General features: G+C 46.0%; 1 long non-coding RNA gene across 1 annotated transcript; it reads right to left on the bottom strand.

The window, feature by feature from the left end:
- Positions 1–31,038: 31,038 nt before the first annotated feature.
- LOC141087953 (uncharacterized) lies at positions 31,039–79,658 on the bottom strand. Its single transcript, XR_012231774.1, has 5 exons — positions 79,597–79,658; positions 79,290–79,484; positions 32,293–32,418; positions 32,065–32,209; positions 31,039–31,978 (listed from the first exon to the last, which is right to left on the bottom strand). It is a non-coding gene; the product is annotated as an uncharacterized lncRNA (long non-coding RNA).
- Between the last annotated feature and the right edge of the window lie 64,521 nt (positions 79,659–144,179).

Here is a 144,179-nt window from a genome sequence, read left to right as displayed (position 1 = left end):
TGGAGCCGTGCGTGTATGGAGCGGAGCCGTGTGTGTACGGGGTGTATGGAGCAGAGCTGTGTGTATGGGTTGTACGGAGTGGAGCCGCGTATGTACGGGGCGTACGAAAAGGAGCCCTGTGTGTACCGGGTGGAGACGTGTGTGTATGGAGCGGAGCCGCCTGTGTATGAGGTGTATGGATCAAAGTCGCACGTGTACAAGGTTTATGGAGTGGAGCCATGTGTGTACAAGGTGTACAGAGCGTGGCTGCGTGTGTACAAGGTGTACGGAGCAGAGCCGCATGTGTACGATGTTTACGGAGTGAAGCCATGTGTGTACGAGTCATAGAAAGTGGAACCGTGTCTGTATGAGGTGTGCGGAGCCATGCGTGTGCAAGGTGTATGGTGGGGAGCATTTATACTTCCCAACCGTCCCGGATCCAGCCAGACAGCCCCGATTTTGAGACAGAGTGTGCCCCGGCTGGGAGCTTACTTTTCCCACGGACACAGGATTACACGGCGGAGCCCCGAGGAGCACTTTAAAATTTGCACGTGATGTTCCACCGGAAATGACATGCTAGAAGCTGACCAGAAATGAGGTAATTTTGGGAGGAGATTGTGACGGAACCATGGAGGCACCTCAGGGAATGCTTCAGATCCATCACTGTGTTCTCCTCCGTCAGTGCGGACAGCGCGATTGCCTTGGACTCGGGGATGTCGGTGATGATATGTCCTGCACCAGGAGGCCCAGATGAGCATTACAATGGTAGCTGGGCTGTTATAGTATCTTTGTATAACCTTTCTTTTTCTTTCTGCTTCTTTATCTCTCTCTGTTCTTTCTTTCTCTCTCTAATCTTTATTTTTTTCCTTTCTCTCTCTGTTCTTTCTTTCTTTCCCTTCTTCCTTTCTCTCTCTCTGTTCTTTCATTCATTCTTTCTTTCTCTCTCTAATCTTTCTTTCTCTCTCTAATCTTTCTTTCTCTCTCTAATCTCTCTCTGTCCTTTCTCTCTCTTTCTTTCTCTCTCTGTTTCTTTCTCTCTGTTTTTTCTTTCTCTCTCTAATTTTTCTTTTTTCTTTCTCTCTCTGGTCTTTATTTGTCTCTGTTCTTTCTTTCCCCTCTTCCTTTCTCTCTCTCTGTTCTTTCTCCTCTTTCTTTCTCTCTTTAATCTTTCTTTCTCTCTCTGTTCTCTTTCTTTTCCCTCATTCTCTCTTTTTTTCTCTGTTCTTTCTTTCTCTCTCTGTTCTTTTTTTCTTTCCTCTCTTTCTCTGCTCTTTCTTTCTCTCTGTTCTTTCTCTCTCCACATTTTAGAGGGCCACATCCCCATTACAGAGGGTCACATCCCCATTACACAGGGTCACATTCACATTTTACAGGGTCACATCCACATTTTAGAGGGCCACATCCACATTTTAGAGGGTCAAATCCACATTGTAGAGAGTCACATCCACATTTTAGAGGGTCACATCATGTGACCCACTAAAATGTGGATGTGACTCTCTACAATGTGGATGTGACTCTCTACAATGTGGATGTGACCGTCTATAATGTGGATGTGACCTTCTATAATGTGGATGTGACCCTTTATATTGTGGATGTGACCCTCTGTATTGTGGCTGTGACCCACTGTAATGTGGATGTGACCCTCTGTAATGTGGTTGTGACCCTTTATAACAGGGGTGGGCAATTAATTTTCCTGAGGGGCCACATGAGAGACCATGACTGTCGTGGAGGGCCGAACCAATAGGCCAAAATTAATTCTCAATATTAATATTGATATTTTATAATTATTATATTATTGATAATTTTATTAATAGTATCAGAATTGTATATTGAGCAGAATTAAGAATACCGACACCCCCCCTATATATCGTTTGAACCCGAGCACAGCCCCTTCAGTATATTGTATGAGCGCCCCACACAGCCTCCCTATATATACAGCATGAGCCCCACACAGCCTCCCTATATACTGCATGAGCCCCACACAGCCCCACACAGCCTCCCTATATATACAGCATGAGCCCCACACAGCCTCCCTATATATACAGCATGAGCCCCACACAGCCTCCCTATATATACAGCATGAGCCCCACACAGCCTCCCTATATACTGCATGAGCCCCACACAGCCTCCCTATATATACAGCATGAGCCCCACACAGCCTCCCTATATATACTGCATGAGCCCCACACAGCCTCCCCATATACTGCATGAGCCCCACACAGCCTCCCTATATATTGCATGAGCCCCACACAGCCTACCCCATATGCGGCATGAGCCCCACACAGCCTCCCTATATACACCATGTGCAGCAGCAGCACCATATCACCCACTCATGTCACCCCAGGTGTGCAGCACCATGTCGTCACCCACCCTAGGTGTGGAGCACCATGTTGTCACCCACCCCAGATATCCACACAGCCTCCCTATATATACAGCATGAGCTCCACACAGCCTCCCTATATATACTGCATGAGCCCCACACAGCCTCCCCATATACTGCATGAGCCCCACACCACCTCCCTATATACTGCATGAGCCCCACACAGCCTCCCCATATACACCATGTGCAGCAGCAGCACCATATCACCCCCTCATGTCACGCCAGGTGTGGAGCACCATGTCGTCACCCACCCTAGGTGTGGAGCACCATGTCGTCACCCACCCCAGATATGCACCCTCTAGGTTACAGTGTGCCACAGCCCACAGGCCAGTCTGAGTCCCACTCCTACTCCAGTCCCTGCTGCCCAGTGCCTGTGCCCTGCGGTAAGTGGTGTCCATGTCCAATATTATCCCTATTTGATAAATGGGTGCTATCCCCGAGGGTGCTTCAATACTGTAGAGCATAGCACACTATAGCTGATTGTAAAGAATATATATACAGTATATACAGCTCTGGCAAAAATCAAGAGACCATTTTAAAATTTTCAGCTTATCTGATTTTTTTCTTTATATTTTTGAGTAAAATGTAAATTGCTCTTTTATTCTATAAACTACTGACAACATGTCTCCGTATTTCCCCTGGGTGAGTATAATCTAAGGGTACTGTCACACTTAGCGATGCACCAGCGATCCTGACCAGCGATATGACGCGGTCAGGATCGCTGGTGCATCGCTAAGTGGTCGCTAGTGAGCTGCCACTCAGGCAGATCTCACCAGCAACATCGAAGGGGTCGGGGGTCGCTACTTACCTGTCAGACGAGGCGATCTTGACGTCCTTCCGCCCGCGTCCACGCGTCGCTCGTCTCCACAGCAGGAAGCCCCAGCAGGAAGCTGACGACGAGAAACGGCCCAGGACGTTCTTGCGCGATCAGCGATAATCAGTGGGGGAGGCGGTCTGAGGTAAGTATCACACATAGCGATATCGCTAGCAATATCGCTATAACGTCACAAAAACCAGTGATGTTATAGCGATATTGCTAGCGATATCGCTTAGTGTGACAGGCCCTTAACTCTTTTTTCTTATCTTTCAGGTTACGTCGGGGGCTTATCTACAGCATTACAGAATGCATTACAGAATGCTGTAGATAAGCCCCTGATGTTGCAGCTTATATTAAAAAAAAAGGGGTGACAGAAGGGCCGCGTCACATTGGATCACTGCATTGTGCTTGCCCCCCAGGCTAAAATTTGCCAGCCAGCCCCTGCTTGTTTGTCACACTTAAATGTTTCAGATCAACAAAAAATTTAAATATTAGACAAAGATAACAAACACAAAACACAAAATGCACTTTTTAAATGAATGTCTTTATTATTAAGGGAAAAAGAAATGCAGACCTACAGAGCCCTGTGTGAAAAAGTTATTGGCCCCTAAACGTAATAACTGGTTGGGCCACCCTTAGCAGCAACAACTGCAATCAAGCGTTTGTGAGTCTTTTACAACACTGTGGAGGAATTTGGGCTCACTCATTTTTGCAAAATTGTTGTAATTTAGCCACATTGAAGGGTTTCCAAGCATGAATCGCCTTTTTAAGGTCATAACACAGCATCTCAATTGGATTAAGGTCAAGACTTTGACTAGGCCACTCCAAAGTCTTAATTTTGTTTTTGTTAAGCTATTCAGAGGTGAACTTGCTGGGGTGTTTTGGATCATTGTCGTGCTGCTTAACCCATGTGCGCTTCAGCTTGAGGTCTCAAACAGATGGCCGGACATTCTCCTTCAGCAGAATTTATGGTTCCATTTACCATAGCAAGTCTTCCAGGTCCTGAAGCAGCAAAACAGCCTCAGATGATCACATTACTACCACCGTATTTTACTGTTTGTATAATGTTACTTTTCTGAAATCCTGTGTTACTTCTACTCCAGATGTAATGGGACATACACCTTCCAAAAAGTTCAACTTTTATCTTGTCAGTACATAGAGTTTTCTCCCAAAAGTCTTGGGGATCATCAAAATGTTTTCGGGCAAAACTGAAACAAGCCTTTATGTTCTTATTGCTCAGCAGTGGTTTTTGTCTTGGAACTGTGCCATGCAGGCCATTTTTGCTTCTTGTGAAATCATGAACACTGATCTTAAACTGAGACAATTTAGGCCTGCAGTTCTTTGGAAGTTGTTGTGGGATCTTTTGTGACCTCTTAGATGAGTCGTCGCTGCACTCTTGGGGCAATTTTGGTCGACTAATTTTGGTCTGCCAGGCAATCCTGGGAAGGATTGCCACTGTTACATGTTTTTGCCATTTGCGAATAATAGCTCTCACTGAGGTTCGCTGGAGTCCCAAAACTTTAGAAATGGCTTTATAATTTTTTCCAAAGTGATAGATCTCAATTACTTTGTCATTTGTTCCAGAATTTCTTTAGATTGCGGCATGATGTCTACATTTGAGAATCTTTTGGTATACTTCACTTTGTCAGGCAGGTCCTATTTAAGTGATTTCTTGACTGAGAACAGGTATGGCAATAATCAGGTCTGGGTGGCTAGGAAATTTGAACTCAGCTTTCAAAAGATGTGATAAACCACAGTTAATTTATGTTTTAATGGGAGGGAAGGGGCAATCACTTTTTCACACAGGGCCCTGTAGGTTTGGATTTCTTTTTCCCTTAATAATAAAGACCTTCATTTAAAAACTGCATTTTGTGTTTCCTTGTGTTATCTTTGTATAATATTTAAGTTTGTTTGGTGATCTGAAACATTTACGTTTGACAAACATGCAAAACAATAGGAAATCAGGAATGGGGTAAGGGGGTTACTGTCCGATGTTCCCAATATGCTGTTATACTATGTAATCATGTGAAAGGTGTTTTCCAGGTTCAGAAGACCCAATCTTCCCAGTCCTTTACTCATCCTCCACAGGTCCAGTTCTGAGTCTTCACCTATTCAGCTCTGTTCAAATAGAGCCGTTCAGAGCCACTGAGCTTACTTATTGGATGCCGGGCTGTGGATGTGATGTCAGAAAAAAATGTAAAGATAAATAAAAATGAAAGTTTGGTATTACCATAATTGCACTGACCTGGGGAATAAAGGCAAAAAAAATGCAATGACAGAATTGTGTTTCTTTACTGCAGGTTTTGCACTGCTGGGAGTGGCACAATTTAAATATTGTAAATTCCCGTATGGAAAGAAATCGTAGTTCTATGAAGAAAATCTTAGGAAAAATGGAAAAAGGTGGGATAAGGGGAATTGTAGAAGGAATTGTAGAAGGTACATAATATGAACCCATAGACATTAATATGAAGATTGTCTTCTCTTTGTAGCTAAAACAGTTTTAACGCTTCTGGGAAGGTTTTCTACAAGATTTTGAAGTGTGCCTGTCGTAATTTTTGCCCATTCATGCCGAAAAGCATTTGTGAGGTCAAACAATAATTTTGGACAAGAGGGCCTGGCTCACAATCACCCTTCTAGTTTGTTCTTAAGGTATTCAATCAGGTTGAGGTCAGGGCGCTAAGTGGGCCAGTCATGTTCTTTGCCAACAAATTCACCCAACCATGCCTCTATGGACATTGCCTGAATTCAATGATTAAAAGATGTGTCCTAATACTTTTTTTTTGTATAGTATATTGATACTACTGTCTATGTCCAGCCCTGCTTAGATATTATTTATTTTTTTGTAACACTATAACTACTTTATTTTCCAAAAAAAAGATTTGGCTTGTCATTTTTGTAAATAATTTGTTTACTACGCTCACTTGTCAGATTGTGGAGCACCATATATCATCAAAAATAGGTTGTCTAACCAACTAATTGTCTAACCAACAGAGATATTTGTCTGTGTAAGTCCACTGGCACACCACTAATAGCGGCAGAAGACACAGCCACTAAGGCTGGAGTCACACACAACGATAAAAAATCCGTCCGATTTTGGCAGACCGAAATCGCACAAAGGTTTCTTGACCAGGGATCCATGCTGCAATCCTTCACAAGGGGTTAAATAGTTTACAATGAGGACCGATGCTAATGCGATCAGCCTCACTGTAAACTGCTTCAGAATGAATTAGATCAGCTCTGCGCAGCCTCACTGACTGCTCTGAGATGACCTAATTACCGTGGGAAACTTTCTGACTTTTTTCCCCACAGTCATTAGTTCACCTCAGGAGTATAAGATGGAAAAGCGTGCAAAAGAGGAGAGTTTGGCGCCAGGTCAGAGCAGCGCACAGTGGGGTGAGCAGTGCGCTCCGCTCCCCATCCTGACACGGAGTACCGGCACTACGACAGGCTGTGCTGCAGTCGACCAGAAAGACAGTGACTGCTGTGGTGAGGGAAGCAGTGTGCCCAGCAGCAATTCAGAGCAGAGCCGTACACACAGAGCAGAGCTGAGCAGGGTGTTGCAGCAGCCACAAAGAGGAGTGCTTCAGCCGGGAGCATCAGCAGCGTGCAAGCCAGTGCCCGTCGTCGCCCGCCGCCAACAGCGGGGACCAGAGAGAAGGTGACGTGCAGTGTAAGCCCGGTGGCTGCCAGAAAGCAAGGTGCAGAATGCTCGGTGTCAGTGAGTACAACACACGTGCCCCATAAGAGTGACCGGGGACAGGACAGACACTTGCACCCTGACTGGGCCATTAAACACCTGCCGAGCCACGTTGGGTTCGCACAAGACCGTCACCCGTATTACCGTCAGCCACTTTGGGTGCACTTGACTGAGACTGTCAGGAGAGTTGTGCAAGAGTCACGTCGGGCCTAGACAGTACCGTGGCCTGTACCCTTGTACACATCTACATTATATGGACTAGGGGCAGTGGAAGGTACCGGAGACCCACCACTGTTACCAGAAGTGGTATTTGTTTGCTTGCTGGACCCCATTAATAAGGACACTGCGTAGGCCATTGCCGGTGCCATTGAGTTTGCAGCTGGAGCTGCAGTTTAAGGACTTCCTGACATGTATGCTATTGGACCACTGTTATTTTGGGTGGGCAGCGCGCTTGGCACCCGAAGCACCGGCGCTGTGGCGGACTGCAGCAGACAGCTCCCGGTGCCACCAGCGAGACATCTAGTGTAGGAGGCACCGCGCTCCCAGTGACAGTAAAGTCGGTGCACGTGCAGAGAGCCCAGGGCCGGTTACAGGACAGTACCCTGCAGACCTTACTGCCAAACAGCGTACCACAACCCTCATTTAGCCCCCGGATTGCTGCAGCTATTGTTGCGTTGGCTACACCAGCTTATGGACTAGAGGCTCAGCGGAAGGTGCCAGAGACCGACCGCTGCCACTCGAAGACGGATCGCTAACCTTGGACCCCCCCTGAGAACATTTCGTCAGCAGCTACAAGGACTACCCTCATCGGAACATTTGAGGAAACCATAGACACGATAAGTTTACTGCGTGAACTGTTGCTATTTTTGCTATTCACCATTATTCTTTTCCAGTTTAACTGTTTATCTCCCTGCGAGGAGTACCTTTATTGTTAATTAAATTTGTTAACCCTTGCTCTGCCTTCTGTTTGTCAATGCATCCCGCAACCTGCTTATACTTGGCGTAGTCAGCAGAATGCAGTCTACAAGCGCAGAGACAGCAGACCATGTGGCCATGGGTGCCCCAAGGGCTAGCTTGCCCCTGGGGGCCATGCTCAGCAATCTCCCAAAATTTACGGGAAGCAATTCACTGCTGTGGGATTTGACCGAGCAAGTCAAGGGCAAGCTGAGAATGTACCCTGTGACTTCGGCTATGCAGGCAGAGATTGCTGTGTTGGTCCTGGATGGAGAAGCCAGATGTCCTGTTATGGTTTGGTCCTGCGCATGAGTGGAACATTTTCACCAAGGTGTTGCAAATTTTGGAGGATATGCATGGGGACCCCACGGATGTCCGAGAATTGTGCATGCACCTGTTTAGCCTCGTACAGAGTGAGGGGGGTCTATGACCCAGTACACGAACGCTTTACAAGAGATTCACATGCGGCAATCACCAAGCGGGATGATGTGGGTCTGGGGCCCCCTGATGTGATTTTAAGAGACCAACTTGTAGCCAGTCTAGGAAGTCCGCTGCTTAAGCTGGCTCTGTGGAAGTGCTTGCGTGTTAATCCGCGTATGCCTTTCTTAGAAATTGGGGTGGAAGCGCGCACGCGCGAGCAGGAGCAGGGGCGGCAGCCTCGGCAGGGAAGGTCCAGAGTGGGGAGGTACCCGCTTCACCCGTAGCTGAGCCAGGATGGGTCAGAGAGATCCGGAAGGAGATACAGAGATACAGGAAATGCAAGATGAGTGGTCTGACCTCAGAAAAGCCCCCTCTGTGGCTCAGAATCCATCCAAAGACAGAGACAGCCCCGAGTCTCACTTGCCCCCGTTACCTCGCCAGGAAATGAGACAACCCCAGACAGAGAGATGGTTAATCTGTTTCAGATGTGGAGACATTGGACACTATGCCCGAGGGTGCGCAAAGCAGGGAAGACCGCTCACCCGGCAGCCGTTAATCTCCATGGGGGCTCCATGGCGGGGGGACGACGCCCGGAGCCTGAGCAGCCAAGGAGGAGAGAAGGCAGTCCTGCAAGTTTGGTTTCCTTGTGCCCTCTCATATGGGCTGAAATGGATGGCCGAGCCATCCGCTGTCTCGCTGATACCGGTTCTCAGGTGACCACCATGCCAGAAACTTACTTTAGATGTCATTTTTCTGAGGCGACGTGGCCCAAATGGGACCCGGTGATTAGGTTAACAGTGGCCAACCAGTTGCCCTTCCCCGTCACAGAGGTGGTCTGGATGCAGATTACCGTGTGTGGCAACGGATTGTTTGAGAAATGGAAGAGGGTCAACGTCTACTGCAAGAACTCTCGCTCGTGGAATGGCGAGCTAAAGGAGAGAGGGAGTGTAAGGAGGAAGACCGGGCTGAGGGTACCTGTATTGAGCCGGGTCTGGAACTGTCGAGGCTCCGTCCCATGTTTCCCGGGGGAAGGAATAGGGGACCAGACAGGCCCCATGACCCGGGCAGTGGGGGTGTGTTTAGACAGGGAACCTGGTCAGAAACTGAGAGAAAAGCTTGCAAAGCAGCAAAGGGGTTCCTGCTGTCAGCGTGCGAGCAGCACGGTGGGCAGTGCTCTTGGCTAGTGTAGGAGGCACCACACACCCAGTGACAGTAAAGTCGGTGCACGTGCAGAGAGGCCCTGCGGACCTTACTGCTGGACAGCATACCACAACCCTCGTTTAACTCCCGGATTGCTGCAGCTATTGTTGCATTGGCTGCACCAGCTTATGGACTAGGGGCTCAGCGGAAGGTACCGGAGACCGACCGCTGCCGCCAAAAGACGGATCACTAACCTTGGACCCCCCTTGAGGACATTTCGTCGACTGCTACAAGGACTGCTACACTCATCGGAACATTTGCGGCTGAGGAAACCATAGACACGATAAGTTTACTGAGTGAACTGTTGCTATTTTTGCTATTCACTGTTATTCTTTCCCAGTTTAACTGTTTATCTCCCTGTGAGGAGATAAACAAATTTATTGTTAATCAAATTTGTTATTCCTTGCTCTGCCTCCTGTTTGTCACTGCATCCCTCAACCTGCTTACATGTTGGAGGGCTGTGGTGGTACCTTTCAGTATTGAGTGGCTGTGGGGAAATTATACTGTGTTGTGGCACTATGGGGGTATTATACTGTGTTGGGTTTACTGTGAGGACAATTTGTGTGGAGTTATTCATTGTGGTGGTCATTCTGTGTATGTTGGGGCATTTTTTGAGGCATCATACTCAATGGGAGCCATGACATGGGTTTCATAGTGGGTGAGAACGTTATGGATTTTCAGTAAGGGCACAATTACTATGTTCATGCTGCAATCTATGTTCCTCTTCCTGGAGGTATACCCTTCTGTGACTGTGCCTATGTGTTGTGACACCCCTCATTTTGTTGAATATTTTTGGGGAGAGGTGGGGGAGATTTTGGGATATCCAATTGAAACTTTTACTATGGACCCCATGATCTCGATGTTACCTCCAGTGTAAGTCCATCTCTATTTAGTAGTTTGCATTGTTTGGGTTGTTAGTATGTTTACTAAATTTTATTTTATTCTTGTTAGTAGATCTAAACACTTGTGGTACTCAGGATATTCACATGTCTCATTTTCTTTGTAGAACGCCTTGTGAGCTTTATTATTGCATTATGATTATTATTATTATCATTCTCTTATCCCTTTTGTAATGTGTTTGCAGTGATGTCCTCTAATTTTTAGTTCATTCACAAAATGTTCATATTATGTGGGTCTGGGTGGAGTCTGTAAGGGCGGGGAAGATCTTGTACAAGGAGGAATCATCTGTAATTATTCTCTGCTGATGCCATTGTCTGTTATGTAATGGCTGATGTGGAGTAAATGCCAGACAAATTGCTTGGATCTTCAATGAAGGTTGAGTAATATATTGAAAATAGAAGCTAAACAGAGAATTGTGGTAGAACATGTTCCCAGACTATTAATAAAAGTTGTAATAAGCCATTATGGAACAATGCTGCACACGGAGCATAACAGGTGCTGTGAAAATATAGAAATATTGTTCAAATATTAGAGCAATAAACTTTTTTCCTAATATACTGAATACTACAAGATTATTATGAAAACTGGAAAGATAATGAGCGCAATAGGGTCTTATTTGGGTTAAAAATGAAAAAGTAAAAGTAAAGAATATGATCACCTTCAAGGGTTGTGAAAGGCGCAACCCCTGTGATCGCTGGAAAAAGGCTTCTGCAGCACCACCAAAGGAGATAACATGTGCCACTGGAGAAAGTGGAGATGAACCCACGCTGCCAATAGTAAAGGAAGCAGTGGAAAAAACGTAAAGGTACCTATGTGGTTTTTATTTGTCTGTCAATACATTTTGAAGCTTCTTCATCAGGACAGACCACATAACTTTCTCTGTCAATGTGTTTCAAATCACACCTGCTTCTTCATAAGGACAAGCCACAGAAGTTCTTTGGTGGTTTGTCGTGACGAAGAAGCAGGGGTGCTTCGAAACGCGTTGAGCATACAAAAACTTCATTGATATCTTCACGTTTTTTCCACTGCATCCTTTAGGCTATGTGCCCACGCTAGCGTTTTTAAACGCTCAGGAAACGGATCCCCTTTCCCAGAAAACGTGCGTCTTTTTCCGCGCGTTTCTTGCGCGTTTTTTGACGCGTTTTTGACACGCGATTTCTGGGAACATTGGGGATGGCTAAAAACGCTGAGCAATGCGGGAATTAATGAGCATACTGCGTTATTAGCCGCTAAGCGATTCCTGAGCGGTTAAAAACGCATGCATTGGCACAAAAAGCCAAAAACGCATGCTAATTAATTGCATCTTTTAAGCATTTCTGCAGCGTCTGATCCGGCAAAAACGCTGTGGAAACACTTAATAAAATGCATCGTGGGCACACAGCCTTACTATTGGCAGCGCGGGTTTATCTCCACTTTCTCCAGTTGCACACAATACAACAAGATGTCATCTGATGACCTGGAATATGACCATATGAACACTTCCACCTCTTCATGCAGCGACTGCTCCATGTGCAGTAATTGGGATCCAAGTGTTAAATTTCCCCGCTGTCTAGAAAATGAATGCTGCAAATCTAAAATGGTGAACGAGACTTATGTCACCATAGCATCACAAGTACCTCACTTCCATGTCAACTTTAATAGGTATTCCCATCTTGGACATTTATGGCATATCCACATGATACAGTTGTGGCCAAAAGTATTGACACCCCTGCAATTCTGTCAGATAATACTCAGTTTCTTCCTGAAAATGTTTGCAAACACAAATTCTTTGGTATTATTATTATCTTCATTTAATTTGTCTTAAATGAAAAAACACAAAAAGAATTGTCCTAAAGCCAAATTGGATATAATTCCACACCAAACATAAAAAAGAGGGTGGACAAAAGTATTGGCACTGTTCGAAAAATCATGTGATGCGTCTCTAATTTGTGTAATTAACAGCACCTGTAACTTACCTGTGGCACCTAACAGGTGTTGGCTATAACTAAATCACACTTGCAGCCAGTTGACATGGATTAAAGTTGACTCAACCTCTGTGCTGTGTCCTTGTGTGTACCACATTGAGCATGGAGAAAAGAAAGAAGACCAAAGAACTGTCTGAGGACTTGAGAAACCAAATTGTGAGGAAGCATGAGCAATTTCAAGGCTACAAGTCCATCTCCAAAGACCAGAATGTTCCTGTGTCTACCGTGCGCAGTGTCATCAAGAAGTGTAAAGTCCATGGCACTGTGGCTAACCTCCCTAGATGTGGACGGAAAAGAAAAATTCACAAGAGATTTCAACGCAAGATTGTGCGGATGTTGGATAAAGAACCTCGACTAACATCCAAACAAGTTCAAGCTGCCCTGCAGTCCGAGGGTACAACAGTGTCAACCCGTACTATGCATCGGCGTCTGAATGAAAAGGGACTGTAGGGTAGGAGACCCAGGAAGACCCCACTTCTTACCCCGAGACATAAAAAAGCCAGGCTGGAGTTTGCCAAAACTTACCTGAAAAAGCCTAAAATGTTTTGAAAGAATGGTCTCTGGTCAGATGAGACAAAAGTAGAGCTTTTTGGGCAAAGGCATCAACATAGAGTTTACAGGAGAAAAAAAGGCATTCAAAGAAAAGAACACGGTCCCTACAGTCAAACATGGCGGAGGTTCCCTGATATTTTGGGGATGCTTTGCTGCCTCTGGCACTGGACTGCTTGATCGTGTGCATGGCATTATGAAGTCTGAAGACTACCAACAAATTTTGCAGCATAATGTAGGGCCCAGTGTGAGAAAGCTGGGTCTCCCTCAGAGGTCATGGGTCTTCCAGCAGGACAATGACCCAAAACACACTTCAAAAAGCACTAGAAAATGGTTTGAGAGAAAGCACTGGAGACTTCTAAGGTGGTAAGGTGGCCAGCAATGAGTCCAGACCTGAATCCCATAGAACACCTGTGGAGAGATCTAAAAATGGCAGTTTGGAGAAGGTACCCTTCAAATATCAGGGACCTGGAGCAGTTTGCCAAAGAAGAATGGTCTAAAATTCCAGCAGAGCATTGTAAGAAACTCATTGATGGTTATCGGAAGCGGTTGGTCTCAGTTATTTTGGCTAAAGGTTGTGCAACCAAGTATTAGGCTGAGGGTGCCAATACTTTTGTCTGGCCCATTTTTGGAGTTTTGTGTGAAATGATCAATGTTTTGCTTTTTGCTTCATTTTCTTTTGTGTTTTTTCATTTTAAGACAAATTAAATGAAGATAATAATACCAAAGAATTTGTGTTTGCAATCATTTTCAGGAAGAAACTGAGTATTATCTGACAGAATTGCAGGGGTGTCAATACTTTTGGCCACAACTGTATGTGTAATATAGTAGATGTGGGTCCCAACAATAACTCTTGAATTTATCTGCATTATATGAAAACACTCATCTGTCATTTCCCAACGTAATGGATTGTTTGCACTTGCACTCTAAATTGGTGCTATCCAGTAGAAGTGACTTTTCCTGCTTGAGACGGTGATTTGCTCCAGTATTTTGGTTGGGCGACTTCACAGTCAGTGACATGTAGGCATTTAGAATAGCAGATTATTCTCAGCGTCTGGTAGGAGCACAGAACACAGTTTGAGCTGTTCTCGTAGATAAACAGCTGTGCATTATTCTTCTGTAAGGATGATTCATGAATGTTAAGTGAGGCTCATTATCGATCAGACTTAGTTATGTCATCAAATTCCCATGCACTGCTATTGCTTAGAACTTTTTAATCTACCTTATTTTATATATCTGCAATATATAGATTTAATATATTGCCAAAATTACCACGACTGCAGACTTGTAGCCTAAGGCCAGACAACACCGATCTTAGGCTAGTATTAAATTATAGAATTAAAAATTTCTCTGCTGCTTGAAAGTAGATTTTTCATAAGAGATAAGTTCCAAAGTTACTTGTTTTTACAAGCACTAAGCAATTTTACCCTTTTGAAAGGTTGAGACAACAACTATAAACACTGAATTAGATTTATACAATCCTTTATCCTTCAACCTTTTCCAAGAATCATTCGCACTACTAATTTAGGATAAGATATTTGGGAATCCTTACACCAAGGTACCCATTAATTATACCAACAAGTCACCTTGTAAGGGCAAGTCCTCCATTTAGCTATATCTACAGTACACATAACCCAGAACTTGAGTAAAAGAGACAAGGCAGGTGTGAAGACTGGAACTTTGGCCATTTTTCTCAGTGACCATAGGCTGGCTTTCCTAAGCTGGAATGTGGTTGGTACAATATTGCCCCATGACTTTATGGACATTCTCCCACCATTAAATCGTTGGGGGCTGCATTCATATTGACTAGTTTTGGATCTGCTGTGGCTTAATTGTCTCCACAAATTACTCAGCAGCGTTTTCGTCATCCTCCACAATGTTCTGGGCATCCCAATGAACTAATTCCTTGATCAAATCTGAGCGAGTGTCCGTGGTCTGGTATTCAATCTGTCGAAGCTGGCACAGCTCCTGTAGTTGTTGTTTCTTGGTTCGGCTATACATCCACTATAGTCCTCTTCCCAAGGCCTAGTTGGTGGGGTTAGACATGGGGGCGTCCGAAACCTACTGTGTATGCCTCATCAGTGGTCTGCTGGGCCTGTCTGTATGCCTCCCTTTTTGTGAAGCCCTGGATGGTGTCTACGAACACCAGTCCCCTGCAGCTCCACTGGTTCCGCCAGGTTGAGTAGTGTCCCACTGCTTGCCACCAATTGTGGAGAATCAGGGTCAGTGGGTGCTCTCGTCTGCTGGCCCGGCTGCCTTTAGCATGACTGCACAGACCAGGGCTCATACCACTGAACCCCTGATATATCTCCCCATGGGTAATACACTACACAGACAACACAGGGTTAGGGTAAGACAGTGTGGCAATACTTTATTGAACCACAACACCCAATAGCAAACAGAACAATTCCAGCAATTACCCCAAGATGGTGCACATTACAGGGTCTCACCTTTCCCTTCTGCTGACTTGCCAGGATAATGGTAGATGTTATGTCCGAGCTCCCAGGGTCGCTACTCCACCTGTGACACACACGCAGAGAGGAGTTAACGACAAGTGTAGGGAGATAACCGAGAGCAGTCCTGTGTTCTTTCAGCAGAGTCCAAAGTACCCTGAGCTGAGATACTGAAGAGTGACCCCAACCAGAAGAAAAGAAGTCTCTTTTATACCTGAGGCAGGTGATCTATTTTTATATTTACCCAGTGTCCTTCAGTCCACCCTCACAGCCTTCCCTATCCACCTTCGAAGTCAACAAACTAGTTATAGAATACAGTACGCAATTAGCATATCAGCACATAATAAACAAAGATAAACATACACTATGTACAAGTCACTATTACAGACTAAAGGTACTGTCACACTTAGCGATGCACCAGCGATCCCGACCAGCGATATGACGCGGTCAGGATCGCTGGTACATCGCTAAGTGGTCGCTAGTGAGCTGCCACACAGGCAGATCTCACCAGTGACATAGCAGGGGTCGGGGGTCGCTACTTACCTGTCAGACGAGGCGATCCTGACGTCCTCCCGCCTGCGTCCATGCGTCGCTCGTCTCCACAGCAGGAAGCCCCAGCAGGAAGCTGACGACGAGAAACGGTCCAGGACGTTCTCGCGCGATCAACGATAACCAGCGGGGGAGCGGTCGGAGGTAAGTATCAGACACAGCGATATCGCTAGCACGTCACAAAAACCAGTGACGTTATAGCGATATTGCTAGCGATATCGCTTAGTGTGACAGGCCCTTTACACTATATGTTAAATGGTATGCAAGTCTGTCTTCTTGACCCACCAGACATACTGTAACCACTTAAATTCACAAGCCAATATACAGATAAAAAGTCAGTTCTTCTTGGTTTGCCAAAAAAAATGGTTGTCTGGGAAATTAAGATACAATCTGGTTTCTTCACAGGGGAGCTGTCAGGTTTGCTTTAATCAAGTTCTGAATGTTTCACAGAAAGTTCTCTAGAAATAAATATCACAAGGAAACAACTGAATATAGATGCTAACTGTATGACAAAGACACGATTTTCTGGTGACTTTTTTATTTCAGGGGCATTTAGGTACTAATGTAAATCCAGAAGAATGGGATTTCCCTACAGGCCTTTATTTGCAGAAGAGGTATGAACAGAATAAGTAGCAGCATTATTTTATTTTGTAGGATTTGGTTCACATGGGTGTCACCCGGCTAGTCATTAAATCTCCACAATATAATTATCCTTCCTTCACATGTAGAGTCAACATGCAGTTCCTGTAATTATACAGTACTCCTTTCCCGTGTGTGTGAGGACTCCTTATTATGTGTACCCCATAGCAGACAACGTCACAGACACAAATCCCTTTCTTCTTTTCTAACTTTATACTTCATAATGAATTATCACTGTACAAATGTCATTAGGTGTTAAAATTAGAATTTTTTACATGATTAACATTTTCTCAAAAATATTGGGCCTTCTTTTTTGGATCATTCAAGCTTCTCTGTTTACTTTTGGCTTGTTCATATACTGTGTAACCAAAAGTAATTTAAACAGGTTGTCCCCTTTTAGAATATCATGGTCCCCAGAAAAGACTGGTTTGGGACTTTTTTTTAACACAAATTGCAAGATGTTTTGAAATGGAACAATCCCCATAACCCATAAAGATACAGCCTCATGTGTAAAAATCAGACAAACAGTTGTGTATAGAAACTTTTGAGATGACATCTATTGTACTATAGGCTGTATGTATTTCTTGTCTGCATTTGCTTTTTTATTTAAATAGGACCTTTGACCAAATTTTTCATGTTGAACTGGACACCATAGTGTAGTGCCGGCGTCTCTGCATGCCGCCTCTCTTCCCTGGCAGAGGTGCTGACTTACTCACTGCCACGGCCCTCGTTCCTAACTTCCTGCTTTGGCTGCTATTGCCCAGGGTGCGCGCACTGCGAGTACATCCTCCGGCACTGTGCTTATGGTGAGCGCAGTTCCATTCTCTTAAAGGGACAACGCGTGTCATCCTATAGTGTCCCCAGCTAAGGTTGGGAGACACTCATTATTTAAGGCATTGCCACCTGAAGGGAGATGCCTGTGCAACATTGTAAGTTTGTTCTTTAACAGTCTTCTCAGTTCTCAGCTCTTAGTGCTCGTATTCCTGTATACCTGCCTGTCTATCAGCCATGCCTGCCAGTCTGTCTATCAGCAGTGCCAGCCAGCCTGTCTATCATCCATGCCCACCAGCCTGTCTATCAGTCGTGCTCGCCTGCACCTGCCAGTGTTCATCTCTATGTCAGCCTATCCAGCTGCACCTGCCAGTTCTTATCTCTAGGTCAGCCAGTGCAGCTGCACCTGGCAGTGCTTATCTCTTCGTCATCCGGTCTGTCTGCACCTGTCAGTACTCATCTCCACATCATCCAGTCCAGCCTTACCTACCAGCACTCATCCGTACATCAGCTGGTCATGTCTGCATCCATGTTTCCTGTGTTCTTACAGCACCTGCCTGCATCTACCGTACCTTCCTTCAGGCCATCCCAGCTAACCATCCCTAGGGGGTCAGCTGCCACCTACCCAAAGTCAGTCCTGGTTTAATACCTTGTCCACCTCCTTTGTCTATCTTTACATCACAGTATCGTATGCCGCTGTGTATCTGAAGTTCTATATGGTTAGGCTCCTAGTTATGCCCCTCCAGACTTTCCTTGGTCCCCGCTACAGTGGTTCCACCATCCAGCCTAGTTTACAACAAATTCTCAGTGTGTGAGATGTAATGATAAAGCTCTGATCTACTGGTCTAATCTCCAGCATGAGTCAGAATGGGGGAGGGGCAGCACAGCTGAGTTTAGCTGGGTCACATTACAAATTCTACCAGCTCTCCCACCACTGTCAGCTCTGCTGAACAGCTCCTCCCCCCACACTGCCTGTTCATAGTGGTATCAGTATCACATTGATGTCTGTTCTACTCCACTTGGAATTGCTCTGCAGTGAGATCAGAGCAGAGTGTCACTCCATCTCACACAGAAGTAGTCCAGAACAAGCAGGTTACTCCTGTGTGAGACGTAAAGACAGCCCTATACATTTGTCATGTACAGTCACTTAACCGGGTGCCTTCTGTTTGCCTCCTACTGCCTCCTCAATTCTAATTCTCCTGTATCCATGATGGCTGCTACAATAGTGAGCAAAGTGGCAAGCTTGAACCATGCCTCTCCTTTTCTTTCATTTGGTGACATGGTTCAGACTTAACAGACTTAACACTGCTCTCTATGCAACTGTAGCTACCATCTTGGATGCAGGAGGGCCAGAACACTGATTTCAGCTAAATAGCCAGGGTGAAGCAAAGACATTACAAGTGTGTAGTCTCAGTTCAGTACCAGGGTTGAGGATTTTTTAAAGCCCCATAGTCAAGGACAAATTGTTCTTAGAGGGAACCTTTCAGCACAGTGTCAGGTTGGCGCCGATATACTGATTAAAATGATACCTTGGTTGATGAAATCCGTCTTGTGGTTGTTGTTTAATCTTTATTTTCAGTTTCTAGTTAATGATATGCTTGTGCTCAGGGGCGGCCTGTGGGGGGGGGGTCTTCACGTGGTGCTTTGAATAATACATAATACAGCCTGCTAATAGGTTACTGATCCCTCAGTGACCTGCCCCCTAGTTTACAAAATGAAAAAAACTCTCTGCAGGCAGGCACCAGCCGTGGCACCTGCACTGCAGCATAATCGCATGTTTACTGTCTTAATAATAAATGTGGTTGATGTTATCCTGATAGTATAAAAAAAAATCCATCTGAAAATGGCGCCTGCGCAGTACCAGCTAACGGTGTATATAGAGGTGATCCGATATAAGCTATTGCGCAGGCGCCGGCAGCGCCATCTTGCTAGAGAAGAAAAAAAATTTCCTTCTCCAACATGGCGCCGCCGGCGCCTGCGCAGTAGCAGCTATCAGATCACCTCTCTATACACCAATAGCTGCTACTGCGCAGGCGCCATTTTCAAATGCATTTTTTTTAATACTATCAGGATAACATCAAGCACATTTACAGTATTATTAACACAGTAAACATACGATTATGCTGCAGCGCAGGTGCCACGGCCATAGCACACATCCATAAAATGAGAACGTCTGAATGAGCCCTTTAAATACGTATGGTGAAGAAATAATCAACACCTTGCATTATGCTATTTTTATACTGAATGGGAAGTACAGTTTGGCATTTCTTTGACAATCCTGGATAAAATAGTAGGTGTTTAGCAATAACACCTTACAACTTTACTGATTATTTTAAATTGTCGCACTGCTGAATATCCAGAAGAGGTAGTCTACAGCATGCTGTGGTGTAATGACCCCTGTGTCCGCTAGGGGGCGCTGTGTGAATGGTTCAAGGATCTGTGATGAAGTCATAGCCATGTGACCCAGTGGGCGTGGCTACGGACCGTATAAGGTGGCCAAGGTAGGTCACATGTGGTGAATGATGGGACACAGTTGGTCCAGTGTGGAAGGTTCCGCTGAGATGGGGCTTCCTGGCTAACAGCCTGTGAAGTGGCTGTGAGTAATGGCGACGTGTGCCTGTTAGTTCCCTGGAGGGAATGAATGTGTGCAGCATGGGGAAGCAGCATGAGTAAACACTGGCAGGGTGAGATAACTTGGTGGCTAGAAAGCCTGCGCATTGAACAGTGCATAACTTGTATGACTACAGGATAACAGAGCTGAACTCTGTAATGGACACTATGCTGACTATATGCTGTTTCCTGTTGCTTTGAATGTTTATGATGCTGAATAAACCGAAGGGACTATGATTCTTTTATGAAAAACCCGTGCCGGATCTGGTTTTTGTGGCTGCAAGCGAGTGATCCCCTATGTGAATGACAGCGATACCTCACAATTGGTGGAGATTGCAAAGGGCAATGTTGTAGCATTGTTGCGTGAGCAACGGAAGAGGACTGCAAAGTTTGGTTGCTAAGGGCAACGGCTTCCATCACCACATGTTGCAGTGCTGGCAACGCTGAGCCAGGTGGGCTGACGGTCTGGAAAGCCGTGTGATGTGCTGACAGGAGTCAGAGAGAGAGACTGGTGATTGATAGGGTGCCTCTGTGGAGAAGAGGTACCCGAGGACCTGTGTGGCCGACACAGGTAACGGATGGGTGTTCGTGTGGTACTGACCTGGGTCAGTGAGTAAGACGGTGTACCTGGAGGGTTCAGTGAGGAAAGGTTTGGAGGGTCAGTGTTGGGAGATTCTAGGAGAAGAGTCGTCTCCCTGGAGCACGTGGTATGACCTTGGACCTGGTGAGGCGTGAGTGTTGGGCAGTCTCAGGCGGAGACAGATGTCCTGAAGCGCAACCCGCCGAGCCACTGGACCTGGTGAGGCTGGTGTGTGGGGAGACCCTGAGAGGAGGGTCGCTCCCTGAATTGCATCTGGTGCGCCCTGTGTGTTGGACGGTCTCAGGCGGAGATGGAACGTCTTGAATAGCACACAGCCAGGACACGTGAGTTTTTGTGTGGTGTGTTTTTTTTCTTTTCTCAACTCAGCCTGTGGTGGCTCAGTGGGAGTCAAGAAGGTGACAAGCGGCTTCCTGTAACTCGGCAGGGTATGAAGGGGACAAGCGGCTTCCTGTAACTCGGCGGGGTTACGAAGGGGACAAGCGGCTTCTGGTATCTCGGCGGGGTTACGAATACGACACCATCAGCGGTCTGTGAACGGCAGCCGGTGGTGTCGGTGTTCAGTGACAGCAAGAGCTGTGGTGGTGCCAACAAGGACTTGTGTGGTATGTAAGAGACATAAACTGTGAGGTGTGAACTGTGGTCTGAGAAGACCGGTATAGCGGACATGGGGAAGTCCCAGAAGAGGGCGGTGGCCCAAACCGGGGTGTTAACCCAAAAGGGGGTGGAGTCCCAGAGGGAGGCGGTGACCCAAAGTGGAGTGGTGGTCCAGAAAGGGGCCGAGTTTGAAGAAATGACAACAGTGGGTATGTCTGGGGAACCGCAGTGTTCGTGTATGTCGTTTCCAGAATGTGGGATATTCTTTCCGTGTGATGACTGGCCGCAAGTGTGTACCGTGATGCTGCAGCAGGAAGGAATCTCGGGAAGGTTGGACTCAAAGAGTCAGGTGACTCTGGTAGGAACTCCTATCACTTTCTGTCTGACTGAGAAAATGGTCCAGGTTCGCTGTAAACATGGGGTCACGGTGAACTATGCGGTAGACAGAGTAATGTTTGAGGGCTCGGAGGCAGTGAATGCCAAGGTGGCAATATACCATCAGACTTAGTGTATGCCTTGGAGTGGGGCCAGGACTTTGTCAGGTTTGATGACATATGCCAGGAGGGTGGAGACGTTCCTACTGTTAGGTTAACCAATACTAAGACGGTGACGGCTCCTGACGTGGAGAGGTCAGAGGTAGATGTGACCGGACGAAGGGGTACGTCTGCCCAATGGACGGACCTGACATCTTGTGACAGGACTGAAGTTGACCTGGTTGATAAGACTGCTGGAGTATTGGCACGGTTAATGGGTAACTGGAGGGATTGCTCAGCAGGTCGGGGTGGCGTAGACTCTGAGGGTGACTGTGGCTCTGAGAGAGAAAGGGAGCACAGAATAGAAGGGCTAGAGAAGGAAGTCACTGAGCTCAGAGGTCACCTGTCAACGTGGCAAGACGTGAACAAGACCCTTAGGGAAGAGATGGAAGAACATATGAAATGGGAAAGAGTCCTGAGACAAATGACAGAGCACAGGGTTGAGGAGCTCGAGAAAGAAGTCGTGGAGCTCAGAGAAACTGTAAGAGGTCTTCTGCGGGAGAAGAGCTTGGACGAAGATGTACAGCGGCCGGGCCCGAGTGACAACAAGACGGAACTGCCAGTACCAATCGTGGCAAAGGGTTATGAAGAGATAAAATCTTGTGGAGTTGGTGAGCAACGAACTGAAGAAGACAGTCACCCGGTCGGGCCAACGGTAGTGAGGGAAGTGTCCATGGTAAATCCAGAGTCTTCTGTCCCGGAAGAGAGCAAGACCACGACCTTCAAATCTGTAATCGAGGTACCCGAAGACATGCAAGAAGCCTGTGCGGAGGAAGGTGTACATGAGGCTTTCAAAGTGGCGGTCAAGGCGTTTAAGGTGCACTGGGCACCTGAGACTCGGCAGTTGGTGATAATATCAGCCAGGGAAGATACAGCAAACCGGGTAGCTGTCCTGAAAGAGAAGCATTTACAATGTCTCAACACCAAACAGCTCGTCAGGCGGAGTAATATGAAAGCTGCTCGACGCCTAGAGTTAGCGAATGAGGCTGTGGATCGGCTGGGTTTGCGGAAAGATGTGGTTCCTGTACCCAAAGCTCTGATTGGGAGAATCGTTGGAAGACTCGGGAAGGTAATGCAAGACCTTGTCAATATCTCCGGTGTGGTGAGGGTGAGGATCCCTCCTGAGGATGAAGACCAGGTATCCAGTGTCCAGTGAAGTGGGTAGGATTCCCATCATGATGGTTGGCTCCATAGAAAGCTTGAGATACTTTAGGATGCTCTTGGAGTATCGAGTGGGGTACCTGCAAGAAATTGAGCAGTTGAGGCTGGACCATCGGCGAATTAATAAAGAGATACGGAATACCAGGTGGCGGCCGCCTTCTTCAAGATGTAAGAACCCGAAGGGTTCCCCCAAGTAGTGACATGGCAGGTGGCCAAAGAGTGTCAGCAAGTGGCAGTCCAACGGGCCATACGAGGCTGAGAGAAATTAGTTCCTGTGAGACGCTGAATGGGTCAGACTCAGGCCAGACAGTAGGCCCGATTAAGACTGATGACCGTACCAACCGGGAGAGCCGGTCAGTGGGAGAAAGGTCAGGTGACGAAGCGCACTGTAGGAGGGTGGTGACTAAACAGTGTCTGATGACACAGACAGACTGTGACTGGAGGGCCAAGGATCAAGGCCAATTTTCTGACCGCTGGGGGCAGGGGAGGCCCAATGCAGAGATGAGGACGTGTGACAGTTGGAGACGGTTCTCTCGACCTGTGGGGCAAGGTGTAGTGCGTGCCCGGTCTCGAGATCCTGGGGTTATGCTGTGTGTTCAACACCACAGGTTTGAACAGAGGGGGGGAGGTATGTGGTGTAATGACCCCTCTGTCCGCTAGGGGGCGCTGTGTGAATGGTTCAAGAACCTGTGATGAGGTCATAGCCATGTGACCCGGTGGTTGTGGCTACAGACCGTATAAGGTGGCCAGGGAAGGTCACATGTGGTGAATGATGGGACACGGTTGGTCCAGTGTGGAAGGTCCCGCTGAGATGGGGCTTCCTGGCTAACAGCCTGTGAAGTGGCTGTGAGTAATGGCGTCGTGTGCCTGTTAGTTCCCTGGAGGGAATGAACGTGTGCAGCACGGGGAAGCAGCATGAGGAAACCCTGACAGGGTGAGATAACTTGGTGGCTAGAAAGCCTGCGCATTGAACAGTGCATAACTTGTATGACTACAGGATAACAGAGCTGAACTCTGTAAGGGATGCTATGCTGACTATATGCTGTTTCCTGTTGCTTTGATGGTTTATGATGCCGGATCTGGTTTTTGTGGCTGCAAGCGAGTGATCCCCTATGTGAATGACAGCGCTACCTCACAATGCCTTGTAATCAGCAGTTGTGCTATACAGTGAGCAATCCACTGTAATCACCTCTGCACCCCCTAAAGGTCAGGATCAAGCCAGAAGGTAAAAATGTACATAAAAAAGCGAATCCAGACCAAAGCCAAACAGTAAATGACAGCCTTCTTTTTAGCAGAGTTGTGAGCTTTATTCCACCCTAACTTTAAAGAGCTGTAAGTGCTCATTTCAGAGATTAAACTCCTAAATCTCACTTTGATTACACCGGTTGGTTCTGCTGTCTTGTAAAATGTTAAGAGTAAACAAAACTGAGGTAAAGTTATTGTTAAAATAGGAGGCTTTTGTAATGTGAACTAAAGCGGCAAAAGAGCATAAGAAGTCGGTAACAATGTAACTCTCATAAAGTAGCTAGAGATCAGCAGATCGATCCATGGAAAATTTCCGGAAATTCCTCACAAATTCGAAAAGTTCGTAATTTAACTCGCAGTGACTTGAAAAGAAAAGATAAGAAATCGCCCGGCGCCATTTCACACACCACTGCAGGGGCACAGTGTGGGCTTATCACGTTAGGCGCCGCCAAGCAGGCAACCACCGAATGTGCTGCAGCTATCACATCACACATTGTAGCGCAGGCAATCAGGGGGGCTATCACTGACAGAATAAAAGATGAGGGCTAGCCATTTTAGGAGTCAGCCTATGGACAATAATCCAAACATGTACAGTGGCATGTAAAAGTTTGGGCACCCCTGGTCAAAATTACTATTTTTGTGAAGAGTTTAGAAAGTTGAAGATGAAATTATCTTTAAAAGGCCTAAGGTTAAAGATGACACATTTCCTTTGCATTTTAGTTGTATGTTAGACAAAACAAATGGGCCGCGCATGACAGGGTTGTGATGTGGTGGTCTCTTAATTTTTGCCAGAGCTATATATATATATATATATATATATATATATATATATATATATACAGTTGTGGCCAAAAGTATTGACACCCCTGCAATTCTGTCAGATAATACTCAGTTTCTTCCTGAAAATGATTGCAAACACAAATTCTTTGGTATTATTATCTTCATTTAATTTGTCTTAAATGAAAAAAACACAAAAGAGAATGAAGCAAAAAGCAAAACATTGATCATTTCACACAAAACTCCAAAAATGGGCCAGACAAAAGTATCGGCACCCTCAGCCTAATACTTGGTTGCACAACCTTTAGCCAAAATAACTGCGACCAACCGCTTCCGGTAACCATCAATGAGTTTCTTACAATGCTCTGCTGGGATTTTAGACCATTCTTCTTTGGCAAACTGCTCCAGGTCCCTGATATTTGAAGGGTGCCTTCTCCAAACTGTCATTTTTAGATCTCTCCACAGGTGTTCTATGGGATTCAGGTCTGGACTTATTGCTGGCCACCTTAGAAGTCTCTAGTGCTTTCTCTCAAACCATTTTCTAGTGCTTTTTGAAGTGTGTTTTGGGTCATTGTCCTACTGGAAGACCCATGACCTCTGAGGGAGACCCAGCTTTCTCACACTGGGCCCTACATTATGCTGCAAAATTTGTTGGTAGTCTTCAGACTTCATAATGCCATGCACACGGTCAAGCAGTCCGGTGCCAGAGGCAGCAAAGCAACCCCAAAACATCAGGGAACCTCCGCAATGTTTGACTGTAGGGACCGTGTTCTTTTCTTTGAATGTCTCTTTTTTCTCCTGTAAACTCTATGTTGATGCCTTTGCCCAAAAAGCTATACTTTTGTCTCATCTGACCAGAGAACATTCTACCAAAACATTGTAGGCTTTTTCAGGTAAGTTTTGGCAAACAACAGCCTGGCTTTTTTATGTCTCGGGGTGAGAAGTGGGGTCTTCCTGGGTCTCCTACCATACAGTCCCTTTTCATTCAGACGCCGACGGATAGTACGGGTTGACACTGTTGTACCCTCGGACTGCAGGGCAGCTTGAACTTGTTTGGATGTTAGTTGAGGATCTTTATCCAACATCCACACAATCTTGCGTTGAAATCTCTTGTCAATTTTCCTTTTCCTTCCACATCTAAGGAGGTTAGCCACAGTGCCATGGGCTTTAAACTTCTTGATGACACTGCGCACGGTAGACACAGGAACATTCAGGTCTTTGGAGATGGACTTGTAGCCTTGAGATTGCTCATGCTTCCTCACAATTTGGTTTCTCAAGTCCTCAGACAGTTCTTTGGTCTTCTTTCTTTTCTCCATGCTCAATGTGGTACACACAAGGACACAGGACAGAGGTTGAGTCGACTTTAATCCATGTCAACTGGCTGCAAGTGTGATTTAGTTATTGCCAACACCTGTTAGGTGCCACAGGTAAGTTACAGGTGCTGTTAATTACACATATTAGAGAAGCATCACATGATTTTTCGAACAGTGCCAATACTTTTGTCCACCCCTCTTTTTTATGTTTTGGTGTGGAATTATATCCAATATGGCTTTAGGACAATTCATTTTGTGTTTTTTCATTTAAGGCAAATTAAATAAAGATAATAATACCAAAGAATTTGTGTTTGCAATCATTTTCAGGAAGCAACTGAGTATTATCTGACAGAATTGCAGGGGTGTCAATACTTTTGGCCACAACTGTATATATATAGAGCTCTGGCAAAAATTAAGAGACCACCACATCACAACCCTGTCATGCGCAGCCCATTCTCCAGACCGGAAGCCCATTGAGAACCTCTGGCATGTAATTAAGAGGATGATGGATAGTCACAAGCCATCAAAGAAGATCTGCTTACATTTTTACGCCAGAAGCAGTGTGAAAGACTGGTGGCAAGCATGGCAGGACGCATGAAAGCGGTTTTAAAAATCACGGTTATTCCACAAAATATTGATTTCAGAACTCTTCCTGAAACATTAGTATTGTTGTTTCTAAATGATTATGAACTTGTTTTCTTTGCATTATTTGAGGTCTGAAAGCACTGTTTTGTTTTTTGTTTTTTTTTAAATTTTGTCCATTTCTCCTTTTCAGAAAAAAACAAAACAAAATTTATTGTTTGGAGACATGTTGTCAGAAGTTTGTAGACTAAAAGAACAATTTACATTTTACTCAAAAATATACCTATAAAGTGAAAAATCAGACAAACTGAACATTTGGAAGTGGCCTCTTAATTTTTGCCAAAGCTGTATATATATATACACTGTATGTCTATATATATATATATATATATACTGTATATATATATATATATATATATATATGGTTTCAGACCTTAATTAGCCTTTTAGGGCTATGGCTTGTTCTCTATCGTCGTTAGGAAAGGCCAGGTGATGCAGATTTCCCAGCTTTATAAATACTCAGCCTCCTCTACCCTTGTGCCATAAAACGGCAGCCATGGGTTCTTGTAAGCAGCTGCCTAGAACTCTGAAAACGAAAATAGTGGAGGCTCAGAAAGCAGGAGGAGGCTATAATAAGATAGTAAAGCACTTTCAAGTTGCCCTTTCCGCTGTTCAAAATATAATTAAGAAATGGCAGTTAACAGGAACAGTGGAGGTCAAGATAAGGTCTGGAAGACCAAGCCAAATATCAATAAGAGCTGCTTGTAGGATAACTAGAAAGGCAAATCAAAATCCCTGCTTGACTGCAAAAGACCTTAAGAAAGATTTAGCAGACTCTGGAGCTGTGGAACATTGTTCTACTGTTCAGCGACACCTGCACAAATATGATTTACATGAAAGAGTCATCAGAAAAAAGCCTCTCCTGCATCCCCACCATAAAATTTAGTGTCAGAAGTATGCAAAAAACATCTAAACAAGCATGATGCATTTTAAAAACAAGTCCTGTGGACTCATGATGAAAATAGAACTCTTTGGCCACAATGATCTGAAGGTATGTGTGGAAAAAAGAGCACAGAATTTCTGGAAAAGAACATCTCTCCAACCATTATGCATCAAGGTGGATCAATCATGCTTTGGGTTGTATCGTAGCTAATGGCACGCAGAATATTTCACTGTAAGAGGGAAGAATGGCTCAATGAAATTTCAACAAATTCTTGATTCAAACGTAACACTATCTGTAGAAATGCTGAAGTTGAGGATAGTTTCTACAAATGGAGAATGATCATAAACACATGTCAAAATCCAGAAAAGACGCAAGCTGAAGGTTTTACAATGGCCATCTCAGTCCTCTGATTTGAACATCATTGAAAATCTGTAACTAGATCTCAAAATAGCAGTGCATGCAAGACGACCCAGGAATCTCACGGAACTGGAAGAATTTTCCAAGGGAGAAGGGATGAAAATCCCTCAAACAAGAATTTAAAAACTGTTAGCTGCAAAAAGCATTTACAAGCTCTGATACTTTCAAAAAGGGGTGCTACTAGGTACTAACCATGCAGGGTACCCAATCTTTTGCATCACCCAATTTTCCTGTTTGTAAATTTTAAAATGTAAAAGATGAATATAAAAATGTAAATGTAAGGCTATGTGCCCACGATGCGCTTTGGAAGCGTTTTTTCCTGAGCAGAAAAGCATACCCTTGCCAGGAAAAACGCATGCGGTTTTTTTACACTTTTTTTACGCGATTTGACGTGGTTTTCATGCGTTTTTTCATGCATTTTTTTAAGCGTTTTTGACCCCAAAGTTGTTTATAAAAAAAAAAAGGCTACTATGAGGTCATTTCCTTTTCCAACCCCTTTTCTCCATTTTGTTTTCGGGCTGTTTTCAAAATGCCTCACGTGCAACACCAGTGGAGTCTGAGCGAAGAAAACTTGCGGATTTTGCTGCTGACTTTGTTACTGAATCTGCTACACCTACACCACAATGAGTAGGTAGCATAATGTCATTCGATTTTTTGATCTGTTTAATGTTTTATTAAATATTTTATGTATTTTTGACTAAAGTCTATATTCTCTCATAGGAGCGCTCTAGGAGTAAGAGGAGGAGAACAAGAATGTGGGTGCACCCGATAGTTCAAGAGCGGGCGGCAAAGGGTCACTTCCATCTCCTTTACCAGGATATACGGAGGTAAGATATATAATGGAAAATAGGTCTATTGGTAGCAGTGTGAACCTAATGGATAGTTAAGTTTATTTTTTGTTGTTATGTCAAATTTTCATCTGTGTGCTTAATATTAATTTTTTTTTTTCACAGTCATCCTGAAAAATTCATACAGTTCTGCAGGCTTTCAATTGAAGCATTCGATTGCCTTCTTTCTCCAGCTTTAAATTATGAGGACACGGTCATGCGACGAGCCATCTCTGCTGCGGAAAGGCTGCTCATCACCTTGCGGTAAGTGTTCCTTTTTTTTTTGGTCTCAATAACAAATTTGGCCACCAAAAGACTGTAAGACACACTGCCCTCATACTGCTGCCAGCCACTGCCCCCATACTGCTGCCAGCCACTGCCCTCATACTGCTGCCTGCCACTGCCCCCATACTGCTGCCAGCCACTGCCCGCCACTGCCCCCATACTGCTGCCAGCCACTGCCCCCATACTGCTGCCAGCCACTGCCCCCATACTGCTGCTAGCCACTGCCCCCATACTGCTGCCAGCCACTGCCCGCCACTGCACCCATACTGCTGCCAGCCACTGCCCCCATACTGCTGCCAGCCACTGCCCTCCACTGCCCCCATACTGCTGCCAGCCACTGCCCCCATACTGCTGCCAGTCACTGCCCCCATACTGCTGGCAGCCACAGCCCGCCACTGCCCCAATACTGCTGCCATCTATATCTATATTTCAAATGTGCTATTTACGCGTGGCCTTTTTTTTTGCTTATCAATTTTTTTTTTCAGGTTTTTGGCCACAGGACAGAGCTACACATCACTGCACCTCCAATTTAGGGTTGGTAAAACCACCATATCTAGAATTGTGAGGTGCACATGTACCGTCATCTGGCAGAAGTTGCAGCCCATTGTGATGCCTTCTCCAACCGAGGAGACTTGGCTGCAGGTTGCAGCAGGCTTTCAGTCTGTGGCCAATTTCCCAAACTGCATAGGTGCTGTCGATGGCAAACATGTGAGAGTGCTGAAGCCACCACGATCAGGATCACGCTTCTTTAATTATAAGAAGTATTTTTCGGTGGTCCTGATGGCGGTGGCTGATGCACATTGCAAATTTGTTGCCATTGACGTTGGTGCTTATGGCAGTACCGGGGATTCTCGGGTGTTGCGATCATCACAGATTGGACTGCAAATTCTTCGAGATGGCGGAACGCTCCCAGCCCCAAGACCTTTGCCGGGTTCCACACATCCAGTGCCCTTTGTGATGGTATCGGATGAGGCGTTTCCCTCAAACACCAACCTGCTGTGCCCATACCCACGAAGGACACTGGATGACCGGAGGAGGGTTTTTAATTATTGGCTGAGTCGTGCACGCAGATATGTGGAATGCACCTTCGGAATCATGTGTAGTCAGTGGCGGATTTTTCACACAGCCATCCAGTTGGATATACAGACCGCAGACACAGTAATTAAGGCATGCTGTGTACTCCACAACTACACTCGAGAATATGGCACTGACGTAGATGAGGAGTCACAGCTGTCTGAGTTAAATGCTGTTGAAAATTTGGGTCAAGGAAGGCTATCCAACTTGGGTGTGAGTGTGCGAGAAACCTTCACTGACTACTTCATGAGTCCTGAAGGTGCCGTGCACTGGCAATACTCCTGTGCCGGTGTTGAGCAGCCAGGACAGCAGAGAAGATCTGAAGACTAACTACAAGCAAGCACGGTGCCTTGTTCTATAAAAATGTGAAAAAACAAAAAAAAGTTAATAAAAATTAACTTTGTTTTCAAAATAAAATCTGGTTTCCATTATTTTGGTAAAACTCCATGTTGGGACCCTAGTAGCACTCAAGATCCTATTAACACATAGGTAGTGTCGACATCATGACACCCTAATGTAATAATGTTCACCATCCTGGCGCCTTTATGTAAAAATGTCTCTCATCCTAAGCCCCTTCCAGTTATAATTTCCCCCATCTTGGGCACCTTCCTGGTCTAATGATCCCCATTGTGATAAAATGTCACACCTTCTGTACCCTTTTTGTTAAACTATCCCCATTCAATGTTTTCTTCCTGTAATAATGCCCCCCTCCCATCCTGGATCAGTTCCTTTTACATCATCCTCCGTTGTCATGGGTGTTTAATGTATGTTTTTTTTTTTAAACAAATTAAAATCAGCACAGAGTTTCTTTAGAAATTTTTTTTTTACTAAACATTAATTTATGTTTTATAAAAAAAACCAAAACATTAAATTACAAACAAATACCACCCAGTAGTGGGGGTGGGATGTCCAGAATGGTTGGTGGGAAGACAAGAAAGTTTTTCAAAAAGTGTGATAGTTTGGATCATAGCCATAGTTGGGATATAAGTCTTGGGATGACATTGATGAGTTGGGGGAAATATTATGGCCTGGGGTACGTGGTGTTGGTGGTCGGCCATACCCAAATCCTTCGGCAGCGTCAGGCTTGTATGCTGCCACCTGCCCAAAACGCTGCGATGCAGCTGCTGCTGGTGGTGGTGGAGGCCCACTTTGTGGATTAAAAATATTAAGAATCCTCGTCATTATAGCTGATGACGGGGGAATTGGGGATTGGACGTCTACAGTCATTAACAGTAAATTGACTACTGACATCAAAACATTCTGCCCGTTCCATGTCATGGATCGTAGGCGGACGGCTAAAAATGAGCCAAATTTGTCCAGCTCATCTTGCTTCGTTTAAGTGTCGAGCATACTGAGGGTTCGATTAGTGAGGTTTTCTAACGCACTAGTCGAAGTCTCAGTATTTGGGACCTTTTTTTGTGCCGCCCTTCTCGATGCCACGGGACGGGCAGAAGGTGCCCCCATCCTAGTGGGCCTTGACACGCCACCAGCAGAGCTACAGGCAGCGCCCAAGGCAGGAGCAGCAACACAGGACTCTGACGCCCCCTCCACCCCAGATGCCGAAGTGCCCGCTGCATAAATTGTTGCCGTTTCAGATACGGTATCTGTGAACGCTGAGGATGATGGCCTGTCCTCCGATCCGTCCGGGGATGAGAAGATATGTTCCTCCACCTCCTCTCCCAGACCCTGCTCCGGGCTATTTTGATGAGCCGGTGGTGTTTCGGCCCTGATGTTGCCATCAGTTCTGTAGAAGGAAGACAAAAGCTATATTAATTTAAGAATACTTTAAATGTTAACAAAATGAAAAAAAAATTTATATATAAAATTTACCTCCGCAAGTTCCGGCTCGTTAAAATAAATTGGAGCTGGTCAGCATATTGGACTCTACCCCTCGGAGGCGAGCTTCCGCTTGGAGGTTTGATGGACTTCAAGAAGCGGTCTGTGACAGACCTCCAGCGTTTCTTAACATCTTCCACTGAAATGAAAAAATAAAAAAAAAGGATTTTTAAAATTAAATCATTACAAAACCTGGACAAATTCAATTTATGAAATACATACTAATTATTTTTTGGCCAGCTGAATGCAGATTAGCCCACGTGGGTACAATTCTTTCACGATAGCCGGCCATACATCCCCCTTGTACTGTTCACAGGAGCAGTCCCAGATGGCCGGATATTTCTCAATCTACAATAAAGTGAAGACATTTTTTTGAAATAATTGTGTGGTCAACAATATGAATATAATATCAATATCTACATTTGCACCCATAAATTCATATATATCCACATGAAAATACACTTTCAAAACCAATATAGATATGTATGAATCCATGTACACATGTGCACACATACAACCACCCCAACACGGCTCTTTCAGCCTACTCTCCGTTACGATTACCCAAACCCTAATCCCAACCCTAACCCTAATCCCAACCCTAACCCTAATCCCAACCCTAACCCTAATCTCAACCCTAACCCTAATCCCAACTCCAACAATAATCCAAAGCCAAACCATAATTTTAAATTGTTATTTTTAATTCAAATTAGGATTTGGGATGGGATTACGGTTAATGATTTGCATAGAGTTGGGATTTGTATATATATTTTTTTCTGGCAGGGGGGGTTAAAAATGGGGAATATATATATATACATATATTTTTTTTCTGGCAGGGGGGTTAAAAATGGGGAATATATAAATATATTTGTTTTTTTTCTGGCAGGGGGGGTTAAAAATGTTAAAAATGGGAAATATATATATATATATTTTATTTTTTTCTGGCGGGGGGGTTAAAAATGGGGAATGTATATATATTTTTTTTTATTTTTTTATGGCGGGGGTTAAAAATGGGGAATATATATATATATATATTTTTTTTTCTGGCGGGGGGGTTAAAAATGGGGAATATATATATATTTTTTTTCTGGCGCGGGGGTTAAAAATGGGAATATATATATATATTTTTTTTTTCTGGTGGGGGGGTTAAAAATGGGGACTATACAGTACTGCTTCAGAAAGGTCCGCACCCTTTCTGGACCGAAACGTTGCACTGAATGGGCACATAGCCTGATGGGCTGAATAAAAACATCATCAGCAAAAGTGGAAACTGAGAGACTCATTGCTAAGGAAAGTAAAAAAAAACCCAAACTATTCTTTAATTATATAAACAGTAAAAAGATTAAAATTGATGGTGTCGGCCCTTTAAAGAACAATGAGGGTGAAATCATAGAGAGCGATGTGGGAAAAGCAAATATTTTAAATAATTTTTTCTCAACAGTGTTCACACAGGAAAAGGATTTGCCAGGGGAAATGCAGAGTGATAATGTAAACTTCCCATTAAGTATTACCTGCCTAACCCAGGAAGAAGTGTAGAACCGCCTTAGTAAGATTAAAATTGACAAATCACCAGGCCCTGATTTCATTCAACCTCGGGTATTAAGGGAGTTAAGTAATGTGATAGACAGGCCTCTATTCCGTATATTTAAAGACTCTATAGAAACAGGGTCTGTTCCTTTTGATTGGCGGCAAGCAAATGTAGTACCAATATTCAAAAAGGGGTGTAAAAGGGAACCTGGAAACTATAGGCCGGTAAGCTTAACATCTGTTGTGGGTAAAATTTTTGAAGGGTTTCTTAGGGATACCATTATGGAATATCTCAATGTTAATAAATGTTTAACTCCATATCAACATGGATTTATGACGGATCGCTCCTGTCAAACTAACCTGATCAGCTTCTATGAGGTTGTAAGCTCTCAAATGGACCAAGGAGAATCATTGGATGTCATTTATCTCGACTTCTCTAAAGCATTTGACACTGTCCCACATAAAAGATTGGTAAGTAAGATGAGAAAGCTTGGGCAAGGGGAAAATGTGTGTAGATGGGTAGGTAGCTGGCTTAGTGATAGAAAACAAAGAGTGGTTATTAATGGGGCATACTCAGATTGGGCCAGGGTTACTAGTGGGGTACCACAGGGTTCTGTATTGGGCCCCCTACTATTTAATATATTTATTAATGACCTAGTGGATAGCTTACACAGTAAAATATCAGTATTTGCAGATGATACAAAACTATGTAAGGTAGTTAACACAAAGGAGGACAGTTTGCAACTACAGACAGATTTGAGTAAATTGGAGAATTGAGCTGAAAAATGGCAAATGAGGTTTAACACAGATAAGTGTAAGGTTATGCACATGGGAAGGAGAAACAGATGCTACAATTACTTACTAAATGGGAAACTGCTGGGGAAATCAGAGATGGAAAAAGACTTAGGCATCTTAGTCAATAAGAAGCTAAATTGGAGTGCCCAGTGTCAGGCAGCTGCAACCAAAGCAAATAGGGTCATGGGATGCATTAGAAGAGGTCTGGGGACACGAGATGAAAACATAATTCTCCTTCTGTACAAATCACTTGTCAGACCACACTTGGAGTATTGTGTGCAATTTTGGACGCCGGTGCTCAAGAAAGACATTACTGAACTTGAAAGGCTTCAAAGGCGGGCTACTAAAATGATAAATGGAGTTGGTTCACTACAATACCCAGAAAGGTTATCAAAATTAGTTCTATTTACTCTAGAAAAGAGAAGACTTAGGGGAGACTTAATATATATGTACAAGTATATCAGAGGGCAATACAAGTATATCAGAGGGCAATACAGGAATTTTTTTCCCTATGGAGAAAATTGGCTTCTACTCTGTGGGTTTTTTGCCTTCCCCAGGATCAACAATGCAGAACAGCAGCACTAAAAATAGGCTGAACTAGATGGACATAAGGTCTTCCTCCAGCCTTCAAAACTATGTTACTATGTTATGTTACTATCATATTGTATGTTCCAAGGCATGCTGCTTTCAATTTTTGATGGATACTTCTAAGGTTTGGTATATGCCTGGGAGCGCGCACCCCCTTTTCTCTTTTCTCTTTTTGTGCTGCTTTTTCATTTTTTCAGAATATACAGTATATATATATATATATATATATATATATATAATTTTTTTCTGGTGGGGGGTTAAAAATGGGGAATATATCTAATATATAAAGCTCAAGTGTGTGTATGTATGTGTGTATGTCCGGGATTGGCATCCGCACCGTCGCAGCTACAGCCACAAAAATGGCACAGTCACACGTCTGGACCCCAACCAAGAGTGTCCTAGGCTATGTTGTGAGCCGAAATTTTAACCCCGCACGTTCCATTTCACCAAACAATTTTGCCCCTATCTACATAATGGGTAAAAAGTGTGTGTGTATCAAGCCCCGCCCCGCGTTATGATGTCATAATGGTTGCCATGGCGACGCTGATATCAACATAGGTTGCAAGCCCCGCCGCTCATTATGATGCCATAATGGTTGACTATGGGATGGAGGATGTGTGATGGGTATATGGGCACTGGACTATGGGATGGAGGATATGTATGACGGGTATATGGGCACGGGACTATGGGATGGAGGATGTGTGATGGGTATATGGGCACTGGACTATGGGATGGAGGATATGTATGACAGGTATATGGACACGGGACTATGGGATGGCAGATATGTATGATGGGTATATGGGCACGGGACTATGGGATGGAGGATATGTATGATGGGTATATGGGCATGGGACTATGAGATGAAGGATGTGTGATGGGTATATAGGCGCTCGACTATGGGATGGCGAATATGTATGATGGGTATATGGGCATGGGACTATGGGATGGAGGATGTGTGATGGGTATATGGGTATGGGACTATGGGATGGAGGATGTGTGATGAGTATATGGGCACTCGACTATGGGATGGAGGATATGTATGATGGGTATATGGGCACGGGCCTATGGGATTGTGGATATGTATGATGGGCATATGGGCACGGGACTATGGGATGGAGGATAATTATAATTTGCTATAACTAACCACAGTTAGTTACTATGCCTGGGCAGCGCCGGGCTCTTCAGCTAGTATCAAATACAACACATTACAATGCATGAAACAATGGGGGACAGCACATTACATTACCATCACAGTATATATGTACATTGCGCTGTGCATAGCAACCAAAGGAGGGGAGGCACATGACGTACAGAGTCACCCCTTTCAGGGAGTCGGGGATTAGGCGATGCAATAAGTATGTGTGGTGTAATGACCACTGTGTCCACTACGGGGCGCTGTGTGGATGTCCCAAGAGAATGGATGAGTGGCAGAATCCTGAAGGATAGTTATGTATCTCAAAGTGGGTGGCTTTGAGATGGAGACTTGTGTATGTGTGACCAGCAATATCATTGCTGAGGTGTTTCTAAGTGTAAGGGAGAAGTCTTCAGGTAACTAGAGAGATGGGCGGGTTCTGGTTACCTACAAACCCACCCAGGGGTGTGTCTGATAACGCATAGGCGTTATCAGACACACCCCTGGGTGGGTTTGTAGGTAAATGGCTATGTGAGTATGTGAAGGACCTGTGATGAGGTCATAGCCACGTGACCCGGTGGGCGTGGCTACAGACCATATATGGTGGCCAGGGTAGGTCACATGGAGTGAATGCTGGGACCTGATTGGTCCAGTTTGGAAGGTCCCATGAGGAGAAGGATCTCCTGGCTAACAGCCTGTGGAGCGGCTGTGTGAGCATTGGCGATGTGTGCCTGAGAGCTCCCTGGAGGGAACTAACGTATACGATGGTGAAACCGCATAAGGAACCCTGACGGGTGAGATAATGATGACGCTGAATAGCCTATATAATGGACGCTATGCTGATATGAACTTTGTGGTGCTTCCTTTGGTTTATGCTGAATAATAAACCTCATGGACTGATATGGTTTTATGGAAAACCCGTACCAGATGTGATTTATTTGCTGCCAAGCGAGTGTCCCCCAACCTTGAATGACAGCGCTACCTCACAATTGGTGGAGAAGGTTATGGGCAGTGGTGTAGCCTTGTCGCTGGGAGCAACGGATAAGGACTGCAAAATTCGGTGGCAAAGAGCAACGCTGAGCCAGGAGGGCTGACGGTTGTGGAAGCCATGTGATGTGCTGCTGACCGGCCACGTGTGAGCAGAGCCTGTGACGGCCTGCAAGTGGGGAAGCCACTGTCCAGCTGTGGTTCTGGAAACCATGGGGCGGCCTAGTGAGTAAGGCACTGTCTGGATCGGTGAGCCCAGTGCGGCTGCTTCCTCAGGAGAAAGAGACTGGTAATTGCTAGTGTGCCTCTGCAGAGAAGAGGTACCCGAGGACCTGTGTGGGCCACACAGGAGAAACGGACTGGTGTTCGTGCGGTACTGACCTGGGTCAATGAGTAAAACAGTGACCCGTGTGGCCAACACAGGTATCGGACAGATGTTCGTGTGGTACTGACCTGGGTCAGTGAGGAAGACAGTGTACCTGGAGGGTTCAGTGAGGAAAGGTCCTGGAGGGTCAGCCCTGGGAGCAGAGTCGGATCCCAGGAGCACGTGGTGTGACCTTGGACCTGGTGAGGCGCGAGTGTTGGGCAGTCTCAGGCGGAGACAGATGTCCTGAAGAGCACCCGCCGAGCCCCTGGACCTGGTGAGGCCGGTGTGTGGGGAGACCCTGGGAGGAGGGTCGCTCCCTGAATCGCACCCGATGCGCCCTGTGTGTTGGACGGTCTCAGGTGGAGACAGGAGCGTCCTGAATAGCACACAGTCAGGACACGTGAGTTTTTGAGTTTTTTGTGGTGTGTTTTTTCTTCTTTTTTCCCGACTCAGCCTGCGGTGGCTCAGTGGGAGTCAAGAAGGTGACAAGCGGCTTGATGTGGCTCAGTGGGGTCACGAAGGTGATAAGTGGCTTCCGGTGGATCGGCGGGTCCACGAAGACGGCGCAGCAGGAGCTGCAGTGACTCCAGCCGCTGTGTGTGTGAACAGAAGCCGGTGGTGCCGGTGATCGGTGACAGCAGGCGCTGTGGTGGTGCCAGCAAGGACTTGTCTGGTATCGTAAGAGACATAAACTGTGTGGTGTGAACTGTGGTCTGAGAAAACCGGTATAATAGACATGGGGAGATCGTGAAAGGGGGTGGAGTCCCAAAATGGGGCGGTGACCCAAATCGGGGAGGTTGTCCAAAAAGGGGTGGAGTCCCAAATTGGGGTGGTAACCAAAAAAAGGAGTGGAGTCCCAAAAGGGGGTGGAGTCCCAAATTGGGGTGGTAACCAAAAAAGGGGTGGAGTCTCAGAAGGAGGAGGTAACCCAAATTGGAGTGGTGGTCCAGAAAGGGGCCGAGTGTGAAGAAATGGCAGCATTGGTTGGCTCAGTGGGTATGTCTGGGAAACCGCAGTGTTCATGTATGTCATTTCCAGAATGTGGGATATTCTTTCCGAGTGATGACTGGCCGCAAGTGTGTACTGTGATGCTGCACTGGGAAGGAATCTCGGGACGGTTGGACTCAAAGTGTCAGGTGACTCTGGTAGGAACTCCTCTCACTTTCTGTCTGACTGAGAAAATGGTCCAGGTTCGCTGTGCACATTGGGTCACAGTGAACTATGCGGTAGACAGAATAATGTTTGAGGGGCTTGGAGGCAGTGAGTGCCAAGGGGGCAGTATACCATTAGAACTTACTGTATGCCTTGGAGTGGGGCCAGGACTTTGTCAGGTTTGATGATATATGCCACAAGGGTGGAGACGTTCCTACTGTTGGACTAACCAATGCGAAGACGCTGATGCCTCCTAATGTGGACAGGCCAGACGTAGGGGCGACCAGAGAAAGAGTTGCGTCAGATGAATTTACTGACCTGACGTCACCTGAAGGGTACCACAGTGTGAATGAGAATGGTGTGGTAAACAAAAAGAGCGGAGCTGACACACGGATAGAGTGTGTCTTGGGGGTTCATCGTACGATGTGGTGTGATTGTGACGTGTTGTTGCCAGTAGCCACCACTAGGACAGAATCTAGAGCTGTGCTGACTGAAACTCATGACAAAATTGACGCTGGCCTGGTTGATAAAACGGCTGGAGTGTTCGCATGGTTAATGGGTAACTGGAAGGATTGCTCGGCAGGTCGGGGTGACTCAGACTCTGGGGGTGACTGTGGCTCTGAGAGAGACAGGGAGCACAGACTAAAGGAGCTAGAGAAAGAAGTCTCTGAGCTCAAAGGTCACATGGAAACGTGGCAAGGAGTGAATAAGGCCCTCAGAGAAGAGGTGGATGAACATGTTAAACGAGAAAGCGTCCTGAGACAAACGGCCGAGCACAGGGTCGAGGAGCTCGAGAAAGAAGTCTTGGAGCTCAGAGGTCTCCTGTCCACCTGGCAAAGTGTGAACAAGAACCTCAAGGAAGAGATGGAGTAACTCAGAGGAGTAGTTAACAGTCTTCTGCGGGAGAAATTGGACGAAGACTTACCGCGGGTGAGCGTGAGTGATAATAAGACAGAACTGCCAGTAGCCATAGTGGCCAAGGGTCATGAAGTGATCCAACCGTGTGAAGTTGATGAGTTAAGAACTGAAGAAGACAGTCACCCGGTCGGGTCAACTGTAGTGAGGGAAGTGTCCGTGGTAAGGCCAGAGCCTCCTGGCCTGGAAGAGAGCAAGACCACGTCCTTCAAGACTGTGATTGACGTTCCAGAAGACATGCAAGACGCCTGTGCGGAGGAAGGTGTACATGAGGCTTTCAAAGAGGCGGTCAAGGCGTGTGAGGTGCACTGGGCACCTGAGACTAGGTAGTTAGTGATAATATCCGCCATAGAAGATACAGCAAACCGGGTAGCTGTCCTGAAAGAGATGGATTTGCAGTGTCTCCACATCAAACAGTTGGTCAGGCAGAGTAATGTGAAAGCTGCTCGATGCCTGGAGTTAGCCAGGGAGGCTATGGATCAGCTGGGTTTGTGGAAAGACGTGGTTCCGGAACCCAAAGCTATGATTGGGAGAATCATTGGAAGATCCGGGAAGGTGATGCAAGACCTCGTGAATATCTCTGGTGTCGTGAGGGTGAGGATCCCTCCTGATGATGAAGACCAGGTATCCAGTGAAGTGGGTAGAATTCCCATCATAGTGGTTGGCTCCGCGGAGAGCCTGAGAGACTTTCGGATGCTCGTAGAGTATCGAGTGGGGTACCTGCAAGAGATTGAGCAGTTGAGGCAGGACCGTCGGCGAATTAAGAAATACGGAATACCAGGTGGCGGCCGCCTCCAACCCAAGATGTAAGGACCCGAAGGGTTCCTCCAAGTAGTGATATGGCAGGTGGCCGAAGAATGTCAGCAAGTGGCAGTTCGACGGGCTGTGCGAGGCTGAGAGACCGCAGTTCCTGTGAGACGCTGAATGCGTCAGACTCAGGCCAGACAGTAGGACCAATTAAGACTGATGACTAGTGTTGAGCGATACCACCCAATACTGAAAAATATCGTATCGGAATGGATCGGCCGATCTAAAAAAAGTATCGGGTATCGCCGATTCCGATCCCGGAGGTCCCATTCAAGTCAATGGAACAGAAATATCGGAATTAAAAAAAACCCCTTTCTTTCCCTGTTGGTTAATTCTACATGGAGAAAAACAACTAATAATAATGTAGAATGTATTATGGGAGGTGTAGGAGACATTAAAGCCATAGAGGTTTAGCCCAATCAAATGGAATCGCAGTATTTTTTTTTTTTTTTTAAAGACGTTCGTAGTTACAAAGATATTGACTATGATAAAGTCTTTAATTTTTTGTCAGATATGTATGTTTCACTACTTCCATGCTCTTCACCTTCTTTTTTACTTCTCCCACACTTTCTCCTTCATCATCTTCAGCAGCAGCAGTATCTTCTTCTTCTTCTTTTATTCTTCTTCTTTTATTCTTCTTCTTTTATTCTTCTTCTTTTATTCTTATTCTTTTATTCTTCTTCATATTCTACTTCTTCATCTTCTTCCTATTCTTCTTCATCATATTCTTATTTGTGTCAGGCATTCCTGTAGTTGTTATCTATAAAAGTTTGAAGATTACACCTTCCGTTCAGCCTGTCACAAAAGATTTACAACAGGATTTGTCCGCACATTCAGTTTGGCCTGCAGCAGCAGGCCTTTTCCAGGGGCACCACGAGGAGGAACGGACTCACCCCCATACACTGCTTAGTCTTCTTCTGCTTAAAAATTAGATAATATCATTTGCTCTGATTGTTAGTCTTATGCTTCATGTTCATCTGCTTTTGGTTTTTATGCTTCTTGGTCTTCTGTCTCTTGTTGTTCTGCATCTTGGTGGTTGTCTTCCTGTTCTTTGTCCTCTTGGTCATCTTCTTCAGGGTCATCTTTTAGGTATTCTTCTGTGTGGTCTTCAGGGTCATTGTCAGGGAGATCCAGAGTGAGAATCAAAAACCATTTCCACAAGCTTGAACTTGGAAAAGTAGCAGAAGGTACAAGAAGGCTGAGGAACTGCCGAGAACTAGCTGACGGTACTGGAACCCGGAGGGGCAGCAGAATGAACAAGAGCCAATGGCACAACCATGGACCAGCTGACGTTGCTGGAACACGGTTACTAAGCAGGAGGTACCTGTGCTCCAAAGCACTACCAAGGACCAGCAGACATTGCTGGAACTTGGATACCAAGAAGGAGGCACCTAGGCCAAAGGCACTGCCGAGAACCAGCTGACGGTGCTGGAACCCGTATGGGTGGCAGAAGCTGCAAGAGCAAATGACACTAGCGAGGACCAGCTGACGGTGCTGGAACCCAGTGGGGCAGCAGAAGGAACAAGAGCCAATGGGAGAACCGTGGACCAGCTGACGGAACCCGCAGCCCACATAGGAAGCACCAAAACTGCAGGCACCATAGACTCGGCTAACCCGACCGCAACACGACAGGACAACGTATCGGTGGCAAAGTGACGTTGACACTACCCGGAAACAGCAGGCGTGCTGGAACCAGGCTGGGCAGGAGGGAGTGCCCGTGCCAAAGACACTGCCGAGAACCAGCTGATGGTGCTGGAACCCGGATGGGTAGCATTAGCTACAAGAGTCAATGGAACTACCGAGAACCAGCTGACGGTGCTGGAACCTGGAGGGGCAGCAGAAGGAACAACAGCCAATGGCACAACCGTGGACCAGCTGACGGTGCTGGAACACGGTTACTAAGCAGGAGGTACCTGTGCTCCAAAGCACTACCAAGGACCAGCAGACGTTGCTGGAACTCGGATACCGAGAAGGAGGCACCTACCCGTATGGGTAGCAGAAGCTGCAAGAGCAAATGACACTAGCGAGGACCAGCTGACGGTGCTGGAACCCGGTGGGGCAGCAGAAGGAGCAAGAGCCAATGGGAGAACCGTGGACCAGCTGACGGTGCTGTAACACGGTTTCTAAGCAGGAGGTACCTGTGCTACAAAGCACTACCAAGGACCAGCAGACGTTGCTGGAACTCGGATACCAAGAAGGAGGCACCTAGGCCAAAGGCTCTGCCGAGAACCAGCTGACGGTGCTGGAACCCAGATGGGTAGCAGAAGGTACCCATGAAAAACAAAGTTGCAAGGCCGCGAGCCGGCCGCAGTTACCGAAACCCACAGTCCTACAGGGGGTGCTTGTCCTATTGGCACTACGGAACCAGCCTTTATTACCAGAACCCGCAGCCCACATAGGAAGCACTGAAACTGCAGGCACCATAGACTCGTCTAACCCGACCGCAACACGACAGGACAACGTATCAGTGGCAAAGTGACGTTGACACTACCCGGAAACAGCAGGCGTGCTGGAACCAGGCTGGGCAGGAGGGAGTGCCCGTGCCAAAGACACTTCCGAGAACCAGCTTACGGTGCTGGAACCCGGATGGGTAGCATTAGCTACAAGAGTAAATGGAACTACCGAGAACCAGCTGACGGTGCTGGAACCCGGAGGGGCAGCAGAAGGAACAACAGCCAATGGGACAACCGTGGACCAGCTGACGGTGCTAGAAAAGGGTTTCTAAGCAGGAGGTACCTGTGCTCCAAAGCACTACCAAGGACCAGCAGACGTTGCAAGAACTCTGATACCAAGAAGGAGGCACCTAGGCCAAAGGCACTGCCGAGAACCAGCTGACGGTGCTGGAACCCGGAGGGGCAGCAAAGGGAACAAGAGCCAATGGCACAACTGTGGACCAGCTGACGATGCTGGAACACGGTTTCTAAGCAGGAGGTACCTGTGCTAAAAAACACTACCAAGGACCAGCAGACATTGCTGGAACTCGGATACCATGAAGGAGGCACCTAGGCCAAAGGCTCTGCCGAAAAACAGCTGACGTTGCTGGAACCTGGCTGGGCAGGAGGGAGTACCCGTGGCAAACACACTTCTGAGCAGCAACATGCGATGTTGAAGCCCAGGGGTCAATCAGGCAGCAGGCTGAGGCCAACTTGGAGCGAGTTTTATATTGTTTGTACACAACTACTGATTGTAACCGTGATCCACTTTGGCCTCTGGCTCTACTGTCTCTAGTATTTCCCCTGGCCTCCAACCACGGCAATTGCTGCTCTGCAGAGTTGTCTGCACAATCCACACTTGTTCCTGAGTTACTGGGGCTCAGTCACGTCAGTTGATCCCCTGATGTGTGTCCGGCAAGGTGTCCTGCTCTGTCCACATTCCCACAACTATTAATGGGAATGGGGACAGAGCAGGAGACATTGCCGGACACACCACAGGGGATCAACTGACGTGACTGAGCCCCAGTAACACAGGAACAAGTGTGGATTGTGCAGACGGCACATCAGAGCAGCGACTGGCGGGGTTGGAGGCCAGGGGAAATACTAGAGACAGTACAGCCAGAGGCCTAAGTGGACTACGGTTAAAAGTCAGTAGTAGTGTGATGTTGGAGGCAGCAGGAGACTTTGCCATCTGCACAGCAGGGGAACAGCTGGCGTTACTGAACCCCACAGACACAGGAGCGAGTGTTTCTATCTGTGCGGATGGCACTTCCAAGCTACAACTGGCTGTGTTGAAGCCCAGGATCAATGCTCCGAGCGGGCTGAGGCCTACTTGGAGCAAGTGGAAAATAACATGTAGTGTGATGTTGGAGGCAGCAGGAGACTTTGCCATCCGCACAGCAGGGGAACAGCTGGCATTACTGAACCCCACTGACACAGGAGCTAGTGTGTGTTTCTCTGTTAAGATGGGACTTCTGAACACCAACTGGCATTGTTGGAGCCCAGGATGAGGCATGGAGTTGGCGGAGGCCAACTTGCAGCACGTTTTATAGAGGTTGTAGACTACTACTGATTGTAACCGTGCTCCACTTAGGCCTCTGGCTCCACTGTCTCTAGTATTTCTCTGGCCTCCAACCCCGCCAGTGACAGCTCTGAAATGGCGTCAGCACAATCTACACTTGTTCCTGTGTTACTTGGCCTCAGTCCCGTCAGTTGATCCCCCGATGTGTGTCCGTGTCACACTACTAGTAATGGGAATGTGGACAGAGCAGGAGACATTGCCGGACACACATCAGGGGATCAACTGACGTGACTGAGGCCAAGTAACACAGGAACAAGTGTGGATTGTGCTGACGCCACTTCTGAGCTGTCACTGGCGGGGTTGGAGGCCAGGGGAAATACTAGAGACAGTGGGGCCAGAGGCCTAAGTGGAGCAGGGTTAAAAATCAGTAGTAGTTTGAATGTGGATGGAGCAGGAGACTTTTCCGTCCACACAGCAGGGGAGCAGCTGGCATTACTGAACCCCACTAACACAGGAGCTAGTGTTTCTATCTGTGCAGATGGCATTTCCAGGCTACAACTGGCTGTTTGTAGCCCAGGATCAATGCTCCGAGCAGGCTGAGGCCTACTTGGAGCGAGGAGAAAATGCGTTGTAGTGTGAGTTTGGAGGCAGCTGGAGACTTTGCCGTCCACACAGCAGGGGAACAGCTGGGCGTTACTGAACCCCACTAACATAGGAGCGAGTTTTTATATCTGTGTGGACGGCACTTCCAGGCTACAACTGGCTGTGTTGTAGCCCAGGATGAAGCATGCAGCAGGCGGAGGACAACTTGCAGCTGGTTTTATAGAGGTTGTAGACTACTAATGATTGTCACCGTGCTTCACTATGGCCTCCGGCTACACTGTCTCTAGTATTTCCCCTGGCCAACAGCCACGCCAGTTACAGCTGTGAAGTGGCGTCTGCACAATCCACACTTGTTCCTGTGTAACTGTGGCTCAGTCCCGTCTGTTGATCCCCTCATGTGTGTCTGGCAAGCTCTCCTGCTCAGTCCTCATTCACACTACTAGTAATGTGAATGTGGACAGAGCAGGAGACCTTGCCGGACACACATCAGGGGATCAACTGACGGGACTGAGCCACAGTAACTCAGGAACAAGTGTGGATTGTGCAGACGCTAGGGATGGGCGAATCTACTCGTTAGGACTCGTTACTCTGCGAGTAGTAGGGGACTCGCAGGAGTCGGTACTCTGCGAGTTTCCAAGCGATTACTCGCACAGTAACGAGTCCAATACAAATCAATGGCAATCCTAGTTTTTTCAGAGTTTAATTCAAGCAATCCTAGTTTCTTAGCGATTTTGTGTCCCCCTGCTGACACAAAATCGCTAAGAAACTAGAATTGCTTGTATTAAACTCTGAAAAAAAAAAAAAAAATAGGAGTCTTAGCGATTTTGTGTCCCCCTGCTGACTAGTGTTGAGCTTTCCGATTGGCTGCCGAAATGACGTCATCATGATGCGCTGTCTGTGCGCATCACGATGCGCCGTCAGTTCGGGCCTTCGGGGGGGGGGGTTGTGCCGACTGTCCGGGGGTCTGTACCGGCCTGCCGGTGGTCTGTGCAGGCTCCGGTGGTCTGTGCCGGCCTGCCGGGGGGCTGTGCCGGCCTGCCGGTGGTCTATGCAGGCTCCGGTGGTCTGTGCCGGCCTGCCGGGGGGCTGTGCCTGCCTGCCGGGGGGCTGTGCAGGCTCCGGGGGTCTGTGCAGGCATCGTCCGATGGGACTACAAGTCCCATCGGGCGATGCCTGCTACCATGACAGTGATTGACACATTAACCAATGATGGGACAGTAGTAGTCCCATCATCCGGCTAATGTGTTGAATGTAAGAAAAAAAAAAAAAAATTACATGCTACATACATGCTACATACATACAACATGCATACTACATATATACTACATGCAACATACATACTACATACTACATGCATGCAACATACATACTACATACATACTACATATACTACATGTAACATACATACTACATATATACTACATGCTACATACATACTACATACATACTACATACATACTACATATACTACATGTAACATACATACTACATATATACTACATGCTACATACATACTACATACATACTACATACATACTACATATACTACATGTAACATACTACATATATACTACATGCTACATACATGCAACATACATGCTACATACTACATGCATACTACATACATACTACATACAACATATATACTACATATATACTATATATACTACATGTAACATACATACTACATATATACTACATGCAACATACATACTACATACATGCTACATGCATACTACATACATACACTACATGCATGCAACATGCATACTACATATATACTGCATATATACTACATGCATGCAACATACATATATACTACATACAATACATACATATAGACATACAGTACATATAACATAGAGTACATACTTACCGTCACTTGTCACTTTGATCCCCGAAGCCATGGTCACCTGAGGGTTAAATATCAAAATAAAAAACACCAATATACTTACCCCGATCCGCAGAAGTCCACGAGGGTCCCACGTCGATCTTGCGTGGAGAACAGCAGCATCAGCTGATGCTACCGTTCTCTACCAGCTCCAGGAATACAATGACGGAAGGTAGGTATCCTTCCGCACTGTATTCCTCCACCACTGTAAAAAAAAGTCCCTAGTCTCACTTTATGCCATTGCTGCATGGGAAATTCCCATGCAGCAATGGCATAAAGTGAGACTAGGGACTTTTTTTTTTTTTTTTTTTAAAGTGGTGGAGGAATACAGTGCGGAAGGATACCTACCTTCCGTCATTGTATTCCTGGAGCTGGTAGAGAATGGTAGCATCAGCTGATGCTGCTGTTCTCCACGCAAGATGGACGTGGGACCCTCGTGGACTTCTGCGGATCGGGGTAAGTATATTGGTGTTTTTTTATTTTGATATTTAACCCTCAGGTGACAATGGCTTCGGGAATCAAAGTGACAAGTGACGGTAAGTATGTACTCTATGTTATATGTACTGTATGTCTATATGTATGTATTGTATGTAGTATATATGTATGTTGTATGCATGTAGTATATATGCAGTATATATGTAGTATGCATCTTGCATGCATGTGGTATGTATGTAGCATGTATGTAGTATGTATGTAGTATGTATGTAGCATGTAGTATATATGTATGTTACATGTAGTATATATGTTGTATGTATGTAGTATGCATGTAGTATGTAGCATGAATGTTGCATGTATGTAGCATGTAGTATATATGTAGTATGTATGTTACATGTAGTATATATAGTATATATGTTGTATGTATGTAGTATGTATGTAGTATGCATATAGTATGTAGTATGTATGTAGTATGTATGTTGCATGTATGTAGTATGTACGTTGCATGTATGTAGCATGTAGTGTGTATGTATGTAGCATGTAGTATATATAGTATACACTCACTGGCCACTTTATTAGGTACACCATGCTAGTAAGGGGTTGGACCCCCTTTTGCCTTCAGAACTGCCTCAATTCTTCGTGGCAGAGATTCAACAAGGTGCTGGAAGCATTCCTCAGAGATTTTGGACCATATTGACATGATGGCATCACACAGTTGGCGCAGATTTGTCGGCTGCACATCCCTGATGCGAATCTCCCGTTCCACCACATCCCAAAGATGCTCTATTGGATTGAGATCTGGTGACTGAGGAGGCCATTTGAGTACAGTAAACTCATTGTCATATTCAAGAAACCAATCTGAGATGATTCGAGCTTTATGACATGGCGCATTATCCTGCTGAAAGTAGCCATCAGATGTTGGGTACATTGTGGTCATAAAGGGATGGACATGGTCAGCAACAATACTCAGGTAGGCTGTGGCGTTGCAACGATGCTCAATTGGTACCAAGGGGCCCAAAGAGTGCCCAGAAAAAATTCCCCACACCATGACACCACCACCACCAGCCTGAACCGTTGATACAAGGCAGGATGGATCCATGCTTTCATGTTGTTTACCCCAAATTCTGACCCTACCATCCGAATGTCGCAGCAGAAATCGAGACTCATCAGACCAGGCAACGTTTTTCCAATCTTCTACTGTCCAATTTCGATGAGCTTGTGCAAATTGTAGCCTCAGTTTCCTGTTCTTAGCTGAGAGGAGTGGTACCCAGTGTGGTCTTCTGCTGCTGTAGCCCATCTGCCTCAAAGTTCGACGCACTGTGTGTTCAGAGATGCTCTTCTGCCTACCTTGGTTGTAACGGGTGGCAATTTGAGTCACTGTTGCCTTTCTATCAGCTCGAACCAGTCTGCCCATTCTCCTCTGACCTCTGGCATCAACATGGCATTTCCGGCCACAGAACTGCCGCTCACTGGATTTTTTTTCTTTTTCGGACCATTCTCTGTAAACCCTAGAGATGGTTGTGCGTGAAAATCCCAGTAGATCAGCAGTTTCTGAAATTCTCAGACCAGCCCTTCTGGCACCAACAATCATGCCACGTTCAAAGGCACTCAAATCACCTTTCTTCCCCATACTGATGCTCGGTTTGAACTGCAGGAGATTGTCTTGACCATGTCTACATGCCTAAATGCACTGAGTTGCCGCCATGTGATTGGCTGATTAGAAATTAAGTCTTAACACACAGTTGGACAGGTGTACCTAATAAAGTGGCCAGTGAGTGTATATGTAGTATATATGTTGTATGTATGTAGCATGTATGTAGTATGTATGTTGCATGTATGTAGCATGTATGTAGTATGTTGCATGTATGTAGCATGTAGAGTGTATGTATGTTACATGTAGTATATGTAGTATATATGTTGTATGTAGTATGTATGTAGTATGCATGTAGTATGCAGCATGTATGTAGTATGTATGTTGCATGTATGTAGCATGTAGTATATATGTAGTATGTATGTTACATGTAGTATATATAGTATATATGTAGTATGCATGTTGCATGCATGTAGTATATATGTTGTATGTTGCATGCATGTAGTATGTATGTAGTATGCAGCATGTATGTAGTATGTATGTTGCATGTAGTATATATGTAGTATGTATGTTACATGTAGTATATATGTAGTATGTATGTTGCATGTAGTATATATGTAGTATGCATGTTGTATGTATGTAGCATGTAATTTTTTTATTTTTTTTTTTACATTCAACACATTAGCCGGATGATGGGACTACTACTGTCCCATCGTTGGCTAATGTGTCAATCACTGTCATGGTAGCAGGCATCGCCCGATGGGACTTGTAGTCCCATCGGACGATGCCTGCACAGACCACCGGAGCCTGCACAGACCACCGGAGCCTGCACAGCCCCCCGGCAGGCCGGCACAGACCACCGGAGCCTGCACAGACCACCGGAGCCTGCACAGCCCCCCGGCAGGCCGGCACAGCCCCCCGGCAGGCCGGCACAGACCACCGGAGCCTGCACAGCCCCCCTGGCAGGCCGGCACAGACCACCGGCGCCTGCACAGCCCCTCGGCAGGCCGGCACAGACCACCGGAGCCTGCACAGACCACCGGCAGGCCGGCACAGACCACCGGCAGGCCGGTACAGACCCCCGGACAGTCGGCACAGCCCCCTCGAAGGCCCAAACTGACGGCGCATCATGATGCGCACAGACAGCGCATCATGATGACGTCATTTCGGCAGCCAATCGGAAAGCTCAACACTAGTCAGCAGGGGGACACAAAATCGCTAAGACTCCTATTTTTTTTTTTTTCAGAGTTTAATACAAGCAATTCTAGTTTCTTAGCGATTTTGTGTCAGCAGGGGGACACAAAATCGCTAAGAAACTAGAATTGCTTGTAGTAATATCTCTCTCTCTCTCTCGCCAGCACAGGAATCGCTGCAATACTCGCATCCCCATTCATTAACATTGGACTCGCTAGACTCGCAACGAGTAGCGAGTTTCCGTCTCGGACTCGTTACAGTCTAGCGATTCCGAGTATTTCAGGATTCGCCCATCCCTAGCAGACGCCACTTCACAGCTGTAACTGGCGTGGTTGTTGGCCAGGGGAAATACTAGAGACAGTGGAGCCAGAGGCCTAAGTTGACCAAAGTTACAAATCTGTAGTAGTTTGCATGTGGAGGCAGCAGGAGACATTGCCGTCTACACAGCAGGGGAACAGCTGTAATTACTGAACCCCACTGACACAGGAGCTAGAGTGTTTTTCTCTGCGGAGACGGCACTTCTGAACACTAACTGGCATTGTTGGAGCCCACGATGAGGCATGGAGCAGGCTGAGGCCTGATGGTGTTGGCATGTGGAGGCAGCAGGAGACTTTGCCGTCTACACAGCAGGGGAACAGCTGGCATTACTGAACCCCCCAGTGACACAGGAGCTAGTGTGTTTTTCTCTGCGGAGATGGCACTTCTGAACACCAACTGGCGTTGCTGGAGCCCAGGATCAAGCATGGAGCAGGCTGAGGCCTGCTGTTTTTTGAATGTGGAGGCAGCAGGAGACATTGCCGTCCACACAGCAGCGGAACAGCTGACATTACTGAACCCCACTAACACAGGAGCTAGTGTGTTTTTCTCTGTGAAGACGGCACTTCTGAACACCAACTGGCGTTGTTGGAGCCCAGGATGAGGCATGGAGCAGGCTGAGGCCTGATGGTGTTGGCATGTGGAGGCAGCAGGAGACTTTGCCGTCTACACAGCAGGGGAACAGCTGGCATTACTGAACCCCACTAACACAGGAGCTAGTGTGTTTTTCTCTGTGAAGACGGCACTTCTGAACACCAACTGACGTTGTTGGAGCCCAGGATGAGGCATGGAGCAGGCTGAGGCCTGCTGTTTTTTGAATGTGGAGGCAGCAGGAGACATTGCCGTCCACACAGCAGCGGAACAGCTGACGTTACTGAACCCCACTAACACAGGAGCTAGTGTGTTTTTCTCTGTGAAGACGGCACTTCTGAACACCAACTGGCGTTGTTGGAGCCCAGGATGAGGCATGGAGCAGGCTGAGGCCTGATGGTGTTGGCATGTGGAGGCAGCAGGAGACTTTGCCATCTACACAGCAGGGGAACAGCTGGCATTACTGAACCCCACTAACACAGGAGCTAGTGTGTTTTTCTCTGTGAAGACGGCACTTCTGAACACCAGCTGACGTTGTTGTAGCCCAGGATGAGGCATGGAACAGGCTGAGGCCTGCTGTTTTTTGAATGTGGAGGCAGCAGGAGACATTGCCGTCCACACAGCAGGGGAACAGCTGACGTTACTGAACCCCACTAACACAGTAGCTAGTGTTTTTTTCTGTGAAGACGGCACTTCTGAACACCAACTGACGTTGTTGGAGCCCAGGATGAGGCATGGAGCAGGCTGAGGCCTGCTGTTTTTTGAATGTGGAGGCAGCAGGAGACATTGCCGTCCACACAGCAGGGGAACAGCTGACGTTACTGAACCCCACTAACACAGGAGCTAGTGTGTTTTTCTCTGTGAAGACGGCACTTCTGAACACCAACTGACGTTATTGGAGCCCAGGATGAGGCATGGAGCAGGCTGAGGCCTGCTGTTTTTTGAATGTGGAGGCAGCAGGAGACATTGCTATCCACACAGCAGGGGAACAGCTGACGTTACTGACCCCCACTAACACAGGAGCTAGTGTGTTTTTCTCTGTGAAGACGGCACTTCTGAACACCAACTGGCGTTGTTAGAGCCCAGGATGAGGCATGGAGCAGGCTGAGGCCTGATTGTGTTGGCATGTGGAGGCAGCAGGAGACCTTGTCGTCTACACAGCAGGGGAACAGCTGGCATTACTGAACCCCACTAACACAGGAGCTAGTGTGTTTTTCTCTGCGGAGACGGCACTTCTGAACACCAACTGGCGTTGTTGGAGCCCAGGATCAAGCATGGAGCAGGCTGAGGCCTGCTGTTTTTTGAATGTGGAGGCAGCAGGAGACATTGCCGTCCACACAGCAGGGGAACAGCTGACGTTACTGAACCCCACTAACACAGGAGCTAGTGTGTTTTTCTCTGTGAAGACGGCACTTCTGAACACCAACTGACGTTGTTGGAGCCCACTATGAGGCATGGAGCAGGCTGAGGCCTGATGGTGTTGGCATGTGGAGGCAGCAGGAGACTTTGCCGTCTACACAGCAGGGGAACAGCTGGCGATACTGAACCCCACTAACACAGTAGCTAGTGTGTGTTTCTCTGCAAAGACGGCACTTCTGAACACCAACTGACGTTGTTGGAGCCCAGGATGAGGCATGGAGCTGGCTGAGGCCAACCTGCAGCACGTTTTATAGAGGTAGTAGACTACAACTGATTGTAACCGTGCTCCACTATGGCCTCCGGCTCCACTGTCTCTAGTATTTCCCCTGGCCTCCAACCCCGCCAGTGACAGCTCCTAAGTGGCGTCAGCATAATCCACACTTGTTCCTGTGTTACTTGGGCTCAGTCCTGTCAGTTGATCCCCTGATGTGTGTCCAGCAAGGTCTTCTGCTCTGTCCTCATTCACACTACTAGTAATGGGAATGTGGACAGAGCAGGAGACATTGCCGGACACACATCAGGGGATCAACTGACATGACTGAGGCCAAGTAACACTGGAACAAGTGTGGATTATGCAGACGCCACTTAAGAGCTGTCACTGGTGGGGTTGGAGGCCAGGGGAAATACTAGAGACAGTGGAGCCAGAGGCCTAAGTGGAGCAGGGTTAAAAATCAGTAGTAGTTTGAATGTGGATGGAGCAGGAGACTTTGCCGTCCACACAGCAGGGGAGCAGCTGGCGTTACTGAACCCCACTAACACAGGAGCTAGTGTTTTTCTCTGTGCAGACTACACATCTGAGCAACAACTGGCTGTGTTGAAGCCCAGGGATTATAGTTCAGGTGGTAGAAACATGAACACAACAGGAGACCCGGATACAGTTGTCAACCAATTATTTAGTCGGGAAGAGGACTGGCAAATTCTGGGGAGATCCAGGCCTTGTTCATTTTCAGAAAAGTAAGCCGGTCGATGTTATCGGAAGAAAGTCACGTGCGACGGTCTGTTAGTAAACCACCTGCGGCACTAAAGACGCATTCCGATAATACACTGGCAGCAGGGCAAGCCAGCACCTACAATGCATACTGGCTAAGCTCTGGCCATGTATCCAGCTTAGAGCTCCAAAACTTGAAGGGGGAAGAGCCATCTGGGAGTACACTCACAGGGCAAGACATGTAGTCTGTCACCATCTGACGGAAACGTGTCCTCCTGATGACTGGAGCCGTCAGTGATGGTGTAGACAATTGTGGCGGACACACAAAACTTTGCCACATTTGGGCCATAGTGGTCTTGCCTTGTGCTGAGGCGCTGCCTCTGCTCCCTCTTTGTGCCGAGTTTCCTCCACTGGGTCGAAGCACAGAGGTGCTTTGTAAAGAATTAGCACCACTGCTGTCGGGTGGAATGGAAAACATGATGGACTGCACCAGTGTGTCTTGGTACTCCCGCAGTTTACGCTCCCGGTTCAACGTTGGTATGAGGGTTTGGAAGTTGTCCCGGTAGCGAGGATCTAGGAGGGTGTACACCCAATAATCAGCCGTGTAGAGAATGTGGGCGATGCGGCGGTCGTTTCTCAGGCACTGCAGCATGAAGTCAACCATGTGCTGCAGACTCCCAACTGCCAAAGAACCGCTGTCCCCTGCTTGAGGCGTGATCTCTGCCTGCTCTGCATCACCCCACCCTCGCTGTACATACTGACTAGAGCTTTGTGTACCTCCCTCCTGTGGAGAGATGTCTTCCTCCTCCTTCGACTCCTCCTCATCCTCCTCACAAAGTGTCCCCTGCCTAGGCCTTTGTGAGGAAGCACGTAGCGCAGACTGTCCAGAAGCAGATGGCATTTGGGACTCCTCATCCTCCACCTCTTCCAAAACCTCATCCCTTAGTGCTTGCAGTGTTTTTTGAAGCATGCTGATAAGGGGGACAGTCATGCTGACTAGTGCATCATCTGCACTCGCCATCCGCGTGGAATCATCGAAGGCACGCAAAACGAAGCCGATGTCCTTCATAGAGGCCCACTCAGTGGTGCTGAAGTGTGACCGGCGCACATTGCGACTTGTTTGCGCCTGATGCAGCCTGTACTCCATGACTGCTGCTCACACAACCGCTCCAACATATGTAACGTTGAATCCCACCTGGTGGGTAGGTCACATTTGATGCGATGTTCCGGAAGGCATAATCTGCGCTGCAGAGCAGCAAGGCGCGGTCTTGCCGTGCTGGAACGCCGCAAGTGAGCACACTCTATGCGGACCTTGTGCAGCAGTGCATCAAGATCCGGATAGTCCCTCAGAAAGCTCTGCACGACCAAGTTGAGCACATGTGCCAGACATGGGATGTCAGTGAGGTTGCCAAGGCCAAGAGCTGCCACCAAATTTCGGCCATTGTCACACACTACCAAGCCCGGCTGGAGATTCTCTGGCAGAAACCACACGTTGCTCTCCTGCTTGATGGCATTCCAGAGCTCCTGCGCTGTGTGGCTACGATTCCCCAATGAAATTAATTTCAGTAAGGCCTGTTGACGTTTGGCCACGGCTGTGCTCATATCGGTCGTAACAGGCTCCTGCTGCACTGTTTCAGAGGAACTGGAGTAGGAGGAGGAGTCAATGTGTACAGACTGGATTCCTGCAATCCGTGGAGTTGGCAGAACACGTAGAGCGCCACTCTCCAGATCTGTACCCGGCTCCACAACATTGACCCAATGGGCAGTGAGGGAAAGGTATCGTCCCTGTCCATGGTTACTGGTCCACGCATCGGTGGTCAGGTGGACCTTGCTACTGACGGCGTTTAGTAGCGCATGTTTTATGTTTGCCTCCACATGTTTCTGCAGGGCAGGGATGGCTCACCTGCTGAAATAAAAGCGGCTGGGCACAGTGTATTGTGGGACTGCCAATGCCATGAAGTCCCGGAAGGTGTCAGTCTCCACCAGCCTGAATGACAGCATTTCAAGGGCCAGTAGTTTGGCAATGCCAGCATTCAGAGCCTGTGCTCGGGGATGGTTTGCCGAGTATGGCCGCCTTTTCTCCCATGCCTGTGCTACCGATGGCTGCCGAGTGGCCTGGGAGTGTGAGGATGACTTGGAACGTGGTGCTGTGGGTGGAATGTCACAGGGTCTCCGGACAACAGTGCCAGAGGTTCTTCCTTGGTGATCCTGTGAGGAAGCCGAACCAGCTGTGTGTGAGCTGGAGGAAGAGGCGCCAACACGAGCTGAAGAGGTGGTAGGTGGTAATGTACGTTGGCCTACGTCTTCAGTGTGTCTGTGTAACTCCAGCTCATGCTTGGTCCGCACATGTTTCCACATATTAGTGGTATTGAGGTTGCTGACATTTTTCCCTCTTTTGACTCTCTGATGACACAGCTTGCATTTGACAAAGCAAATGTCATGTGCAACTGTGTTAAAAAAGGACCACGCACTGCAAGTCTTGGGAGCGCCCTTTTTGCTTTTTGAAAGTGGAATGCTCCTAACGGGTGCCGGTGGAGGCTACAGGCAACCAAGTCTGCCCCCTCCCTCTCCCTCTGGTTTTGGCCGTTCGGGGAATCTGTTCCTCAGAGCTGTTCCCACCACCTTCCTGTTCCTCACGCCATGATGGGTCAAGGACCTCATCATCTACACTCCCCTCTTCAAACACCTGCTTCTCCTGGGTTGTCTCGCCAGCACCGTACGCAACAGAAAGTGGTAACTGAGTCTCGTCATCATCTGATGCGTACTGAGGTGTGCTGACCATAGGCACTGGCCCACCCGCCTCTTCAGATTCAGAGGGACAAAGAAGTTGCGCATCATTGCATACTCCCTCTTCTTCACATTCTGGAATGCTGCTTGGCTGGCCCCCTCTTTCCAAACCAACAGATTCCGAGAACAGATGTAGAGACTGATGGCTCCTGTCCAGGGGTCTCTGACTGCCTGGGCACTTTGGCAGGTGGTGAAGAGACAGATGGTTGCTCTTCGGTGCTCTGGCCCTGAGAGGATGTGGAAGTAATTGAAGTCGATGCGTTAGCTGCCATCCATCCGACAACGGCTTCAATTTGTTCCTCCCGCAGCAGTGGGGTACGGTGAGGTCCTACAAAGCTACGCCTTACTCCCTGCCTTCTTCATCTTGCTAGACTGAGAAAGATAGGCAGAAAAGTACAAAGGGGGGCCTTAGTGTGCTTATTCCTGAACAGCTGGTTACAGGTATAAGAAACACTAATTTTATGAAGTGTGTGTGTCGACAACACTTTAATGGGAGCTAATGTGGCCTACATAACTTTCAAATGTAGTGTTTGGTGAACTTTGTTGTTTTTTTTTGGGGAAAAAAAAACTAAAAGGATGTGACCAAAGATTTGAAAATCAGAGTATTACCAACTTTCTGGAGCTATTACAATGCAGGCAGGTAACCTACAATGCAAAAGATGAGGCTCCAAAAAAATTCGGTAATACTAATCTGGCTGCAGCTGAAGGGCACAAGCCATAAAAAAGGCTCCTCTATCTACTCCTATACTCCTATATAGTGTTTGCTACCAACCAATGTAGATGGATATGGATGGATGCACACTAATAGGAGAAGAAAAAATGAGCTGCAATTAAAGAAATATATGTGTGAGGCAGTGACGCACGCTAAGCAGCCTACAACCAGACGTAGCTGCAGAACACACTACTCAGCGTGAGCTGCACTCACACACAGTCAGAGACCTCTCAGACAGCCATGAACAGTGCAGCTAAGTGGGCACTAGCACTGACAGGCTGCAGAAAGGCTCCGCTGTGTACTCCTAGAGTGTTTGCAACCACCGTTTATGGATACGGATGGATGCACACTAATAGGAGAAAAAATGAGCTGCAATAAAAGAAAAATGTGTGAGGCAGTGACACGCTGAGCGGCCTACAACCAGACGTAGCTGCAGGACACACTACTCAGCGTGAGCTGCACTCACACACAGTCAGAGACCTCTCAGACCGCCGTGAACAGTGCAGCTAAGTGGGCACTAGCACTGAAAGGCTGCAGAAAGGCTCCGCTGTCTACTACTAGTGTTTGCGACCAACGTATATGGATATGGAGGGAAGCACACTAGATAGAATTTTTTTAAAATAAGCAGCTCAAAAAGAAAAATATGTATGAGGCAGCAGTGAGGCATGCTGGGCGGCCTACAACCAGACGTGGCTGCAGGACCCACTCCACAGCGTGAGCTGCAGTCACACAGCCCTTGCAGACAGCTGTGAAAACTGCTGCTAGGGAAAAGCAAGCTACAGTGGTGGTTTATGTAGCCTGGGTAAAGCACAATATTGTTTTGAGAATCGCTATTTCTAACTGTCCCTCACAGTCTTCAACAGCAGCCTGTCCCTAACTGAATTCACAGCAGAGTGACCAGAAATGGTGGCGGCAGTGGCTTTTATAGTGCATCATGACATCATTTCAGCAGCCAATCACAGCCATGCCTATAGTTAACATGCCTAGATGCCTAACAGGATGTGCCCACACTTCTGAGGAATCCCATTGGCTGAAACAAAGCGAGCGGGCTGATAGCATTATGGGAACTTCCGATTCCGGTATCCGATATGAAAAAAGTATCGGAAGTCAGTATCGGAATTCCGATACAGCTAATATCGGCCGATACCCGATACTTGCGGTATCGGAAAGCTCAACACTACTGATGACCGTACCAACCGGGAGAGCCGGTCAGTGGGAGAACGGTCAGGTGACGAAGTGCACTCTAGGAGGGTGGTGACTAAACAGTGTCTGATGACGCAGACAGACTGCAACTGGAGGGTCAAAGACAATGACCGATATTATGACCGCTGGGGGAGGCCTAACGTAGAAATGTGGCCGGATGACAGAGGGAGACGGTTCTCTTGACCTATGGGGCAAGGTGTAATGAGTGCCCGGTCTCGAGATCCTGGTGTAAGATTGTGTGTTCAACCCCACAAGTTTGAACAGAGGGGCGGGGTATGTGGTGTATTGACCACTGTGTCCACTAGGGGGCGCTGTGTGGATGTCCCAAGAGAACGGATGAGTGGCAGAATCCTGAAGGATAGTTATGTATCTCAAAGTGGGTGGCTTTGAGATGGAGACTTGTGTATGTGTGACCAGCAATATCATTGCTGAGGTGTTTCTAAGTGTAAGGGAGAAGTCTTCAGGTAACTAGAGAGATGGGCGGGTTTAAGTTACCTACAAACCCACCCAGGGGTGTGTCTGATAACGCCTATAGTAAAAGGCTATGTGAGAATGTGAAGGACCTGTGATGAGGTCATAGCCATGTGACCCGGTGGGCGTGGCTACAGACCATATATGGTGGCCAGGGTAGGTCACATGGAATGAATGCTGGGACCTGATTGGTCCAGTTTGGAAGGTTCCGTGAGGAGAACGATCTCCTGGCTAACAGCCTGTGGAGCGGCTGTGTGAGCATTGGTGATGTGTGCCTGAGAGCTCCCTGGAGGGAACTAACGTATGCGATGGTGAAGCCGCATAAGGAACCCTGACGGGTGAGATAATTATGAGGCTGAATAGTCTATATAATGGACGCTCTGCTGATATGAACTTTGTGGTGCTTCCTTTGGTTTATGCTGAATAATAAACCTCACGGGCTGATATGGTTTTATGGAAAACCCGTACCGGATGTGATTTATTTGCTGCCAAGCGAGTGTCCCCCAACCTTGAATGACAGCGCTACCTCACATATGGTAAAATTAAGATTCAATAAAGGAGTCTGTGATTATTTCAATTAAAGGACTTTATTCTGGCTGTGTCTTTATTTACCATATAACTATAGAATTAGTAATGGATAGGTGTCTTAATAGACGCCTCTCCATTGCTAATCCATGGGCTTGATTTCACCAGACAGTACAAAGGTGACATCAACCCCACAAATATTTCCTCACTTGCCACCACTACAGGGCAAGTGGGAAGAGCGAGGCTAAGTGCCAGAATTGGTCACCTATAAGCTGTGCCATTTCTGGGATGGCCGAGAGCTGATGTTTTTAGCCTGGGGGAATGCCAATATCCATGGCCCCTTCCCAGGCTATTAATATCAGACCGCAGCTGTCTGCCTAGCCTTTGCTGGTTTGATTTTATAGGGGGACCCCATGTCAATTTTATTCTGGGGTTCCCCTGTAAACTAGCCAGTAAAGGCTAGGCAAACATCTGTGACCTGATATTAACCCCTTAAGCCCCAAGGGTGGTTTGCACGTTCATGACCGGGCCAATTTTTACAATTCTGACCACTGTCCCTTTATGAGGTTATAACTCTGAAACGCTTCCATAGATCCCGGTGATTCTGACAAGGTTTTCTCGTGACATATTGTACTTCATGTTAGTGGTAAAATTTCATTCATATAACTTGTATTTATTTGTGAAAAATACGGAAATTTGGCAAAAATTTTGAAAATTTCGCAATTTTTCAAATTTGAATTTTTATGCCCTTAAATCACAGAGATACGGCACACAAAAAACTTAATAACATTTCCCACATGTTTACTTTACATTAGCACAATTTTGGAACCAAAATTTTTTTTGTTAGGAAGTTATAAGGGTTAAAAATTGACCAGCGATTTCTCATTTTTGCAACACCATTTTATTTTTACGGACCACATCACATTTGAAACCACTTTGAGGGGTCTATATGATAGAAAATACCCAAAAGTGACAACATTCTAAAAATTACACCCCTTAAGGTGCTCAAAACCACATTCAAGAAGTTTATTAACCCTTTAGGTGTGTCACAGGAATTTTTTGAATATTTAAAAAAAAAAAATGAACATTTATCTTTTTTTCACAAAAAAAATAATTCAGGTTCAATTTTTTTTATTTTACCAAGGGTAACAGGAGAAATTGGACTGCAAAAGTTATTGTGCAATTTGTCTTGAGTACGCTGATACCTGATATGTCAGGGGGAACCACTGTTTCGGCGCATGGCAGACCTCAGAAGGGAAGGAGCGCCGTTTGACTTTTTCAATGCAAAATTGGCTGGAATTCAGATCGAACACCATGTCGTGTTTGGAGAGCCCCTGATGTACCTAAACAGTGGAAACCCCCCACAAGTGACCCCATTTTGGAAACTAGACCCCCCAAGGAACTTATCTAGATATGTGGTGAGAACTTTGAACCCACAAGGGCTTCACAGAAGTTTATAACGTACAGCAGTACAATTAAAAAATCATATTTTTTCCACAAAAATGATCTTTTCACCCTCAATTCTTATTTTTCCAAGGGTAACAGGACCCTAAAAGATATTGTGCAATTTGTCCTGAGTGCGCTGATACACCACATGTGGGGGTAAACCACTATTTGGGCGCATGACAGAGCTCGGAAGGGAAGCAGCGCCATATGATGTTTTTGGCTGGAATTGAGATCGGACACCATGTCGCGTTTGGAAAGCCCCTGATGTGCCAAAACAGTAGAAACCCCCCACAAATGACACCATTTTGGAAACTAGACCCCCCAAGGAACTTATCTAGATGTGTGATGAGCACTTTGAACCCCCCAGTGCTTCACAGAAGTTTATAACGCCAGCGCGTGAAAATAAAAAAATCATATTTTTTCCACAAACATGGTCTTTTAGTCACCAATTTTTTTATTTTCCCAAGGGTACAAGGAGAAATTGGACCCCAAAAGTTGTTGTCCAATTTGTCCTGAGTACGCTGATACCCCATATGTGGGAGAAAACTACTGTATGGGCACACGTCGGGGATCGGAAGGGAAGTAGTGACATTTTGGAATGCAGACTTGATGGAATGGTCTGCGGGTGTCATGTTGCTTTTGGAGAGCCCCTGATGTACCTAAACTATTGAAACTCCCCACAAGTGACCCCATTTTGGAAACTAGACCCCCCACGGAACTTATCTAGATGTGTGGTGAGCACTTTGAACCCCCAAGTGCTTCAAAGAAGTTTATAACGCCTGGGTGTGAAAATAAAAAAATCATTTTTTTCCACAAAAATTATATTTTTGCCCCCAATTTTTATTTTCCTAAGGGTAACAGGAGAAATTGGACCCCAAAAGTTGTTTTGCAATTTGTCCTGATTATGCTGATACCCTATATGTGGGTAAAACACTGTTTGGGCGCATGGCAGAGCTTGGAAGGGAAGGAGCACCATTTGACTTTTTCAACGCAGAATTGGCTGGAATTGAGATCAGACGCCATGTTGCATTTGGAGAGCACCTGATGTCCCCAAACAGTGGAAACCCCCCAATTATAACTCCAACCCTAACCCTAATCTCAGCCCTAGCCCTAGCCCTAACCCTTGCCCTAACTCTAGCCCTAGCCCTAATGGGAAAATGGAAATAAATACACTTTTTTAATTTTATTATTTTTCCCTAACTAAGGGGGTGATAATGGGGGGTTTGATTTACTATTTATGGCGGTTTTTAAGTTTGGCAGCTGTCACACGCTAAAAGACGCATTTTATTGTAAAAATAGTTTTTGCATCACCACATATTGAGAGCTATAATTTTTCCATATTTTGACCCACCGAGTCATGTGAGGTCTTATTTTTTGTGGGACGAGTTGACTTTTTTATTGGTACCATTTTCGGGCACGTGACTTTTTTGATCGCTTTTTATTCCGATTTTTGGGACGCAGAATGAACAAAAACCAGCGTTTCATGAATTTCTTTTGGGGGGGTGTGTTTACACCGTTCCGCGTGCAGTAAAATTGATAAAGCAGTTTTATTCTTCGGGTCAGTACGGTTACAGCGATATTTCATTTAGGTCTTATTTTATGTTTTGTCGGTTTTATGCAATGAAAACTATTTTATATAAAAATTAATTATTTAATTATTTTTGTATCGCTTTATTCTGCTAGCTATAACTTTTTTATTTTTTTGCGGATGATGCTGTATGGTGGCTCGTTTTTTGCGGGACAAGCTGACGTTTTCAGCGGTACCATGGATATTTATATGCGTCTTTTTGATCACGCGTTATTGCACTTTTTGTTCGGTGGTATGATAATAAATCATTATTTTTTGCTTCGTTTTTTATTTTTTTATTTTTTAAGGGGTTCGCTAAAGGGGTTAACTAATGGGACAGTTTTATAGGGCAGGTCGTTACGGACACGGCAATACCTAATATGTGTACTTTTATTGTTTGTTTTTTTAATTTTCAAAAAATGAATTTATTGGGGAATATTTTTTTTTTTTTACTAATTTATTTAGCGATTTTTTTAAAATTGTTTTTACACTTTTTTTTAACTTTATTACAGTGTCCCAGGTGAGACATCACTGTCCTGTGACAGATCACTGATCTGTCACATCACAGATCACTGTGACAGATCAGCAATCTGTCACAGGCACTGCTGAAGACTTCCTCATCCCTGCGCTTTGCAGGCAGTGAGGAAGTCAGCTCCCTACAGGCCCCCGAAGGTCCCCGTCGCCATCTTAGATCCGGGGGCCTGTAGGGAAAGAGTCCCCCACAGCAGCGCTGCACATTGCGCTGCCGTGGGGGGCTCAGGGAAGCACGGAGGGAGCCCCCTCCCTGCCGATGCTTCCCATTAACCCCGCGGTACACCGCGATCGTGTTTGATCGCGGTGTACAAGGGGTTAACGTGTCGGGGGCAGTCCGTGACCGCCCCTGACACATTGTGCCGGGTGTCAGCTGTGATAATCAAGTGAGCGCCGCTGATCGCTATGTCATACTATCCCGTCCCTGGGAATTAAGTCCCAGGGCACATGGACGGGATAGCACGTCTGATGGCAGAAAGGGGTTAATAGCCTGGGAACCTTTATGACTATTGGCTCCTTCCCAGAATATTAACATCAGCCATCGGCTTTCCCTCTGCTGGTTATGAAAATTACGCGGGAGCCCACGCAACTTTTTTTTAAAAATAAACAGATATTTCGTTTCACACAGATTTTGTGTGTGTTTGGCTTTTATTTAACTCTTTATGTACCATTTTATTAATGAGGGTATCTGGCTAACACCTGTTTATTACTAACCCTCAGGCTTGGTATTACACACATACTGTATATATAATATATTCACTTATATTTGTTTTGTGTGTGTAAACATAAATTTGAACATGGTATGTAATGATATGGTCTTCAATGGAGAATAAAAACAAGAGGTTGAACAAGGAAATGACATCACAATTCTTTTTTTTTAAATAATATATCTTTATTTAGCTTACAAAAACGCATACAAATCCACATAAAAAACGCATGAAAATCCGCATCAAAAACGCGTCAAACCTGCATGGAATTTCAACTGCGTTTTCTGCCTTGAGAGGTAGAATCCACCCAGAAATTTCCAAAAGCAAATCCACGTGCGCCCATAGCCTTAGAGAGCCATCAGCCAGCTATGCTTTGTTGTTCCCATTTTTAATCAGTGTGTCTCCTATACTGTTATTGTGTATGCAATGAGTGGCAGGGCTACCCAAAATTAGGACACACCCCAATACCCCTTTGAAGAGACGTACAGGAAGGCCTCCTGAAAACAATGTTCCATTATTAGGAAGTGAGTGTCCCATACTGTTTGCCTATGCAGTGAATGCAAGGGCTGCCAAAAATTTGGAGGCACTCCAATGCCCCTTTGATGAGACGTAGAGGAGGGCCTCATGAAAAAATGTTCCCATTATTACTGTAGGAAGTGGGTCTCCCATAGTGTTTGCCTATACAGTGAATGCAAAGGCTGCCATAAATTTGCAGGCACTCCAATTCCCCTTGGAAGAGACGTGGAGGAGGGCCTCATAAAAAATGTTCCCATTAGAAAGGAGCGGGTTTCCTATACTTGTAATGCCCATGCATTAAGTGGATGGGCTGACAAACATTTACCCCTGGGGGTATGCATGAACATACTGTATAACAAGTTTTTTAGGGGCATCATAAACACCCTTTAAAAAAATTATGACCTCGGTCACCCTGGTGGAGGATGAGGAGGATGAGGAGGAGGACAACAGCAAATAGCCAAAATCAGGAAGCGTATACCCATGTGTGGGTGTGAAGAGGTGCATGGGAATAGACCTCCCAAAAAAAGGCACTGGATTTGAGTTTATGTTACGCTGAGAAGTCTTGCCCAATCCAGCCCTTGTTCATTTTTATAAGAGTCAGCCTGTCAGAATTTTCAGTTGACAGGCAGATGCGCTTATCAGTTATAATTCCACCAGCGGCACTAAAAACCCACTGACAAAACATTAGCGGCAGGGAAAGCCAGGACCTCCAAGGCAAAAAGAACCAGTTCATGCCACGTGTCAAGCTTGGATACCCAATAATTATAAGGCACAGAGGAATCACAGAGGAAATTGGTATGGTCAGCTAGGTTCTCCCTCAGCATCTTCCCAAACTTTGCATTCCTTGTGAGAGTACTCCGCGCCTCAGGGCCTGTGCAATGGGAGGGTCTGAGAAAACTCTCCCAGAACTTTGACAGTGTTCCCCTGACTCTGCTGGATTGGAGTTGTGGCTTTCTTGCCTGTACTCCTTGGTTGTCTAACGAACTGTGTCTTCTGCTGCCAGTGTTTTCAGAAGGGAATTTTTGTAATAATTCCGCACCAAGGGCCTTCTGGCACTGCCCCATATTAGTAGACCTTTCTACCTCGGGAATAAGAGATAGAAAGTTCTCCTTGTAGCGTGGGTCTAGAAGTGTCACCAACCAGTGATGACTGTCACCCAAAATTTTGAGAATGCGAGGGTCACGGGAAAGGCAGTGTAACATAAACACAGCCATGTGTGCCAGACTGCTAACAGGCAAGACTTCCATGGCCTCACCAATAGGATGACTGACCATGCTCTCCTCCTCTTCTTCCCTGTCTTCAAGCCATCCATGCTGAACAGATGGTATGACAGTTGTGCAGGTAGTACCGTCTATAGCACATGAAACTAGTTCCTGTTCTTCCTCCTCCTCCTCCTCATTGTCACCCAATCCACGTTGGGATGACATGAGGATGGGCTGTTTGTAATCACAAATCCTTCCCAACATCTGCAGTGTAAAGTTCCAATGCGTGGGGACATCTCACACCAGTTGGTGAGCCGGAAGCTGCAAACGCTGCTCAAGCACGGCAAGGGCGGCGGAAGCTGTAGCTGACTTTTTAAAATGGGCACACAGGTGGCGTACGTTGACAAGCAGATCCAGCAGCTCTGGGTAGGTTTTGAGAAACCACTGAACCACGAGGTTAAGCACATGGGCCGTTCATGGTACGTGTGTGAGCTTGCCTTTCATCAGAACCGCCACCAAGTTCCGGCCATTGTCACATATGACCTTGCCTGGCTGTAGGTTCAGCGGTGTCAGCCACAGATCTGCCTGTTCTTTCAGAGCTGTCCTCAACTCTTCAGCATTGTGCGGTTTGTCACCTAAGCATATTAGCTTCAGCACAGCCTGTTGCCACTTGGCTGATTGAGGCAGTGCTGCAGTGCTTCCAGCTTGTAACTGATGTGGTCATTTTGGAGATGGAGGCTGAAGTGGAGGAAGAGGATGAGGTGCAGGAGCTGTAGACTGTGGGGGCAAACCTGATTTACCTAGGGCCCGCAATGCTCGGTGTCGGGAGGACGTGTTCCATCCCAAGGTCCGACTGGGTCCCGGCTTCCACTATGTTAACCCAGTGTGCCGTCAGCGAGATTTACAATCCCTGCCCAAAAGCATTTGTCCTTGTGTCCGTGGTTAGGTGGACTTTCCCAGTAAGTGCAATGTTGAGGGCATGGCTAAAGTTGTGGGACACGTGCTTGTGTAATGCGGGGATGGCACACCGGGAGAAATAATGGCATCGGGGACCGAGTACCAAGGGACGGCCGCCGCCATCAGGTTGCAAAATGGTTCTGTCTCCATGAGCCTAAAAGGCAACATCTCGAGCGCAAGCAGTCGCGAAATGTGGGAATTTAGTAGTGTGGCCTGTGGGGCGTCTTCACATGCACAATGGACAGGGGATTGGCTTGCATGCACAACAGCGGAAGAAGCAGTGGTGTCACCTGCAGACACTGTTCCTGGACACTGGAGTTCATCCCACACAGTGCGGTGCTTTGATGCCATGTGCCTAATAATGCTGCTGGTGGTCAGGCTGGTAGTTTTGCTGGCCTGGCAGGTGGTGCAAAAGGCTTTGAAGGGGTTATCGGCAGAGTCATTAACCCCTTCCTGACATCAGACGTACTATCCCATCCATGGGACCCGGGCCCCTATGCCCATGGACGGGATAGTACGTCTACCGCGATCAGCGGCGCCCACGTGGTGAGCGCCACTGATCGCGGCCGGGTGTCAGCTGATTATCACAGCTGACACCCGGCACAATGTGTCAGGGGCCGTCACGGACACGTTAACCCCTTGCACACCGCGATCAAACATGATCGCGGTGTACCTGGGGTTAAAGGGAAGCATCGGCAGGGAGGGGGCTCCCTCCGTGCTTCCCTGAGCCCCCCACGGCAGCGCAATGTGCAGCGCTGCTGCCGGGGGCTCCTTTCCTGCAGGACCCCGAATCCAAGATGGTGACGGGGCCTTCGGGGGCCTGCAGGAAGCTGGCTTCCTCAGTGCCTGCAAAACGCAGGCATGAGGAAGCCTTGTGCACTGCCTGTGACAGATCGCTGATCTGTCACAGTGATCTGTGATGTGACAGATCAGCGATCTGTCACAGAACAGTGATGTCCCACCTGGGACTATTTAATAAAGTAAAAAAAATTAAAAAAAAAGTGTTAAAATAATTTAAAAAAAATCGCCAAATAAATTACAAAAAAAAAAAATATTCCCACAAATAAATCCATTTTTTGAAAAAAAAAACAAAAAAAAAATAAAAGTACACATATTAGGTATTGCCGCGTCCGTAACGACCTGCCCTATAAAACTGTCCCATTAGTTAACCCCTTTAGCGAACCCCTTAAAAAATAAAAATAAAAAACGAAGCAAAAAATAATGATTTATTATCATACCGCCAAACAAAAAGTGTAATAACGCGCGATCAAAAAGACGCATATAAATATCCATGGTACCGCTGAAAACGTCATCTTGTCCCACAAAAAACGAGCTGCCACACAGCATCATCAGCGAAAAAATAAAAACGTTATAGCTCGCAGAATAAAGCGATGCAAAAATAATTATTTTTTATATAAAATAGTTTTCATTGCATAAAACCGACAAAACATAAAAAACCGACCTAAATGAGGTATCGCTGTAACCGTACTGAACTGAAGAATAAAACTGCTTTATCAATTTTACCGCACGCGGAACGGTGTACACGCACCCACCCAAAAGAAATTCATGAAACGCTGGTTTTTGTTCATTCTGCGTCCCAAAAATCGGAATAAAAAGCGATCAAAAAATGTCACTGTTCTCTGTGGGATCCTTGGATACCAGTCTGAATTCCTGCTCCTCTAAAGCTAAGTTTGCTGCTCGGCCTTTTGCTTTGGTGCTTTGACTTTGTTTTGCTTTGTTTTTCTGGATTTCTGCCATTCCCTGCTGGGGTGTGCTGAATTCATTTAGCTCTGTCTTCTGAAAATACCTGAGTGTTGATTTAGTTTTTGAAGCCTAGCTGCTTCAGGGCCTTTTTCATATCAGCTTGTTGGCTTATGTCTTTGGACTTAGCTTGTATTTCTGCTTTTGCCTCCTACGGTGACTCCTTCATAACAGAATCACCCGCCATACCGCAGATCCTAGGGTACTCAATAGCAGGAAAGAATTGTAAAAAAAAAAAAAAAAAAAGTGTGTATATTTTTTCCTCTATATCTCTGAGGCCGTAGGGGGATTTTTTTTTCTCTCAATGGAGATAAAGCAATTGTCTGATCGTGTGGAGCAGCTCGCTGCGGAAGTGCGGGGAATTTCCGCCTACCTTGCTCATTCACATGCTGCTGAACCAAAGATTCCTACACCTGATGTATTTTTTGGGGATCGGTATAAGTTTTTGAATTTCAAAAATAATTGAAATTATTTTTTGCCTTGAAGCCTAACTCGTCAGGGAGCTCCGCGCAGCCGGTTAAAATTGTCATCTCTTTGCTGCGTGACGATCCCCAGGATTGGGCGTTTTCTTTGAAACCAGATGATCCTATTCTGACTAATGTGAACGCATTCTTTCAAGCTTTGGGGTTGTTGTATGACGAACCTAATGCCATTGATCAGGCTGAAAAGACCCTGCTGGCATTGAGCCAGGGTCGTGATTCTGCAGAATTGTACTGTCAAAAATTCCGAAAGTGGGCAGTACTTACAACCTGGAATGATAATGCCTTGGCTGCTCTCTTTCGGAAGGGGTTGTCAGAAGCCATAAAAGATACTATGGTGGGATTTCCTGTTCCCTCTGGTCTTGACGATTCTATGTCATTAGCCATTCAGGTTGATCGGCGTTTGCGCGAACGCAAAGCTGCACGAGAGGTGTTGCCACCTGTTGAACAAATGTCTGAACCTATGCAATGTGATAGAGTTTTTTCCAGAGAGCAGCGTCAGGAGTTCAGAAGGCGTAATAAGTTGTGTTTTTTCTGTGGAGATGCCTCGCATATTATTTCTGTCTGTCCTAAATGAGAGAAACGCTTTGCACACACGTTTCCTGTTGGGGGTGTTCAACCTAAGTTTCTTCTGGCTATTACTCTGATCTGCTCCCTGTCCACATTTTCCGCCAAGGCTTTTGTGGATTCGGGAGCAGCCCTAAACCTAATGGACTTGGATTTTGCTAAACGTTGTGGATTTCCGATGACACCTCTGCAGGGGGATTGATGCTACTCCTTTGGCTAAAAATAAACCCCAGTTTTGGACCCAGGTGGTAATGCGGGTCGCCCAAGACCATCAAGAAAATTGCAGATTTTTGGTGTTGCATAATCTGCATGATACTATTGTTCTGGGGTTTCCCTGGTTACAGATTCATAATCCAGTTTTGGATTGGAAATCTGTGTCTGTGGTGAGTTGGGGTTGTCGGTGTGCCTTTAGTGAGGCTCCGGTGTTTTCCACCTCTCCTCAGTCGCATGATGTTCCTGATTATTTGGCGGACTTTTATGATGTATTTAGTGAGAATGAGTCTGCGTCTCTGCCTCCTCATAGGAGTTATGACTGTGCAATTGAACTGAGCCCAGGGTGTAAATTTCCCAAGGGTCGGCTCTTCAATTTATCTGTACCCGAGCACGAGGCTATGCGATCCTATATTAAGGAGGCGTTGGAGAAGGGTCATATCAGAGACACCGCACTGAACTTGCTCACTGAGCCAATGCACGTGTCCTGAGTAAAGCGAACAGTGCTCAAAGCTACCTGTGGAGCGGGCAGCAACCGAATAGATGCGTACTTCAGAGCTGCAGGACCTGAAGCATGTGACTGCTGGGGGCGTGGCCTAAACTCCACAGAGCTAGGAGCTGCAAGATAATTCCTAGCAGAGTAACTGCGAGACAAAGTTACCAAGGGGAATAGACAGTGAGAATAGTCAGGACGTAGCCAATGAGTCACACACAGAGATAGCTGTACGGTACCAAAGGGGCGAGCAGAGAGTAGTCAGGTCACATGCAATGAGTCATATACAGATAGTTGCAAGGTACAAGAGGGGCGAGCAGAGAGTAGTCAGGTCACATTCAATGAGTCATACACAGATAATAACGCAGTACAAAATCAACAGGCAAACTCACAACGGGAAACAGAATTGGGTCAGAACCATATAAACAAGCTATAGCAACAAACAGGCACACGGGGGTCAGCACACTAGGCCAATGGCAAAAGTATAACTGGCAGGGATTGAAGCTACCCAGGGGTTTATGAAGCTCTCCCAGAACCAGAAAGAGGCCACAATCATTAACCCCAAGTGTGCAGGTCAAAATCTGCACAGAGCTCCAGACATTAACCCCCGGTGTGCAGCTCAAAAACCCGCACTGGGATCATGACAGGTCATATTAGACCATCCTCATCACCCTTAGGTGCCGGTTTTTTTTTTGTAGCCAAAAAGGATGGATCATTAAGACCTTGTATTGATTATTGTGCCCTCAACAAAATTACTGTTAAATATCAGTATCCGTTACCCCTGATTTCTGATCTATTCTCCAGAGTTAAAGGTGCTTGCTGGTTTACCAAGCTTGACCTCAGGGGGGCGTATAATCTTATTCGCATTAAGCATGGGGATGAATGGAAGACGGTGTTTAATACTCCGGAGGGACATTTTGAGTACCTGGTGATGCCTTCTGGGCTCACTAATGCCCCTTCTGTCTTCCAGTGCTTCATGAACGATATTTTCCGAGATTTTGTCGATACATTTTTGATTATCTATCTGGATGATATTTTGATCTTCTCCAAGGATTGGGATTCTCATGTGGAACATATTCGGACTGTGTTCCGGATCTTGAGGGAGAATTCCCTGTATGTCAAAGGATCTAAATGCCTTTTTGGAGTACAGAGGATTTCTTTTTTGGGATTTATTTTGTCCCCGTCAACTATTGAAATAGACCCGGCCAAGGTACAGGCCATTCACGATTGGGTTCAGCCCACTTCTTTGAAGGCCCTCCAGAAGTTTTTGGGTTTTGCTAATTTTTATCGGAAATTTATAGCAAAATTTTCTAGTATTGCCAAGCCATTGACTGATTTGACTAAGAAGGGTGCTGATGTGTTAAATTGGTCTCCGGAGGCTGTTTCTTCCTTTCAGGAGCTGAAGCGAAGATTCACCTCCGCCCCGGTTTTGCGGCAACCTGATGTCTCACTTCCATTCCAGGTAGAGGTGGATGCTTCTGAGATTGGTGCAGGAGCTGTTTTGTCCCAAAAGGATCCTGTAACATCTAAAATGAATCCCTGTGCTTTCTTTTCCCGAAAGTTCTCTCCATCTGAACGTAACTATGATGTGGGGAATCGGGAACTGTTGTCCATGAAATGGGCATTTGAGGAGTGGAGACATTGGTTGGAGGGAGCTAAGCATCAAGTCGTGGTCCTCACTGACCACAAGAATTTGATTTACCTAGAGTCGGCTAAGCGCTTGAACTCTAGACAGGCTAGGTGGGCCTTGTTTTTTTTACACGTTTTGATTTTGTGGTTTCTTTTCTTCCTGGAACAAAGAATGTCAAGGCAGACGCCCTCTCTAGGAGCTTCTTTGCTGATTCTCCTGTGGTGACCAAGCCTGCTACCATCTTAGGCGAAGGGGTAGTTCTTTCTGCCATCTGGCCCGATTTGAGAAGTGCTCTGGAAGAGTTCCAGGAGGACAAACCTGAGCGTTGTCCCAGTGGAAAGTTGTATGTTCCTGACCAGTGGAAGAAGAGAGTGATGTCTGAAGTTCATTGCTCTGCTTTGGCTGGTCATCCAGGTATTTTTGGTACTAGAGATCTGGTGAGTCGGTTTTTTTGGTGGCCCTCCTTGTCTCGTGATGTCAGGAATTTTGTGCAGTCCTGTGGGACGTGCTCCCGGTCTAAATCGTGTTCTCGCTCTAGTGGGTTGTTGATGCCTTTGCCTGTCCCCAAGAGGCCATGGACCCATATTTCAATGGATTTCATCTCTGATATGCCTGTCTCTCAGAGGATGACTGTTATTTGGGTGATTTGTGATAGGTTCTCTAAGATGGTTCATCTTGTACCACTCCCTAAGTTGCCGTCTTCCTCTGAGTTGGTGCCCCTGTTTTTACAACAGGTGGTTCGTTTGCACGGGATTCCTGAGAACATTGTATCTGACAGAGGAGTCCAGTTTGTGTCTAGATTTTGGAGAACTTTCTGTTCCAGGCTGGGAATTCAGTTGTCCTTCTCCTCTGCTTTTCACCCTCAGACCAATGGGCAGACAGAGAGAACAAACCAGACCTTGGAGTCATATTTGAGATGTTTTATTTCTGCTGATCAGGATGATTGGCTTTCATTTTTGCCACTGTCCGAATTTGCTTTAAATAATAGAGCTAGTTCTGCCACTTTGATGTCACCTTTTTTTTGTAACTTTGGGTTTCATCCTCGATTTTCTTCAGGGCAGGTGGAGCCCTCTGCCTGCCCAGGTGTTGACACTGTGGTGGAGAGAATGCACCAGATCTGGGACCAAGTGGTGGATAAGTTATCTCTCTCCCAGGAAAAGGCCCAGCGGTTTTCCAACCGACATAGGACCATTGGTCCCCAGTTTAAGGTTGGTGATATGGTGTGGTTATCATCAAAAAATATTGCTGTGAAGGTGGCTTCTCCTAAGTTTAAGCCTAGATTTATTGGACCTTACAAGATTGTGGAGATTATTAATCCGGTCTCTTTTCGTTTGGCTCTTCCTGTCACCTATTAAAATCCATAATGTGTTCCATAAATCTTTGTTGAAAAGGTTTGTTGAACCTGTTGTTCTGGGGGTGGCACCTCCAGACCCTGTATTGGTTTAAGGTAACATGGAATATGAGGTAGAGAAAGTACTGGATTCCCGTCTGGCTAGACGGAGACTCCAGTATTTGGTTAAGTGGAAGGGTTATGGTCAGGAGGATAATTCCTGGGTCTCTGCCTCTGATATTCATGCCAAAAGATTAGTGCGTGCCTTTCATCGGGCTCACCCTGATCGCCCTGGTGGCATAGTTGAGGGTTCGGTGACCCCTCCTCAAGGGGGAGTTACTGTTGTGAGTTCATTTTCCCCTTCGTTACTGAGGCCCGAGGAACTCCCTCTTCTGGTAAAGAAAGGTAGTGAGCCTGATTATCAAACACCTGAGGCTGATGATGACTGGCTGAGTGGAGTTACTGACTGGATATAAGGCTGCCGACGCCCTTCTGCCCTGCGGGTGATTTCTCTGTGGGATCCTTGGAGACCAGTCTGAATTCCTGCTCCTCTAAAGCTAAGTTTGCTGCTCGGCCTTTTGCTTTGGTGCTTTGACTTTGTTTTGCTTTGTTTTTCTGGATTTCTGCCATTCCCTGCTGGGGTGTGCTGAATTCATTTAGCACTGTCTTCTGAAAATACCCGAGTGCTGATTTAGTTTTTGAAGCCTAGCTGCTTCAAGGCCTTTTTCATATCAGCTTGTTGGCTTATGTCTTTGATAGGTTTTGGCAGATTGCAGACAGCAGCCTTCCTGTCCTTTCCTATCTAGGTAGTTTTGGGCCCCGTCTTTGCTCAGTCTATCTTTCTGTCTGTGTTAGTATTTTCATCTTGCTTCACCGTCATTATATGTTGGGGGCTGCCTATTGCTTTGGGGTCTGCTCTGGGGCAGTTTAGATTTCCCCTTTCTTTCTTTAGGCCTAGTTAATTCTCCGGCCGTGATCGAGGGGTCTAGGGCATCGTAGGAACCCCCCACGGCTACTGCTAGTTGTGTTGATAGGTTCAGGGGTCTGCAATCTGATAGTTGCCAACTTCTCTGGTTTTCTGGACTTAGCTTGTATTTCTGCTTTTGCCTCCTACGGTGACTCATTCATAACAGTCACATGCCCGAAAATGGTACCAATAAAAATGTCAACTCGTCCCGCAAAAAATAAGACCTCACATGATTCAGTGGGTCAAAATACGGAAAAATTATAGCTCTCAATATGTGGTGATGCAAAAACTATTTTTACAAAAAAAGTGTCTTTTAGCGTGCGACAGTCGCCAAACATAAAAACTGCCATAAATAGTAAATCAAACCCCCCCGTTATCACCCCCTTAGTTAGGGAAAAATAATAAAATAAAAAAAATGTATTTATTTCCATTTTTCCATTACGGTTAGGGTTAGGGCTAGGGTTAGGGTTAGGGTTGGAGTTAGAATTGGGGGTTTCCACTGTTTGGGCACATCAGGGGCTCTCCAAATGCAGCATGGCGTCTGATTTCAATTCCAGCCAATTCTGAGTTGAAGAAGTCAAATGGTGCTCCTTCCCTTCCAAGCTCTGACATGCGCCCAAACAGTGTTTTACCCCAACATGTAGGGTATCAGCCTACTCAGGACAAATTGCAAAACAATTTTTGGGGTCCAATTTCTCCTGTTACCCTTAGGAAAATAAAAAATTGGGGGCAAAAATATCATTTTTGTGGAAAAAAATGATTTTTTTATTTTCACGTCCGAGCGTTATAAACTTCTGTGAAGCACTTGGGGGTTCAAAGTGCTCACCACACACCCAGATAAGTTCCGTGGGGGGTCTAGTGTCCAAAATGGGGTCACTTGTGGGGAGTTTCAATAGTTTGGGTACATCAGGGGATCTCCAAACGCACATAACACCCGCAGACCATTCCATCAAAGTCTGCATTCCAAAACGTCACTGCTTCCCTTCCGAGCCCCGACGTGTGTCCATACAGTAGTTTTCTCCCACATATGGGGTGTCAGCGTACTCATGACAAATTGGACAACAACTTTTGGGGTCCAATTTCTCCTGTTACCCTCGGGAAAATGAAAAAATTGGGGACTAATTGATCATGTTTGTTGAAAAAATACGATTTTTTTTATTTTCATGCCCGGGCATTATAAACTTCTGTGAAGCCCTTGGGGGTTCAAAGTGCTCACCTCACATCTAGATAAGTTCCTTAGGGGGTCTAGTTTTCAAAATGGGGTCATTTGTGCGGGGTTTCCACTGTTTAGGTACATTAGGGGCTCTCCAAAGGCAACATGACACCCGCAGACCATTCCATCAAAGTCTGCATTCCAAAACGTCACTACTTCCCTTCCGAGCCACGACGTGTGCCCATAAAGTAGTTTTCTCCCACATATGGGGTATCAGCATACTCAGGACAAATTGGACAACAACTTTTGGGGTTCAATTTCTCCTGTTACCCTTGGGAAAATAAAAAAATGGTGACTAAAAGATCATGTTTGTGGAAAAAATATGAATTTTTTATTTTCACGCCCGGGCGTTATAAACTTCTGTGAAGCACTGGGGGGTTCAAAGTGCTCACCACACATCTAGATAAGTTCCTTGGGGGGTCTAGTTTACAAAATGGTGTCATTTGTGGAGGGTTTCCTCTGTTTCGGTACATCAGGGGTTTTTCAATCGCGACATGGTGTCCGATCTCAATTCCAGCCAAAAACGTCAAATGGCGCTGCTTCCCTTCCGAGCTCTGCCATGCGCCCAAATAGTGGTTTACCCCCACATGTGGGGTATCAGCGTACTCAGGACAAATTGCACAATAACTTTTATGGTCCTGTTACCCTTGGAAAAATAAGAATTGAGGGTGAAAAGATCATTTTTGTGGAAAAAATATGATTTTTTAATTGTACGGCTTTACGTTATAAACTTCTGTTAAACCCTTGGGGGTTCAAAGTTCTCACCACACATCTAGATAAGTTCCTTAGGGGGTCTAGTTTCCAAAATGGTGTCATTTTTGGGGGGTTTCCACTGTTTTGGTACATCAGGGGTTTTCCAATCGCGACATGGTGTCCGATCTCAATTCCAGCCAAAAACGTCAAATGGCGCTGCTTCCCTTCCGAGCTCTGCCATGCGCCCAAATAGTGGTTTACCCCCACATGTGGGGTATCAGCGTACTCAGGACAAATTGCACAATAACTTTTAGGGTCCTGTTACCCTTGGAAAAATAAGAATTGAGGGTGAAACGATCATTTTTGTGGAAAAAATATGATTTTTTAATTGTACGGCTTTATGTTATAAACTTCTGTGAAGCCCTTGGGGGTTCAAAGTTCTCACCACACATCTAGATAAGTTCCTTAGGGGGTCTAGTTTCCAAAATGGTGTCATTTGTGGGGGGTTTCCACTGTTTTGGTACATCAGGGGTTTTCCTATCGCGACATGATGTCCGATCTCAATTCCAGCCAAAAACGTCAAATGGCGCTGCTTCCCTTCCGAGCTCTGCCATGCGCCCAAATAGTGGTTTACCCACACATGTGAGGTATCAGCGTACTCATGACAAATTGCACAATAACGTTTATGGTCCTGTTACCCTTGGGAAAATAAAAATTGGGGTGAAAAGATCATTTTTGTGGAAAAAATATGATTTGTTAATTGTACCGCTGTACGTTATAAACTTCTGTAAAGCCATTGTGGGTTCAAGGTTCTCACCAAATATCTAGATAAGTTCCTTGGGGGGTCTAGTTTCCAAAATGGGGTCACTTGTAGGGGGTTTCCACTGTTTAGGTACATCAGGGACTCTCCAAACGTGACATGGCGTCCGATCTGAATTCCAGACAATTTTGCATTGAAAAAGTCAAACGGCGCTCCTTCCATTCTGAGCTCTGCCATGCGCCGAAACAGTCGTTCCCCCCCACATATCAGGTATCAGCGTACTCAGGACAAATTGCACAATAACTTTTGCATTCCAATTTCTCCTGTTACCCTTGGTAAAATAAAAAAAATTGAACCTGAAGTATTTTTTTTGTGAAAAAAAAGTTAGATGTTCATTTTTTTTAAATATTCAAAAAAATTCCTGTGACGCTCCTAAAGGGTTAATAAACTTCTTGAATGTGGTTTTGAGCACCTTAAGGGGTGCAGTTTTTATAATGGTGTCACTTTTGGGTATTTTCTATCATATAGACCCCTCAAAGTGGCTTCAAATGTGATGTGGTCCGTAAAAATAAAATGGTGTTGTAAAAATGAGAAATCGCTGGTCAACTTTTAACCCTTATAACTTCCTAACAAAAAAAAATTTTGGTTCCAAAATTGTGCTGATGTAAAGTAAACATGTGGGAAATGTTAGTTATCAAGTTTTTTGGGTGCCATATCTCTGTGATTTAAGGGCATAAAAATTCAAAGTTGGAAAATTGTGAAATTTTCAAAATTTTCGCCAAATTTCCGTTTTTCTCACAAATAAACACAAGTTATTTGAATGAAATTTTACCACTAACATGAAGTACAATATGTCATGAGAAAACAATGTCAGAATCACCGGGATCCATTGAAGCGTTCCAGAGTTATGACCTCATAAAGGTACAGTGGTCAGAATTGTAAAAATTGGCCCGGTCACGAACGTGCAAACCACCCTTGGGGGTGAAGGGGTTAAAAACAACCAGACTCGGGAAGACATAACAGTTGTATTGGCAACTTCCGTCATGTTGGTGTTACGGGGAACGGTTGCCTGCTTTCTGTCTGCGGCCACCACACTGCTTCTTCCTGCCTTTTGGCGTGCTACGCCTCCCTCCCCCTGTGTGCTGCTGTCCTCGCTCTTCATGTCCTCCTGCCAGGTTGGGTCAGTTACTATATCATCCACCACCTTGTCTTCCTCTTCTGTACCCTGGTCATCCTTTTGACTTTCTAGCAATTGTGTCTAATCATCGTCCACCTCTTGTGACACTTTCCGACTGTCGCCTTTGTGTGACCGTGGCTGCTCAAATATTTGGGCATCGCTACATGCGATCTCTTCTTGCCCCGCTTCAAGTGGACCAGGCGAGAGGCCCGAATCTATAAATGGAAAAGTGAACAGCTCTTCGAAGTGTCCAAGTGTGGGATCAGTTGTCTCCGGGCACTCGGCATGGTGGGAGAAAGGAGGATCAGGGTGAGGAATATGCGGTCCCGACTCATGGCTACTGAGACTTGACCATGTGGAAGACAGGGTGGTGGGCAAAGTGATTGGAAGCATTATCCGCTATCCAACCGACAACCTTTTTTGACACTGCTCTAGGTTCAATAGTGGTGTGCTGCGGTCCCCTAGTAATTGGGACAGGACGGTTAGGCGAGAAGATGTGGGTGTTTGTTGTTGCTCAATTTCAGCTTGCCCACGGCCTCGGCTTGTGCATGCACCATCACCATCATGTCCAGTTCCCAGTCCCTTTCCATGCGCATTGCCCATTTTAAATGGAGGACAATATTTTCCACGTTCACTACAAATGGCTGAATTTGGAGCAAACTTATATGTGATCCGTGTGATGGAAAACTGGTGTCAATAACTTCGCTAACATACTGCAACAGATTATAAATGGAGGTCAAAAATGGCAGAATTTTGAGTGCACTCATATGTGATCCGTGTGAAAGACAAACCACAGTTTTAAATAGATGGATTTTAGGGCTGTAATATGGAAAGTATCTGGCTGTATTCTGTAGCGCCAACAAACAAATGGAACAGAAAAACAGTGTTCTCTGGATTACTTTTTAAGCAAATAATCAGGAATAAGATCCAAAAAAAATATTCCTGGCCCCTGATACCTGAGGATACGTCTAGACATATCTGTAAAAGCAGCAGCAGCAGCAAACAGAACTGGAATGGACCTCTTGCTATATGCACTGCACTCTGCCTCATACACTGCCTGCCTGTCTAGCACTAATATCTATGCAGCTTTGTTAGTCCTCAGAAGGACTGTTAGTTGAGATGGATATGTGTATATTATATGGTATACCTACACTAACTAAGAACCAAGCAAATCTCTCCATAGCTCAGCAGCAACTCTCCCTACACTGCCTGATTCCGGAGCAGACTGTGACGAGCAGGGTGGTGCTAGTTCTGATATAGACCTGATGACGCTGTGCGGCCAGCCAATCACTTAACTGCCACAACCAACAGGGCTGCAGCATTACAGTGTGTGGAAGACAATCCCTGCATGTTCATTGACTCTCTAAAGAGCGCCAAAAATGCAGGGAGGGGACCCAAGCTCCTGCCGATCAACCCCGGAAATATTCGGCGAGCTCCGAGCATCTTGTGTCATCTCTGTATATTGTATGGCTGGAGATGGGTGGGACATGTAACACAAATTATAAAAGGAATTAACAGTGTAAACTTAATAATTAGCTGACAAAATATAAAGTGTATACTAGTGATTTGTGATGGGGAATATGTTAGGAATGGATTCTGGTGTATCATCTCAGTACATGTGAATATGAAAATTACCTTAGTTGGACAAGGGTGATAAGCTAAAATTGATGATTACTAATGAAGTGCTGGGAATGCTTACTGATGATACAGTAATTATTTCACATATTTAATGAAATTGAGTAACCAGATAAGAAAAAACAGGACATCAGCATTAGAATGAATCCTTCTTCTATCTATCTATCTATCTATCTATCTATCTATCTATCTATCTATCTATCTATCTATCTCTTTCCTTATTATTAGAACTTTGTGAGGGATGATGAATTCCACCTCCAGTATTTCTAAATTGGTCACAGTCTGACACACTGCTCACAAGACTCATACCTTCACTACCATTGTCAAACTTCCAACAACATCTTTGCTAAAAAAGAATGAGCTGTGTATGGAGCTATGTGCACAAGTTCCAGGAGTGTTGCAGCTCCATCCAGTGAATATGACTAAGAACGTGTCCTTCACTCTTCATATTAATACCAGTCACTAATTATCGGTGGAATGTTAGTGACTCACCTATGGGATGTCCACATAAGTTTCCAGGTAACAGATGGTTCTTGGTTAGGTACACTACATTACTTCCGGAGGCAACTCTACTTTTTCATCATGTCTTCAACCCGCTATTTTGGATTGTGTCTTGCTCTATGAGTTCTTCTAATTAATAATTAATTAGGCCTGATGGGCTGAGGTTATAGATCGCTTTCTAGCTGGCTGTAATACAAATAATTACCCTGGATTTAAATTTATTTTTATTGAAACTAGCAATGGAAAACAACAATGAATGCAGAAAAAATACAAATAACCTATGTTTTAATTGACTGACCTTGCAATCTCCTTCTTCTGCCACCTAATAAATCCATATATCGTCAGTGATTTTTTTCATGCCTACGAAAAAACAGACCATGTTTCATTATCTTATTTGATTTGTTTTAATCCATTTTTGATCTGTATGTCAATGTTTGTTCCATGTCTTGTACGTTTTCTGTTTCTGCCCCAAAAACAAATAGAAGTTTCCCAAAATTCTTTCAGTAACCGTAGAACAAAAAATGGACAGTACAGATGGAGCGCCCCGCGGGGCCTGGGGGTACTCGGTACCGGGCCCGTCGAATTCCATGGGGGACAGTGTCACGGCGGCGGTGACCCGGTCCATGGCCCAAAGGCGTCCAGTAATAAAATAGGGGAAAGTTGTGTGGTATTTATGTGGTAAAAAAATGAATACGTGACGCCACCTGTGGTATTCTAGTCAGAGGTGACCAGCGCTGTGGTGTTGCTTCTCTGGGATGGATGTTGGGCGCTGCTATAATGTTGTAGCCCTACTCAGGTAGGGCTGTAGTCCCTGGGCAAAGATGTTAAATAAATAGTAAAAGTGGCTGTAAACGTTGGGGTGCAGATAAATGAGAGAAAGACACAGTGAGGTGCAATTTCTTTACCTTTTACTGGTAATAGGTTGCAGTCCGGAGTACCACATACAGGTGATTGTTATGATTGAGTCACCGAGGAGGAAAAAAACAAAACACAAGCTCAGCCCAGAAAATCAGAGGTTGGACACTAGCGGATTGCAGACCCCTGATCCTATCACACAACTAGCAGTAGCCGTGGAGTGTTCCTACGGTGATCCTAGGCACCTCGTCACAGTCGGAGATCTACACAAGCCTAAAGAGAGAAAAGAGAAAAACTGACTGCCCCAGAGCAGACCCCAAAGCAATAGGCAGCCCCCAACATATGACAGTGAAGCAAGATGAAAACACTAACACAGATAGAAAGATAGGTTGAGCAAACGATGGGGCCCAAGCTAACTAAAAAGGACAGGACAGAAAAGCTGCTGTCCTGCCAAAAAATACTACCAACACAACTGATAAGCAAAAAGGACCCTGAAGTCACTAGACTTCAAAACTTATATCAGCACTCAGAATATTCTGGAAGCAGAGCAAAAGAGAACACTGATCAAGGAAAAAGAATCCAGCACACCCCCGGCCAGAGATGGCTAAACTCAAAAAACAAGGTAAACAAAACCAAAACTAATAAGTTCAATAGCAGAGCAAAAACTTATCTTTGGGAAGCAGGAATCAGACTGGTCTCCAAGAATCCAGCAGAGAAATCACCAGCGACTCAGAAGGGCGTCGGCTGCCTTATATCCAGTCTGTAGTTCCCGTTACCCAGTCACGATCCACCTGATCAGGTGTTTGGTTTCTTTCATCCAAATCATCCTCACTACCTTCCTTCACCAGAAGAGGGAGATCCTCGGACACAAAAAATGAATGAACAGATGAGCTCACAACAGTACCTTCCCCTTGAGGAGGGGTCACCGAACCCTCATCTAAGCCACCAGGTCGATCAGGATGAGCCCGATGAAAAGCACGCACCAATCTTTCGGCATGGATATAAGAGGCAGAGACCCAGGAATTATCCTCCTGAAATTTCTCCAGAGCACGTCTCAAATCAGGCGAGATGGCAAAAAGAACCACCCCTTCACCTAAGATGGTAGCAGGCTTGGTCACAATAGGAGAATCGGCCAAAAACTCCTAGAGAGGGCATCAGCCTAAACGTTCTTAGTGCCCGGAAGAAAGGAGACCACAAAATCAAAACGTGTGAAAAACAAGGCCCACCTGGCCTGTCTCGGATTCAAGCGTTTAGCCGACTCAAGTTAGATCAAATTCTTGTGGTCAATGAGGACCACAACTTGATGTCTAGCTCCCTCCAACCAATGTCTCCACTCCTCAAATGCCAACTTCATGGCCAACAGTTCTCGATTCCCCACATCATAGTTGCGTTCCGAAGGAGAGCACTTTCGGGAAAAGAAGGCACAGGGGTTCATTTTAGATGTTACAGGATCTTTTTGGGACAAAACAGCTCCTGCACCAGTCTCTGAAGCATCCACCTCCACCTGAAATGGAAGTGAGACATCGGGTTGTCGCAAAACGCGGAGAAGAAGTGAACCTCCGCTTCAGCTCCTGAAAAGAACAAACAGCCTCTGGAGACCAATTCAGCACATCAGCGCCCTTCTTAGTTAAATCAGTCAATGGTTTGGCAATAACAGCAAAATTGGCTATAAACTTACGATAAAAATTAGCAAAACCCAAAAACTTCTGGAGAGCCTTCAAAGAAGTGGGCTGCACCCAATCATAAATGGCCTGTACCTTGGACAGGTCCATTTCAATAGTTGACGGAGACAAAATAAATCCCAAAAATGAAATCCTCTGTACACCAAAAAGACATTTCGATCCCTTAACATACAGGGAGTTTTCCCTCAAAATCCGGAACACAGTCCGAACATGTTCCACATGAGAGTCCCAATCCCTGGAAAAGATCAAAATATCATGCAGATAGATGATCAGAAACTTATCCACAAAGTCCCGGAAAATATCATTCATGAAGCACTGGAAGACAGAAGGGGCGCTAGTGAGCCCAAAAGGCATCACCAGGTACTCAAAATGTCCCTCCGGAGTATTAAACGCTGTCTTCCATTCATCCCCATGCTTAATGCGAATAAGATTATACGCCCCCCTGAGGTCAAGCTTGGTAAACCAGCAAGCACCTTCAACTCTAGAAAATAAGTCAGAAATCAGGGGTAATGGATACTGATATTTAACAGTAATTTTGTTAAGGGAGCGATAGTCAATACAGGGCCTTAATGAACCATCCTTCTTGGCCACAAAGAAAAACCCAGCACCCAAGGGTGAAGAGGATGGTCTAATATGACCCTTCTCCAACGACTCCTTAATATAAGAACGCATAGCCTCGTGTTCGGGTACAGACAAATTAAAAAGTCGATCCTTGGGAAATTTACACCCCGGACTCAGCTCAATTGCACAGTCATAACTCCTATGAGGAGGTAAAGACGCAGACTTACTCTCACTAAACACATCATAAAAATCAGCCAAATAGTCAGGAACCTCATGCGACTGGGGAGAGGTGGAGAAAACAGGAGTGTCACTAAGAGCACACCGACAACCCCAACTCACCACAGACACAGATTTCCAATCCAAAACTGGGTTATGGATTTGCAACCAGGGGAAACCCAGCACGATGGTATCATGTAAATTATGCAACACCAAAAATCTGCAATTTTTTGGATGGTCTGGGGCGACCCGCATTACCACCTGGGTCCAAAACTGAGGTTTATTCTTCGCCAAAGGAGTAGCATCAATACCCCTCAAAGGAATAGGCGTCCGCAGGGGTGTCATAGGGAAACCACAACGTTTAGCAAAATCTAAATCCATTAGGTTCAAGGCCACTCCTGAATCCACAAAGGCTTTAGCAGAAAATGTGGACAGGGAGCAGATCAGAGTAATTGCAGAAGAAGAAACTTAGGTTGTACACCACCTACAGCAAATGTGTGTGCAAAACATTTCTCTCGTTTAGGGCAGACAGAAATAATGCGAGAGGCATCTCCACAGAAAAAACATAGCTTATTACGTCTTCTAAACTCCTGACGTTGCGCCCTAGACAAAACTCTATCACATTGCATAGGTTCAGACATTTGTTCAACAGGTGGCAGCGTTTCACGTATAATTTTACGTTCACGTAAACGCCGATCAACCTGAATGGCTAATGACATAGAATTGTCAAGACCAGAGGGAACAGGAAATCCCACCATAGTATATTTTACAGTTTCCGACAAACCCTTCCGAAAGAGAGCTGCCAAGGCACCATCATTCCAAGTGGTGAGGACCGCCCACTTTCGGAATTTTTGACAGTACAGTTCTGCAGAATCTTGACCCTGGCTCTATGCCAACAGGGTCTTTTCAGCTTGCTCAATAGCATTAGGTTCATCATACAACAACCCCAAGGCCTGAAAAAATGCATCCACATTAGCTAGAATAGGATCATCTGGTACTAAAGAAAATGCCCAATCCTGGGGATCACCGCGCAGCAAGGAGATGACAATTTTAACCTGCTGCGCAGAGCTCCCCGATGAGTTAGGCTTCAAGGCAAGAAATAATTTACAATTATTCTTAAAATTCAAAAATTTAGAAAAATCCCCAAAAAACACATCAGGAGTGGGGATTTTAGGTTCAGCAGCGTGTGAATAAGCAAGATAGGCGGAAATTCCTCGCACTTCAGCAGCAAGCTGCTCCACATAATCAGACAATTGCTTAAACTCCACCAGAAAAAAAAAATATTCCTCCTACGACCTCAGAGAAAAAGAGGAAAAAATATACACAAAAAAAAATTCTGACACCTTTTTTTTCTAAACAATTCCTTCCTGCTTTTGCGTACCCTAGAATCTGCGGTATGGCTGGTGATTCTGTTCTGATTGAGTCACCGAGGAGGAAAAAAACAAAACACAAGCTCAGCCCAGAAAATCAGAGAGGTTGGGAACTAGCGCATTGCAGACCCCTGATCCTATCACACAACTAGAAGTAGCCGTGGAGTGTTCCTACGGTGATCCTAGACACCTCGTCACAGTCGGAGATCTACACAAGCCTAAAGAGAGAAAAGAGAAAAACTGACTGTCCCAGAGCAGACCCCAAAGCAATAGGCTGCCCCCAACATATAATGACTGTGAAGCAAGATGAAAACACTAACACAGATAGAAAGATAGGTTGAGCAAACGATGGGGCCCAAGCTAACTAAAAAGGACAGGACAGAAAAGCTGCTGTTTGCAAAACCCTGCCAAAATATACTACCAACACAACTGATAAGCAAAAAGGACCGTGAAGTCACTAGACTTCAAACCCTATATCAGCACTCAGAATATTCTGGTAGCAGAGCAAAAGAGAACACTGATCAAGGAAAAAGAATCCAGCACACCCCCGGCCGGGGATGGCTGAACTCAAAAAACAAGGTAAACAAAACCAAAACTAATAAGTTCAATAGCAGAGCAAAAACTTATCTTTGGGAAGCAGGAATCAGACTTGTCTCCAAGAATCCAGCAGAGAAATCACAAGCGACTCAGAAGGGCGTCGGCTGCCTTATATCCAGTCTGTAGTTCCCGCTACCCAGTCACGATCCACCTGATCAGGTGTTTGGTTTCTATCATCAAAATCATCCTCACTAGCTTCCTTCACCAGAAGAGGGAGATCCTCGGACACAAAAGATGAATGAACAGATGAGCTCACAACAGGTGATGGAATGAGTCCGGCTCGCCTGGAGGCATTCAGGGGATCCACCTTGCCAGATGGGGATTTAGGACCTTCCTTTCTGCGCTTTGTGTGTGGGTCTCCGCTGTATGTAACTACTTTATGCTGCGACCCTCTATTCGTGAAGGTTTCACCAACCTGTACGGCTGTCAGCGTGAGCTTATTCCACGGGTACCGTTCTCTTCACCGTCGGCCCCGGGCTCCTTATCCGCTGCTGTGCCCTCAGGTGATTAATGTGCACAGGTATTTACAATCCCCTGTACTTTCAGATTCGGCTATCAGGACTTACAGCTCCTGTCAGCCTAGGACTCTGATGTCCCTTTTCTCTTTATTAGCGCTTCACTCTGCGGTCTGCTATATGCAGTATTTTGGCTTCCCTAGAGTCTCTCAGTCTCTGCTCTTGTCCTTTCCCTCTTCACAGATCAGCTCCCTGTCTTCATCTGACAGGATCTTCTAGAAAGGTCTTTTTACCTTCTGTCTTCATGTTTAACTGTTATCATTTCTCCTCACAGCTCACCGCTGCTTCGTTTCCATGACAACTCCCTCAGCTGATTTCTAGCTGACTCACCAACCCCCTCTGCTGGCCAGAATTTATAAGGCATCTCCCTTTTCTGACCTGCAGCAGGAAACTGTGATTAAATCTATGCTGCCTTGCATGGGGTCCCTTTCTGCCTCCAAGCATGACTTTACCCATTAGAGGGAGGTAATGTCACTGTGACAACCGGACTCTGGGGTGTCACACAGAGATGCCATCAGTCCGTTTTGGGCTTCATGTACAGTATGTGGAGCTTAATATCATTTTTATTATGTGTTTCATTGCAAAATTGTAACATTTGGCTTTTGCAGGATCTTTGTTAGGGTTGTACTTATTATCTCACCATGTTCCTGAATATTGGTTCACTTCATACTGAAATACGTTGTTTTAAAAATCTGTTCTATCTGCTATTTTTAACTTGTGATTAGAAAAAGGACACAGGTACAACTTTTCTTATTCAGTTCCTCATTACTCATTGGCAGATTATTTGCAATCCTCAGTGTCATTTGTTATTAGATATGGTGGTGAAAGTTTGTGATCCCTTCATAATTTTACATAATTCTACACATATTTTTCATTATATTTCGTTATAAATTTGACCTAAAACTATATTCAATTTTCACACAAGTCACTGTTATACTTTGCCATTTTTTACTAAGAAAAATGATTCAATATCATATGTTTGTAAGTGGAAAAAGTATGTGAACCTTTAGAAATAGCAGATCATTTTAAGGGTACATTGGAGTCTTGTGTTTCCAATAAGGCGTGAGAGAGCGACTTGTTTTAGTTAAAGAATAAGAGATCTATCCAAGTCTGAACTTCAAAATACATGTTTGGATAAGTGTGTCATGACATGGACAAATTAGATTCAAGAGATCGCAGAAGAAGATTTGTTGATGATCATCAGGCTGTAAAAGTTTACAAAACCATCTCTAAAGAATTTGGAATCCACAAATCCACAGACAGATTGTGTACAAATGAAAGAAATTCAGACCATTATTACACTCCCCAGGAGTGGTCGACCAACAAAGATTAGTCATAGAGCATGATGTCTAATAGTGAAACCACAAAAGAACACAGGGTATCTAATAGTTTTCAAGTTCACAAAGAGACCCTAGGTAACCTCTAAGCAACTAAAGGCATTTTTCACATTAGTGAATGTTCATGAGTCCATCATCTAGTATTGTGAGGAAAGAGGGAGAGACAAGCGCAATATAGGGTCTTATCCCACAAATAAAGTAAGTGGTTTGACAAAAAACTGCTCACCTGGTAGTAGGTATTCAAAGCATGTATAGATAGGGGCTGCTGCAGATCCACAAGTCAGTCACCGACTATCTGAAACAGAACTCTGCAAAGGAATACGTGGATTTCGTCAGCGCTGCCCAAATGATGAAATTCCAGAAGGTTAATAAGGTGTGACAGTGGTTTATTCTACGCGTTTCAAGGTTTTTTGCAACCTCTTCTTTGCAGAGTTCATGAGTCCATCATCAGGAGATACCGAACAACTATGTTGCGTATGGCAGTATTGCAGTGAGAAGGACATTGCTCTCCGAAAAGAACACTTCAGATCACCTGGACAAGCGAGAAGGCTACTGGAACAATGTTTTCTGGATGGATTAGTGAAAAATAGAGTTTTTCGTTTCAATGAGAAGCATTATGTTTAAAGAAAAGAAAAATACATTACAGCATAAAACCCTAATACCATTTGTGAAGCATGGTGGTGGTAGTATTATGATTTGGGCCTGTTTTGCTGCATCTGAGCTAAGACGGCTTGCCATGATTGACTGAAAAATACTAGCAAATTTTAAAGGAAAATGCCAGGACATCTGTCCATGAGCTGAATCTCAAGTGAATGTTTGTCTTGCAGCAAGGCAGTGACACAAAGCACACAAGTTGTTCTACAAAAGAATGGTTAAAGAAGAAGAAAGCTAAAATTTTGAAATGACCAAGTCAAAATCCTGACTTTAAGGCTCTGTTCACACACAGCGTTTTTTTAGCGGTTTTTACTATAAAACCGCTATAAAACCGCTAAAAATAAGGTGCACAGTCATTTCTATGCATTTTGCACTTTTTGTGCACATTGATGCGTTTTTTACCGCGAAAAAACCGCATCGCGGTAAAAACCGCAGCATGCACATTAATTTTGTGTTTTTTTCCGCGGTTTAGGCTTCTCCCATTCTTTTAGAAACCGCTGCGGTAAAAAACGCATCAAAATCGCATGAAAACCGCGCAAAAAACGGCCGCGGAAAAATAGGTGCGGTTTCTGGGAAGGGATTCAGGTTTTTGTGCAGAAATTTTCTGCAACGTGTGCACTTAGCCTAATCCTATGGATATATTGAAAAAAGACTTGAAGTGAGGAGTTCATGGATGAAAACCCACTAACATAACAGAGTTGAAGCTGTTCTGTACGGTGGAGTGGCCTAAAAATTCTCCAAGTTGATGTGTAGGACTAATCAACAATTACCAGAAAAGTTTAGATTGCAATTATTGCTTATCAACAATATGGGTCACACCAGATACTTAAATCAAAAGGTTCATGTACATTTGCCACTCACAAACAGGACATTGGATAATTTTTCTCAAGAAGGAAATGACAAAGTCTAATATTTTCAGGAGCAAAAGGAGATGAACATTTCTGGTTGACTGTGCTGCTGCTGGAAAAGTAGTCATTCCACGCTGTGGCAGTATTTAATAGTAGTTTTATTTCAAGTTTTAAGATCGTACCAGACTTTTTTTTTTTTCAAAAAATAGATGACATACCAAAGCCAAATATTTTGACTCATTTTTTTGATTGGATTCTAATTATCTACCTTTAGAACGTGTGTGAAAATATAATATAGTTTTAAGTTAAATTTGTGCAAAAATATTGCACGTTGCAGATTCACAAACTTTCAAGCACCACTGTTAGCATCTTACCCCTTTTAGTACTGATCTGCTATTACTATCTTTGGGATAGGGCATGTCTTGTCTAAATCACCTTTTCACCTACATGTAATAAGTGCTCCTTGTAAGATAGTCATTATTAATTATGCTTACTTATATCCCCATTAAATCCACCACAGTTTACAGACACCATCACTGCCCCATTGGGACTAAAATCTAAATTGCTTATCACTATGTCTTTGGAGTGTGGGAGGAAACCTAAACAAGCACAGGGAGAACATACAAACTTGTTAGGCCTGTTTCACACATCTGTTTGTCACTATCAGTCAAAATCCGCCGTTTTGCAAAAATAACGGATCCGCCATTTTTCTTGGCGGATCCGTTTTTTTCCCCAATGACTTGCATTATCGGCATATGTTGACTGCATCCGTATGTCGGCAGATCCGCCAAAATTTTGGCGTCCGCTGCATCACCGGACGGACAATGCAACGTTTTTTTTTGTGGCCGGATCCGCATTTTTGCCTTTTGCTACATATTTTAACCTAAATACAATCTGGCTGCTGGAGAAAATCTCTCTCTCTCTCTTCCCTGCGACATTACCCGATCGTCGACTCGACATCTCTCCTCCAGTCCCCGCGACATTGCCCGGTCGCCGCGAGATCTCTCCTCCACTCCCCGCGACATTGCCCGCTCGCCACGAGATCTCTCCTCCACTCCCCGCGACATTGCCCGCTCGCCGTCAGTCACCGCAAGATGCCGACTCCCAGATACCGCCAGATGCCCGCTCTCGGATACCGCTACATCGCCAGTATTCTTTTTTCTTTTTCCAGGTGCGGTTCCTTTAACTTTCCCATATCGGCGGATCCCGGCGCACCAACGGTCCGGTGGCTCCCGTTGGTGTTTCGTCGGCCACGGATCCGTTCTCCACCTTTTTGGCGGCTGCCAACAGACACGAAAAACGTAAGTGTGAAACAGGCCTTACAGATGTTGTCATTGCTGGGATTTGAACTCAGGACACCCAACACTGCAAGGCTGCAGTACTAACCTTTACTCCACCATGCTACTTACAGAGAATAAATCACAAGCCAGTTTTTTGTGATGACCACACATGTATTTTTATACATTGTTCATTTATAAGAGTAGTTGAGGACACATAATTGTTACTCAGCCCTTGGTAAATAAAAACAGAAATAACGGGGGAGGTGTACTTTCTTTTTCCCATGATTGTATTCTGACTACAAAAAGTTTTCAGAATTAAATTAAAAATAAATGTCCATCTTTTCATTGCACTTTTGTAAAGCATTGTCATGACGTAAATGAAGACATACTGACTCAGCGAATGTAAACTGTGGTTTCTATAGTCTGCTTAAGAAAAACAATAAAGTGAACAAAGAATCTCACTGACTCATAAACGTCAGGGGTAAGAGGTAACGTACGGTCAAGGGGAATCCAGCAGATCTGAATCTATGCATTTTTACAAGTGCAGTGTTGTGCAACCCTACACCTAGTTGCAAATATGCTCTTGTGACATTTTTTCTTCCTGATATAAAGGAATGTAAAGGTTATCTGCATAGTCTTACAATAAATTATTTTATATTCAACATATTTTCCCAGCAAACTTATAAATAATGTATTATCATTTATCAGCATAATGTAACGTCAATAGATGTCTACAGAGATTAAGCCATTTTGTGTAAATGTAAGAATTTGAACATTGTGAGGCAGTGACCGGTGTCACATGTAAGGGTCGCTGTGTGTTCCCTCCAGGATGTTCACAGAGGCATATTGAGGTCATGGGAGTGCATTGCAGTCACAGGCGTAGCTGTGATTGTAATGCAAGGTAAAATTAAGTGTGGGTCTCGGACATGCTAGTTGTCCAAGGCAGATTTAGGGAAACCCTGCTCTGGGCTTTGGTGTTTTGAAACAGACTACAGATGGTAGTTGTGCAGTCCGTTTCATTCCTGGCCCGTGTTTTCCATGTGGCCCACGGCCACAGATTCCAGTTAAAAACCCTGCAGTAAAGGGTTTGGGTGTGTCAGGGTCAGTGTTGGTTAGTTCTGGCAACAGTGCAGAGAAGAAGGCTCTGCAGAGCTCCACCTGTGTGAGGCAACACAGGTAAGTGGAGCTGAAAGGCCTGGCACTCACAGCGGTGCAGGTCTTGGCGGTAGACTGTTCTGTGCCCGGCTGTGATCTGGAGGTGGACTGTCTTGTGCCTGGCTGCGATCCGGAGGTCACTGCCTCATCACTGCACAGCGTGGATACCGCTGCACTACAACACACATATACTCATATTTGAAAACAATATCAAGGTTTTTCACCAAGAAATCAGTTTGTTGCCCCCTCCTATACACAGTTTAACCCTTTTGCGCCAGAGCCTGTTTTCGTCTTTTGTGACTGGGTCAATTTTTACAATTCTGACCACTGTCATTTTATGAGGTAATAACTCTGGGATGCTTTAATAGATCCCAGTGATTCTGAGATTATTCTTTCGTGACATATTATACTTCATGTTAGTGGTAAAATATGTTCGATATAACTTCCTTTTATTTCTGAAAATTATCAGAGATTTAGCAAAAATTTTTAATATTTAGCAATTTTCAAACTTTTAATTTTTATGCCCATAAACCTGAGAGTTATGTCATACAAAATAGTTAATAAATAGCATTCCGACATGTCTACTTAACGTCAGCATAATTTTTTAAACATAATTTTTTTTGCTATGAATTTTTTTTTTTACAGTGTGCACAGAAGAAGTTAACTAGTGTGTCAGTTTTATAGGTTGGGTCATTCCAGATGCAGCGATATCAAATATGTGTAATGGTATTATTATTATTTATTTATATAGCACCACTAATTCCATGGTGCTGTACATGAGAAGGGGTTACATACAAAGTTATAGATATCATTAAAAATAAACAAATTTACAATGACAGACTGGTACAGAGGGGAGAGGACCCTGTCTTTGTGGACTTACATTCTACAGCAGGGTTCCCCAACTCCAGTCCTCAAGGCCCACCAACAGGTCATGTTTTCAGGATTTCCTTAGTATTGCCCAGGTGATAATTGGTTCACCTGTGCAATACAAAGGAAATCCTGAAAACATGACCTGTTGGTGGGCCTTGAGGACTGGAGTTGGGGAAACCTGTTCTACAGGATAATGGGGAAGAGACAGAAGGTCGGGGTGCAGCAGCTCTGGTGGTGATGAGGCGGCAGCTCGGGCGTGGTGGGGCAGCAGAATGGTTCTTGCAGGCTATAAGCTTTCCTGAAGAGATGGGTTTTCAGGTTCCGTTTGAAGGATCCGAGGGTGGTGGATAATCAGACGTGTTGAGGCATGGAATTCCGGAGGATGGAGTATAGTCGTGAGAAATCTTGGAGGTGGTTGTGTGAGGAACGAATAAGTGTGGAGGAAAGTAGGAGGTCTTGGGAGGATCAAAGATTACGTGAGGCAAGATATTGGGAGATATAGGGAGGGGACAGGTTGTGGATGGCTTTTGGCTTTGTAGGTCAGTGTTAGTAGTTTGAACTGGATTCATTGGGGAATTGGGAGCAGGGTTGGACTGGCCCACCAGAGAACCGGAGAATCCTCCAGAGGGCCCTCACTTCTCCTTCAGGAGATTACATAATGCAAACTTTGCTGCTGCAATTGGGCTCTTGAGTGGGGAAGAAAGGTGCACCTTCAGAATCAAATCCTCTGGTGGGCCCAATGTTCTTCAGTCTGACACTGATTGGGAGCCAGTGAAGGGATTTGCAGAGGGGAGAGACAGGGGAGTAGCGAGGAGAGAGGTGGATTAGTCTGACAGCAGAGTTGAGGACAGACTGGAGTGGTGCAAGAGAGTTAGCAGGGAGGCCACAGAGGAGAGTGTTGCAGCAGTCATGGCGGGAGATGATGAGGGCATGTACAAGAGTTTTAGTAGATTGAGGGCTGAGAAAGGGACGGATTCTGGAAATATTTTTGAGCTGGAGGCGACAGGAGATGGCAAGAGTTTGGAAGTGTGGTTTGAAGGACAGGGCAGAGTCGAGAGTTACTCTGAGGCAGCGGATTTCAGGTGCAGGAGAGAGTGGGATACCGTTTACCATAATAGAACGGGTAAGGAAGATACGTGAGATGGAGGAAAGATGATGAGTTCAGTTTTGTCTACATTGAGTTTTAGGAAGCGAGAGGTGAAGGAGGATATGGCTGATAGACACTCTGGGATTCTGGACAGCAGAGAGGTGACATGTGGGCCAGAGAGGTAGCTCTGAGTGTCGTCCGCATACAGGTGGTACTGGAAGCCATGGGATTTTATGAGTTGGCCAAGGGTATAGATGGCAAAGTGTTGGGGCCCCAGGACAGAGCCTTGGGGGGACTCCAACAGAGAGAGGGTGGGATGAGGAGGTAGTGTGGGAGTGGGAAACGCTAAATGTGCAGTCAGAAAGGTATGAGGCAATCCAGGACAGGGCAAGGTCTTTGATGCCAAGGGAAGAAAGAATCTGTAGCAGTAGGCAGTGGTCGACTGTGTCGAAGGCAGAGGACAGGTTGAGAAGGAGGAGGATGGAGAATTGTCTGTTAGCTTTGACTGTGAGTAAGTTTCAGTGGAGTGGTGGGGGCAGAAGCCAGATTGGAGGATGTCAAGTAGGGAGTTAGATGAGAGGAGGGAGGAAAGTTGACCATGGACATGCTGCTCAAGCAGTTTGGAAGCAAACGGGAGCAGTGATATAGGGTGATAGCTGGGAATAGTAGTTGGGTCAAGGTTTGTTTTTTTGAGGATGGGTGTGATGGTGGCATGTTTGAAGGCAGAGGGGAAGGTACCAAAGATAGCGATAGGTTGAAAAGATGGGTTAGGGCTGGGATGAGCATGTTAGTAAGGTTGAGGAGCAGGTGGGAAGGGATGGGGTCGAGTGCACAGGTGGTGAGGTGTGATTTGGAAAGGAGATGAGTAAGCTCTCCTTCAGTGATGTTGGAGAGGGAGGTTATTAGGGAAGGGCAGAGGTCTGGTATGTGGAGTGGTTGGAGTGGTTGAACAGTAAAGGTTTGCCTTGTTTGGTCTATCTTGTTTTTGAAGTAGGTGGCAAAGTCCTTGGCAGAGATGAGGGGAGTTGGAGGTGGCAGTGGTAGGCGGAGGAGAGCGTTAAATGTGCTGAACAGTTGTTTTGAGTTGTGGGATAATGAAGATACAAGATTTGTGAAATAGGTATGTTTAGCAGAGGTGAGGGCTAATTTGAAGGCAAGTGTAGCTTGTTTGAGAGCAGTGAAGTTGTCTGGCAGGTGCGTTTTCTTCCAACGCTGCTCCACGACCCTGGATGCTTGTGGAAGTTTTATGGTGAGGTTGTTGTTCCAGGGTTGCCTATTGATTCGTCACACTTTGCCATGCATGAGAGGGGTGACTGAGTCTATGGCTGATGTAAGGGTGGCGTTGTAGAAAGCTGTGGCGGTGCACATATCATGGAGTGAAGATATGGAGGACAGAGGTAAAAGAGAGTATATGTGTTTTATATTTTCTTTCTTTCTTATTTTGTGTTTTTTTAATGGTTTTAAAACATTTTTTAACTTTTTTTTTTTTTTTTTTTTACTTTTTGACTTAGTCCCTGTAAGGAATGTTTATTTCTCTCATCACTGGTCTCATGCATTGCAAGACACATGTATTGCATTGTATGAGACGTAACTGTGTTAGCTGCTGGCTGAGTCTAACAAGCCACTGTAGCTGGCAGACTCAGAGATCATCACATGACCACTGGCTGCAATGACAATGCTGGATTCCCCATGATATGATCAGATCTCATCCCGGGGTGTGTGGGAGAGGTGAGTACAGTAGTGATCTCTCTCTATCTTCTAAATGCCGCGGGTTAACATCATGGGATCCTGATGCAATTAGGTCCAACGTTTATGTACAGTGGGCGGTCAGTAAGCGGTTAAAGTAATATGTCAGTAGAATCAACTCTGCTAAAGCACATATTTGAGCATGTAGATCATAGAAAGTTGAATAAAATATTAGCTTGATACCTGTAATCTCATGTCTTATTCCCAAAATATCAACATTTTCTTTATGTGTAAATGATCTGTTAAGATCTGTGGCCCGGGCACAGATCTCCCTGAGATTTTGCAGCCAGAGCTTATTTTAAATAAAAGGGGATGTTAATAAAGTGAGACATGTAACTGAGGGCTGGAAAAAACAGTACCGGAGATATCCGTTTATCCCTGTGTACGTGTGTTTAATACGTGTAACAAATGGAAAGTTTGTGGTGTGTATCTGCGCTGCCAGGTGATGAAGACACATCAAATGCCTGATGTAATGTAACCATATCTAGTTATGTTTTTTGCTTCCTAAAGAACAAGTGGGCTACATTTCCAAACACGTAGAAAAACAAAAAAAACTCTTTTTTACATTATATCCAGCATTTGATGTTTCTTCATCACCTGGCAGCGTGGATAAAGCCACAAACTTTCCATTTGTTACATATTTCTCTGGTGAACTCATCCGTGGATCTGCAGCGGCCATACAACCTGGGATCAGGTCAGCATAAATTGATACCATTTTTAGTAATTACTATCAGATAAGACCCTAGTGTGCGCTATATTTCCTCCTCAGCAATTTATATCTGTTTAATACATGTGGCAACCGTGTGTCGCTTCAGTATCACACGTACCGGCGTCTGGGAATCAGCTGTACTGTTTGCGCTGTTACCCGGCTCAGGTGCTGTAGACAGCTTACATCATTGTCCCCTGCGATTAGCTCGAGCAGGGGACGATGTTGAGAGTTGTATTCAACTAATAACAGTGAGAGTGGGAGTATTCATCAGCCAGTGCCTGAGCTATAAATACATAAAATTTAAAAAATTGCAGAGGTTCCCCTGTATTTTTGATAACCAGAATGGCAAAATGACAGTTGCAGGCTGACACCCTCAGCTGTCAGCTTTATCATGGTTGGTTATCAAGAATAGAGGAGTTGCTTTGGTGCTGGAAAGTGGGAGATTTGTACAAGGTAAAAGGGATTTTGAATAAGGAAGTGTGAGAATCATGGGGGAATAGTGGATGAAGGCAGGTATATCTCGCCCAGATACCTTTCCGATGCGGCCTAGTCTGGTCAGTATCTCATCTGATAACTAATGAGCAGAGGGAGGCGGGTATAAAAGGATGCCAGGTGGTGTTAGTTGCTCAGCCTGGGGAACACAGAGAGCATGTCTGTGTGAGCGACCCTTGTGAGTGAAAGCAGTGCTTATGGTAACCGTGGTTTGGCTGGACGGGAGAAGCCCTCCAGTTGGTAGTTAGATCGGACCCTGTTTAGTTAGTGCCGGACAGGCAAGGTTTTTGTCAGGAACACTGTACTGAGCTTGCTCACTGAGCCAGTGCACGTGTCCTGAGTAAAGCGAACTGTGTTCAAAGATACCTGTGGAGCGGGCAGCAGCCGAATAGGTGCGTACTACAGAACAGCAGGACCTGAAGCACGTGACTGCTGGGGGTGTGGCCTAAACTCCAGAGAGCTAGGAGCTACAAGAGAACTCCTAGCAGGGTAACTGCGAGACAAAGTTACCAAGGGGCATAGACAGGAAGGATAGTCAATGAGTCATACACAGAGATAGCTGCAAGGTACAAGAGGGGCGAGCAGAGAGTAGTCAGATAACAAGAAGAAAGAACTCAGCCCAAAGTGGTTTTCATTTGGATGCGATGCAAGCTCCCAGTCCTCCCTCTCCTGCATTCCTGTGAAGCGGTGAGCTCCGTATCAATCTTTATCTATTAATGTTGATATTTTTGTACTGAGTTGCACCATTTTTGTGGCATCACATTTATTGCAACAGCATGACTTCCTCCATTGATTTAAGAATGGCTAAATTAGCCCAGGTCTTTAATGAAACGGAATCAGTTGATGATAATTCAATCGAAAAGAAAGATCTTTTTAAACAGCTTGACAAATTATTATCTCAAGAACTGCGGACATGGTGGGATCATAATTCCCTCAAGAAGTATCTAGAAAGGGAATTAATCCCACGTGGTTTGCGCATCAAAAAGATTCCAACTTTCATTTTTTCAGATGAATTCCTTCAAAAATGGAACAGTATTTTGTCCCTATGTTCTTTCAAGCTGATGGAACTTATAATCTCGCATGAGGAAACACGACTGGTGGAATTGAAGAATAATATTGAAAAAACCAATACAGAGTTAAATAAATATATCTCTTGGTCAGATTTTGACAACTCCATGAAAAAAGTCCAGGAGAACATAAAAATTCTGGAAGATAACATTATGAAAACCAAAAAAATGAAATTATCCAGAGACACCATGGATTACAAAAATAATAAGGTTTATACTTGGAGCAAAGATTTTAAATCCAGCACTCCGAAAAGATCCATTTTTAAATCCAATGCCCCTGACTATAGCCGCAATAAGTCGGTATGGTTTTCTTGTTCTGATTATAGCACGTCTGATCCAGACATTGATAATTCCACCCGCATTGCGCAACATCAGCCAACAGACTCCCGCAATCCGTCTGGTGCCATGACACAAAACGGAGATGCAGGAGAGGTGGCAGGAGGAAGAGAAAAACGCACATGGAAGCGTTATCCAACGCGCAACAAGAGAACCATGTTCTAAGTCCTGTTTCCAACGTTGTAGTCCTGACTCCGTTCATTTTGACCCCAGCACAAATTGATATCTTGCAGAAAGGATTGAACTTTGTTCCCAGTAAAAAATTTGACCTTTTCCAGACAATCAAAGACGTGAACAAGTTTACCAGACTTCTTACAGTGAAAAGACATTTTTTCCAGAATGATTCAAGTGACAACATGATTGACAACTCTGATCCTGTTAATTTTCATGATGAATTATTTGCTTCGCTTTCCTTCAGAGAGCAATTTGCATTAGCCACTCTTTCTTCCTTACAGGATCCACACGATAATCCAGATCTCATACATGACAGAGATGTTCATGTTGTGCCACACAATTCTTCATACTATCCATTGCAATCGAGAGTACCCAGCTTGGACCTTTTTCAATCCTTGGTGGAGAGAGATTTACGAGAATTAGACAAGAGCATTAAATCCACTGATTTTTTTCATAATTTGAGCATCACTCAATCTCAAGCCATCAAGGATTTCCAGAATAACCCAAATTTATTAATCAAACAATCTGATAAAGGCGGCTGCACAGTCATTTTAGACACTTATTTATATATCAGTTCTGTTCTCAGTGTGTTAAATGACACCTGCATATATTCCACATTGAGCCGTGATCCTTCCTCCACTTTCAAGTGTGAATTAACTAACTTGGTACATAATGGTCTAAAAATGAACATATTTTGTTCAAAAACAGCTAAATGGTTGTTACCTGACCATCCAGTAATTCCTATTTTTCATGGGTACCCAAAATCCACAAAAATCAATTCCCTCCTCCACTCCGTTCTATCATTTCTAGTATTGGTTCACTAAATGAAAATTTAAGTGTTTGGGTAGATAAATTTTTGCAACCTTTAACCCTTCGCATTCCAGGGTATTTGAAAAATTCTGCATCTGTGATTCATGCGTTTGATAATTTTATCTGGCAGAAAAATTTCAGCTTTTTCACATGTGATGTAACCAACTTGTATTCCTCGATTCCTCATTCTCTTGCTCTACAGGCTTTATCGCACCATATGTATAATTATAGCAATTATTCGGGTGAACTAAAATCTTTCATTATCAGATCGTCCACATATCTACTGAGTCACAATTATTTTATGTTTAATAAATCATTTTTTTCTTCAAATTTTGGGTGCCCCTATGGGGTTAAATTTCTCACCTTCTTTAGCCATATTATATATGGCTTGGTGGGAAGAGCAATTTCTTTTTTATGATCTCAACCCATTTTTCAATGACATTTTTTGGTTTGGTAGATATGTGGACGATCTGATGTTCGTTTGGAAGGGTAATTCCACAGACTTGTCCCTTTTTCATTCTTATCTCAATTCTAACAATCTTAATTTAATATTCACTATTAGTGGCACAGGGAATCAAGTTTCCTTTTTGGATTTATTGCTCACAGGTGATTCTATCAATGGCAAAGTTCACACTACCATTTATAGAAAGGAAACTGCAGGTAATTCACTTTTACTTTCTTCTTCATGTCATCCCCAACATACCATCCAGTCCATCCCTTATGGGGAATTCAATAGGGCTAAACGTTTATGTTCAGACAATGCCTTGTTTTTACAAGAAAGTAAAGTCATAAAAAAAGTCTTTTTGATCGAGGTTACAATAATCAAATTGTCAGCAATGCATTCCACAAATCTAAATTTATTTTTTCATACCAAGGTTTTTCTCAACAAATTACATCTTTTATCAATTGTGACAGTCAGTTTGTCGTTTATTGCATTTGTTGCACAGAGTGTAAGATTCAGTATATCGGCTGTACTATACGCAAACTAAAAACAAGAATAGCCGAACATATCAGAAATATAGAATAAAAAAACGCTTCCTATTCAGGAGCGGTAAAACACTTTGTTCATGCTCATCATAGCAATATGGATTCATTTGCCTTCTATAGTCTAGAAAAGGTTAAAACTCCTGTACGAGGTGGTGATAGACACAAGCTATTAAATATACGTGAAGCTTTATGGATATTAAAATTAGACACTAAATCTCCAAACGGTATGAATTTCAGGAACAATTTGTTCTATATTTATTAATGAAATTTATGTACTTATTAGTTTTTTCTGTCAAAAATAATTTTACAGTGATCCGTATTTAGTTTATTTTGCGTATTTATTTTGTTATAGTAGGAAAGCATAGAATTTATCTCATAGCTCTTATTTTATTCATTTGTTTATCAAGCATTCTGCAATAGTTCCACCATTGATTGCTATGTGTCTATAATTTATTTTTCATTTTTTATGTGCTAAAAATTCCATTTGATTGTCACCAAGTTTATATATTGTTTGTAGGCACTCATTCACACCTCTTGCATGGAACTTTTTATTCCTGCGTACCTATAATTTATTTTTCAAGTCCAAAAAAACTTTTTTTTTGCGCATATGTGCAAACATTGCACCTGGAACTAGCGCATTTGTAAAATCCAGTGGAAGTAATACAAGTACGAATTTTTTCTGGTGATTTTAAAAGACTGGGAGAAAGATAATTGAGGCATACCTGGCCACGTTTGAACGGACGGCAGTGCGAAAAAAATGGCCGAAGGTCCGCTGAGCCGGCCTGATTGCCCCGTTTCCTTCCGGTGAGGCCCAAAAGGCTTATTATGACTTAGAACCTGAAGCCGCACAGGACTTTGACAAACTGAAAGCCGAGATCTTGGCCCGGCTGGGAGTGACGACCGCTGTCCGTGCCCAAAGAGTGCATCAATGGACTTATCAGCCGGATAAACCACTGCGGTCATAGATGTTCGACCTGATCCACCTGACGAAAAAGTGGCTACAAACCGACGTGCTGACGGCGCCCGAGATGATCCAGAAAGTCGTCCTGGACAAGTACCTGAGAGCTCTACCACCGGCCCTGAGGAAGTGGGTAAGCCATCCTACAACGGCAGATCAACTGGTGGATATAGTTGAGTGTTAATATGGTTGAGCGTTACTCCATGGCGGAAGGACTCAGAGATGACGCTACCCCACTTCCATCTTCATCATCTCCACGTGGAACCAGTAAGACTGTTCCCGGGAGTAGGGGAGAAGGAAAAATCCCTAAGACAGTGGGGGAGGAAAATGGGACTGCTCGCACGGTGAGGCCAAGAGTAACGAACTTTGGTCTAGGCAAGGGGCCCGTTAGGTGTTTTTGCTGCCAAGAAATGGGCCACATCGCTGCGAACTGTCCGGTCACTACTGAACCCATGCAGTGCGACGTCACAGACTCTAAAAAGGGCATGTCCATAGTGGCCCAGATAGCGAGTGTGAATGCCGGTCAAAGTAAGGTGGAAAAACACCTGTGTGATGTATCGGTGGATGGGAAAAAGATGGTGGCATTGGTAGACTCAGGAAGTGTGGTGACTCTGGTGAAGGCTAGTCTGGTGGCAGCCCCGACTGGACCAGCAGACAGATTTTCCGTAACGTGTGGGCATGGAGACACCTGTTCAGACCTCACCGCGGTCATGTGCATCTCTACTTCCTATGGGTCGGTGCAACATAAAGTGGGACTCGTCCCCGCGTTGTTGCATGATGTTATCTTGGGCCGGGATTTCCCCCACTTCTGGCAACTGTGGGAGAATCAATTGATGCCCCAGGGTAACAGTGTACGGGATTCCTCTCCCATGGCACGGTGGGTCCCGAACCCATGGAGGAGGTTCCCCAGGAAGACTATAGTGACGAGTCTACTGGAAATGACCTTCAGTTCCCGTTTTCAGTCATGGCGGGGGACACTGAGGAGACCAGGGAGGAGGAGGGGGCAGGCAGCCGTCCACCTCCCCGTTTGCCGGATTTGGAAGTCCAAAAAGATGACTTCCAAAGCGAGCAAATCAGGGATCCTATCCTTTCTCAGGCTAGGGCAAATGTAAAAGTGATAAATGGGGTACCCATAGAACCTGGCACTAAGCTGGCATATCCTTACATGGTCCTGGAGAATGATTTATTATATCAGACAGAGAAAAAGGGGGAAGACATGATGCAACGATTAGTCGTGCCAAAACCCTACCGGCAGAAAGTGCTGGACCTGGCCCACGGACATGTGATGGGGGGACACCTGGGAGTCCAGAAAACCACCAAAAGGATATTACGCTGTTTTGTTTGGCCAGGTGTGCATCATGATGTGCGGGTATATTGTGAGTCTTGTCCTGACTGCCAAGTCTCTGCGCCTAAACCCCGGTTCTGTAGCCCTTTGGTACCCCTACCTATTATTGAAGTCCCGTTTGAGAGGATTGGGATGGATTTAGTTGGGCCACTTCCACGGTCTGCCCGTGGACACCAACATATACTGGTCATCGTGGATTATGCCACTCGTTACCCGGAGGCCATCCCTTTGGTAACATGGCCACCAAGACAATTGCCAAGGAACTGGTGCATGTGTTTAGTCGGGTCGGTATTCCAAAACAGATACTTACTGACCAGGGGACTCCCTTTATGTCAAGGGTAATGAGGGAGCTCTGCCGGTTGCTACAAATTGAACCGTTACGCACATCCGTCTATCACCCGCAGACAGACGGGCTGGTCGAACGGTTCAATAAAACTCTGATGCAGATGCTGAGAAAGGTGATAGACAAGGATGGGAAAAACTGGGATTATGTACTTCCGTATTTGCTTTTTGCCATCAGGGAAGTGCCCCAGTCTTCCACTGGATTCTCGCCTTTCGAGTTGTACGCCCGACGTCCACGGGGACTGTTAGACGTCGTAAAAGAATCCTGGGAGGGTCAGGTAACTTCGTTTAAAACGGTGATAGATTATGTAACACAAATGCAGGACCGTATTGCGGCTGTTATGCACATTGTCAAAGAGCACATGATGCAGGCTCAGGGAGCCCAGAAAAGAATCTATGATAGGGGCGCCAAGATCCGTATGTTTACGCCCAGAGATAGGGTGTTGATCCTGGTCCCCACGGCCGACAGTAAGTTCCTGGCAAAGTAGCAGAGCCCCTTTGAGATTAAGGAAAGAGTTGGTGAAGTAAACTACAAAGTGTATCAGGCAGGTAAAAGGAAACCTGAGCAGATTTATCATGTGAATCTGATAAAACCCTGGAAAGATCGGTCAGCCTTATCAGCGGATTTAGCCCGGCCCGTCTGCTCGCATACCGTACCGAGGTACGGGTTGCAGAGACTCTCTCGGAGCGGCAAAAGACTGAGGTCAGGCAGTTTCTACTTCACAACCAAAAATTTTTCTCGGAAAAACCCGTGCAGACTACGCTTATGTAACATGATATCATAACGGAACCTGGGGTCACTGTCCATGTGAAACCCTACCAAATCCCGGAAGCACGCCATGAAGCCGTCTCCCGAGGAGTCAAGGCAATGTTAGAGTTAGGGGTCATTGAGGAGTAGCACAGCGCTTGGTCCAGCCCGATTGTGTTAATTCCAAAACCGGACGGCATCATCCGGTTCTGTAATGACTACAGGAAACTGAATGCAGTCTCAAAATTTGATGCCTGCCCTATGACCCGGGTCGATGAATTAATAGATTGGTTAGGGAAAGCCCGGTATGTTACGACCCTAGATCTAACAAAGGGGTATTGGCAGATCCCTCTGGCGGAGGCTGCCAGAGAGAAGACGGCATTTGCTACACGGGAAGGTCTATTTCAGTATATGTATATGCCATTTGCACTGCACAGAGCGCCAGCGACATTTCAGAGACTGATGGATCGAGTCCTGAGGTCACATAGGCAGTACGCTTCTGCCTATTTGATGACATTGTCATTTACAGCGTGGACTGGGAGACTCACCTCCGGAAAGTGCAAGCTGTGATTGAGGACCTGGGGGAGGCAGGTCTAACCGCGAACCCCAAGAAATGTCACATCGGGCTAGAAGAAGCTCTGTATTTGGGTTATGTAATTGGGAGGGGTATGGTTAAACCCCAGGTCGATAAAATTCAAGCAGTTCAGAATTCGCCGCAACCAGTTAACAAGAAGCAGGTGCAAGCCTTTCTGGGGATCGCCGGTTCATCTCCAATTTTGCAGCTATCGCTACCCCCCCTGACGGACCTTGCCAAAGGGAAAGATTCCATCATGGTTAAATGGAACTCAGCGACTGAAGAAGCCTTCCATAGCCTAAAATGGGCCCTTTGCTCTCAGCCCATACTGGTGACTCCGGATTTCCGCAGCGAGTTTGTGGTACAAACTGATGCCTCTGAGACCAGTATCGGGGCCGTACTGTCACAAGAGAGGGACTGAGTGGAACACCCGGTACTCTATCTCAGCAGGAAGCTGAATAAACATGAGCAAAAGTATGCGGTAGTAGAAAAAGAGTGCCTAGCCATTAAGTGGGCTATAGAGTCCCTTAAATATTATTTGGTGGGCAGAAAGTTCAGGCTGATCACTGACCATGCCCCTCTCAAGTGGATGCACTTGCACAAGGAACGGAATAGCCGAGTGACCCGGTGGTTCCTTGCCCTACAGGCCTACACTTTTACGGTGGAGCACCGCCCGGGGGTACAGATGGGCAATGCAGATGCCCTGTCCCGAGTGCACTGTTTGGCGGAGATTCTTGCTCGACCGGAGTGGTCTGAGCAGGGGGGGATATGTGAGAATCATGGGGGAATAGTGGATGAAGGCAGGTATATCTCACCCAGATACCTTTCCTATGTGGCCTAGTCTGGTCAGTATCTCACCTGATGACTAATGAGCAGAGGGAGGCGGGTATAAAAGAATGCCAGGTGGTGTGTTAGTTGCTCAGCCTGGGGAACACAGAGTCTGTGTGAGCGACCCTTGTGAGTGAAAGCAGTGCTCATGGTAACCATGGTTTGGCTGGACGGGAGAAGCCCTCCAGTTGGTAGTTAGATCGGACCCTGTTTAGTTAGTGCCGGACAGGCAAGGTTTTTGTTTTATGCTTTATTTTTCTGTATGTTTTGCTTTCACCTGAAATAAACCTGACCCAGTGTCAGTTATGTCCAGATCCCGGCTGTACATCTGAGTTTCATGCTAAACCCACGTGGCCTTTGACCCCAGCAAAGGCGATCCCGGAGCGTTTTATCACAGAAGGCTATCACTCCATTTGCAACGCCATGCCATACCCAGTGGACAGCGTTTGCTTGGAGCCAATTTCATCCTACAACAGGACAATGACCCAAAGCACATCTCCAAATTATGCAAGAACTATTTTAGGGAAGAAGCAGGCAGCTGGTATTCTATGTGTAATGGAGTGGCCAGCGCAGTCACCAGATCTCAACCCCATTGAGCTATTGTGGGAGCAGCTTGACCGTAGGGTACGCAAAAAGTGCCCATCAAGCCAAACCAACTTGTGGGAGGGGCTTCTGGAAGCAAGGAAAACCAGGGGAAGAGTCTTGAGGAGATCATTTGCATATTCCCAGTGCCTTCTGGGATAAGTGAAGAGTCTCCGCGAGCTCAACGATCACTGGGTTTTGGCCGTTGCAGCTGAAAAGAGGAAATCGGAGAAACCGCGCGCCTATCGGCGCGCAAATTTTGGCTCATCTTTCATCTTTTTAAGAAATCTCAAGATGGAAGAGGCCAGGAGCCATTTGGTGAGCTGCATTTCTTGCTACATGTTCACAGATTTACCAGTGGAAAAGCCAAACTTCACATGCCACAAATGCAAGCTTGTGACCCTGTTGGAGGAAAAGTTGCAAAATCTCGAAGAGAGGTTAGCTACGTTGAAGATCATTAAGGAAGGTGAAGAGTTCTTGGACAGAGCAGAATTATCTCTTCATGTTACAGAAAGAGAAGAAATTCGAAGTGCACCTGAAGAAACAGAGGATTGGAGACATGTGACCCAGAGAAGCAGGAGGATCAGGAGGCAGTCAGCACCCATACTGCTCAGAAACCAGTACCAGGCTCTCATGCAGGAAAACGATGAAGAAATACATCAGGATAAGACTTTGCCAACAAACAGCAACCTTGTACGCCTTCAGAGTCCTCCTGGATGGAGAAAGAAAAATGTTGTGAAGAAGAAACGGAGAGTGGTGGTCATGGGGGATTCCCTGTTGAGAGGAACAGAGGCCGCTATCTGCAGACCGGATATAACTTCAAGAGAAATGTGCTGTCTTCCAGGTGCAAAAATTAAAGATGTGTCTGACAGGATATCAGGACTCTTCAGACCTACAGATGACTACCCATTCCTGCTACTACATGTGGGGACAAATGACACCGCAAGAAACGACCTGGAAACCATCTGCAGAGACTTTGAAGACTTAGGCAAGAAAGTGAAAGAACTGGGAGCGCAGGTGGTCTTCTCTTCCATCCTCCCAGTGGATGGCCATGGAACAAGGAGGTGGAATAAGATTCTGCAGGTGAACAACTGGCTACGTCGATGGTGCCGTCAGCAACGATTTGGATTTCTGGATCACGGAGTGAACTACTTATACGATGGACTACTTGCTAGAGATGGGGTGCACCTTACGAAGACTGGAAAGCAGGTATTTGGAAGTCGCCTTGCTACACTTGTAAGGAGAGCTTTAAACTAGAACAACATGGGAAGGGAAGCAAAAGACCAGAAAAAGCCATACACCTGACAAATGCTACTGAGAACTCTGCTATTAGAAGTGGAAAGGAAGAACAAAGACGAAAGAATCTAATTAAAAAAAATATTGGAGAAAGAGAAACCAATCACAAACTAAAATGTTTACTAATACTAATGCACAAAGCATGGGCAACAAACAAGGAGAATTGGAACTACTAACACAGGAAAAGAAATATGATGTCATTGGAATCACTGAAACTTGGTGGGACAATACACATGATTGGAATACAAGACTAGAAGGATACAACTTATTTGCAAGAAACAGACTTGATAAACGAGGAGGGGGTGTCGCATTGTATGTTAGAAATGCGTATATCTGCACAGAGATTGAAGCTTCAGAGACTGGGAGTTCTGTGGAAACTGTTTGGGTAAGAATACAAGGACAGAACAATGGAAAGGACACCATTGTAGGCATTTACTACAGGCCGCCTGTGCAAGCTGAAGATATGGATGAACTCTTTATGCATCAAATGGCCAAGTTCTCCAAAAAATATGACATAGTTGTCATGGGAGATTTCAACTATCCAGACATTTGTTGGGAATCTCTCTCAGGCAAAACTAACAGGTCAAGGAAATTCTTATCCTCTCTTGCTGACAACTTTATCTTCCAAAAGGTAAAGGAGAAAACAAGGGGAACTGCTACCTTGGATCTAATCCTTATAAACAGGGAGGAAATGGTTGAGGAGGTAAAAGTGGCTGGGACCCTAGGAGGTAGCGACCATGCTATTTTAGAATTTTGGATAACTAGAGGCGGAAGACCTGTGAAGACTCAGACGTCAAGGTTAGATTTCAGAAAGGCAGATTTTAAGGGATTCAGAAAGAGAATTGGAGGGATCCAATGGCTGGATATCCTTAAAGACAAAAATGTCCAGGAAGGATGGGAAATCTTGAAAAATGAAATTCTCAAAGCACAGTTGTTAACAATTCCGAAAAGAGGGAAGAATAGGAAGCATTTAAGGAAACCAGGATGGATGAACACAGAGCTTAAGCACATGCTAAAAAGGAAGCAAAAAATGTTTATAAAATGGAAAGAAGGAGGCATATCTAAAGAAGAATATAATGCTGTCTGCAGAACCTGCAAGGCACAAATCAGATTATCTAAAGCTGAAAATGAATTGAGGCTTGCAAGAGATGTCAAAAGCAATAATAAAGGATTTTGGGGATATGTCAAAAGTAAAAGAAAAGTCAAAGATGCTATAGGATTTTTACAGGATGAAAATGATGAAATGGTAAGACAGGATGTTGAGAAGGCTGAACTTTTAAATTCCTATTTTGCATCTGTTTTCTCTCAGAAAGGAAATGTAACATCAACTGTTATTCACTGTCCTATTAAGGGAATAGAAGAATCCAGGATATCTATAAACAGAAAGATAGTGAGGAAACACTTAGCTAACCTAAATGTATTCAAGTCTCCAGGTCCAGATGAATTACACCCCAGAGTACTGAAGGAGATAGCAGAAGAAATTTTTGAACCCCTCTCCATAATCTTTGAAAATTCTTGGAGAACAGGAGAAGTGCCAGAAGACTGGAGAAGAGCAAATGTTGTTCCTATCTTCAAAAAGGGGAAGAAGGTGGACCCAGGCAACTATAGGCCGGTGAGTCTGACTTCTATACCAGGAAAGATCTTTGAACAAATTATTAAACAACATGTATGTCAATACCTGGATAAGAATGAAGTGATTAAACAGAGTCAGCATGGGTTTGTAACTAATAAGTCATGTCAGACTAATTTAATTTCCTTCTATGATGGTATTACTGATTGGGTGGATCAAGGAAATGCTGTAGATATAGTATATCTTGACTTCAGCAAAGCATTTGACAAAGTCTCTCATACAATCCTTATTGAAAAAATGACTAAGTATGGAATGGACAAGGCAACTGTTAGGTGGATTCATAACTGGCTTAGTGATCGGACCCAAAGAGTGGTCGTAAATGGCTGCACATCCAGTTGGAAGAATGTCTCAAGTGGGGTACCACAGGGCTCTGTCCTGGGCCCTGTATTGTTCAACATCTTTATCAACGATTTAGATGAAGGAATTGAGGGTAAACTGATTAAATTTGCTGATGACACAAAGCTAGGAGGGATAGCTAATACTAGAGAAGAGAGAGAGAGAGGATTCAAAAAGATTTAAATAAACTGGAGAAGTGGGCAGCAACTAACAGAATGGTTTTTAACAGGGAGAAATGCAAAGTACTACATCTGGGCAATAAAAATGAAAAAAGCATATATAGAATGGGAGGAATAGGGCTAAGTGACAGCACATGTGAAAAAGACTTGGGTATACTAATAGATCACAGACTGAATATGAGTCAACAGTGTGATGCAGCAGCAAAAAAGGCAAATGCAATTCTAGGATGTATTAACAGAAGCATACAGTCTAGATCACGTGAAGTAATTATTTCCCTCTACTCCTCTTTGGTCAGACCTCATCTGGAATATTGTGTCCAATTTTGGGCACCACATTTTAAAAAAGACATCAACAAACTGGAGCAAGTTCAGAAAAGAGCGACCAGAATGGTGACCAGTCTGCAAACCCTGTCTTATGAGGAAAGGTTGCAGGATTTGGGAATGTTTAGTTTGCAAAAGAGAAGACTGAGAGGAGACTTAATAGCTGTCTACAAATATCTAAAGGGCTGTCACATTGTAGAAGGATCAACTTTATTCTCATTTGCACAAGGAAAGACTAGAAGCAATGGGATGAAGCTGAATGGGAGGAGACACAGATTAGATATTAGAAAAAACTTTTTGACAGTTAGAGTGATCAATGAGTGGAACAGGCTGCCACGAGAAGTGGTGAGTTCTCCTTCAATGGAAGTCTTCAAACAGAGGCTGGACAGACATCTAACTGGGATGATTTAGCGAATCCTGCTTTGAGCAGGGGGTTGGACCAGATGGCCCAGGAGGTCCCTTCCAACTCTACGATTCTATGATTCTATGATTCTAAGGGGTGACATTTCTCCAAATTACCTCAGCAAATTAACTGCTAGAATGCCAAAGGTCTGCAATGCTGTAATTGCTGCAAAGGGAGCATTCTTTGACGAAAGCAAAGTTTGAAGGAGAAAATTATTATTTCACATAAAAAATCTTTTTTTTGAACCTTGTCAATGTCTGGACTAGATTTTAAATTCATTTGGCAACTCATTTGATTAAAAAAAGTGAGTTTTCATGGAAAACACAAAATTGTCTGGGTGACCCCAAAATTTGGAACGGTAGTGTATATAAGTCATGTGTCCCATTATGATTTTAGCTTTTCATAGATAGGAAACATAGCATATATAATGTTAACCATCTGTCAAATTTTAATTTAGGACTGATGCAGCGAGTGCCCTTTGATGTAAGTCAATGCGTTACGTTTGCCACTTCATCATGATGCCAAAAATATGCCTGCTGTAACTGTAAGACCCAGATTGTTCATGAAAAAAAACAATATTCATAATTTGGAAAGGCAAACAAAGGATCTCAAAGCGGCTTGTTTGCAGTTCTGTGACACAGGGAGGCAATTGCCATAAATTTGTCATATTCTACATTCTTCTTCAAATTGGGCCTAGAATTTATGTCCGCGATCCATCAGATAACCCACTTTAATCACCTGTTTGCAGCATGGGAGGTCCCTACTGCAGCTGCGTCATGTAGCGGATAGTAGTATTAGCTTTGCTTCAATGTTCACTATGAGGTGGCTCTATAAATTTAACAATTACATCTATGACACACATACTTTTTTTAAATTAAAGGGAATCTGTCAGTAGGATCAACTCTAAAAAGCCATCTATATGTGCATGTAGGTCATAGGAAGCTGAATAAAATTATATTTGAGATCCAATGTCTTATTTCAGAGAAATCCACTTTTTTCTTAATATGTAAATGAGCTGTTAAGATCTATGGATGACAGATCTCCCTGAGAATCTATCTCCAGAGCTTATTTTAAATGAAAAACATGAGACATGATAAGGAGAGCAGACTGTCAGTCATTACATGTCTTTCACTGGTAATTCCCCTTTCATTTAAAAATAATATCTGTTGGCAGATTCTCATGCAGATCAGTGTCCTACCCATAGATCTTAACAGCTCATTTACATATAAGAAAAATGTGGATTTCTCTGGAATAAGACATTAGATATCTGATATCAAGGTATCATTTTATTCAGCTTCCTTTGACATGCATGCCATTATAGATGACTTAGAAGGGTTGATCCTACTGACAGATGCCCTTTATATATATTTCTGAATACCCCTGAATTTGTACTTAATTTATATGATTACAGTTACAGCCATTTTAGCTGAGGTGTGATATATGTGAATGTGGGTGTTATTGTTGCTGGCAGGCTTTTCAATCCTAATTTGGTGTATTTTATTGACCTCCATACATGGGATATGCATACTGTCTTTAAGTAAGGAAACCCAATATTGCTATTCTCCCAGTTTTTTGCTGAAATATTAGTTTCATTACTCTTTTGTTAGCCCAGGATGGAGCACATAATTGTATAATATATGAAGTCTTACCAAGTCATTTTCTGTAGAAACTAAATCTTGGATCTTACGTAATATAAATGAGTTCCCGCTTAATGTAGCACTAATTATGTTATGACGAAATGATCTGATAGTTTAAGTTTCCTGCTGACCTTTCCTGTTTTTTTTTTATATATACCTGTAAATACATTTAGATTGTTCCCCTCTATGTAAAGGAAACATTGCCAGGCATATAGAACTGCCCCTGTGGTTTGCGATCTTGTTACTGTCTCATTTATCTTTTAGGGAGCCTTAGCAATCAAGCCAACTTCATGTTCCCTGGGTGCAGATCACCGACTCTCCAGGTCAACTGGGACACATCTGTCCATATTAGATATTGTTACGCATGCGCAGTGAACCGTCGAGGATGCTGACCCATGCGCAGTTGTAACGGACTGGGTGGTGGAACCACTGTGCCAAAGCCCAAGGAAGACTTGGAGGGATGTGACTAGGAGCCTCAACCAATCCGACCATGGACACACAGCAGCTAACTACACCGCAGTCCATGGAGAAACAAGGGAGGTGATCCAGGTGCTACTCCAGGACTGACCTTGGGTAGATGGCGGCTGACCTCAAGAAGTGATTACGTGGAATGGCCCGGGGAAATGTCTAACAGATGCAGACAGGCAGAAAAGATGACAGGAACCGCAGGTGCAGTCAGGACAATCTAACAGAGAGATGAGCACTGGCGGGTGCAGCTGGCTCAGCTGCCGTTGAGGTGAGCACTGGCGGGTGCAGCTGGCTCAGCTGCCGTTGAGGTGAGCACTGGCGGGTGCAGCTGGCTCAGCTGCCGTTGAGGTGAGCACTGGCGGGTGCAGCTGGCTCAGCTGCCGTTGAGGTGAGCACTGGCGGGTGCAGCTGGCTCTGCTGCCATTGAGAAGAGCACTGGTGGGTGCAGTTGACTCGGATACAAGTTCAGGGACCTGAGAACTGACAAGTGTGTTAGGAACAAACTGACAATATTGCACAGGCACCTGCATGTTGGAGGAGGCGGTTTAAATAGAAAGAGACCTCCAGCTATTGGCTGGGGACACTTTAGAGGAATGCACGTGGCCCCTTTAAGAAAGAGGAAGGGTGTGCGCTCGTGCTCTAGGCAGAGTGCCTGGAGACCGGCTAGGAGTGCGTGCACCCCAGGCAGCAGCAGACTCGGAAGGTGCAGGATGGGAGCCTTGGCGGTGAGTAAGCTGATGTCTCTGCAGGGAGAGAGGGACTGCAGGCAGAGATGCCCTGACCTAAACCCAATTGAGCATCTCTGGAGAGACCTGAAAATGGCTGTCCACCAACGTTCACTATCCAACCTGAAGGAACTGGAGAGGATCTGCAAGGACAGAATGACAGAGGATTCCCATATCCAGGTGAGAAAAACTTGTTGCATCATTCCCAAGAAGACTCATGGCTGTACTAGCTCAAAAGGGTGCTTGTACTCAATATGAGCAAAGGGTCTGAATACTTATGACCATGTGATAATTTCACTTTTTATTTTATAATAAATTTGCAAAAATTTCTACATTTCTGTTTTTTTTCCATCAAGATGGGGTGCAGACTGTAGATTAATGAGAGAATTTTTTTTTTGGAATCTAACAAATGGCTGCAATGAAACAAAGAGCGAAAAATTTAATGGGGTGTGAATACTTTCCGTACCTACTGTATCTCTATACGCCTTTTCCTTATACCCTTCATTGTTTTGATTTGTCTCCCAGTACGTTTCTTTATGGTTATGATATACCTAATAATCCTGATTGTATAATTGATTGTGTCATTGACATAAAAAATTGCAGATGTTTTAATTTTCAAATAAAAATTAATTGAAAAGAAGAAAATGGTGTGAGCAGAGCCTTAACTATTATTTTGTGCTACAGCTCTTGTATGGCTGCAGACTGCTAGTGGTTTTCAGTGGTATACACAGACATATAGCACAAGACAATGCTCTGTATTAGAAAACCCCCACGTTTTGCTTTTGAGGTTAGGTAACGGCAGGTAACGTCATTAGATATTATTAATTTAGAAGGAATTGTTCCAGTCTGCGTTGTGCAATGTCAACTTATGTAATAACAATTTTTTACACCCTGTAATGCGCTACACTTGGTAGAAAGTTGCATCATTAGGCTCATCACATACCTGGGGGATGATTGCTGCAGTTTACAATGATTGCTTGTACTGTTTTGTTTTCCTAGCAATGAATCATAAGAAACTTAATTCCGTGTTTGAACAAGTCCATATAGTTAATGTCTGTACTTGCCTGTGAGTACTGAAGGCTGAAATGCATTATGTAGAGTTCAGATAGATTCCTAGATTCCACATCGCCTATTATTGTACTTGATTTATGTGACCTTAGGTTAGTTATGTGTTACTTGGTGAAAACAAGAGAACACATGGCACACCACAGAGTAAGAACCACAAGAACGTCTACTGACAGTGTGCCAAGTGGGTGCTCCCCAGCTTCAGTAAAAGTGATCCTATGACAATGAGGTGATGCCAGGTAAACTTGAACTATAAATGTGATGAGTTTGGGGAATATTTCAAGAAGGAAAAATCAGATCTTCCAGGAACATTGTCTTTCTGTGAGATGCATTGACCATGTGTGCATCCGTGTGTTAAACACATAAAAAGAAAGATTATTCAGCTCACTCTGCTATCACCCAGCAATCACAGGAAACAGTACACAGGACCACTTGGTGGAGTCAATCCCACACAGAAGGTCCTAAAGTAGTAGAAGATCCAGCATATGTGAGTAGATGATATTAGTTTTAATTTCAAAATTGTGTAACACGTCTCCACTATCTGTAGACGGGGAGTACTCACTTGGCTGGTCTTCGAGGAATATGCTGGGACCATCAGGGTTAAAAACAAGTCCATTCAGTTCATTGATACACAGTATAAACCGACTCTCAGGTACTTGGTAACATGCAGCTTCATAGAACCGACGGTCCTCACTGAGCCCGGTGTGCCTAACACAGATTAGTGTCCATTAGCTATGTTTGAATGTGATGGTCAGTTTTTTGATATTTGTAGTAGCCTTCTGACTGAGCACTCCACCCCTTAGCCTCAGGCGATTTTAATTGCAACAGGATCCTATCCCTCCATAGAGATATTGACATTAGTACAAGAGAGGATTCATATTAGGTTCCCAGTGAGATGTAGACTGTCTAAGGGAGGATTGGCATTAGGTCCTGGCAAACAAGAATCGCCTTAACGTGGCTGCCAGGTACACATGAATTGGCCAATTTATGCGCTAAGCATTCTCAATTTTTCATATTTCTAGTGCAGTGTCACAATCCCACCGCTGACACCGGTATGCCACGGATGGAGGAACGCGATGCACTGCCGACACACGGCTATCACAGGCACAGGGGGGCTTATCTTAGTTATCCCACCCCTGGCACCATGTGATAAAAAACAGCAAGCCAGTCTTGCCCTAACAATTTACCGCAGGGGGGTTTATTTTGGTTATCCCAAAGGCTGCTGCAGTGAGGGAATTATAAATGCTTTGGCCGCAGCCACACAATCAGCTTATGAAACCCATTTCCGTCACTGCCAGCTAGCCCACCCGGCCAAATCACACTTCACTGCCACCAGCTACAATTCTCTTAATCAATGAGTTAATTAAGAGGGTCCATAGCAAACCCCCAAATTAGTACCATAATTCTCTTAAAGGCACATAAATTCGTTTTTAGAGCATGAAGACAGACTAATAAAGTTATCATTTATTCCTAAAAGACAGGCAGTTGTTATGAATGGGTCACAGAGGAGGATAAAATAAACAACAAGCTAAGTCTCAGAAAACCAGAGAAGTTGGTAACTATGCAGATTGCAGATCCCTGAACTTAACCGCACAACTAGCAGCAGTCGTGGAGCATTCCTACGATGGTCCTAGACACCTCGTCACAACCGGAGAGCTACATAAGCCTAAAGCAGGAAAAGAGGAAATCTAACTGCCCCAGAGCAGACCCCAAAGGAAAGACAGCCCCCCACAAGTATTGACGGTGAAACAAGATGAAATTACAAACAAAGGCAGGAAAATAGGCTGAGCAAACGATGGGGCCCGGATAACTAAACAGGACAGGAAAGGAAAGACACTGTCTGCAATCTGCCAAAAAAAGCCTACCAAAATATTGTCCAACACTTCTGATAACAAAATTAACCCTGAAGTCACTAGACTTCTCCCACTATATCAGCACTCTGAAATTTTCTGAGACAGAGCAAAAAGAGGCCAATCTAAAAAAGGACAAAAAGCAAATTGGCAAATACAGATAAATAAGAGTGGAAATTCAGCACAGCCCTAGCCGGGGCTGGCTGACCACACAAAAAACTGAATAGAACAACAAAATCAAGTGTGAACATTAGCAGAAAAACTTAGCTTGAGCTGACTGGAACAGAGCTGAGAACCAAGACCTGACAAGCAGAAGGAATCACCAGCACCAGAGTAGGGCGTCGGCCGTCTTAAATCCAATCTGAGATTCCTGAGGTCCAATCGTCATCCTCATTATCAGGTGGCAGATCTCTACTGATTAAATCAGCCTCACTACCTCCTGTTACCCCCAGAGGGAGCCTGGAAGAAGAACTCACAACTGGTAGACCAGAAAATGAACTCACTACACCTATATCAGCAATCTGAAATATTCTGAGACAGAGCAAAAAGAGGCCAATCCAATAAGGGACAAAAAGCAGCTTGGCAAATACTGATACATAGGAGTGGAAATTCAGCATAGCCCCAGAAGGGGCAGGCTGACCACACAAGAAACTGAACTGACCAACAAGCGCAAGTGTGAACAATAGCAAAAAACAAACTGAAGTCCAGGACCTGAGAAGCAGACTGAATCACCAGCACTAGGATAGGGCGTCGGCTGTCTGATACTCCAGAGATCCAATCGTTATCTTCCTCATCAGGTGGCAGATCACTACCACTTAAACCAACCTCACTACTTCCTGTCACCACCAGAGGGAGAACAGAAGGGAAACTCTCAACTGGTGGAGCCGAAAATGAGTTCATAACAGTACCCCCCTTGAGGAGGGGTCACCGAACCCTCATCCATGCCACCAGGCCGATCAGGATGGGCCCGGTGAAAAGCACAAACCAATTTATTGGCATGAACTTTTAGAGGCAGAGACCCAAGAATTATCCTCCTGGCCATAACCCTTCCATTTGACCAAATACTGGAGTCTCCGTCTAACCAAACGAGAATCCTATATTTTCTCTACCTCATATTCCACATTGCTTTTAACCAATACAGGATCAGGAGGTGCCGCCACAGGAACTACTGGCTCAACAAGCCTCTTCAACAGTGACTTGTGAAATACGTTATGGATTTTGAACGTAACTGGAAGAGCCAATCGAAAAGAAACAGGATTAAGAATCTCCAAAATCTTATAAGGTCCAATAAATCTTGGCTTATATTTTGGAGATGCAACCTTCATAGGAATATTCTTAGACGACAACCAAACCATATCACCCACTTTAAACCGAGGACCAATGGTCCTACGCCAGTTGGAAAAATGCTGGGCCTTTTCCTGAGAGAGTGACAACTTATCCACCACTTGGTCCCATATCTGCTGCATTCTCACAACCACAGTGTCCACACCTGGGCAGGACGAAGATTCCACTTGCCCTGAAGAGAATCGAGGATGAAACCCAAAACTACAGAAAAAGGGTGACATCAGAGTGGCAGAACTAGCTCTATTGTTCAGCGCAAATTCGGTCAAGGGCAAAAATGAGACCCAATCATCTTGATCAGCAGATATAAAACATCTTAAATAAGACTCCAGGATCTGGTTTGTTCTCTCAGTCTGCCCATTGGTCTGGAGATGAAACGCAGAGGAGAAGGATAACTGAATTCCCAGATTGGAACAAAAGACTTTCCAGAATCTGGAAACAAACTGGACCCCTCTATTGGACACAATGTTCTCAGGAATCCCGTGTAACTGAACCACCTGTTGTAAAAACAAGGGCACCAACTCAGCGGAAGATGGCAACTTTGGGAATGGTACAAGATGGACCATCTTCGAAAATCTATCACAAATCACCCAGATAACAGTCATTCTCTGAGAGACAGGAAGATCAGAAATAAAATCCATTGAGATATGGGTCCATGGCCTCTTGGGCACCGGCAGGGGCATCAGCAACCCACTAGAACAAGAACAGGGTTTAGACCGAGAACAAGTCCCACAGGACTGAACAAAATTCCTGACATCACGAGATAAGGCAGGCCACCAAAATGACCGACTCACCAAATCTCTGGTACCAAAAATACCCGGATGACCAGCCAATGTGGAGCAATGGATTTCAGACATCACTCTTTCTCCACTGGTCAGTAATATACAATCTTCCCATAGGGCAACGCTCAGGTTTATCCTCCTGAAATTCCTCCAGGGCGCATCTCAAATCAGACGAAATGGCAGAAAGAACTACCCCCTCACCTAGGATAGTAGTAGGCTCGGTCACATTAAGAGAATCAGCAAAGAAACTCCTAGAAAGGGCGTTTGCCTTAACATTCTTAGTGCCCGGAAGAAAAGAGACCACAAAATTAAAACGCGTGAAAAACAAGGCCCATCTAGCCTGTCTAGGATTCAAGCGTTTGGCCGACTCCAGATAAATCAGATTCTTGTGATCAGTGAGGACCACAACTTGATGTCTAGCTCCCTCCAACCAATGTCTCCGCTCCTCAAATGCCCACTTCATGGCCAACAATTCCCGATTCCCCACATCATAGTTGCGTTCAGATGGGGAGAACTTTCAAGAAAAGAATTGACAGGGATTCATCTTAGAAGTCACAGGGTCTTTTTGGGACAAAACAGCTCCTGCACCAATCTCAGAAGCATCTACCTCCACCTGAAATGGAAGTGACACATCAGGTTGCCGTAAAACCGGAGCTGAAGTAAATCTCCGCTTAAGCTCCTGAAATGCTGAGACAGCCTCAGGAGACCAATTCAGCACATTACCGCCCTTCTTGGTCAGATCAGTCAGTGGTTTGACAATACCAGAAAAATTACCTATAAATTTACGATAGAAATTAGCAAAACCCAAAAACTTCTGGAGGGCCTTCAAAGAAGTAGGCTGAACCCAATCATAAATGGCCTGTACCTTGGCCGGGTCCATTTCAATAGTCGATGGAGACAAGATAAATCCCAAAAATGAAATCCTCTGTACACCAAAGAGGCATTTCGATCCCTTAACAAACAGGGAATTCTCCCTCAAAATCCGGAACACAGTCCGGACGTGTTCCACATGAGAATCCCAATCACTAGAAAAGATCAAAATATCATCCAGATAGATGATCAAAAACTTTTCCACAAAGTCACGGAAAATATCATTCATAAAGGACTGGAAGACAGAAGGGGCATTAGTGAGCCCAAAAGGCATCACCAGGTACTCAAAATGTCCCTCCGGAGTATTAAACGCCGTCTTCCAATCATCACCGTGCTTGATGCGAATAAGATTATACGCCCCCTGAGGTCAAGCTTAGTAAACCAGCAGGCACTCTTAACTCTGGAGAATAAATCAGGCTGCCACGAGAAGTGGTGAGTTCTCCTTCAATGGAAGTCTTCAAACAGAGGCTGGACAGACATCTGACTGGTATGATTTAGCGAATCCTGCTTTGAGCAGGGGGTTGGACCAGATGGCCCAGGAGGTCCCTTCCAACTCTATGATTCTATGACATCAGAGGTAACGGGTACTGATATTTAACTGTCATCTTGTTAAGGGAACGATAATCAATACATGGTCTTAATGAACCATCTTTCTTGGCCACAAAAAAAACCCAGCACCTAACGGTGACGAGGATGGTCTAATTTGACCCTTCTCCAACGACTCCTTAATATAGGATCGCATAGCATCATGTTCGGGTACTGATAAGTTGAAAAGCCGACCCTTGGGAAATTTACACCCAGGCATCAACTAAATTGCACAGTCATAATTCCTATGAGGAGGCAAAGATACAGACTTACTCTCACTAAATACATCAGAAAAATCGGCCAGATAATCAGGAATATCATGAGCCTGAGGAGAGGTGGAGAAAACAGGAGCGTCCCTAAGAACACACTGACAACCCCAACTAACCACAGACCCAGGTTTCCAATCCAAAACTGGATTATGAGTTTGCAACCAGGGAAAACCCAGAACAATAGTACACACTTACTCTCACTGAATACATCAGAAAAATCAGCCAAATAGTCAGGAATATCATGAGACTGGGGAGAGGTGGAGAAAACAGGAGTGTCACTAACAAAACATTGACAACCCCAACTCACCACAGACACAGATTTCCAATCTAAAACAGGATTATGAGTTTGCATCCAAGGGAAACCCAGAAGAATAGTATCATGCAAATTATGCAGCACCAAAAATTTACAATTTTCTTGGTGGTCTGGGGTAACTCGCATTATCACCTGGGTCCAAAACTGAGGTTTATTCTCCGCCAAAGGAGTAGCATCAATACCCCTCAAAGGAATAGGCGTCCACAGAGGCGTCATGGAAAAACCACAACGTTTAGCAAGGTCCAAATCCATCAGATTCAAAGCTGCTCCTGAATCCACAAAAGCCTTAGTGGAAAACGTGGATAAGGAGCAGATCAGAGTAATTGCCAAAAGGAACTTAGGTTGTACACTGCCCACAGCAAATGTGTGTGCAAAACGTTTCTCTCGTTTAGGGCAGACAAATAGTATGAGAGGCATCTCCACAGAAAAAAACACAGCTTATTACGCCTTCTAAACTCCTGACGTTGCGCCCTACACAAATCCCCATCACATTGCATAGGCTCAGACGTTTGTTCAAAAGGTGGCAGCACCTCCCATGTAGTTTTACGTTCACGCAAACGCCGATCAACTTGAATGGCTAATGACATAGAATCATCCAGACCAGAGGGAACAGGAAATCCCACCATAATATCTTTTACGGTCTCTGATAAACCCTTCCGAAAGAGAGCTGCCAAGGCACCATCATTCCATGTAGTAAGGACCGCCCACTTTCGGAATTTTTGACAGTATAACTGCAGAATCCTGACCCTGGTTTAATGCCAACAGGGTTCTCTCAGCTTGATCAACAGCATTAGGCTCATCATACAACCCCAAGGCTTGAAAAAATGCATCCACATTAGTCAGAATAGGATTTTCAGGTGTTAGAGAAAAAGCCCAATCCTGGGGATCGCCACGCAGCAAGGAGATGACAATTTTAACCTGCTGCGCAGAGCTCCCCGATGAGTTAGGCTTCAAGGCAAGAAATAATTTACAATTATTCTTAAAATTCAGAAATTTAGACCGATCCCCCGAAAACACATCAGGAGTAGGGATCTTAGGTTCAGCAGCATGTGACTGAATGATGTAGGTGGAAATTCCCTGCACTTCAGCAGCAAGTTGCTCCACACGATCAGACAATTGCTTAATCTCCATTAGGGAAAAAAAAATCCTCCTATGGCCCCAGAGAAAAAGAGGAAAAAATACATATAAAAAAAATTCTGACCCTTTTTTTTTTTTTTTCCTTTTAACAACTTTTTCCTGCTTTTGAGCACCCTAGAATCTGTGGTATGGCTGGTGATTCTGTTATGAATGGGTCACCGAGGAGGAAAAAACCTAAACAAGCTAAGCCCAGAAAAACCAGAGATGTTGGTAACTATGCAGATTGCAGATCCCTGATCCTAACCACAACAACTAGCAGCAGCCATGGAGCGTACCTACGATGAACCTAGATGCCTCGTCATGGCCGGAGGACTAAATATGCCTAAAGCAAGAAAAGGGGAAAACTAACTGCCCCAGAGCAGACCCCAAAGAAATAGACAGCCCCCACACATGTATTGATGGTGAAACAAGATGAAAACACAAACACAGGCAGGAAAATAGGCTGAGCAAACGATGGGGCCCAAACTAACTAGAAAGAAGAGGAAAGGAAAGACACTGTCGACAATCTGCCCAAAACCCTATAAAATAATGTTCAACACTTCTGATAACAAAATTAACCCTGAAGTCACTACACTTCTCCCACTATATCAGCACTCTGAAATATTCTAAGACAGAGTAAAAAGAGGCCAATCTAATAAGGGACAAAATGCAAATTGGCAAATACAGATAAATAAGAGTGGAAATTCAGCACAGCCCCAGCCGGGGCTGGCTGACCACACAAAAAACTGAATAGAACAACAAAATCAAGTGTGAACATTAGCAGAAAAACTTAGCTTGAGCTGACTGGAACAGAGCTGAGAACCAAGACCTGACAAGCAGAAGGAATCACCAGCACCAGAGTAGGGCGTCGGCTGTCTTAAATCCAATCTGAGATTCCTGAGGTCCAATCATCATCCTCATTATCAGGTGGCAGATCCCTACTGTTTAAATCAGCCTCAGTACCTCCTGTTACCATCAGAGGGAGCCTGGAAGGAGAACTCACAACTGGTTGACCAGAAAATGAACTCACAACAGCCCACCCTGCTTGCTCAGGGCACCAGCACTTGCAATACTTACCTCTCCCTTCTCCACCGCTGTGACCTCTTCCGCATTTCCTGACAGTGACATTCAGGTCAGAGAGCGCGATTACGTCACATCTGTACGCCCTCTGCCTGAACAGTCCAAGTGCAGAGAGCTGGAAGATGGCGACGCTGAGGAGTCTAGAGTAGAGCAGTGCCCAGCGAGGAGAGGTATTTAATTTTTTTAATGTTTGGAGCAATATATGGGGAGCATTATACACTGGAGAATTATATATGGGGCCCATCATACACTTGAGCATCATAGATAGGGCCCATTATACACTGGAGCATCATATGGGGCCCATTATATATGGAGCATTATATGGGCCCATCATACACTGAAGCATTATAAATGGGGCCCATCATACACTGGAGCATCATCCATGGGGCCCATTATACACTGGAGCATTATAAATGGAGCCCATTATATATGGAGCATTATGCACTGTTTGCATAATTATTATTAGGCAAGTTGTATTTGAGAGGATTCTTTTTATTATTGAACAACAACTATGTTCTCAATCAACCGAAAAGACTCATAAATATCAAAGCTTAATATTTTTGGAAGTTGGAGTGGGGTTTTTTAGATTTGGCGATCTAAGGCTAGCTTCACACTAGCGTTTTGGGCCGCAGCACACGGCCGCCGCTAAGCCCGCCCCCTCCGGTCATCTCCGCCTAGTATCGCACACGGCTGCATGCGATCTGCACATCCTATCTTTAGCATAGGGTGCGCAGACTGTGCGCTAGTAGAATTTTGCGTGCGCTGTGATCAAAATACTCATTTGCCTTATAAATCTGCACACAGTGTATAGGCCCATCATACACTGGAGCATCATCCATGGGGCCCATCATATACTGGAGCATCATATGGGGCCCATCACATACTAGCGCATCATATGGGGCCCATTATATATGGAGCGTTACATAGGCCCATCATACAATGGAGCATCATATGGGGCCCATCATATACTAGAGCATCATATGGGGCCCATTATATATGGAGCATTATATAGGCCCATCATACAATGGAGCATCATCCATGGGGCCCAACATATACTGGAGCATCATATGGGGTTCATTATTTATGGGGCTTCATATACTGTAGAGTATGGAGCATTATATGGAGCACATATGGGGCCTATTCTGTATGGAGCATTATATGGAGCCCATTCTGTATGGAGTAATATATGGGGCCCATCATATACTGTATGGAGCTTTATGTGTGACTCATTATACTATATGGAGCAATATGTGGGGCTCATTCTACTCTATGGGGACCGTCTTATACTGTATGGCACATTATATGGGGACCATCATATACTGTGGCATTATGTGGAGCTCATCATATACTGTATGGAACATTATATGGGACCAATTATTCTGTGTGGAGCAATATATGGGGCTCATTATTCTGTATGGTGCACTATGTGGTGGCCATAATACTGTATGGAGGAATATAGTGTCCATTTTTTGAGCTATTGTAGAATTTAAAATAGATATCAGTCATGTAATGTAAGAAGTGAAATGTCATTGTACTATACCTATATTTCTCTGCCGTATCGGAGCATCATGAATTGTGGTATTTGTTAAAGGGGCTCACTGACACTCTTTCGCCTGGGGCACACGAAAACCTGGAGTCAGACCTACCCCCCCACAACTTTAGCCAAATAATCCCCAGTTTTCAATGCGTAACTATTATAAAGTAAATTAAGATTGACAAGCTTAAGTAATAAGAATTTATGTCTTTGGCATTGAAATGGGCACTGTAGGTGTGTTTACTGTCCTCACCTCCCTGCCGACTTTGCTTCCCCATTGACTTGCATTGGCTTTTGTGTTTCAGTCGGACCTCCGACTTTTCCCGATAGTCGGACGATTTCGTTAGACTCGACTTTTGAGAAAGTCTGGTTTCATGAAACCCGACTCGACCCTGAAAAAGGCAAAGTCGCTCATCTCTATCGGGTACTGAGGAGCAACGGGTGGGGATCGTAATCTATCTTCTCCAGGGTGACCCTCAAGCCTGTTCATTTTCTCTCCCATCTGATTCTCAGTCGCTTCAGATGGTCGAGGAATTTTTTCTGGCTCCTGCAGTTCGGTGTAAATAGGAAGTGTGTATTTTCTGTGGTAAAAAGGGTAATTTTGTTGTTACTTGTCTATACATACAGTAACTGCAAACAGCCACCGGAAAATTAAGGAGCCTGGATTGTGGGAAGGTTAGCAACCCGGGTGTACATATTTCCTCTATGGGTAGGTCACAATTATTTTTACCCACCACCGACAGGCATTTTGACTAAAGTAAGGTCGTTATTTCAGCCTTTTTGCACAGTGGGGCAGGTCTTTAATCTGACTGAATATATAAAGCAGCACTCTGCAGCGCCATAGAATGCAAACATGAAATATGAAAATTGAATTGCATTACTGCACTAGAAATATGAAAAATTGAGAATGCTTAACACATAAATTGGCCAATTCATGTGTACCTGGAAGCCATGATAAAGCAATTCTCGTTGCCAGGACCTAATTCCAGTCCTCTCTTAGACAGTCTACATCTCTCTGGGAACCTAATGTGAATTCTCTCTTAGACTGAAGTCAACATCTCTATGGAGGGGTAAGATCATGCTGTAATTAAAAACGCAGGAGGCTAAGGGGCGGAGTGCTCAGTCAGAAAGCTAATATAAATATAAAAAAACTGACCGTCACATCCAAACATAAATTAGGTCTGAACAGGTGCTTACTAAGAGCAGCCAACTCATATACAATCAAATAAATAAAGCAGCACTCTGCAGCGCCATAGCATGCAAACATGAAATATGAAAATTGAATTGCATTACTTCATGAGTGTTCTGTCTTCATACACGTTGACACGGTGTGCACTCTAGCATACAGCATAATCCACGGCTCTGTCTTCCAAGATAAGCAGACTGTTCTCTGTACTCTATCTTGTTTATTTGTGAAGAGTATAGAACATGCGAGCGGTAAAACTATAAAGAATACAAGCAACATGCGTAAGTATTGGGCAGATGATCACACAGCTAACACAAATACAGTGTTAGGGTTCTAGGTAGAAACCCGAGAGTGGACCCTCTGGGTCGTGGCTCCAGAGCCCCCGAGGGCGAACGGACCAGGTGATGACCACCCCCTATACAGGGAGTGTTAGGGGCAGGCCCAAGGGGGGTGAGACCACGACAGCCGGAACCAAAGGGACGACCCTGGGAGTGTACGGAGGAGCAGGTCAAAGAATGCGGAATAGAGTGGACCCGGGACAGGAGGGAACAGACTGAGGGAACCAGGGCGGAATCAGGACGGAGCCGGGACCACAACGCTGGAATGGAAGAAGGACATAAGATTAGGAGGCACAGGCCTAGTGGTACAGGCAGAACCCTAGTTAGGGAGAAGACAGACAGTTGCAGAGGACCAGGCAAGGTACAGGCACCGGGGAGTACAGGACGGTGAAGCAGAGGACCCTAGGAGGGGGCTAGGACAGAACGAAGAGGAAGGCAGCAGGGAGTACTGGGCAGAGATCCCAGACGGGGCCGCAGGGCAGAAAGCAGAGCGCAGTCTAAGAGTGCGCAGGGACCTGAGAGTCGGGGGGCGACGCTGCGCAGGAACGCTAAGCGCCACGGGGCATGACAAACAGGCGTCTTACCGGTCAAGACGCCACGCAGAAGTACCCGGTGGGCGCCGCCATGATGGGGCGGAGCTACCGGGTCACGTGCTCCCAGGATGCCCAGCGGTCGGAGACGAGCGAGTGCACATGCGCGGGCCTCTGACGCGCCGTGACCCTGCAAAGCCAGACAGGGCATGGCGCGAGAATGAAGGGGAGTGCACCGGGAGGAGGAGGACCCCAGGTGAGCATCGGGGCGCGTAACAGTACCCCCTCTCTTACTCTCCTCCTTCTTCAGGCGGGATAGAAACCTTCTCATGATATGAGGAGCATTGATGTTCTCCCGGGGCTCCCATGACCTCTCCTCAGGACCGAATCCTTTCCAATCAATCAGAAAGAAGGTTCTACCCCTGACAGTCCTCCTTGCCAGGATGTCCTTGACATCAAAGAAGTCCCCAGCGGAGCTAGGTTGCGGAGCGTGGGACGAGGTTGGATGAAAGCGATTAAACACTGCGGGTTTGAGGAGCGAGACGTGGAAGGTGTTGGGAATCCGCAGAAAGGCAGGCAGTTTCAGTTTGTAGGCCACATCATTGATGCGACTTAAAACCTCAAAGGGGCCAATGTAGCGTGGACCTAATTTATAAGAGGGGATTTTAAGTCGGATGAAGCGCGAGGATAGCCAGACCCTATCGCCCGGATGATAAGGAGGGGTGTGCAGGCGTTTCTTGTCGGCGTACCTTTTCATCAGATCACTAGCTCTCTCAAGGGACCCTTTTGTCTCCTCCCAAACTTTAGAGAATTCTGAGGACAAGGAGTCCGCCGCCGGCACGCCCGAGGTGGGGGACACGGGAAGGGGAATGCCCGGATGCTGCCCAAAAACTACAAAAAAGGGAGACTTGGAAGAGGATTCGTTGGGGTGATTGTTGTGAGCGAATTCTGCCCAGGGAAGCAGCGAGACCCAGTTGCTTTGGTGTGCATTAGAAAAATGCCGAAGATAAGTGGTTAACACTTGATTGATTCGCTCCACTTGGCCGTTGGATTGTGGATGGTAGGCGGAGGAGAAATCCAGAGCTACCCCCATTGAGCCAGAGAGGGCTCTCCAGAAACGAGAGGTGAATTGAACACCACGGTCAGACACGATGTGCTGGGGAAAACCATGAAGTCGGAAAACATGATGCACGAAGATCTTCGCCAACTCGGGCGCAGAAGGTAGACCAGGTAGCGGGATGAAATGAGCCATTTTGGAAAAACGATCCACCACCACCAAAATGACAGAGCAGCCGGAAGATGGAGGTAGATCCGTAACAAAATCCATGGCGATGTGGCTCCAGGGGACTGATGTTACCGGCAAGGGATGTAAGAGACCAGAGGGTAACTGTCGTGGAACTTTGTTTCAGGCGCAGGAGGAGCAAGAAGCGGTGAACTCCAAGACGTCTTGGTGGAGTGAGGGCCACCAATAATGGCAGGAGATGAGGGATAGAGTCGTCTTGGCTCCGGCATGCCCGGCGATCTTAGAGGAGTGTCCCCAACGCAGAACCCTTACTCTGTCATGGTCCAATACCAAGGTCTTGCCTGGTGGTGGGTTGGCCAAACTTAGAGGAGCTAGGGTGACGATCTTTGCTGGATCGATGATGTGGGCGGGGCTCTCCTCTTCATCGGTCGGGAGAAATGATCTTGATAGAGCATCTGCTTTGGTGTTCTTATTACCCGGCCGAAAGTGGAGCTCGAAATCAAAACGTCCAAAGAATAAGGACCATCTGGCTTGCCGAGGATTGAGCCTTTGGGCAGACTGAATATAAGCCAAATTCTTGTGGTCGGTAAATATCGTGAAGGGATGGACGGCTCCTTCAAGAAGGTAACGCCATTCTTCTAAGGCCAGTTTAATTGCCAGTAGTTCCTTGTCCCCAATGGAATAATTGCGTTCGGGAGGAGAAAAGGCTTTAGAGAAAAAACCACATGTGACCGTCCGGCCAGAGGAGGTTCTTTGCAGGAGGACTGCCCCCGCTCCCACGGAGGAAGCGTCGACCTCGAGAATAAAGGGTCTATCGGCATCTGGACGGTGGAGAACGGGCGCTGTAGAGAATTCTTTCTTCAGAGTTTGAAAAGCGTCCTCTGCCTCTGGAGGCCAGAGGCGGGGATTGGCTCCTTTGCGTACGAGAGCAGAGATAGGCTTGGCTATGGTGGAGAAATGAGGAATAAATTGCCGATAATAAGTAGCAAAGCCGAGAAAGCGTTGAATGGCTTTGAGACCAAGAGGACGAGGCCAGTCCAGGACTGCAGACACTTTCTCGGGGTCCATCTTCAGACCAGACCTCGAAACGATGTTCCCCTGGAACGGCAGGGACGGTTGTTCGAAGACGCATTTCTCCAACTTGGCAAACAGGTGGTTCTCCCTTAGACGCTGCAACACTTGCTGTACATCTCGCCGATGAGTAGAGAGATCTGAAGAGAAGACAAGGATGTCGTCAAGATAAACCACGACACAGGAGTAGAGGAGATCTCGAAAAATATTGTTAACAAGCTCCTGGAATTCCGCTGGTGCGTTACAGAGACCAAACGGCATCACCAGGTATTCATAGTGACCGTCACGGGTGTTGAATGCGGTCTTCCACTCATCCCCAGCACGAATTCGGACCAAGTTATAGGCTCCTCGAAGATCAAGTTTGGTAAATATTTGTGCCCCTCTAAGGCGATCAAAGAGTTCGGGGATGAGGGGTAACGGGTACTTGTTCTTTATCGTGATGCTGTTCAGACCTCTGTAGTCGATGTACGGGCGGAGCGATCCGTCCTTCTTCTTGACAAAAAAGAAGCCTGCGCCCGCAGGAGAGGAAGATTTCCGTATGAAACCCTTGGCTTAGTTCTCTTGAACGTATTCCGACATGGCTTGCGTCTCTGCCGGCGATAGCGGATAAATCCTACCCCTCGGAGGGATGGCTCCAGGGATGAGATCGATGGGGCAATCATAGGGTCGGTGAGGCAGAAGATTCTCAGCCTCCCTCTTGTCAAAAACATCCGAAAAAGAGCTGTAAGCGATGGGCAACCCGGAGGGCAAGGAAGGGGAACGGGAACCACCCACGGGACGCACCGGCAGCAGACACCTCGACCCACAGGACTCCCCCCAGCGCAGGATATTGCCCTTATGCCAGTCTAAGGTAGGCCCGTGGGCTCGTAACCAGGGAAGACCAAGAAGGATAGGGTGAGAGATGCCCGCAAGGACATAAAAGGCAATCCTCTCTTTGTGTAAGACCCCTACCTGAAGTTCTACCTCATGGGTGACCAGAGTAATGGTCTCTTGAAGAGGCTTACCGTCCACGGAAGCGAGGATCCGTGGAGTTTCTAAGGTCTTGACCGGGACCGAGAATTTAAGGACCTCTTTGAGCCTAATAAAATTCCCTGCTGCGCCGGAATCCACATAGGCTGCCAGAGAAAAACGTTTTCCACCAACGTGCAACAAGACAGGCAGAGTGAGGGGTAGAGAGGTATCACATACACCTAGGGAGGAGTCTCTTACCTGACCTAGGCGGAGGAGTTTTCCGGGCGTTCTGGGCAGGTACGGACCAGATGGGAGTCACTACCACAGTAGAAGCAGAGGCCATGGGTGCGTCTCTCCTCCCGGCGTTGTCCAGATAACTTAAGCCGATCTACCTGCATGGGTTCCGGCATGGAAGCTGAAGCGGATATTCCGGACCGAGGACAGGGCGGACCACGGAGGGCTGGGGAAGCACGAGGAAGCCTCTTTTCGCGAGCACGTTCCTGGAACTGTAGGTCGATGCGTGTGGCCAGCGAAATGAGATCTTCTAAGGCGGTGGGAGTATCACGCCCAGCTAGCTCATCCTTAATTCGACCTGCGAGACCTCGCCAGAAGGCCCCCACCAAGGCCTCGTTATTCCATCCCAAATCAGAGGATAGGGTCCGAAATCGGATGGCATACTAACCCACGGTTTGGGATCCTTGGTGGAGGTTAAATAAAGATTCCGTGGTAGAGGCCAGACGACCCGGCTCATCGAACACTCGACGAAACGTCTCGAAGAAGGTACTTAGCTGGGAGACCACAGGATCATCTCGCTCCCAGAGGGGGTTAACCCACGCCAAAGCGTCTCCCTCAAGATGGGAGACAATAAAAGCCACCTTGGCCCGCTCAGTGGGATATTGCTGAGGCAGGAGTTCGAAGTGGAGGCGGCACTGGTTCAAGAAACCTCGACACAACTTGGGATCCCCGTTGTAACGGGGTGGCTTAGCTAGACGGGGTGGTGGGTGAGGGGCCAGAGCTGGGACGGAGGCTGCGGCGGCCGACTGCAAGGAGAGTAGGCGGTCATCTATAGAGGCCATATAACTGAGGATATGGGTCTGGGTATCTCTTTGCTGCGCTAGCTCTTGTTGCAGTCCAGCCAATTGGGAGGCATTCCCCGGATCAGAGGACTGGAGTACGGAAAGACGAGAATCCATGGATTTCATGAAGGCCATGATACGGGTTTGATTCTCCCGTAAAAACAGCAGCTCCTTTTGAGCCGCAGCGGCTCCAGCGGGGTCCATGGCCTGTTGTCGTGGCTCCAGAGCCCCCGAGGGCGAGCGGACCAGGTGATGACCACCCCCTATACAGGGAGTGTTAGGGGCAGGCCCAAGGGGGGTGAGACCACGACAGCCGGAACCAAAGGGATGACCCGGGGAGTGTACGGAGGAGCAGGTCAAAGAATGCGGAATAGAGTGGACCCGGGACAGGAGGGAACAGACTGAGGGAACCAGGGCGGAATCAGGACGGAGCCGGGACCACAACGCTGGAATGGAAGATGGACATAAGATTAGGAGGCACTGGCCTAGGGGTACAGGCAGAACCCTAGCTAGGGAGAAGACAGACAGTTGCAGAGGACCAGGCAAGGTACAGGCACCGGGGAAGTACAGGACGGTGAAGCAGAGGACCCTAGGAGGGGGCTAGGACAGAACGAAGAGGAAGGCAGCAGGGAGTACTGGGCAGAGATCCCAGACGGGGCCGCAGGGCAGAAAGCAGAGCGCAGTCTAAGAGTGCGCAGGGACCTGAGAGTCGGGGGGCGACGCTGTGCAGGAACGCTAAGCGCCACGGGGCATGACAAACAGGCGTCTTACCGGTCAAGACGCCACGCAGAAGTACCCGGTGGGCGCTGCCATGATGGGGCGGAGCTACCGGGTCACGTGCTCCCAGGATGCCCAGCGGTCGGAGACGAGCGAGTGCGCATGCGTGGGCCTCTGACGCGCCGTGACCCTGCAAAGCCAGACAGGGCACGGCGCGAGAATGAAGGGGGAGTGCACCGGGAGGAGGAGGACCCCAGGTGAGCGTCGGGGCGCGTAACATACAGTAAGTATTCAGTGTGATTCAACTTATATAGATAAAAACACAGGTGTCTAATTACATCTACTGAGCACTGACTGCTATACAGCTAATAATATCTCTGTACACACTGCATTGCAAGAAAGATATTAAGCTTACCAGATATGCTTTACCCGGATAATGAACTCAAGTTGGAGAGTCAATAGGAGGACAGATAAATACGTGCGTCCTTATGAAATACACAGAGTAAAATGGCACCTTCTTTATCCCAGAATACATTGCTTCCTTCCCACAAAGCATTGCTTCTGTTAAAGTCACAGACTGTAAATGCTATCAAGACACAGCTATAAACTCAGCCACCACTAGATTGTGCTAACTAAACCCAGCTCATAATGCAAACACATAATATAAACACATCGGCCCTATTCAGAGGGCAGAACATTGAGAAATATGAAAAAGTGAGAATGCTTAGTGCATAGATTGGCCAATTCTTGTGTACCTGGCAGCCACGATAAGGCGATTCTCATTGCCAGGACCTAATGCCAATCCTCTCTTAGACAGTCTACACCTCTCTGAGAACCTAATGTGAATTCTCTCAGACTGAAATTTATATCTTAAGATCCTGCTGTAATTAAAAACGCCTGAGGCTAAGGGACGGAGTGCTCAGTCAGAAAGCTAATACAAATTTCAAAAAACTGACCGCCACATCCAAACATAAATTAGGTCTTTATTTGATTGTATATGAATTGACTACTCTTAGTAAGCACCTGTTCAGACCTTATTTATGTTTGGATGTGACGGTCAGTTTTTTGAGATTTGTATCAAAAAAGATTCACGCTTTGGAATCTTTATCCTCTCCTTCTCATTCCTGACCTCTTTAACCAGATCATCGGAGCTAAGTGGTTTTCTAAACTGGACCTAAGGGGGTATATAATCTCATCTGTATAAAGGAGGAGTTGAGTGGAAGACTGCTTTTAATACACTAGAGGGACACTGCGAAAACCTCGTTATGCCATTTGGGATGACACATGCTCCCGCTGTATTTCAATACTTTGTAAATTACATTTTTTGTCATCTGGCAGGTAGATTTGTGGTAGTCTATCTTGGCAACATATTGATTTATTCGCCGGACCTTGAGTCGCATCAGGTACATGTCAGGCAGGTCATACAAATACTCAGGGGCAGTAAATGACATTTCATACCAAAATGTATGTTTTCGGTTCAGGAAATCCCTTTTCTGGGATCTATCAAATTTTGCATGGATCCGGCAAAAGTCCAGGTGGTACTAGATCGGGATGGTCTTGAAGACTTAAAAACTTTATAAAGGTTTTTAGGGTTTGCCAATTATTGCCGGAAGTTCATCAAGAACCTTTCGGTAGTGGCCAAACCACTGATAAATATGACCAGGAGAGGGATGGACTTTTCTAAATGGTTCAGTCCGGCCAGCGAGGCATTTTCTACTTTAAAGAGATGTTTTACTTCTGTGGCTTATACAGCCTGATGTTACTCAGCGGTTCTTTGAAGCAGTTGATGCATCAGAGGTGGGGGTTGGGGCTGTATTGTCTCAGGGTTCATCTCCAAACAAATGGCATCCATATGTATACTTCTCGAAGACACTGTCCTCTGCTGAGAGAAACTAAAGGTACTGTCACACTAAGCGATATCGCTAGCAATATCGGTATAACTTGTGATTTTATAGCGATATTGCTAGCGACATCGCTGTGTCTGATACTTACCTACGACCCGCTCCCCCGCTGGTTATCGCTGATCGCGCGAGAACGTTCAGGACCGCTTCTCGTCGTCAGCTTCCTGCGGCGCTTCCTGTGGAGAGACGAGCAACGAGCGTGGAGCCGGGCGGGAGGACGCAGGATCGCCTAGTGTGACAGGTAAGTAGCGACCCCCGTCCCCAGCGATGTCGCTGGTGAGATCTGCCTGTGTGGCAGCTCACTAGCGACCACTTAGCGATGTTCCAGCGATCCTGACCGCATCATATCGCTGGTCGGGATCGCTGTACATCGCTAAGTGTGACAGTACCTTAAGACATTGGTAATACTAATAGTGAACTCTTGGCAATAAAGTTGTCCTTCATTTTTTGGAAGGGGCAGTTCATCCGGTGATGGAAATCACCGATCATGAAAATCTTTTGTATTTAAAATATGCCAAAAGTCCTGGACAGGCAAGATGGTCATTGTTTTTTTGACCAGATACAACTTTTAGGTGACTTATAGGCGGGGAGATAAGAACATTAAAGCCGGGGTCACACTTGCGAGTGTGATGCGAGAAACTCGTGTAAGTCTCTCTCATCAATACCTGGCGCTGCCTCCGGCACTTGGGACCGGAGTGTGTGGCTGCATAGAAATACATACAGCCACACACTCTGGTCCCGAGCGGCGGCGGTAGCACCGGGTATTGATGCGAGAGACTCGGGTGAGTTTCTTGCATCACACTCGAAAGTGTGACCCTGGCCTAAAGCAGATGTTTTATCTCATTGTTTTTCAGGGGAAGGAAGTAACTGCGAGTCAGTTGCTATATTGCAAAATGGTGCAGTTATTGCTACTAGATGTTCTGATCTGGAGGAGGTTGTAAAGGCTCAGGTGGATTCACCCTGCTGCCTGCCCTTCAGGTAAGCTGTTCGTCCCTATAAAAGTCGATCTTAAAATTTTGAGTGACATCATGATTCGGTCCTGACTGGACATCTTGGTAGTAAAGCCACCACAGATCTTTTACTCATCATTTTTTGTGGTCTAGGGTGCACCAGGATGTTCAGTAATATGTAGCTGCCTGCAGTACTTGTGTGTGTTCCTTGTAGACCATGGACTCATTTGTCTGTAGATTTCATTACTGATCTACCCATATCAGCGGGTAACACTGTTATCCTGGCGGTGGATAGATTCAGCAAGATGGCTCATTTCATTGCGCTACCTGCGTTACCTAATGCCAAGACTTTGGGGCAAATTTTTATTAAAGAAATCATGAAATTATCCATCTGATATTGTTTCCGACTGGGGGGGTTCAATTTATTTTGGAAATCATTTTGTGCTCATGGATCACCCCCAGGGCAAGTGGGGTTTCATTCACTCGGTACCGGGCCGGTGTCTCAAAGGGGATGTGTCGCGGTGGCAATGAACCGGTCCGTGGCCCTGGGTGTCCATGTAAAATAGGTGGAATAAAGTTTATGTGACGCCACCTGTGGTATTTGGTCAGAGGTGACCAGCGCTGCAGTGCAGATCCTCTGGGACAGATGGTATGATGCAGCAAAAGTGTAATAGCTCTCCACAGGCCGAGCTGTAGTCACATGGCAGTTGTAGTGGATAATGAGGTAGATGGTGTAGTGTTTAGGCACAGAGATGTAGCAGTGCTGAAGGGGTTGATGCAGGAAGAAGGCAATGACACAGCTGAATGCAGTTTCAATGCTTTACTCACGTTTCTGGCACAGACAGGTGCCCACTTCAGTGCCGTGTTCTCCAGGTCAGGGGCTCAGCCAACTCCCAGGCAGATGGAGCACACCCTTCCAGCACTCCCTTCCAAATGTGCCTTTTCTGAACGTCTCCTTACTAGCGCTAATCTGAAGTACTTGTAGTTATGAATTACACTCAAGTTCCTCTTCCTTGCTGTTACTCAGAACTCCACTCGCATGACAGGCAGCTGTAGCCTATTTCAGGGACTCCTTACAATCATGTCCCGGCTCACACACGTTGCTACTGTGCATCGAGTCTTAGGTGGGAATAAAGTGGTCTCCACTTCTATTCCTCCGGTTTCTGCTGTAGGATCATTAGTATCACACACAGCCTCGGATATGTCCGGCCTTTGGCGCATTAAACTTAGGAAAGGGCTCGTCTCTAGTGCCGATCCCAGTTCTCTCCTCCTTACGTTCCGCTCTTTTCTACCTTCCTTCTGAAGAACTGATTTTTCTCTTTCTCTCTTCACTTGCCAGCAGCTCCGGCTCACAGGAGGCTGCTGCATATACGTCCTCTCACTCCATCCCTCTTTGGGGATTCTGCTCTCCCGCTCTTTAGTGCAATCTAAGCTCCACCCACCTCCCAGCATCTTTCATGACCCAAGCAGGAGCCATAGAGGGTGATCTGCTGTTCTAAGGTGTTAGGAACGGCGGAACGCACTAAATAAAATAAATAATAAAGTGCGTTCACCGTTTGGGGTCCACCGTGCAGAAGGTGATATAACTGCTGCTAAGTAGTGACAGACGAGCAATATTGCGGAAATGCGCACGCGGGTTGTAAGTCACCCAGGTGCGCTAAGCAATCTCTGTTTGCTCACAGAGATGCCAGCAGAGGTAAACACAAAAAGCTGAGCCTGTTAGTGTCACAGGTCTCAGGAAACTGCACACACGGTATCTGGTCACAGGAGCGAGACCCAAAGCAGATGGACTGTGTCCGTCTAGACCTACCGTGCGTGCGGCGTCGCTACTGTGGATGCCAAAGAGGGCTGCAACTGCAGCGTGGCGTAGGACACTGATGTTCTGATCTGGAGAAGGAGGTTGTAAAGGCTCAGGGGAACACTGCCGCTAGTCGACAAAGCAAGGAGGAAGGCGCAATGTCGGACGCTAGCACTGTGGGTGATGTAGGAGTGGCTTGAGGCTTGCCACGTGCTGGCGCTGACTTTAAGCTAAGTCCCTGTACACATTCGTAATATCAGAGGGAGGGGATCTTAATGAGTCAGTCACCAGAATCATACATCCATCATCATTCACACAGTAGCAACTAGAGACTATAATAGTGCATGGTGGAACGACCATGCGCGCTTTTTATAGCACCTTCCGGAAGCTTCCAGGTCTCCACGATGGACCAATGAGATCTGGAGCAGGACCTGGGCACATGACTCCCGATCTCCAATGGGAGATCGTCTCGTGAGCATGCCCAGTAGGAGGATAGAGAGACTTAGTCTCTGGAGAGATTTGCTGCAGAGCAATCTCCTCTGCTGTAGATAAACAGTAGGAGACCGCAGAATGTGAGGCTCTGGATTCCTGCAGAGCAGATGCAGAAACCCGACTCCTAACATAAGGTTTCCGTGCTTGGTGCAGGTGCTGGAGTCTGGTAAGGTGTTTCCATCTTACCTGTTAGTGAGGCACCACACCTCAGTAGGAGGTACAGTACCTCTGTGGCGACTGAACCCTCAGGGGTGCCACACTCACTTAGGGATTAATCTTTCATTTTCATCTACCTCTCATCCACAGTCTAATGAACCAGAATCTTGAAACATATCTTAGGTGTTTTGTATCCGAGAATCTGGAAGATTGAGTTTCTTATTTACCTCTAGCTGAGTTCCCCGTGAATAACCCTTGTCATGAATGTACTGGCTGATCGGAGATGCTTGGAGGGTCCAGAGACTCCGGACCTGTGTGTTGGTGATTTGGTGTGGTTGTCCTCGAAGAACATTACTTTGGTAACTGACACCCATGTTCATTGGCCCATAAAAGATAGTTTTCGTTGCTAAAGCTGTATCATATAGCCTTGCTTTGCCACCCACTTTTAAGATTCATAATGTATTTCACCGATCACTTCTCAAAAATATATTGCTTCATCTGAACCATCTTCACCACTAACCTCCCCAGTCATTGTTGATGGCAATCTGGAATTCCAGATAAATAAGATTATCGGTTCTCGCTTGGTATGCCAATCAATTCAATATTTGGTTCATTGGAAAGGTTACAGTCCTGAGAAGAGACGATGTCAGACATCCTCCCTTTGATGTGGGCTCCGACGCTGAGCCCACATCTTTTCCAGCACTTATTTTGAACAGCTGACATGTGCCTCTAACAGCCGAGGGTGAAATCGCAATCCACCCGTGGCTGTTATCTAGTTAAATGTCGCTGTCAAACTCTGACGGCGGCATTTAATACACGCTTACGGCAAGGGCACGAGAAATCCTGCTCATCAGTGACCCCGTCACGAGATCACGGGTCACCGATGGGTTGGCATGACAACCAAAGGTCTTCAGCAGACCTCTATGGTTTGCACTGCCAGACTGCTATGAGTGCTGCCTGGTGGTTGGCGCTCATAGCAACTGCAAGTCAGCAATTGTGATACATATAGGTGATCTGATCATCGCCTGTATGTAGCAGAGCCAAAAAGATTATGGCAGCTTCTAGTCTCCTGTTGTTAATTCGCTTTCCGGCCTCCCTCTGGTTATTACTGAAGGTAGTGGAGCTGGTCAGATCGACAGAGGGGTTGCGGGTTCTATTTCTGGGCTCCCTCTGGTGGTTACTGGAGGTAATGGAGCTGATCTGATTGGCAGAGGCTTGCCACATGATGATGATGATGATGATGATGATGATGACGATTGGAGATCTGGGGTTTCAGATTGGGATTTAAGACAGCCGACTCCCTCTATCCATACTAGTGATTTGCTTACTGTTCCTCCTGAGGTCTGATTTCTCCTGCTCTGTCCCTGCATGTTCAGCTAAGTGGTTTATTTTCTATTCTGTTTGCATTTGATCTGGTTTTGTCTATCTCTTCTTGGTGCGGGTCAGCCAGCTCCGGCTGGGGCTGTGCTGAATCACTGCCCATATGTTGCTGCTTGTGCCAGTTTTTTTATCCCCTGTTCGGTTGGTCTCTTTTTGCTCTGCTTTCAGAATATTCCAGAGTGCTGATATAGTGGGGGGTGGGTGAAGTCGTGTGACTTCAGTGTTTTTTGCATCAGACGTGTTGGACTTTTTGCAGGGTTGTTTGCGTGATTGCAGTGTTTTTCCTTTCCTATCCTGTCTAGTCAGTGTGGGCCCCATCATTTGCTCAGTCTAATTTCCTGCCGGTATTTGTGTTTTCATCTTGTCTCACCGACAATATATGTTTGGGGGCTATCTATTCCTTTGGGGTCTGCTCTGTGGCAGTTTAGATTTCCCCTTTCTTGCTTGAGGATTAGTTAGCTCTCCGACTGTGCCGAGGCGTCTAGGATCATCGTAGGTACGCTCTACGGCTACTGCTAGTTGTGTGGATAGGATCAGGGGTCTGCAATCTGCTTGGGTACCAACCTCTCTGGTTTTCTGTGGCTTAGCCTGGACCTGCTCTCCTTCTTGGTGACCCATTCATAACAGAATCATCAGCCTAACTGTAGACTCTAGGGTACTCCAAAGAAGGAAAGAATTTAGAAAAAAAAAAAAAAGTCAGGATTTTTTTTTTTATACATTTTCCCTCTTTTCCTGGGGCTGCAGGAGGAGATTTTTCTTTTTTTCTCTAAATGGAGACTAAGCAATTGTCTGATCGTGTTGAGCAGCTCGCTGCTGAAGTGCAGGGAATTTCTGCCTATCTCGCTCAATCATCTGCTATTGAACCAAAAATCTATTTTTTTGCTTTGAAACCTAACTCATCGGGGAGCTTTGTGCAGCAGGTTAAAATAGTAATTTCCCTGCTGCGCAGCAATCCCCAGGATTGGGCCTTTTCTTTGACACCCGGAGATCCTATTCTGGCTAATGTGGACGCATTTTTTCAAGCCTTGGGGTTGTTGTATGATGAACCTAATGCTATTGATCAAGCTGAGAAAGCCTTATTGGCATTGAACCAGGGTCAGGATTCTGCAGCGCTATATTGTCAAAAATTCCGAAAGTGGGCGGTCCTTACTAAATGTAATGACAATGCCCTAGCAGCTCTCTTTCGGAAGGGTTTGGCAGAAACCGTAAAAGATGTTATGGTGGGATTTCCTGTTCCCTCTCGTCTAGACGATTCTATGTCATTGGCCATTCAAATTGATCGGCGTTTACGTGAACGTAAAACTACATGAGAGGCGTTGCCGCCTTTCAAACGAACGTCTGAACCCATGCAAAGTGAAACCCTAGTTTTGGACCCAGGTGATTAATGCGGGTCGCCCCAGACTACCCAGAAAATTGTAAATTTTTGGTGTTGCACAATTTGCATGACACTATTGTTCTGGGTTTTCCTTGGTTGCAAACTCATAATTGTTAGGGACGGCAGAACGCACCAAATATAAATAATAGGAGGTGCGTTCGCCGCCCGGGGTCCACCGTGCGGTAGGTGACTAGACCGCTGCTGGACAATGGCAGATGCACCAGAAGGTGCCGTAGTGCGCACGGGTTAACGTCACCCGAACGCTAGGAGCGGCTCTGTTCAGACACAGAGTCGCTTGGCAGAAATATATGCAAAGGCGCTGGCCCTGTTAACGTCACAGGAGCCGGCGTGTGGCGTCACAGCCGCGAACACCAATAGCTGCTGGTAATGCAGCGCAGCGGCAACTAAAGCCGCAAGCGTCGGCGCCGAGAACCGGGCACCGACGGACGCTAGTGTAGGCGTGGATCGCACTGCGGCGTGTAGCTTGCCACAACCTGGAGCTGACTAACCCAACACACAGTCACCAATCGTATTATCCAAGGGAAGGGGTTTCATAATAAGTCAGTCACCAGTCCATGCATCCATCACCATACACACACAGCATAATATGCTACACTAGCGCATGGCCGAGCCGCCATGCAGGCTTTTTATAGCCATGCGCTTCCGGGACCTTCCAGTACCCTGGAAAGGACCAATCAGATCCGACGCAGGACCTGAGCATGTGACCCCTGCTCTCCAGTGAGAGGTCACCTTGCGGGCATGCCCAGTAGCACGGCATGAGGACTTAGCCTCTGGAGCGGTTCCCTGCAGAACAGGATGCGCTACCATTGCTGCACCAGAGGTGGCAGCAACATCCAGGCTGTCAGAGCAAGTCTGAGTAGCACGCCTGGCTTGCCGTGATTGCTGAGCAGCACCCGAAGCGGTCGGAGGAGAATGGGAGACCGCTGGATGTCTGGCTCTGGATTCCCGCTGTGCAGTGTCAGGAATCCGACGCCTAACATTACCCCCCTCCTAAGGCCCCCTCTCCTCTGTGCTTCACTGCGCTCAAAAGCCGCGATCAGGAGCGGTGCGTGGATATTCTCCACTGGCTCCCAGGTTCGAGCCTCGGGCCCATGACCCTTCCAATCCACTAAATACATTTTTTTGCCACGGACAAACCTGCGCCCTACGATGGCATTAACCTCAAACTCGTCAGACGATAAGTCTGACGACCCGGCCGATGACTCAGAAAACCGGGCCATGTGAACTGGTTTGAGGAGGGACACATGAAACACGTCCGAAATGGCTAAATGTGGAGGAAGAGCCAGGCGGTAGACCACCGAGCTAATTCACTCAAGGACCTTGAAAGGTCCAATATATCGCGGCGCGAACTTAGGGGACTCGACCCGTAGTTTGTTTCGGGTGGAGAGCCACACCATGTCGCCAGGGGAGAAGCTTGGAGCGGGTCGTCGATGCGTGTCAGCGGACGCCCTCATCCTCTCCTTAGAGGCACGGATAGCATCCTGAGTGCGATCCCAGATGTCCCGGGCCTCCACTGCCCAGTCTGCCACCCTGGAGTCAGTGGAGGACACTGGCATCGGGACAGGGGCGCGTGGATGTTGGCCGTAGTTTAAGAGGAAGGGCGTCTGTCCAGTGGAATCAGCCACCGCATTGTTTAGGGCAAATTCAGCCCAAGGTAGCAAGGATGCCCAGTCATCCTGCCTGGCAGAGACAAAATGCAGTAGATAGGTGACCAAGGTCTGATTGGCTCTCTCGACCAAGCCATTCATCTCGGGATAGTAGGCGGAGGACAGATTTAGCTCCATGCTGAGTAGGCTGCAGAGCTCCCTCCAAAACCGAGACGCAAACTGGGGACCTCGGTCACTCACGATTTTGTCCAGCATGCCATGTAAACGGAATACGTGCTTAATAAACAAAGTGGCCAGACCTCGAGCGGAAGGCAGGCGTGCGAGTGGCACCAGGTGCACCATTTTGGAAAAATGGTCGGTGACCACCCAGATGACCGTACTGCCACCAGACTTGGGCAGGCCAACTATGAAATCCATGCCAACTATCTCCCACGGTCTATCCGCCACTGGCAGGGGATACAACAGCCCCGCCGGCCTCTGTCAAGAGGGTCTGTTTCGAGCACACGAGACGCATGCTTGCACGTATTCCTTGACATCTCGAGCCATATGTGGCCACCAATATGACCTTGCCAGGAGTTTGGTAGTCCGTTTATTGCCAAAATGACCACCCACCTGGAGGCATGTGCCCAGGCGAGGACCTCCGGCCGTAGCTGAGGAGGCACCAAAGTCTTGTCTGGTGGCACTGACTCGAGAGCGACTGGAGCCACGGTCGTAAAACTCTCCGGCGGGAGAATTAACCGAGGCTCAGCCTCTCCTTCCTCCGCCGAGACCACCGAGCGTGAGAGAGCATCCGCACGGACGTTCTTCTCTCCAGAAAAGTAGTGGAGGGAGAAGCGGAAGCGGGAAAAGAAGAGCGACCACCTAGCCTGACGGGAGTTGAGGCGCTGGGCAGTCTGTAAATAGACCAGATTTTTATGGTCCGTATATACCTGGAAGGGAAACCGAGCCCCCTCCAGGAGATGTCTCCATTCTGAAAAGGCCAACTTCATGGCTAGCAGCTCCCTGTCACCGATGGAGTAATTCTTCTCTGCCGGTGAGAAGGTCTTTGAGAAGAAGAAGCAGGGATGCTTCCGACCTTGAGCATCCTTTTGGAAAAGAACTGCTCCTGCACCGACAGAAGAGGCATCTACCTCTAATATAAATGGCTTGTTCATATCGGGACGATGTAGGATAGGAGCGCCAGCAAAATGAGACTTTATAGCCGAGAAGGCCTTGGAGACCTGTTCAGACCAAGCGTTGGCGTTAGCTCCTTTTTTGGTGAGAGCAACCAAAGGAGCTACCAGGGTGGAAAAGTGCGGTATAAACTGGCGGTAATAGTTCACGAACCCCAGAAAGCGCTGCACTGCTTTGAGTGAATGAGGTTCTTGCCAGTCCATTACCGCTTGCAGTTTGGCAGGATCCATGGCCAGCCCCTGGGCCGAGATGATATAGCTCAGGAACGGCAAGGACTCCTGCTCAAACTGGCACTTCTCCAGCTTGGCAAAGAGGGAATTCGCCCGCAGACGGTCGAAGACCCTGCAAACGTCCCTCCGGTGGGTAGTCAAATCTGGCGAAAAAAATGAGTATATCATCCAGATATACCACCACCGAGGTAGAAAGCATGTCGCGGAAGACGTTGTTGACAAAATCCTGGAAGACAGCTGGCGCATTACAAAGGTCAAAAGGCATAACCAGATATTCGTAATGGCCATCCCTGGTATTAAAAGCTGTCTTCCATTCGTCTCCTTCGCGAATGCGGATCAGGTTGTATGCCCCTCGCAGATCCAACTTGGTAAAGATCCGGGCCCCTTGCAACCTGTCAAACAACTCAGAGATCAACGGTAGAGGGCATTTGTTTTTAACCGTGATCGCATTGAGACCTCTGTAGTCAATGCAGGGGCGTAACTCTCCGCTCTTCTTCTGAACAAAGAAGAACCCTGCACCAGCCGATGACACCGACTTTCTGATAAAGCCTCTAGCCAGGTTCTCCCGGATGTATTGTGACATAGCTTCTGTCTCAGGGAGAGATAGTGGATACACACAGCCTCTAGGAGGTTCTGTGCCTGGCATGAGGTCTATCGGGCAGTCGTAAGGACGGTGCGGCGGGAGAGTCTCTGCAGATTTTTTTGGAGAAGACGTCCGCGTATTGGTGGTAGGGTTTAGGTAGTGCGGAGAGATCCACAGGCACTTCAGTGGAAGCCACCTGAAGACTGCCCCTCAGACATCTCCCCTCGCAGTCCTTGCTCCAGGCCAGTATCTTCCCTGTCGCCCACTCGATATGAGGAGTGTGGCACCGAAGCCAGGGAACCCCGAGCAGCACCTGATCGATGCCGTCTGGCAGGATTAGCAGGAACAGAGTCTCATGATGAGAGGGTGAGATAGTGAGCCCTAGTGGAGCTGTCTGATGGGTCACCTGAGAGGGTAACGGTGCTCCGTTAACCACCCTGATGGTCAGAGGCTGAGGTAATAGTACCAGGGGAATGGCGTGTTTCTGGGTGAAGGTAGAAGACATAAAGTTTCCCTCGGCCCCAGAGTCCACGGTAACCTCTGCCTCCCAGGTGGAGGACTCATTGTCTAAGATGCCCCGGAACACCGGTTTGGGTGAGAAGGGTTTCATATTGGACTGCCCACTGCCTACGGCCACTGGGCGTGGACACTTTTTCGCCCGCAGAGGACACGTGCTAGCCGGGTGACCAAACTGTCGGCAGTGAGAGCAACGTGCAGAGCTTCGCATCGGTCTTGGCTTTGAGCCGGTGCGAGACACCTCCATAGGTTCAGAGGGTGAAAGCTCCTGTGCGGGGTATATTAGTGGTTCGGTGAATGTGGGAGCCAAGTTCACCCTACATATGGATTGTGCCCATTCCAGCCAGCGCTCCGTAAACCGGAGGTCAATGCGGGTGGAAACGGCAATCAAATCTTCCAGACTTGTGGGAACCTCTCTGGTAGCTAGAGCGTCTTTAACGTGCTCAGCCAACCCTCTCCAAAACACCGGGACTAAGGCTTTGTCCGGCCACTCTAACTCGGAAGCCAATGTCCGAAACCGGACGGCATAATGGCTGACCGAGAGTGACCCCTGTGTTAGGGAGAGTAATTGTAAAGAGGTGTCGTGCGTGATCCGTGGTCCCAAAAAGACCTGCTTCAGGGCCGCGAGGAACTGCGCAGCACCCTGAACCACGGGATCATCACGTTCCCACAATGGCGTGGCCCACTGTAATGCTCTGCCAGACAAAAGTGACACAATAAACCCCACCTTAGCCCGCTCTGTAGGAAACCGTGCAGCGAGTAACTCGAGCTGAATTGAGCACTGACTGACGAATCCCCTACAGGTGGCGCTGTCACCCGAAAATTTGTTGGGAAGCGGGAGGCGAGAAAGTGTCGGCGTGGGCAAAAGAGCGGGCGCACGTGAGACAGCCTCGGCGACTGTCTGGGCAGCAGCTAGCGCGGTATTCGCTGCTGAGTTGGCGCTCTCAATAGCCGCCAACCTGCTCTCCAGCTGCCGAATATAGCGCTGCAACTACTGCACGTCTGCCATTGCCAGCCAGACCCTGGCGCTAGTGTAATGTTAGGGACGGCGGAACGCACCAAATATAAATAATAGGAGGTGCGTTCGCCGCCCGGGGTCCACCGAGCGGTAGGTGACTAGACCGTTGCTGGACAATGGCAGATGCACCAGAAGGTGCCATATTGCGCACGGGTTAACGTCACCCGAACGCTAGGAGCGGCTCTGTTCAGACACAGAGTCGCTTGGCAGAAATATATGCAAAGGCGCTGGCCCTGTTAACGTCACAGGAGCCAACACCAATAGCTGCTGGTAATGCAGCGCAGCGGCAACTAAAGCCGCAAGCGTCGGCGCCGAGAACCGGGCACCGAAGGACGCTAGTGTAGGCGTGGATCGCACTGAGGCGTGTAGCTTGCCACAACCTGGAGCTGACTAACCCAACACACAGTCACCAATCGTATTATCCAAGGGAAGGGGTTTCATAATAAGTCAGTCACCAGTCCATGCATCCATCACCATACACACACAGCATAATATGCTACACTAGCGCATGGCCGAGCCGCCATGCAGGCTTTTTATAGCCATGCGCTTCCGGGACCTTCCAGTACCCTGGAAAGGACCAATCAGATCCGACGCAGGACCTGAGCATGTGACCCCTGCTCTCCAGTGAGAGGTCACCTTGCGGGTATGCCCAGTAGCACGGCATGAGGACTTAGCCTCTGGAGTGGTTCCCTGCAGAACAGGATGCGCTACCATTGCTGCACCAGAGGTGGCAGCAACATCCAGGCTGTCAGAGCAAGTCTGAGTAGCACGCCTGGCTCGCCATGATTGCTGAGCAGCACCCTGAGCGGTCGGAGGAGAATGGGAGACCGCTGGATGTCTGGCTCTGGATTCCCGCTGTGTAGTGTCAGGAATCCGACGCCTCTCACCAGTCTCATGATATTCCTCACTATTTGGCTGATTTTTCTGATGTATTTAGTGAGAGTAAGTCTGTGTCTTTGCCTCCTCATAGGAGTTATGACTGTGCAATTGAGTTAATACCCGGGTGTAAATTTCCCAAGGGTCGGCTTTTCAATTTTTTTGCTACCCGAACATGATACTATGCGATCTTATATCAAGGAGTCGTTGGAGAAGGGTCATATTAGACCATCCTCTTCACCTTTAGGTGCTGGGTTTTTTTGTGGCCAAGAAAGATGGTTCATTAAGGCCATGTATTGACTATCGTTCCCTTAACAAAATCACTGTTAAATATCAGTACCCGTTACCCCTGATTTCTGATTTATTTTCCAGAGTTAAAAGTGCCTGTGGGTTTACCAAGCTTGACCTCAGAAGGCATATAATCTTATTCGCATCAAGCATGGGGATGAATGGAAGACGGCATTTAATACTCCGGAGTGACATTTTGAGTACCTGGTGATGCCTTTTGGGATCACTAATGCCCCTTCTGTCTTCCAATCTTTTATGAACGATATTTTCTGGGACTTTGTGGATAAGTTTTTGATCATTTATCTTGATGATATTTTGATGATATTTTGATCTTTTCCAGTGATTGGAATTCTCATGTGGAACATGTCCGGACTGTGTTCCGGATTTTGAGGGAAAATTCTCTGTATGTTAAGGGATCGAAGTGCATTTTTGGTGTACAGAGGATTTCATTTTTGGGATTCATTTTGTCCCCGTCTGCTATTGAAATGGACCCGGCCAAGATACAGGCCATTTATGATTGGGTTCAGCCCACTTCTTTGAAGGCTCTCCTGAAGTTTTTGGGTTTTGCTAATTTTTACCGTAAATTTATAAGTAATTTTTCTGGTATTGTTAAACCACTGACTGATTTGACAAAAAAGGGCGCTGATGTGGTGAATTGGTCTCCAGAGGCAGTCTCGGCATTTCAGGAGCTTAAGCGGAGATTCACTTCTGCTCCGGTTCTACAGCAACCTGATGTCTCACTCCCATTTCAGGTGGAGGTAGATGCTTCTGAGATTGGTGTAGGAGCTGTTTTGTCCCAAAAAGATCCGGTGACTTCTAAGATGAATCCCTGTGCTTTCTTTTCTCGAGAATTCTCCCCATCTGAACGCAACTATGACGT

Source organism: Dendrobates tinctorius, unplaced genomic scaffold, assembly GCF_039654945.1.
Source record: "Dendrobates tinctorius isolate UK_male_01 unplaced genomic scaffold, ASM3965494v1 ptg000036l, whole genome shotgun sequence".
Taxonomy (NCBI): Eukaryota; Metazoa; Chordata; class Amphibia; order Anura; family Dendrobatidae; genus Dendrobates; species Dendrobates tinctorius.
Note: the sequence above shows the minus strand (reverse complement) of the source record. Positions and strands in the feature narration are given on the sequence as shown.